The 134,268-nt window shown below is 47.6% G+C and overlaps 12 protein-coding genes, 1 long non-coding RNA gene and 1 other non-coding gene across 70 annotated transcripts in view; 6 read left to right on the forward strand and 8 right to left on the reverse strand.

The window, feature by feature from the left end:
- Positions 1-7,486: 7,486 nt before the first annotated feature.
- On the reverse strand, positions 7,487-13,831 carry Oscar (osteoclast associated receptor). 2 transcript variants are annotated; one of them, NM_001290377.1, is made up of 5 exons: positions 13,715-13,831; positions 13,158-13,190; positions 9,258-9,557; positions 8,743-9,024; positions 7,487-8,583 (listed from the first exon to the last, which is right to left on the reverse strand). In NM_001290377.1, the coding sequence occupies exons 1-5, from the start codon at positions 13,749-13,751 to the stop codon at positions 8,438-8,440; spliced, it is 798 nt and encodes a 265-aa protein (NP_001277306.1). In that variant the 5' UTR covers positions 13,752-13,831; the 3' UTR covers positions 7,487-8,437. The 2 variants fall into 2 exon arrangements, with proteins under 2 accessions (NP_001277306.1, NP_783440.1); NM_175632.3 differs by having other exon boundaries at positions 13,697-13,831.
- A 1,189-nt stretch (positions 13,832-15,020) lies between these two features.
- Ndufa3 (NADH:ubiquinone oxidoreductase subunit A3) lies at positions 15,021-17,839 on the forward strand. Of its 2 annotated transcripts, none has more exons than XM_030242885.1 (4): positions 15,021-15,091; positions 15,291-15,504; positions 17,104-17,181; positions 17,675-17,839. In XM_030242885.1, exons 2-4 carry the CDS (start codon positions 15,312-15,314, stop codon positions 17,764-17,766), a joined length of 363 nt encoding a protein of 120 aa, XP_030098745.1. In that variant the 5' UTR covers positions 15,021-15,091; positions 15,291-15,311; the 3' UTR covers positions 17,767-17,839. The 2 variants fall into 2 exon arrangements, with proteins under 2 accessions (XP_030098745.1, NP_079624.1); NM_025348.3 differs by having other exon boundaries at positions 15,047-15,081; positions 15,291-15,365; positions 17,675-17,837.
- Positions 17,840-17,997: 158 nt separating this feature from the next.
- Positions 17,998-27,603, reverse strand: Tfpt (TCF3 (E2A) fusion partner). 2 transcript variants are annotated; one of them, NM_023524.2, is made up of 6 exons: positions 27,226-27,603; positions 26,502-26,760; positions 22,273-22,343; positions 18,737-18,806; positions 18,451-18,657; positions 17,998-18,148 (listed from the first exon to the last, which is right to left on the reverse strand). In NM_023524.2, the coding sequence occupies exons 1-6, from the start codon at positions 27,246-27,248 to the stop codon at positions 18,029-18,031; spliced, it is 750 nt and encodes a 249-aa protein (NP_076013.1). In that variant the 5' UTR covers positions 27,249-27,603; the 3' UTR covers positions 17,998-18,028. The 2 variants fall into 2 exon arrangements, with proteins under 2 accessions (NP_076013.1, NP_001277310.1); NM_001290381.1 differs by having other exon boundaries at positions 18,421-18,657.
- A 55-nt stretch (positions 27,604-27,658) lies between these two features.
- Prpf31 (pre-mRNA processing factor 31) lies at positions 27,659-40,159 on the forward strand. Of its 2 annotated transcripts, none has more exons than NM_027328.4 (14): positions 27,659-27,730; positions 28,232-28,416; positions 28,519-28,579; positions 30,342-30,425; positions 30,978-31,075; positions 31,798-31,904; positions 32,367-32,536; positions 33,875-34,032; positions 34,336-34,425; positions 36,305-36,432; positions 36,532-36,604; positions 37,250-37,378; positions 37,463-37,561; positions 38,471-40,159. In NM_027328.4, exons 2-14 carry the CDS (start codon positions 28,240-28,242, stop codon positions 38,594-38,596), a joined length of 1,500 nt encoding a protein of 499 aa, NP_081604.3. In that variant the 5' UTR covers positions 27,659-27,730; positions 28,232-28,239; the 3' UTR covers positions 38,597-40,159. The 2 variants fall into 2 exon arrangements, with proteins under 2 accessions (NP_081604.3, NP_001153186.1); NM_001159714.1 differs by having other exon boundaries at positions 36,323-36,432.
- Gm15927 lies at positions 28,745-43,134 on the reverse strand. Of its 13 annotated transcripts, XR_003946709.1 has the most exons (7): positions 41,927-42,019; positions 40,848-41,843; positions 32,318-37,609; positions 31,270-31,337; positions 30,712-30,776; positions 29,872-30,169; positions 28,745-29,077 (listed from the first exon to the last, which is right to left on the reverse strand). It is a non-coding gene; the product is annotated as a predicted gene 15927 (long non-coding RNA). The 13 variants fall into 13 exon arrangements; XR_003946711.1 differs by having other exon boundaries at positions 30,712-37,609; positions 40,848-40,949; positions 41,488-41,843; XR_003946708.1 differs by lacking the exon at positions 30,712-30,776.
- Cnot3 (CCR4-NOT transcription complex, subunit 3) lies at positions 42,921-58,783 on the forward strand. Of its 14 annotated transcripts, none has more exons than XM_030242406.1 (19): positions 42,954-43,269; positions 43,667-43,739; positions 48,472-48,549; positions 48,655-48,722; positions 48,942-49,016; positions 49,168-49,257; positions 49,482-49,610; positions 49,707-49,802; positions 50,874-51,093; positions 51,185-51,318; positions 51,817-51,873; positions 53,245-53,626; positions 53,707-53,830; positions 54,461-54,659; positions 55,675-55,774; positions 55,867-56,065; positions 56,283-56,415; positions 57,055-57,180; positions 58,402-58,775. In XM_030242406.1, the coding sequence occupies exons 3-19, from the start codon at positions 48,525-48,527 to the stop codon at positions 58,498-58,500; spliced, it is 2,256 nt and encodes a 751-aa protein (XP_030098266.1). In that variant the 5' UTR covers positions 42,954-43,269; positions 43,667-43,739; positions 48,472-48,524; the 3' UTR covers positions 58,501-58,775. The 14 variants fall into 14 exon arrangements, 12 of the variants coding, with proteins under 12 accessions (XP_030098269.1, XP_006539816.1, XP_030098267.1 ...); XM_017322146.2 differs by having other exon boundaries at positions 42,954-43,258; positions 48,475-48,549; XM_030242408.1 differs by having other exon boundaries at positions 42,963-43,269; positions 48,475-48,549.
- Positions 53,636-53,721, forward strand: Mir3572 (microRNA 3572). Its single transcript, NR_039587.1, has one exon. It is a non-coding gene; the product is annotated as a microRNA 3572 (primary transcript).
- Leng1 (leukocyte receptor cluster (LRC) member 1) lies at positions 57,781-63,514 on the reverse strand. Its single transcript, NM_027203.3, has 4 exons — positions 62,990-63,514; positions 61,356-61,535; positions 60,445-60,698; positions 57,781-59,034 (listed from the first exon to the last, which is right to left on the reverse strand). Exons 1-4 carry the CDS (start codon positions 63,119-63,121, stop codon positions 58,815-58,817), a joined length of 786 nt encoding a protein of 261 aa, NP_081479.1. The 5' UTR covers positions 63,122-63,514; the 3' UTR covers positions 57,781-58,814.
- Tmc4 (transmembrane channel-like gene family 4) lies at positions 63,428-75,227 on the reverse strand. The gene is made up of 15 exons (NM_181820.2): positions 75,098-75,227; positions 74,238-74,442; positions 73,100-73,245; positions 72,524-72,756; positions 72,261-72,382; positions 69,637-69,784; positions 68,948-69,115; positions 68,612-68,775; positions 67,589-67,715; positions 67,248-67,345; positions 65,115-65,298; positions 64,722-64,852; positions 64,493-64,648; positions 63,776-63,854; positions 63,428-63,682 (listed from the first exon to the last, which is right to left on the reverse strand). The coding sequence occupies exons 1-15, from the start codon at positions 75,150-75,152 to the stop codon at positions 63,614-63,616; spliced, it is 2,085 nt and encodes a 694-aa protein (NP_861541.2). The 5' UTR covers positions 75,153-75,227; the 3' UTR covers positions 63,428-63,613.
- Positions 75,228-75,462: 235 nt separating this feature from the next.
- Positions 75,463-90,863, reverse strand: Mboat7 (membrane bound O-acyltransferase domain containing 7). 4 transcript variants are annotated; one of them, XM_006540433.4, is made up of 8 exons: positions 90,415-90,863; positions 89,714-89,792; positions 89,466-89,609; positions 88,936-89,062; positions 86,197-86,356; positions 83,348-83,708; positions 81,483-81,659; positions 75,463-76,523 (listed from the first exon to the last, which is right to left on the reverse strand). In XM_006540433.4, the coding sequence occupies exons 3-8, from the start codon at positions 89,591-89,593 to the stop codon at positions 76,133-76,135; spliced, it is 1,344 nt and encodes a 447-aa protein (XP_006540496.1). In that variant the 5' UTR covers positions 89,594-89,609; positions 89,714-89,792; positions 90,415-90,863; the 3' UTR covers positions 75,463-76,132. The 4 variants fall into 4 exon arrangements, with proteins under 4 accessions (XP_006540496.1, NP_084210.2, XP_011249044.1 ...); NM_029934.4 differs by having other exon boundaries at positions 89,480-89,609; positions 90,415-90,660; XM_011250742.3 differs by lacking the exon at positions 90,415-90,863 and adding an exon at positions 90,207-90,296.
- On the forward strand, positions 90,761-98,709 carry Tsen34 (tRNA splicing endonuclease subunit 34). Of its 14 annotated transcripts, none has more exons than XR_003946538.1 (6): positions 90,949-91,563; positions 92,272-92,518; positions 92,652-92,901; positions 93,026-93,295; positions 95,499-95,602; positions 98,202-98,688. XR_003946538.1 is itself a non-coding variant. In XM_017312223.2 (5 exons), exons 2-5 carry the CDS (start codon positions 92,276-92,278, stop codon positions 98,387-98,389), a joined length of 951 nt encoding a protein of 316 aa, XP_017167712.1. In that variant the 5' UTR covers positions 90,761-91,732; positions 92,272-92,275; the 3' UTR covers positions 98,390-98,698. The 14 variants fall into 14 exon arrangements, 9 of the variants coding, with proteins under 9 accessions (XP_017167712.1, XP_017167711.2, XP_017167713.1 ...); XR_003946537.1 differs by having other exon boundaries at positions 91,013-91,128; XR_003946540.1 differs by having other exon boundaries at positions 91,090-91,539.
- A 2,918-nt stretch (positions 98,710-101,627) lies between these two features.
- On the forward strand, positions 101,628-104,571 carry Rps9 (ribosomal protein S9). 2 transcript variants are annotated; one of them, XR_391108.4, is made up of 6 exons: positions 101,628-101,738; positions 102,001-102,122; positions 102,320-102,442; positions 103,407-103,593; positions 103,682-103,855; positions 104,325-104,571. XR_391108.4 is itself a non-coding variant. In NM_029767.2 (5 exons), the coding sequence occupies exons 2-5, from the start codon at positions 102,026-102,028 to the stop codon at positions 104,500-104,502; spliced, it is 585 nt and encodes a 194-aa protein (NP_084043.1). In that variant the 5' UTR covers positions 101,715-101,738; positions 102,001-102,025; the 3' UTR covers positions 104,503-104,571. The 2 variants fall into 2 exon arrangements, 1 of the variants encoding a protein (NP_084043.1); NM_029767.2 differs by lacking the exon at positions 103,682-103,855 and having other exon boundaries at positions 101,715-101,738.
- Positions 104,572-110,178: 5,607 nt separating this feature from the next.
- Pirb (paired Ig-like receptor B) lies at positions 110,179-118,056 on the reverse strand. 6 transcript variants are annotated; one of them, NM_011095.2, is made up of 15 exons: positions 117,967-118,056; positions 117,777-117,812; positions 117,311-117,595; positions 116,856-117,161; positions 115,226-115,510; positions 114,792-115,100; positions 114,268-114,564; positions 113,708-114,010; positions 113,356-113,406; positions 112,261-112,377; positions 111,883-111,958; positions 111,771-111,808; positions 111,494-111,546; positions 110,582-110,737; positions 110,179-110,504 (listed from the first exon to the last, which is right to left on the reverse strand). In NM_011095.2, the coding sequence occupies exons 1-15, from the start codon at positions 117,998-118,000 to the stop codon at positions 110,325-110,327; spliced, it is 2,526 nt and encodes an 841-aa protein (NP_035225.2). In that variant the 5' UTR covers positions 118,001-118,056; the 3' UTR covers positions 110,179-110,324. The 6 variants fall into 6 exon arrangements, 5 of the variants coding, with proteins under 5 accessions (NP_035225.2, NP_001344323.1, XP_030098076.1 ...); NM_001357394.1 differs by having other exon boundaries at positions 110,181-110,504; positions 112,252-112,377; XR_003946417.1 differs by having other exon boundaries at positions 110,206-110,504; positions 113,708-113,891; positions 117,967-118,046.
- Positions 118,057-129,299: 11,243 nt separating this feature from the next.
- The window catches only part of Pira1 (paired-Ig-like receptor A1), an 8,318-nt gene continuing 3,349 nt past the window's right edge, over positions 129,300-134,268 (reverse strand). For all 6 annotated transcript variants that reach the window (NR_163846.1, XM_017322037.2, XM_017322036.2 and 3 more), the window contains 4 exons: positions 133,990-134,268; positions 133,426-133,728; positions 133,144-133,194; positions 129,300-130,831 (listed from right to left, as the gene is read on the reverse strand). The exon at positions 133,990-134,268 is cut by the window's right edge and continues 18 nt beyond it. Coding sequence is in view for 5 of the 6 variants with exons in the window: in XM_017322037.2 (XP_017177526.1) it covers positions 130,695-130,831; positions 133,144-133,194; positions 133,426-133,728; positions 133,990-134,268 (770 nt within the window). In the remaining variant the exon portion in view is untranslated. The remainder of the gene's footprint in view (positions 130,832-133,143; positions 133,195-133,425; positions 133,729-133,989) is intronic.

A 134,268-nucleotide genomic window follows, 5' to 3' on the forward strand; every position in this document is an offset into this window, starting at 1 on the left:
CTAGCTGCATATGTATCAAAAGATGGCCTAGTTGGCCATCACTGGAAAGAGAGGCCCATTGGACTTGCAAACTTTATATGCCCCAGTACAGGGGAACACCAGGGACAAAAAGTAGGAGTGGGTGGGTAGGGGAGTGTGGGGGAGGGTATGGGGGACTTTTGGGATAGCATTGGAAATGTAAATGAGGAAAATACCTAATAAAAATATTAAAAAGAAAGAAAGAAAGAAAGGAAGGAAGGAAGGAAGGAAGGGAGAGAAAGAAAGAAAGAAAGAAAGAAAGAAAGAAAGAAAGAAGGAAGTTGAATGTATTCTGCAGAGTTAGTGGAGCACCTAAGGGCCACCAGGCTACATAAGCCTCCTCTAGAGCCATGTCTATCTAGTCTGCAACGTAGGGAACCCTTGGAAGTGAAAATGTCCTCTAACTTGCAAGGGGAGGTCAGGCTCCAGCCAAAGACTTCACATCCATGTCAAGCCTACACGAGAGGACGAAACACTGTCCCTGACTTTTTTCCTAAACCATCAGTAACACAGTGGGGAAAGAGATTTCCTTCCCTTTGAGGACCTCCAGCCATATAGGCCACTGTGGTCTCTATCTTGACGTATGATCCTTCAATGACCTAAAGCAGTGGTTTCAACCTTCCCAATGCTACAACCCTTTAATACAGTTCCTCATGTTGTGGTGACCATAAAATTATTTTTGTTGTTACTTCATCATTGCAATTTTTCTACTGTAATGAATCATAATGTGAATATCTGATATGCAGATGGTCTTGGGTGAGCCCTGTGAAAGGGTCTGGCCCACAGATTGAGAGCCACTGCCTTAGATGTCCTAAGAACCAGTCATTTATCTTACTAAGTCATTAAACCTGGTGAGGCACAGCTGGTCCCTTGTCTCACAGTACTCACACAGCCTCACAGCTGTGGCTGTCATCCTGGGTCAGAGGATGACATTTTACATGCCTCACCAGGTCCTCAAAATTCTGAATGAAAACAGAGTCCCAGCACTTACAGAGAAGCCAAGCCAAACTGTAAGTTCTGTTGACTGTTCTATGCCAGTTTCCTACTACCAGAAACATTCTCTCCCAGGGTCGGGGTGGGGAGTGTGGAGCAGGGTTTGGGTTTGGGGAGGGTGAGGTGGGTAGCTGTTACACCATGCAACAGACCTGCTATGAAAGGGGTTCATCGGAGAAGCCAGGAGGAATAAGGACCTGGGGAATGGCTACAGACTGAAGCAGAGCCATAAGTGCAGACAAAAGGTGGACACTGAGGATGGAGAGAAAGAGATAAAGTGCCCGGGAGCAGAGAGTGGGGGCTGGGGTGCCGGTGGTCCTTTTGTCCGAAAGCACACATCTATCGAACTTGGCTGCGGGCAAGTCCTGACATAGGCAATTGCTGTGTCCCTGAGGGCAGGTCAGTGAGATAACCAGTATACTGTGCATGCACACACGCATGTGCACACACACATACACACACACACACACACGCTTGCCCAGCCTGAAGCTGCCTGGTTCACAGATGATGCAGTTTTACGAAGGCAGATATGAGCTCTCAGAGTAAGCGGCAGTAAGCCACACAGAGGTCAAAGGTTCTGAGGCCACTTATGCATGATTTCACATCAGCTCCCAAAGCAGAATTAACTGCTTTCAGGATGGCTCTCCAGCTGGAGACAGGTCGAGATTTATCCTCTACGTTGTATTCAATTTATGGTTTCCGTGTGATGCATACCCATCTTTCCAGAAGAGAAAGAAGTCTGTGAAAACACATAGCCCGAGACAGGTGTGGTGATGCCTACCTTTAATCCCAGCAAAAGCAGGCATCTGTGAGCTCATCATCCACAGGAGAGCCAGAGCTGTAGAGAGATGCTCTGTCTTAAGACAAAAACAAAAAACACCTCACAGCCCATAGTACCGTACCTAAACATGAGCTGGGTAGTTTTATATCAACTTGACACAAACTAAAGTTATTTGATAGGAGCAAACCTCAATTAAGAAAATGCTTCCGAGCTGGGCGTGGTGGTGCACGCCTTTAATCCCAGCACGCAGGAGGCAGAGGCAGGCGGATTTCTGAGTTCGAGGCCAACCTGGTCTACAGAGTGAGTTCCAGGATAGCCAGGGCTACACAGAGAAACCCTGTCTCGAAAAACCAAAAAGAAAAAAGAAAAAAAGAAAATACTTCCATAAGATCAGGCTATAGGTAAGCCTGTAGGGCTTTGGTTTTCTTGTTTTTGTCTTTGTTTTCAGAACAGGTTTTGTATGTACAGCTCTGGATGTCCTAGAACTCAATCTCTAGCCTAGACTGGCCTTGAACTCATCTATTCACCTGCCCCTGTCTCCCAGGTGCTGGGATTAAAGGCGAGTGCTACCACCACCCAGCTGTAATTGATGGGTGAGGGCCCAGTCCATTGTGGTGGTGTTGTACCTGAATTGGTGGTTCTGAGTTCTGTAAGAAAGCAGGATGAGCAAGTGTTAGACCTAAAGAGAACGATTCCACAGCTGTCTAATTTATTTAAAGTGGCCAGCTGGCTGCTTCTCCCAAAGTTGTGATGTCAGAAAACAGCCCCTCACTGGCTTTTGAGGTCTCTATTGTTAGATGTTAGTACTTGCACGGACTCGGAGCTCAAGGCTGCCTGTGGGATAGATAAGTGCAAGAATACATCGTGTGGAAGGGCCATCACCAAGGTAACTGGAAAACACAGTTTTTTTTTTAAAGATTTATTTATTACATGTAAGTACACTGTAGTTGTTTTCAGACACACCAGAAGAGGGAGTCAGATCTCGTTACAGATGGTTGTGAGCCACCATGTGGTTGACTGGGACTTGAACTCAGGACCTCTGGAAGAGCAGTCAATGCTCTTAACCACTGAGCCATCTCACCAGCCCAAGACAGGTGTGAAAACACAGTTTCATAAGGCAAAAGAGTAATCATATATATCACAGGTGTTCGGAGTTTTGCAAGGCAAAGGGCTGGGTACACATCATGGGGTTACAAGTTCAGCACAGGTTGAAAAACATGGCTTGCAGGATACTTAGGCTTAGGAGACAGAAACTTACTCTTGTAAAGTAGGGAGACTTAGTAACAATGTAGCCTCTGTCTTGTCTCACACACAGCCATGAGGAGCAAGCCAATAAGCCTCTGCATCAGGTCCTGCCTCCAGGTTCCTTCCCTGCTTGAGTTCCCGTCCTTATTGCTTGTGGTGATGAACTGTTATATGGGAAGTGTAAGTGAAGTGAATATTTTTCTTCCCAAATTGATTCTGGTCATGGTGTTTCATTGCAGCAATAGAAACTCTAACTAAAGCCAGGCAGTGGTGGTGCACACATTTAATCCCAGAACTTGAGAGGCAGAGGCAGGCAGATTTCTGAGTTAGAGGCCAGCCTGGTCTACAGAGTGAGTTCCAGGTCAGCCAGGACTATACAGAGAAACCCTGTCTCAAAACAAAACAAACAAACAAACGGAGAAAAGAAATGGAAAGAAACTCTAACTAGGACAAAAAAAACACAACCATGAAATTCTTGGCTCTAGGCTCACAAAAGGGCCAGCCTGGGGCCTTGCAAAAAGGTGCTATAATGGTTTGAATAAAAATGTCCCCCACCAGCTCATATATTTGAGTGATTAGTTGCCTGGGAGTGGAACTATTTAAGAAGGATTAGAATTAGGAGGTGTGGCCTTGTTGGAGTAGCTGTGATTTTGTTGGAGGGAAGGGCTAGGCTTGGAGATTTCACAAAGCTCAGAGCAGGCCCAGTGTTTCACTCTGTCTGGATGTAGCTTTTGGCTACTGCGCTAGCTCCATGTACACTGCCATTCTCCCCACCAGGATGATTGCTTGGGAGGAAGCACAGGTCCATCTCGTGTGCAAGCTAAGAAACCGTGTTTGCTCTTCGTCTTCCCCCAACCCCACCTGCAAGGAGAAACCTCCAGGCTAACACATCATCTCTACCTGTCTCCTCATCCCCAGCGCCCCACCCATGGGTGCCTGCCTAGGGTACCAGCCTTTTACCTTATACAGTAATATACATTGGGTATACAATCCCAGCTCCTAGCTCACACATCATCACCCCATGCCTGAGACCCATAAACCCCCCTTGCTTTAGCCTGGGCTTTTGACTCCATTGATCTTCATCTGTGAGATCGGTTAACTCACCCAAGATCTGCCTCTCAATAAATCTGGCTTTATACTTTCGATTTGGCTTGAACTGGCTCATTTTGTCATCATAAAAACCTATTAATGATAATGGGCTAACGCTCTGAAATTGTAAGCAAACCCTCCAATTAAGTGCTTTCTTCCATAAGATTTGCTATGGTCATGGTGTCTCTTACAGTAATTAAGACAGGTGCTTTCGGGGGATGGAGAGATGGCTCAGTAGTTAAGAGCACTGACTGCTCTTCCAGAGGTCCTGAGTTCAATTCCTAGCAACCACATGGTGGCTCACAACCATCCTTTAATAGGATTTGATGCCCTCTTCTGGTGTGTGTCTGAAGACAGCTACAATGTACTCATATGCATAAAATAAATAAATCTTTAAAAAAAAAGACAGGTGTCTGCCACCAATACCATGAAGTCTATCTGTGGGATCTACTTAGCTGATGGAGAAAATCAACTCCCCTGAAGTTCTACTCTGACCTCCACAGGTACATGCTGTGCTGTGCGGTGAAGAATGGATTCTACCACTAGGTGGAGACTTGACATCATCTCTCTTAAGAGGCAGGTCAATCACTCAGGCTGAGGGTCCACCCTGAGGAGGGTGGATCCACCTTAAAGGAACAGGAATAATAATTAACCCTTTAATGCGATTGTGCAATTTGCCTTCCCAGAATTGTTGCTTCAACAAAGTCCCTATAAGCTACTCTGAGGTTCAGCTGGGTCTGCCCATCTCTCTGAATGCCTGACTCTTTCTACTCTGTTTTTTTCTTTTTTTCTTTTTTCTTTTGCTTTGTTTTCGTTTGGTTTTTCGAGACAGGGTTTCTCCGTGTAGCCCTGGTTGTCCTGGAACTCACTCTGTAGTCCAGGTTGGCCTCGAACTCAGAAATCCGCCTGCCTCTGCCTCCCGAGTGCTGGGATTAAAGGCATGCGCCACCACGCCCGGCCTGTCTTTTTCTTAAACCAGCACTTAAGTATGCTTTCCCTGGCACTTTTGCCTTTTTTGCGTCCCCTCTGAAGCTCCCCTTCCCCCTGTGTAGTCAACCTCCATGATGACTTCATTCAAATAGCATGGCCTGGTTTCTCTTCTCCAATTTCCTCTGAGCAGCAACTGAGATTTATAGCTTGCCTGTCCTGGGGCTTTTCTTTCGAATTCTAGTAATTTTTTCCTTGAGCTGGAGTTAAGGCAGTTGTAAACTGACACTGTACAAGCATGTGCAAGTAAACTTAAGATCATAGAACATGAACATGCTCGTTAGATATACATATAATGTCTGAGTGTTGTAATGTGTACAACTTGGTTTTATACACACTTTCTCTCTCTCTCCACACACACACACACACACACACACACACACACAATTTGTTTTTTTAAGATTTGTTTTTATTATTTTTAATCATGTATATACACGGGCTGGTGAGATGGCTCAGCCGGTAAGAGCACTGACTGGAGGTCCTGAGTTCAAATCCCAGCAACCACATGGTGGCTCACAACCACTCATAATGAGATCTGACGCCCTCTTCTGGTGCATCTGAAGACAGCAACAGTGTACTTAGATATAATAATAAATAAATCTTTGGGCTGGAGCAAACAGAGGTCCTCAATTCAATTCCCAACAACCACAAGTTACAGTGTACTCACATACATAAAATAAATAAATCTTTTTTAAAAGTCATGTATATACACACAGGTTCCAGTTGAGGCAAGAGGCACTGATTCCTTTGAGCTGGAATTTCAGGTAATTACAGCTCCTTAACGTGGATGCTGGGAACTGAACTTGAGTCCTTTGCAAATGTGGTACCAATAATTAACCCTAAAGACATTGCCTCAGTCTTGATATGCAGGACGTTTGTATATAGGATTGTCCTTACTCTGTCCTTGTCCAAATATAAATATTAAAATATTTTTAAAAGAAGGGAGGAAGGGAGCAGGAATGGGGAGGAAGGAAGAAAGGAGAAGGGGGTGTGAAGAAATTAATTTTCTGTCTTTTTTTTTTTCATGTGTTGGGAATATGTGTGTCCATCAATTCTCACCAGAGCTGACATGGTTTGTCATTTTACATAAGAAAACTCAGAAGGTTTTCTGTATTGGTCAAGGTTATCCAGGGTAGCAGAGCTGGGATTTTTCTAAACTTGAAGTTTTATATATTATTTGTGGAATAATATATAAATAAGAATATTATTTATATGATTATTTATATATTATTTATTTACCTTATTTCAAGTGCATATGGTGGCCCACACCTTTAATCCCAGCACTGAGGGGACAGAGACAAGCCGATCCCTATGAGTTCAAGGTGAGGAGACAGAGACAAGCCGATCCCTATGAGTTCAAGGTGAGGAGAAAGAGACAAGCCGATCCCTATGAGTTCAAGGACAGTGGGTCTATAGAGTGAGTGCCAGGACAGCCAGGGTTACACAGAGAAACTCTGTTTCAAAAAAGCAAACTAGATAAACATCCTCCACAAATCTGAATCTTCATTAAGTAGAAAGAGAAGAGGAGGAGGTGGAGAACTACAAAAGCAGGACTGGGTATGCACTGCACCAGAATTGAAGCAGAAGTCAGCAGGAATGGTAGTGGTAGGAACTGCTTCCAGATTTGTGTGTCTAATAATGGCCAAGCATTGTCGAGTCAGAGAAAAGAGAAAAGTTAAATTAATAAAGTCAGGAGATACTGGAAGGTAGCCATGCTTTGGTAGGTAAGAGACAAAACAAGTTGCAGAAAACAGGCTGCAGGAATGGTTTGTGTTATTTTTATAATGGTGAGGGCAGCCAAGAGCCCAGTGGGAAGCAGACCAAGCTGGCTGGTTTCCAGGTCAAAGGTCTACTACGTGAGCTCTGTCTACTGTTGCCCTGGGAATGGATCCCCATTGGAGGTAATGTAATGATGGATGTAGTAGAGCTATAAATGTGCCTGGAGTTGAGGTGGGAGCTCTGATTGGTGTTTGTTTGGTCTGGTTTGGGGTAAGGTGGGAGGAGGATGTCATGAAGGAAACGATAAAGCTTCTGCTTCCTGTCTGTCATGGAGAAGCTTCTGGGCCATGTGGTTCTACTTCGTGAGCAGCCCAGCAACATGGAGCCAAGTGACGAGGGACCGAAGCCTCTGAAACCAGATGAACAGTGCTTGCTTGCTTTCTGTCAGGTGTGGGGTCGAAGTGATACAAAAGTCACGGATGCATCTTCACTTCTGAAGATTCTCACTGTCAGGTCAGGACCGGACCAACATAGCCCCATGCTTCCTAGTCCAGTGTAAGAGCATTATGTGCATAATAAACACGTACAACCTCAATGTAAAAAAAAAAAAAAAAAAAAAGATTTCCAGCTGAGTACCATGACTCATACCTGCAATTTTGGTATTCAAGAGGCTGAGGCAGGAACATTTATTCAAGTTCAAGTCATTTTACATTACAGAATAAGACTGTTTCCAAAACATCAAAAATTTATGATTAATTTTTTAAAAATTACCTGGGAGATGGGATTGTAGCACAGGGTAAAGTACTTGCCTAGCACGTAGAAGGACCTGGGTTCAATACTAAAAAATTGCACTAAAAAACAAACGAACAAACCCCCAAAACATTGGAAGAGAAGAGAGAATGAGTACTTTAATCTTATAGATTTGGGGGCCTTGGAGAGATGGCTTAGCAGTTAAGAGTACTGGCTACTCTTCTAGAGGACCTTGGTTGGGGCTTCTAGCACTACATGGTGGCTCACACCCATCTGTAACTCTAATTCCAAGAGATCAGATGCCTTCTTCTGGCTTCCTTGGGGAGCGAGGCCTACATGCATACAGGCAAAGCATTCATATATATAAAAACATAAATTACTTAGGAGCCAGCCAGATGGCTCAGTGGGTAAAGTTGTTGTGGCTAAGCCTGGCAGCCTGAGTTCAAACCCTAGGACCTACAGGATGGACAGAGAAAATCAACTCCTGGAAGTTGTCTTTTTTGCCTCTACACACGGCTGAGGCCTGGGTATTACCCTTAAAATATGGAATTAGAAATTTTTGCTGGGTGTGGTAGAATGAACCTATGATCCCAACGCGGCCAGAAAGAAAAAGAAAGGAGAGGTGGGGAGCCGGAAATAAGGCACAGGAAGGAAATAGAGGTTTTCAAGGGAGGATAAAGTCACTAACATTAGCTGAACATCATTTACCACAGGCCAGTCACTTCCTTTAATCCTTCAACAAGCCTGACAGTGTGGTGAAGAATGAGTATCTGGTGGAGTCTGGAGGCCTAGAGTGTTTCAGAGGGGCTGGTCACCAAGGATCCCAGCTTCTCTGTCCATCTCCAGGCAGTCTCTTCAGTTTTGCTGGGGCAGGAGACCATCAAAGGCAGAGCTCCTGCTGTGCCAATCACAAGTAACTATGATGCCCAAGCAGATGAGGACCATTCCTGCCAGCCCCAAACGGATGAGGTTTCCCTGGGTATAGTCCAAGGAGCCAGAACCTGCGAGCCAAAACGAGGGAGACAGGGTGTTGGTTCTGTATCCCAGAGTCTTGTTGCTTTTCTGTGTTTCTGACACACAGATGGAGTTGTCTCTAAGTTTAATGGAGTTGATGTCCCCTGGTCGCCTGGGTCTGAAGGAGGAGAGCCAGAGCTTCTTACCTTCGAAACTGATGACCAGTGGCTGGCTGCGCTGTGATAGCACATAGGGGGCAGAAGGCGTGTGGTAATAGCAACAGTAGGTGCCAGGTGTGTGTGTGCCGATCAAAAGGAAGTCAGCCCAGGGCTGCACAGAGTCAATATACTGCAGAGGGGTTGCCACGCCTACGCGGTACAGTGCAAAACTCATGCCCGGTATGCGGCCTGCACAGCGCAGGCTTACGTTGGCTCCCGGGGCCACCACAGGCCCAGGCAGTGCCACCAGTGATGGTCTGGGGAGCTGATCTGTGGAACACAGGCAAGGTCTTAGATAGGCTATCTGTCCTGAATGGTCCTCTCCCTCCTCCTCCCTTCTCTTCTGCCTCCCTTCCCATCCCCCAAACTCTCTCCCCTCAGTAAGTTCAGGAATTTCTCAGTGTACCTCCCTATCGCCTCTCTCCTTGTGTTCCTTTTCTACCCTCTCCTACCCTCCTTCACCTCACTCCTGTGCCCTTCTCCCATTTCTTCCCAGACCTCACCCGTTACCAGCAGTTCCAGAACATTACTGGGCTGAGACCAGACACCTGGCCCCCAGTCTGTCTTGCGGTAGCGGCAGTGATAACTGCCCCCTTGGGCCGGAGTCACTTCTTCCAGGAAGAACTCAGCCAGCTCAACGGACACATCCCGGAGGAGCAGAGGGGTGACAAGGCCACTTTTGAAGAGTGCAAACCGCCAGGCAGATTGAGGTGCGCGGCAAGTCAAGGTCACGTTGATCCCAGGAGTCACAACTGCAGCAGGATGAGCTCCCAGCCATGGCTGGGGGTATGAGGCTAGGGGCGCTTAATAAAAAAGACTGCTTGGGTCCTTAGGACCCTCCAACCCAGAAGGCCCAGGAGCTTAAGCAGAAGTCGGACACCATGAACCTCTCTCTATAAAGAAGGGGAGGGCCTGGAATACAATCACAGCCGGCCTAAACAAGCTGACAATCACTGGAATAGTACTCTTAACTTTGAGCTTTTCCCCATAGTTGTTTGTGCTAAGGAACAATTCCAGAGCCTTATGCATTGTGGATAATCACTCACTCTACCACTAAGATATAGACTCAAACCTCCTCTGTTTTTTTGTTTGTTTGTTTTTGTCGTCGTTGTTTGTTTGTTTTGAGACAAGGTCTTACGTACCCCTAACCAGCCTTGAACTTGCTATGGAGTGGAGTATGACCTTGGATTCTAATTATAAGCCTCTGCCATCTGATCCTCCTGGATTATAAACCTGTGCCACCATCAGGCCCACCACCTCTCCCTCCTATCTATGCTGAACTGGGACCTATTAGGCAACCAATCTACCAACTGAGCTACATCGCCAACCCCTGCTCCACAATTTTTGGCATAGTTTCAAAATGCCATACCAGACATGGTTACTTTGTTTTAACCTACTGTTACTGTTTTGTTTTTGAAACAAAGCCTCACTATGTAATTCTTTTTGTCCTCAAGCCCATTATGGTGCAGGCTGGCTTCAAATGTGAAATTCTTCTTTCTGCCTCAGCTTTCCAAGTGCCGAGATGACAGATCTGTACTACCACACCTTGACAGAAGCAGTTATAGTTTGCAACATGTCAATAATTATTGCTATGGTTTGAACAAGCTCAACTGAACATTTAATATAACAATGTTGAAAGGTGGGTCTTTGACAGGTAAGAGAATAGGGGCTGAAGATGACTTTACAGTTAAGAGTATTTACTGCTTTTGCAGAGGACCTATGGTTGGCTTCTAGCACCCATATTGGACAACTCATAACTACTTGTAATTCCAGTTCCAGGGGGATCTTGATACCTCTGGCCTCTGCAGGCACCTGCACTCAAATACATCTACTTCTACACAGACACAAGGCAATGGGATAGAATACCAGGTGTAGTGATGTGCCTGTAATCATCCCCCAGAGAGGGCTGGGGCGTGGCTCAGTGGGAGAGCATTTGCCTAGAATGCCCCAGTGATGGACTGGGGTGTGCCTCAGTGGTTTTGTACCTGCCTAGAATCTGCCAGTGAGGGGGTGGGGGTGAGCTCAGTGGTAGAGCCCTTGCCTAAAATGACTCAGTGAGGGACTGGAAGTGCAGCTCAGTGAGAGCACTAGCCCACTATATATACAACCATTGTTTCAATCCATGCCTAGAACAGAGCCAAACAACAAAACTGTAACATAAGCTGGGTAGTGGTGGGCGCACACCTTTAATCGCAGCATTCGGGAGGCAGAGGCAGGCAGATTTCTGAGTTGGAGGCCAGCCTGGTCTACAGAGTGAGCTCCAAGACAGCCATGACTATACAGAGAAACCCTGTCTCGAAAAAAAACAAAGCAAACAAACAAACAAATAAGCCCATAACATAGTCAATGACCCAATACTTCCACTGCTTCACAATAGGCACATTCTTGTTTGTTTGTTTGTTTGAAACAGGAATTCTCTATGTAGCCCTGACTGTCTTGGAACTTGCTCTGTGGACCAGGCTGACCTTGGACTCAGTAATCCATTCATTTATCTCTGCCTCACTAGTACTTGAATTAAAGGCATGCACTGCCACTGGCTGGCTGTTGTTTTGGGTTGTGTTTGTTTGTTTTTTGGGTGTTGTTGTTGTTGTTTGAGAAAGGTTTCTCTGTGTAGCCCTGGCTGTCATGGAACTTACTCTGTAGACCAGGCTGGCTTCAAACTCAAAAATCTGCCTGCCTCTGCCTCCCAAGTGCTGGGATTAAACCACTGCCCAGCTGTTTGTTTTTGAGGCAAGGTCTCATTATGAGTTCAGGCTGGTCTTGAACTCAAAGAAATTTTCTTGCCTCTGTCTTCCTAGTGCTGGAATTAAAGTTATATACTATCACTGCCTATCACCATAGGCAATTCTTATTTGTAAATATATTTAAAGAGGCAGGGCGGTGGTGGGCACACGCCTTTAATCCCAGCACTTGGGAGGCAGAGGCAGGCGGATCTCTGGGTTCAAGGCCAGCCTGGTCTACAGAGTGAGTTCCAGGACAGCCAGGGCTACACAGAGAAACCCTGCCTCAAAAAAAAAATTAAAGAGGAAATATAACTATCTAATAATTGGAAAATATCTCTAAGACAGAACATAAGTTTAACACTTAAGACACAGAACAGGATGACTCATAAAATACTAATTCTGATCTGGTAAGAAAAGGAGGAAGTATGTAAATGCATGGTACGGATGAGTGCTGGGAACCTTTCAGTAGGATTCGGGAACATGGGAAGGGGAAGAAGAAGCCTGTTGCATCTTTTGGTAATAACTGGGCCTTTATAACCACGAGTACCTATTTGATTTATCATTTAAATAGATTTAACATTAGGATGCTGGAGAAATGGCTTAGCAGATAAAAGTACTTGTTGCCCTTGCAAAAACTGGGGCTAGGATTCTCAGCAGCTCATGGTGGCTTACAAGCACTGTACCTCCAGTTTCAGAGGCTCCTCCTGCTGTCTGCTGAACTCTGCGAGCCCTGGACATGCATGTGGTGTGTATGCATGCAGGCAGAACATTCATGTACATAAAACTAAATCAACTGATAACTCAGGGATGAATGGCTTCCCAGTGGTTCTCAGGCCAAATTGAAGCATAGTGGGAAAAATTGAAGAGAGAAGAATTATCTCCTCCATCAAAACCCTGAGAAGAAGCCATCTCGGGTGGGGGAACCTCCTTCTGTGGAAGGCAGGCTCCCGTGAGAGAAGCTCGTATACTTGGCATTGAGGAACTCCTATGTCTGGAGCCTTGAAATATGCCAGGATCTGGCCCTATAGTTTCCCTATATAACTACATTAAATCCTCACTGCAGCCGACTTACCTAAGGAAATGGAGGCTTCAAGACCCCTGTTTTTTTTGTTTGTTTGTTTTTCTTTCTTTCTTTTTTGTTTTTGTTTTTGTTTTTTCCACACAGGGTTTCTCTGTGTAGCCCTGGCTGTCCTGGAACTCACTCTGTAGACCAGGCTGTCCTCGAACCCAGAGATCTGCCTGCCTCTGCCTCCCGAGTGCTGGGATTAAAGGTGTGCGCCACCACGCCCGGCTAAGACCCCTGGTTTGTTCAAGGACATGCAATAATGAACAAGATTGTCTAGGTCTCCTTAACATCCACATTCATGGTCATCTCTATTCACCTATAGTGGTTACTAAAGAGATGAAGGACAAAGTGAAGGGAGAAGAGAGCAACATGCAGGGGGCAAGGAGGAGGGGATGGAGGAAGAAGGAAGGAAGGCTATGAAAGGGGGAAGGGAAAGAGACAGGAGAAAAGGGAGAAGAAAAGAGGCAAGGTATGTAGTGGAGGAAGGGATGGAAGGAGAGAGGAAGAGAGGGGAATGAGGGAATCTGGGGTGAAGCTAGGCACAAAGATAAAATGAGTTGTTGGAGGCGAGGTGTGAGCAGCATAGCATAGAGCAGGTGGAGTCTCCCACTCACCTGTTGGTGTGAAGTCAGCACGGCATGCAGGCCCTGCAGAAGGTGAAGAGTTGGTTTTTACAAAGCCCTTTGTGGACTACCGTCTCCCCTCTAAGGAGCCCTAGACTCTGATTACATGAAGCCTGCCACCGTCTTTTTTAGGATCAAGCAAAACTCTGTACTTCCATTCCCCATACTTAAGAAGCTGCTGTCTGACCCAAGAGGACAGGCCTCTGTTCCCCACCTTTCCTAAGAACAATACTTTGCTCCTTGGGGTTTCTCTGCCTTGGGGTTTGAAGGTTTAGATGCCCCCTCCCTCCAGCACAGTAGACTTGCCCATTTACCATGAGAACTGAATACATTCTTTGACCCCTAGATATCCCTTACTCTCCTCTGCCTGGAGATCCAGAGAAACCTATGCTCACCCCCGACCCAGCAATCTGTCTTCCCCCGTTTAGGACTCAGGTATCTGGGTACCAGTCCTGATTCCTTTTTCTAAATTGGATGTTGAATTCCATATGAACAGATATAGCCCTCAGCCCAGCCAAGGATCCACACACAGGGGAGGGACAGCTCACAGAGAGTCGACAGCTGGAGTATCAGCGACAGGACCATGGTGGGCACTCTCCGTGGAGCTGAGGAAAAGGTTGACCCTGCCTTTTTCACTCTGAGGAAATGAAGCAACACCAGAAAGCCATGTGAGAGTCCTGTTTAGGGAACAGAGGAGTCAGGTGGAGGCTCCTGGGTAACTGTGTCATAGTTTCATTGTCTTGGAAAAAGTTGCAAGATGGAACAGTCATAGCCTCTGGTGTTCTTTAATTTAACTTAAAAGTTGGGGAGGAGGGCTGAGGACGTTGTCGCTAAGTAGAAGACCACTTGCCCAGAGTAGCCTCAGCACTGAGGAGAGAAAGGAAAGGGGCAGGTGGGAGGAAGAAAAATGGAAAAGAGGAAAAAAACAACAACAACAACAAAAAAAACAAAACAAAAAGGTAGAAAGGGAAAAAGAAGCTTGCTGTACAATATGTACTATGCCGGTAACAAGAGAAGGCTCAGACTCCATTACTGCTCTCACTGTCCAGTCCAGATATGTTAATTTTTTTAAGTGATGTGCATTATCTTAGAGGCTCAGGCTTGTAATCTCACCAGCTTGAGAAACCAAGGCAGGAGGCTGTCAAGTTCAAAGATTGCAGGGCCAACTTGAGCCATTTAATGCCCTGTCTCAAAATAAAAAGTAATGAAAGGGCTGAAAAATGTGGCTCAACAATAAAAGATATGCCTAAAATCCACCAGCAGGGACCTGGGATAGTAGAATCTATCAGCAAGTGGACGGAGGAGTGGCTCAATCGGAGATGGGTAGCCTAGCCTGTCCTGGTTTCAGTTTTCAGCACTAAGGGGCAGATGGAGGGAAAAGCCATGATCTGCATGCTAGTAACACAAAGCACAGGCAGTCCTTAATATATTTGGGATTAATTTAGAATTTCCAGAATGAGCTTATGTCTAGATGTGATCTCAATGTAAAGCTGACTTTTTTTTTTTTAAGGTTTATTTATGAGTACACTGTTGCAGTCTTCAGACACACCAGAAGAGGGCGTCAGATCCCATTGCAGATGGTTGTCAGTCACCATGTGGTTACTGGAAATTAAACCTTTGGAAGAGCAGACAGAGCTCTGAGCCATCTCTCCAGCCCAAAGCTGACTTTATTACAGGAGAACGTTATGTTACTTCTCCGATGCATTTGCTGAGTTATAAACTATAAGAAAATGGTGAGGCCAGCAGGTGTTCAAGGTGGTTTAAATCTTTCAGTCCTCTTAAGCCTCACTCCAGAACTACAACTCCCGAAAGGGTCCACGTCCTCGCCCAAGGGGCGGGGCCTCACGCAAGGAGAAGGACCACAACTCCCAGAGAGCTCCGCTCCTTGTCGCCGCCAAGAACAAGATGGCCGGGAGTAAGTACAGGTTTGGAGCTCGCGGGGATCAAGTAGTTCCAGGAAACTGTGGGCTGATCCGTGGCTGAGTCTCAGTGGAGCCTTGGGGACCGGTAATCCGTCCCAGAATAGGGGCGCGGCAGTCACGAGGGTGCAGAGCAGGGGTGATACGAGAGTGTTAGAGGTCACCGCAGTAGTCCCCAAGGGTGACTGTCTTCTCACCTCTCTAGGAATCTCTGCCTTCCTCAAGAATGCCTGGGCGAAGGAGCCGGTGCTGGTGGTGTCCTTCTCTGTCTGGGGCCTCGGTGAGTGCCCCCTTCCCCGGCGCGAAAGTGCATCCTCCACCCGGAAGTCATCAGCATTCCACGGCACAGTTTCATCTCGCATCCCCTTGCCAGCCATATCCTGACATTACTGTCGCTCTTCCCTCACCACACACAAGAGGTGCACATTCAACTCAGTTTGACTCTGTAGGCAGAACTCCTCGGCGAAGTCTGACTTATGCAAATCTCTCAGCAAGCCTCCCACCTTGCAGTGGGACAGGGTTACTCACAGTTCTGATGCATTGAAGCCCGGGAGATGGAGGTGACCTGTTAAATTTTCATTCTGAAAGTCTGGGGTGAGGCCTTGGATTTGGCAGCCATCACAGTACCAAAATTGTCAGTATTGCTGGCCTGGAGTGTGACAGAGAAGTTCTAAAACCCACCACCAGCTATCTACCACCCTGACTTTCAAAGACCTAGAATGCTCTAATGTATGTGGTTTTAATTGATTATATGTTGAAATAGTGATTTAATGTATACTTGGTTCGTTCTTAAAGTTAAAATTACATTTTTTAAGGTGTGTGTGTGTGTGTGTGTGTGTGTGTGTGTGTGTGTTGGCTACCAGTTGGGTTTGGGGGGTCGGAGGACAACTTACTGGAGTCAGTGCTCATTCTGAGTTCCAGTGAGCAGGTAATTTTAACTATTGAGCTCTCTCACCACACTAAGGTTAAAAACTTCCTTGAACTGACTTCTTCTGAATCTTTTCAGTTTTCTTTTTTATAGAGGATACAAATCACTTAGCTCAAGTGGGCCTCAAACTCACAGCAGTCTGCCTTGGGTTCTTATGTGTTGATATCACACGCCTGAGCCACCATCCCTGCATATCTTTATTTTATTTTATTTTAATTATTATTATTATTATTTGGTTTTTCGAGACAGGGTTTCTCTGTGTAGCCCTGGCTGTCCTGGAACTCACTCTGTAGCCCAGGATGGCCTCGAACTCAGAAATCCACCTCTGCCTTCCAAGTGCTGGGATTAAAGGCATGCGCCACCACTGCCCGGCACGTATCTTTTCTTAAAAATGTGTGTGCGCCTCTGGAGGCAAGAAGAGGACGTAGGTTCTTTTTCCTTTGGAGTGGGAGATATTAGGCATTTATGAGCTGCCTGACATGGCTGCTGCGGATTGAACTCAAGTCTTCTGGACGACTAGAAAGTACTCTCCTTACCTGAAGAGCCATCTCCCAGCCCCCTCAGCTTTTACACACTATGTTATCTGTGTTTCTGTATCCACATATGTGGGAGTGCTCACAAAAGCCAGATACGTTTGTTGGATGCTGTGGAACTGGAGTCAAAAGGTGCTAGGAGCCAAACTCTGCAAAGCAGCAAGTGTTCTTAATTGCTGAGCCATCTCTAGCCCCTTAACATGTGTAGTTTAAGATGTGAAATTAACATGTGGTTATTAACTTGTATCAGCAACACTAACCTGATACATTCCTTTCATGGCTATAGCCCACATGGGCTAATCTAAAGGCTATCTATCGTGACCAGTCTTTGGACCTCATGTGTTCCTGAGTGCTTGTCTCCAACCTCTATGCTATTCTCCACTCTCAGGATTTACACTGACCCAGGTTAAGTGGGGATGGTTGAGTGCTGAGGACCCACCAAAGGGCCCTACTGGTTGTGCTGGCCTTTTCTCGCTCCCTTTTGCCAGGGCTTTTTCTACCCTTTCCCCACCCCTGGAGAGCTACTTCATCCTGGGGTCTTTTGTCTTTCTCCACAGCTATAATTATGCCCATGATTAGCCCCTACACCAAGTATGCTAGCATGATCAACAAGGCCACACCCTACAACTACCCAGGTGAGCAGGGACCTGTGTTGGGGGGAGGGCCAGACATCTGTGTAGGAGAGTCCTTAATGCATTGAAATGTTCTTTGTCCACGCTTTTTTTTTTCCTTTCCTTTTCTTTTCTTTTCTTTTTTCTTTTCTTTTGAGATAGGGTTTCTCTGTGTAGCCCTGGCTGTCCTGTAACTCACTTAGTAGACCAGGCTGGCCTTGAACTCAGAAATCCACCTGCCTCTGCCTCCCAAGTGCTGGGATTGAAGGGGTGCACCACCACCGCCCAGTTTGTCCACACTTTTAAGTTACCCTAACATGCTCTCTCCAGATTTCTGTTCATCTCCCAGTTCCTTTCTCTCTGTTGGAGAGATCTCCCTCACTTCCCTGTGTCTTTGCGTCTGTTGAATCTCTGGCCCTCACTTTCCTTTTTCCCTGGAATACAGACACAAACCAGCTGTTTTCTCCAGGACTCTGGAGAGCTGCTGCTCTCAGTGGCGCATCCTTCTGTTTTGCAGTGCCTGTGAGAGATGACGGGAACATGCCTGATGTGCCCAGCCACCCTCAGGATCCTCTGGGTCCAAGCTTGGACTGGCTGAAGAACCTGTGAATGCCTCTGCTGATGGAAGAGGCCCCTTCCCTGTTGCTCTCCAATAAAAATGTGAAAACTAATAACCCCACAATCTTTTCTTTCGTGGGTTTCTTTTGTTGTTGTGAGACAAGGAAGTCTCATATGTAGTGTAGGCAGACCTGGAATTCAGTGTGTAGTCAGGGTAGCCTCCAACCCTGGAACCTGGATATGATCAGAGGTGGGAGCAATAAACGGTGACCTAGACAAGTGTACATAGGGAATCTGTTTATTGGGGAGAGGGTTAGTCAAAGGGTGGGCTGGCCAGGGTAGGGTAGGGTAGCAATTTGTCTGGCTCTCGGGAAACCCAACTTGAATCCAAGGCCTCATCTGCTTCAAAGCCAAAGTCTTCCTCAACCTTAATCTGAAAAGATACGGAACAAGATGCGAGGGATATGGAGACCCAGGAGACATACTACCCCCAAGCACACTCACCAATCAGCCTATGGGCACTGGTTTCCCAGGTTAGACACTTCCCACAATCAATCACTGACGACCATCCCTCAGCTGACTTTCTCTTCAAGCACTAGCCTGGTTTTCCAACTCCTCTATCCTACCTGATAGCAACCCAGTGTTGCCAGTCTGCCCAGCCCTCCCCAGACCTGGATCCCTCAAAGCCCAGCCCAGGATTCTCACCACGCCTTGGCCCCAGCCCTCGGCTCCCACCTGCACTGGGGCCAGTTCTGGAGTCAATGAAGCCCCCACCCGTGGCGCCCGCCGCCTCTTCCGCCCACTGGGCCCCTCGCCAGGGGCTGGGCTGGTGGGGTCTAAGGTTGCAGTTGTCCTTTGGGATGGGGAAAGCCCCTCTTTCTCTGGAGGTTCATTCTCAGCATTGCCTGGGGTAGGGACATCTGTGCCTTGGCTGCCATCATCCTGGTAAGATGTAACATGGTGGCGGTTAAAGACTCCTGGATTCCCCATCCTCCCAACCTGCTTGGAGACCAGAGCTCACCTCCAACACAATGGTGAACTGGCTATCTCGGTAGTCATCCCCGTAGGAGTCCAGCACCCTCATGAGGAACCTGTGTGGATGGAGATGCAGGCACTGAAAATCTTATCTTCTGAGGGAGTACGTAAAAGATAAGTCCAGGTCTCTTCAATCTAAAGTTCGCTTGAACTAGAAAGGTTTAGACCTCTGTAGCCTGAGCTCCCAGCCTGGGAACCAGTTGACCCCAAGTCTCCTACACAATGATAGGTGACATCCTTTACTGGGTTAGGTGCTGTGAAGGTATACTACATAGACTATTCTCTAAAGTACACAGTGTGATTGTTAGCATCTAGTAAACGTTCAAATTGTAATGTTGGTAATGAAGACTGAATTTTTTTAAGATTTATTTATTTTAGGTATATGAGTACACTGTAGCTGTCTTCAGACACACCAGAAGAGGACACTAGATTTCCTTACAGATGGTTGTGAGCCACATGTGGTTGCTGGGATTTGAACTCAGGACCTCTGGAAGAGCAGTCAGTTCTCTTAACTGCTGAGCCATCTCCCCAGCCCATGGAGACTGAATCTTGAACTTGCTTCACAAGTACTATACCACTGAGCTAGAGTCCCAAGCTACAGCTCTGACTGCTACTACTTCCTCCTCCTCTTTTTGAGACAGGATTTCTTTGTGTAATAGCCCTGGCTGTCTGGAGATTCAATTTTTAGACTAGATTGACCTCAAACATACAGATAATGGTTTGCCTCTACTTCCCAAATGCTGGGATTAAAGGTATATGCCTCCATGCCCAGCTCTAAACTTCCTTTTTGTCTGTTTTGTGACAGGTTCTCACTATGTAACCCTGACTGGCCTTGAACTCACAGAAACACACGTCCTCTGCTTCCCAAGTGCTTGGATTAAAGGATTTTGTTTTTGAGACACTGTAGTACTCAGCACCAAATAAAACAGCGTGGTAGCCAGATACCTGTAATCCCAGCAAGAATTGCACTCAGGTAAGAGGATCACAAATGGAAGGTTAGTTTGAGGGCAGCGTGGGCTACAGGAGAACCTGCCTGGGGTGAAGAATGTGAGGTGTGGGAAAAACTAACTGGACAGAGGAGGGTGTGGCATAAGAAAACTTCTGACAGTAGGAGCCCCTGCCAAGGCCCAGAAGTGCTCTAGGGATGGTGAGTTCCATGTAAAGCAAGGAGGCAAGCCACCCAAGTCAGGCCTCATTGGCCATCACGAAGGTGCTCACTTTTACTGTGCCAGTAAGGGCACTAAGAGGCTATGATCAGAGGGACAGGCTGGTGTCTGTGTGTGTGTGTGTGTGTGTGTGTGTGTGTGCGTAAGTGTGAGTGTGTGTATTAGTGTGTACTCTTGGCTGTCTTGGAACTTGTTCTGTAGACCAGGCTAGCCTCAAACCCAGAGAACTACCTGCCTTGAATGCTGGGATTAAGCCCCCTCATCCCCACCCCCACAAACACACACACACACACACACACACACACACCCCAGCCTGGCTTGTTTGTCTAGGCTGGGGCTGGAATTTGAGCTGGTAACAAGACCCCTGGTGGCAGGGTGTGACAGGTAGTCCAGAGGCCCCAAGAGAATGCAGCTGTGAGAGCTCAAAGGCATTATCAATCTTACGGAATTGTTACAGGGTTTCTCTGTATAGCCCTGGCTGTCCTGGAGCTCATTCTGTAGACCAGGCTGGCCTCCAACTCAGAAATCCGCCTGCCTCTGCCTCCCGAGTGCTGGGATTAAAGGCATGAGCCACCACACCCGGCAAGAACAGACTTTCAAAAGCTGTCCTCTAATGTTTACATGTACACTGTGCACACCCATATTCAACTCTTTCTTCCCAATGTGTATGGGACCCATGCTATCAAACAGAGCAGACATGGCTACCTTTGGCACACTGTGAAGGTGACTTTTAATTCAATTATTAAAATAACTGCTTAATGGCAATTATTTTAGTCAGCCCCCTTTGGTTGCTAAGCGCAGGTAATGTATATGTGGACAGTACAACTCAAGAAATGGGATTTTTAAAAAGATTTTTTTTATTTATATGGATGCATGTATGTCATGTAGAGCTGTGCCTGAGAAGGCCAGAAGAAGATGGCAGATTCTCTGGATTGGGAATTACAGGAGGTTGTGAGCTGCCTGATAATGGTGCCCCTAACCAATGATCCACCTCTCCAGTCCCAGTTTCCTTTTATATACTAGAGATTGAGCCTGGGGGCTAGAGGGATGGCTCAGCTCTTAAGAGCACTGGATGCACTTCCAGGTTTAAGTCCTGGCACCCAAATGGCAGCTTACAACCTTCTGTAACCCAGGGGATCCAATGCCTCCTTCTGACCCCTTGTCTACCTCACTAGTGTGGTACACAGGCACATAGGCACCATACGAATAAAATGAAAGGTTTACAAGGATAGAGATTGAACCTGGGGCCTTGCAGATGCTAGGCAAATGCTCTACTGATGGGCCATATGTCCAGCACTTCCTGGGGGACTCTAGGCAGGTGATCTACTAGTGAGCCACTCCAGGCCCTCACTGGAGGATTCTACGCAAACATGTTATTACCTCTGAACTATATCCTCAGTTCTCCTTTTGTTAAATTTAAACTCGATTTAGTTTTATGTGTATAGATATTTGCATATAAGTACATACACACACCACGCACATGCCTGATGCCCGCAGAGGCCAGAAAAGGGTGGTTGGATCCCCTGGATTGGAGACACAGACAGTTGTGAGCCACCACGTGGGTGGTGGAAGCTGAACCTGAGTCCTCTTCAGGGACAGTAAGCACTTCTCACCAGGCCGCCTCTCCAGGCTCTAACTGTCAATTTACCAAATACAAGCAAAGTTAGCTGCCTGCAGGCAGCAGCTTCCATACCTGACAGTCCCGGGGAACTAACTACTGGATGAGCATCTGGGAGCATCAAGACTGATCAGCAGAGATGCCTGGAAGGGAACAGCCTACGAAGACCAAGGCACTAGGAAAGCGGTAAGGAGGGACCACAGGCTCAAATGTGCCAAGCTATGGAACTGAGGTGAAAAGAGCCGGGTGGACTTGGCCTCACGTACTCTGAATCGTGTGTTCCTGGGTCAGTGGGACACAGCAAGGGGCCATCAGGCTGAAGAGCTCACATCCCTTCAGTCATGGTGATACCAGTGGCCTACAGGAGGTAATGACCTGAGCTTGTCAACCCTAGCTCAACCTCGATCCCAGCCTCTTGATGCTGTTGCTATTCTTAGTGTTGGAGACTGCAGCTCCAATTCACAGCACGTAAGGTCTGTGCTGCTTCCTTCCAGCTGTCCTCTCTACTTAGAGTGGGCAAACACTCTGTCCTACCCCTCACCCCAGGCCCAGGGCCAGCTCTTCATTCCATGACCCAGTGCTACTTCTCCACTTCTCTCACTCTGGGCCCTTCTCCTCAGTTTTGTCCCCGTGCTTTATGAAGGCCAGGAAGACGGGAGATAATGGCACAAAGGGTGAAAGGTGGTGGAAATATGTGGGAGCAAAGGGGCTGGGCCCACAGAGTATACAGAATGGTACCTGCGCTCCTGCTGGAGTCTCCGAGTTATCCTTTGCACCTGATGGAGCCTGTTCAAGACTCGCTCATTCACCTGCAAGGAGGCAGAAGAAATGGCAATGTTTTGGATGGCTCTAGCATCCAAGGCTCTAGCATTGGAATACTTGGTTCCCAGTTGTTCTGGGAGGTATGGCCATACATGGGTAAAGTACATCACTGGGGCAGGCTCTGAGGTTTCAAAAGCCTCACACTGTGCCCAGTGCTGTTTAAGATGTGAGCTCTTGGCTTCCGAATGCCTCTGCTCCACCATTATGGACTTGAATGCTCTGGAACTCTTAAGCCAAAACTCTTGTCTTGGCCATGGTATTTTATGACAGCAGCAGAAGAGTAACTAATAGAGAAGCCCAGGACAGCTGGACTTCATCCACTCTCCTAATCATTTATTCAGTGTTTCTAATGGCATACTATCCATGTAGCTGGCTCTATAAAGGCATTCTAGGGCTCCCAAGGTCCTGCTTAATTTACTCCCTTCTCCTGCCATCAATACTCTACTAATAATGATATGTATAGTAAAGCCTTTGTGTCTGCTTTGAGTGAAATGTTCCAGCAAAGCCTTTGCTATGTCTGGGCCAATCAGTAGAGGCTGAGAATTTGTTATGAGACTGTTTGAACCTTGAAGAAATGCTGACTCTCTGGAAGGTCTACACTTGGTGCTGTATGAGAGCCTGCAGCGGCATGAATCCTATAAGACACTCCTGGCAAACCTGGAGTTCTTACTTGTGATTATGGAGAGCCATGGTCTAAAGGGACTGAGATTTGTGTGGGTGGTCTGCTCTCACAAGCAGCAAAGGGCAAGGTAAACTTGGTAGATGGGACATTTCTCAGCCCCAATTAACCTGGTATAATGTTTGAATAAAATAACTGGAGTGAACTAGCTGGGTGTCAATCTTTCCCAAGAGGTGGTACCCCTGTGCTCCTTTGGCAAATGAAGGCACAGCATCTTGGTGAGCATCTCTCTTTACTGTGGCACCAAACATCAGTCAATAATCATGAGTTGATGTGCTCCTTCATCTCCACCAAGTGCCAAGAGCTACCTGACTAACCAAAGCATACTCCTGGCCTAGGGATGATCTTTCCACATGGTCTCTCTTCTATTTTTGGCTCATATTCCTTCCACAGTCAAATTTAAGTTAAAACGTCACCAGCTCAGGAAGTCATCTTAGGCCTCCCACCTAACTGTGCTACTTCCCGAGTTATCATCACACAGAACCCTGGTCACCCATTCAGTCTGTTTGTTTACTTATTTATACCCAGCATCTCATTATGTAGCTATGGTTGACCTAGAACTCACAGAGCTCTGCCTCCTCTTTATTTTTTCTTAACATTTACATCTTCTTCCCTTGGTTTGCTGTCTACCCACCACAATATAAGATCCCCAGTGATAGCAATGTGCCTGTGTCCCTCAGTCAAACCATGCTAAATGAGAGATTACGGAACCTTTCACTTTCAGTTTGAAATCTCCCTCTATCTTAGTTACTGTTCTCTTGCTGTGAAGAGACACTCTGACCAAGGTAAATCTTATCAAGGAAAGCATTTAACTGAGGCTTGCTAATTGCTTTAGAGGGTTACTCCATCATCATCATGGTGGAAAACAGACAGGCATGGCTGTGGAGCAGCAGCTGAGGGCTTTACATCCTGATCCACAGGCAGCAGGCAGAGAAAGACACTGGGACTGCTACTAGCTTTTGAAACCTCAAACTGTACCCCTAGAGACACATCAACTCCAACAAGGTCAAACATCAAAATCTTTCCCAAGTAGTTTACCAACTGGAGATTAAACATTTCAACATCTGAGGATATAAGAGCCATTCTCTTTCAGCCACCACACCCTCATAGGCTCAAGTTTTGAAAGCATGGCCCTTAGCTGTTGGGAGGATGCTTGGGAAAATTCTGGAATTGGTGTCTGCCTAGCAGAAATCAATTACTAGGGCTGGGCCTCTCAAGGTTAGGCCCTATCTGTGGTTCTTGTCTCCCCCTCTGTTTCCTAGTACACGATGATGTAAAAAGCCCTTCCACATGTTCCTGCTGACACAGGCCGAGCTGTTCCACCAAGCATCCTCACCTCGATGGGATGAAACCACGAACTGAAATAAGGCTTCCCTCCCCTAAGTTGCTTTTGTTGGGTGCTGGGATCACAGCAGCATAAAAATCATGAATACAAACACCAAAGTGTTTGTCACACAGTCTACATGTCTAGTAGACTATTAGACCAGAAAATGGTTGCTGAAATTAGGGCCATAAGAAGATCTTTAAGCCAACACCTGAATGACAGGCAGGAGACAAATAAGAAGCAAGTCAGGAGGAGAACATTCCAGAATCAGGGAACAGCCCTTGAACTTTTTGAAGGCCCCAGCCTAGATATGGAAAGGAAAGGACAAGACTCAGTCAAACAGTGCCTAGGACACAGGCTAAAGTTCTTTCTGATCAGAAAGACCTGCACTTTCCAGGCTCTGCTATTCATCAGCTGTGTGGATTCTTGCAAATTACTCAGCTGAACTTTGGGTTTGTGCACGTGGAATCTGATCTTAGTAGGGGGGAATTAAGAACAGAGGCTTAGGGGATGGAGCAAGAGCTCAGCAGTTAGGAATGCACACTTTGGGGACGGGAGAGCTGGAGGGATGGCTCATCCATAAAGAGCACTGGTTTTTCTTCCAAAAGATCCAGATTCAATTCACAGTACCCACATAGTAGCTAACAACCAATTTCAACTACAATTCCTGGGATCTAATAGCCTAGTTCAACCTCAGTGGGCACCAAGCATGCACATGGTACATAGACATACATGGAGGCAACCTCTCATAAACATAAAATGTGTATGTATGTATGTATGTATGTGTATATCAGTCAATCTATCTCTCTATATCTATATATACACACACATATACAAACATATATATGTATACATAAACAAACATATACTGTATGGAGAGAGCTTGCTTCTCTCTCAGAGCACCAGATTTCAGATCTCAGCATCCGCACTAGGTAGCTTACAAACACCTGTAAGTCCAGCTCTCCCCTTCCTGAACTCTGTTAGTACCACACTTGCTAAGCAGTGTTTAGAATCCCTTCCCAATCTCCTCAGCCTCAGCCTCTCCCTTTCCAGGACTTGCACACACCGTGTTTCAGGATGTCACCCACACCCAACAAAGATTTGTTGGAATCCTAACCCAATACTTCAAAAAGTGAGCATCATGCAAACACAGTAATGCCAGAAGCAGCCATGGCTCAACAGAAGTCACTGGTGCAGAGCCCAACCTGAACTTTGTCCTCATGAAAAGGAGAAACTGAGACACTGCCCTCCACCCCAGCCCTCCTATCACCCCCCTCCACCTCCTGTCTGTGCACTAGTTTCAAACCCCTTGCCAGCTCCCATTCATCCAAAGCGCAAATTCCAAACTTCTTCTCTGGTGTTCCTGACTTACTAAGACCTACTTACATTCTGCCCATAGCTCCTTCCTCCTTCTTACTAAGGAGGTGAACTAAAGACTCACGCGATGAGTTAATCTGAGAAAAGAAGGACCCAAGTGAGGTTCAAGAGGCAGAGTAGGCAAGCCTGGAGGTGCCTTAGGTGAGAGGCTGTGAATGAAATCTGAGAGTCACCTGTGACATACCAGAGGCAGAGTATCTGATGCTGTGATGGTTATTACTGATTTTTCAACTTGACAAGATCTAAAAATCACCTAAGAGACAAGACCCTATGCATGTCTTTGGCATGTGGGTTAATTGAGGTAGGAAGATCTACTCTAAATGTGGGCAGCACCATATCATGGGCTGGAATAAACTGAATAAAAAGGGAAAGTCAAGCTGAGTGCCAGTAGTCATCTCTCCATCTCTCTGCTTCCTGCCTATGGATGCAACATCACCAACTGTCTCATGCCCCTGACACTGTGTCTTCTCTGCCGCCACAGATCCTTAAACTCCAAGTCAATGTAAGCCTTTCCCCAAGTTGCTTTTCCCAGGTCACAACAAGAAAAGTAATGAATATAAATATTCTGGAAGAGACTACTTAGGGTGCCTGGCACAGACTTAGACCCACATGGATCTGTTCACTTGTTCAAGTACAAAAGGAAAGGGAAAAAGAAGGACATGAGGAGGAGGAGGAGGCGGTATGAGGAGGGGGTGGTGTTGGCATCGGCAGCGAGGCGGCAGTTCTGGCGAGAGGACCCCCAAATGGGAATCCACACTTACCTACCTGCTCGATCTCCCGGCAGCGCCGACCTAGTGCCTGGTACTTTCTACGATTTAGTTCCCGCTGGCGACGCCTTCGACCCCGGGCTGCCTCTTCCTCTTCATCTCGCTCCCGGAGTCCTGAATCACCCAGACCACCGGACACAAATTCCACTTCTGTCTCTAGCTCACTTTCTAGGATGTGGCCACCAAACAGGGGAGGCAGAGCCAGCTCTGAGCCTGGTGGCGCTGAGAACTCTTCAAAGCCCACGGCTGCCATGGTCCTGTAGGGCCAAGAAGTTTTAGGAGCCTATATTCTGGCTCTCCAAGTCCCTCCCAGGGGGACTTAGGTCCAGGCCCCAGCCTGGAGCCCAGATCCTAGCCCTCTCCTCCATCACACCCAGCAGCCCAGACTCTAGCCCTCCTCCCTCCTACCAAGAAGCCCAGACCCTAGCCCTTCTTGGTCACTGCCAGGGATCCAGGCCCCAGTCCTCGTCCCTAACAATGAGGAATCAGACCCTAGCCTCCTCCCTCAGACTTTGGAGCCCACACTCCAATCTCCTTGCTCTCAGATCCATAAGAACAGCAAATTCCAAATCTCCCCTACGATGCTCCAGTACTGCCTCCGGTTCTCCCACAGAGATTCGAAAAGAAAGCAACTGCACGAACTTCCCCATCGTCCCTGAGAGCACTACAGCCGATCGTTGCTGTTTTTGGAGTCCCCGTTTACACAAAGCTCAGCTACTCACCCCTCTCTCTGTTCCAACTCCATTTCTCTGGTCAAGAGACACCTCAAGCCTCAGAGAGGTGGAGTCTTGCGCAAAACTACCTCTCCCATCAGGCCTTGCGACACAGGAAAACTGGGAATTAAAGTTTCCTACTCTGCCTTCGTTTGCACCCGACTCCAAATTGCGGCTTGAAGCCTTCGGTTTATCCTCTAGCGCCTGCACCGATCGTCCACGTTGTCACCTTCTTTACTCCTGTCTTGTCGCAGTGTCGACTAGCCAAAGCGAATCTCTGTTTAGCAGGCTCAATCCACGGCGACGTACGACTTCCCCTAGCCCTAGAACCCAGCACTCCCGGTCGCCGTCCCGCGAGGCGGCTGCTAATAAAGTTGTTGTCCAAACGCTGCCGGAAATGTCGTAAACGGCCAATCAAAACACAGATTTATCGGCGGCAAGTAAACGTCATCAAAGAGAGCCGAAGCTCTGGGGAAGCAGATTTCTTGGAAACGATTGTGAGAGGATCGAAGCGGTGAGTGTGATGGAGAAGAAGGGATGGCCGGAAGCCAAGCTACTGGAGGAGAAAGTGTAGCGGGCGACTTAAATCATAGTATAAATAATAATATTAAACGTATGGAGCGCCTTAGAACTAATATTCAAGACGTGAGTGGATCACAGCATAACTTTAGGCTGAAATATGGCACGTGGGCCAGACGGGTGGAATGAAAGAACTGAAGGCAGGGTGAGGGAGCAAAGAGCCGGGTTAGGCAAAGATGAATAGTTGCTCAAAGACCCAGAGGTGTGGGGAAAAGTTGCCAGGTCAGGTGGTACCTGGAGGGATGTGCTGTGTTCTGTGTGGGTAGGAACAGGAGACAACCTCCGTGAACTAAGCAAGCTGTGGAGCCTGCGTGCGGCTACAGGAGCTGATGAAGAAGAAACTTAAGGGGATCCGGGAGAAGGTGCTCCTTCTGGTGATATGAGTGGACAGGGTCAAGATGCAGTATTAGGGAACCCCATTCTCCCTTTCCCATAGGCCTTGGGATGTCTCTGGCTGATGAGCTCTTGGCTGACCTCGAGGAGGCAGCAGAAGAAGAGGAAGGAGGAAGCTATGGAGAAGAGGAGGAGGAGCCAGCAATTGAGGATGTACAGGAGGAGACCCAGCTGGATCTTTCTGGAGATTCAGTCAAGAGCATTGCCAAGCTATGGGACAGCAAGATGGTGAGGTGGCACCCTTTAAGTCAGCGTTCCTAGGGAGGAGTGGCCGGAGAGCAGTTCTTTCTGAGAGGCCTAGTTTCTGACTGTGCTCTCCTTCCTCATCAGTTTGCTGAGATCATGATGAAGATTGAGGAGTATATCAGCAAGCAAGCCAACGTGTCGGAAGGTGCCTCCCACCCTCACTTTCCTCTGCCCATTCTGACTCCCCGACTCTCTTGCTCCTTATGGTTTTATCACCAAGTGTCTCCCTCCTCAGCTTTCCTCAGAGCATTCATTCTTCTTTTTTTTTTTAAATCCAGTTACTGACCCTCTGAAAACATACTGCATTGTACCCAGACATGATATGTGTTTATATCTCACCACTTAGGAGACTGAGGCAGCAGGTACATGAATGAGTTCAAGTCCAGTCTGGTCAGAGTCAGCCTGGGTAAAACCCTGTCTCAGAAATAGGTACATTCATGGAGTTGGAGAGATAGTTAAGAGTATCTGCTGCTCTTCCAGAGGTCTTGGGTTTAGTTCTTAGCATCCACATGGGTCATAACTATCTGTAACTCCAGTTCTTGGTGATCTGACATCTTCTGCTCTCCATGGGCATTATATATATATTATGCACATCAGGCAAAACGCATACATACATTTTTTTTAGAAGAAAGTGAGACAACACCTATGTTTAAAAAAAAGGAAGAAAGAAAAATAAACATGCATATTGTACTATAAAACTGATGTGTTTTCTAATTGTGAGAAGACTTGTCTCTGGGTTCTCTGAACTATAGGACCTTTTCCACATCCACAGACAGGGTGTGTACACATGTATGTACGTATATTTTTAAATATGGAGACAAGGTTTCACTCTGAAGTTCAGACTGGCCTAGAAGTTACTAGGTAGCCTATAGTGGCCTTGAACTCTCAGCAACCATCCTTTTTCAGCCTCCTGAGTGTGAGGCAGAAGCAACCATGCCCACTCTGTAGTCCCTACAGAAGGGACTGACTAACCCTGCATTGGGTCAGGGAAGAAGTGCCCCCTGTTGGAATTTGAGTACTTGTGCTAACCCTGGGGAAGGAACAAGGGCTGTTAATTCACTGAGTGATGGGAGTCTCCCAGCCAGCTTCTACAGGGATTCCAAGTGGCAGGCAGAGAAACTTCTTGTTCCGTAAAGCCAAAGAAAGTCACAGAACGTGACTGCCTGATGTCAAGTTTGATGAATCAGGTCTGCTCATGTCAGGTGTCTTAACTAGTGGGGGAAGTGGACACAAAGCCTGTCTAGCAGAGGTGGCCCAATTCATGCAGACTGTCACCCTTCTGGGGTGGAGGTGGGGGGTTGTTTAATGCCCTCAGAGTTTTAATGACCTAAAGGGACATGTGAGGCCACATTACTCAATACCAATTTAATTGTCTATGCATAAAGTGTGGTTTCTAGAAACAGACTTAAGGAATGTCCCAGGGAGATGGAGCAGTACCTGTGAAGGCAGGAGGAGTGAAATAGCCTTGAGTGCCCGGTGGCGGCTGGGAGGATGGAGCAGAAAAGCAGAAAGGATAATGCTGTAGAGCCAACGAGTCACCGGATCTCACTGAAGGGACTCCTGTGCTGTGTGCACCAAGGTTGCAGGTGTGGGGAACGTGGACCTCCATCTGTATGGGAGACCTTGAGTGCCAGTCTGAGGATCTTGCTCGCTAGCCTCAAGGCTTTGGGAAGCTATAGGAAGGTTTAATTTTGGAGCAAGATGAGGTCAAGACCAGATTGACCCAGAGGATAGACTGCAGGAGAAAGATGAGAAGCAGGAGTAAGGCTCCTGGAGAGGAATATAAGCCTCAGTGAATTCTTCAGCCCTTATGTAGCCCCCTCAGCCCCTCCTTTCTGATTCCATCCAGCCTCCACCTCAGTCCCCAGCTTCGTTCCTCCCCCATCCATATCCCTTCTTCTTTGTAGTGATGGGACCAGTGGAGGCAGCTCCTGAGTACCGAGTCATTGTGGATGCCAACAACCTGACTGTGGAGATAGAAAATGAGCTGAGTGAGTGATGGGAAGGGCTATGGAGACACCAGTATCCTGTGCTCTTCACTCTTTCGTTATGACCCAAAGGGAAGAACAGGCATGAACCTGGACCTCTTTTGTTTGCCTTTCTTGGGCAAAAATATTGCCCTGATTAGGTTCATCTTCTATAACAGAGTAACTAACATAAATTGTACTCTCCTCCATCATAAAAGTCTGAATAAGCAGGGCAGGTCTCGAGTCATCCTTTGACCCCCTTGAGCAGCCAGGCTTTGCCACCTCGTACGTGCTCCAGGATGATGCCCACCTCTGCATCCCTACCAGCAAATGTGGAGGGAAGATAGGCCATAGTTGTTTCCTTAAGGCCACGATCTGGAAGTTGAAAATTGTCACTTTCAGTTCATATTTTGTAGACTTTTGTAGAACAAACTCCCACCTGCACATAGCATTGGAGACAGCTAGGAAATTAGAATGATTTGGGGTTGGTTACTAGAGAGGTGGAAGTAGGTATTGGGGATAGCAGCAGAGTCTGCCTCCCCCTCAGTAGACACCTGTCCTTGATGTCCCATTTAGACATTATCCACAAGTTCATCCGGGATAAATACTCAAAGAGATTCCCTGAGCTAGAATCCTTGGTGCCCAATGCTCTGGATTACATCCGCACAGTCAAGGTGAGTGGAGAGAAGTCTGGCTTGGGAAGAACTGGGGCCACTAGACCATGAAACCTCAAGTCTAGAAATAATGGAGAGTCATGAATGGGGCTCAGTGGTGAGGGACAGATACTGGAATGGATGTGTCATGCACATCTCTTGCTTCCTTCCTCCCCTTGGTTTCATGGGAGGATAACCACTGACCTGGCCCTTACCTCTGGCTGCAGTTGGAGCAGGTGTCCTTTGAGCTGGCAGAGGCCACCGCTGAATAAGAGCTAAGACCCTGCGTGGGAACAAGCAAGGATGAAGTCAGAAGGGGCAGGGAGGGAAGCTTGGAGAGGTCAGAAAGGGCAGAGAACATTAGATGTGGAAGGTGTTGGCTTCTCTACAAGGGATTGGAGCGAGTGGAAGTGAAAGAGCAGGGGTCCTGCCTCTGTCCAGGAGATCAGGATGGTGGCACAGGAATTGTGTCTGTGGAATAAAGTGCGCTTTTGACGGCCTCTTTAGTGCAGCATGTCTTCCTTGGAGGCTGCTTTGCCAGCTTGTACTTCTGCATCCGTAGAGCAGAGCAGGCACACTGATGCTTTAGGCAGGGAGGTTGTAAAAGTGTAAAAGGAAAGAGAGGCCTCCAGTGTATGGACCTTAGCTTTCCCAGCTTCCTCAAGGGGAGACCTCTGTTGGTGTTGTAGCAAAAGAGGGTCTTTTGGGCTTACTACAAATTCTCCCTCCCCTTCCTACCCCAGGAGCTGGGCAACAGCCTGGATAAGTGCAAGAACAATGAGAACCTCCAGCAGATCCTGACCAATGCTACTATCATGGTTGTTAGTGTCACTGCCTCTACTACCCAGGGGTATGTATGCCAAACGGTAATGTGCCGCAAGCCTACCATAGGACAATTAACAGGAGAGACAGAATGGAGGGCATGGTCAGAGTGGTGCTGACTGAGAATTATGGCCCCTAGACAGATGGAATTTTTATGATAGTCCCAGAACTAAACAAACACACATACATACACAGCTGAGACAGTAGATGGGGCTGACCACCAGTTAGAAATGTACCTAGTGGGGCTGGAGGGATGGCTCAGTGGGTAGGAGCACCGACTGCTCTTCTAAAGGTCCTGAGTTCAAATCCCAGCAACCACATGGTGGCTCACAACCATCTGTAAGGAGATCTGATGCCCTCTTCTGGAGTGTCTGAAGACAGCTACAGTGTATTTACATATAATAAATAAATACATCTTTTAAAAAAAAGAAAGAAATGTACCTAGCAAAGCTGGAGTCTGCCCACAACCCTCACGTGCTCCACAATGTAGGCAGCAGCTGTCGGATGAGGAGCTAGAGCGGCTAGAGGAGGCCTGTGACATGGCACTGGAGCTGAATGCCTCCAAACACCGCATCTATGAGTATGTGGAGTCCCGGATGTCCTTCATTGCACCCAACTTGTCCATCATCATTGGAGCATCCACAGCTGCCAAGATCATGGGTGAGGTCCCAGCGGGGTCCCTTTGGCAGAGTCTGCTGATAGGTTAGGTTGCCTTGGAAAGTGGGGTTTGGCCTATTGTGTTGTCCCCTGAAGTCAGAGGTCAGCCAGTTTGGCACATCCACACAATAGAAGCACAGCAACCCCCTTCTAGGTTGAGCTGGCTGGCTTAATTAGACCGCACAGATGGCCTCTTCCTGACAATAGGCCCATTTTAGACTCTGGAGCAACCACCGAGTACCGAAGTCAGCTCAGGCTTTCCTACTACTTGGGGCAGCAAATCCTCCCATATGCTATGCTCTTCTCCTGGAAGCTCCTGTAGCAGAGTCCCTTCCCTCATTGCAGAGAGGTGCTTGAAAAGGGAATATGGGGAAAATCACCATCTTTGCTTACTTAGCTTCAGTCTTGAGGCCCTCTGGCCAGGCTGTTTCAGAGCTGGCAAAGGCTGAGACCAAGGTGCTGTGAGACCTCTCCAGAGGCCTCTGCCTGGCTCAGACGTGTCTTCTGTGTCTTCATGGAGTTACACCACTTGTATCTGTGTCCTTATCTCCTTTCCTTACAAGCATTCCAGTCGGATAGAGTCAGGATCCATATGACCTTATTTTACCTCAGCCATCTTCTTAAAGATTCTGTGTCCTGTGCTAGAAAGATGGCTCAGCTAGTAAAAGAACTTGCTGCCCAGGGTTGGCAGCCTGAGTGTGGTGATTCCCCCAAACCCACATCCAAGTGGGAAGAGCTAAGTCCCAAAAGTGTCTTCTGGTCTCCATTCACACACCCTACTTATACACATAAAATAATAAAAATAAAATACCCCCCAAAAGATCCATATCCTCCTAGATGCAGTAGCTCATACTAGTAACGCCAGTATCTAGAAGGCTGAGGCAGGAGGATTACTTTGAGTTTGAGACCAGCCTTGGCTACAGAGTGAAATACTTGTTATCAAACCAGCCAACAAATGAAGGAGCAAAGACGTCGTAGTCACTGTTCTATTGCTGTGAAGAGACAACTGGGGCTTACTTTTAGAGGCTTAAGCCATTATCATCATGGGAGGAAACACAGCGGCAGGCAGGTATAGTGCTGGAGATGTAGATGATCCACAAGCAGACACACACACACACACACACATGTGGGACCTGGCATGGGCTTTTGAAACCTCAGAATTCACCCCCAGTGATACATGTCTTCCAACAAGGCCACGCCTCCTGATCAGTCTAGTCTATCCATGAGTTTCACCTCATGGTGACTTTATGCGCCTATGGGAGTCACTCTTACTCAAAGCACAAAGGTATACATGAGCTCCTGGATGGAAGTCCTGGGCTCTGACCTCACCTCTTGTTGCAGGTGTGGCTGGAGGGCTCACCAACCTCTCTAAGATGCCTGCCTGCAACATCATGCTGCTGGGAGCCCAGCGCAAGACCCTGTCTGGCTTCTCTTCTACCTCAGTGTTGCCTCATACTGGTTATATCTACCACAGTGACATTGTGCAGTCTCTGCCCCCAGTGAGTCCTTCACCTTGTCCCCTTCCCCCAGCCACCAGGCCTTATCTGGCTTGGCTGGCAATATTCCTCAGGCTCCTGGAGGATACCATTCTGGGGCCACCACTTGGCAATAATAGTTGGGTGGCTGGAAACTGGGGGGCAGCCAGAGTGTACCCCTCAAGAGGCTGTTATTAGAAGAGCCCACGGGTATGAGGCTTACCTCCCAGAGTCTGGGGTATGGCTGCCCTAGATGAGGAGTGACTATTGTAGTGGCTGTTACCTTCTCTAGAGGTTCAGTTTCCTTTCTCCTTGCCATTGCTCCAGGATCTCCGGCGGAAGGCGGCCCGCCTAGTGGCTGCCAAGTGTACACTGGCAGCTCGTGTGGACAGCTTCCATGAGAGCACAGAAGGGAAGGTGAGGAGAGGACAGGCATCTGTCCCTGGTGCTTGGGGTCTTTTCATGGGAAGATGCTACTTCAGAGACCTCTTCTGACTAGCAGACAGATGTGTCTGTCTGCAACCCCTACTGAGGCCATCACATTCTCAGCTCTGTATCAGTTATGACAACTCACTATAGATGGAGTAGCTTCATATAAAAGTTGGCTAGGCCTCTTTAACATCAATACTTGAGAGACAGAGGTGGGAAGATCATTAGTTTGAGGCAGTCTGGGTTATATAAGTTTCAGGCCAGACTGGGCTGCATAGTGAAATCCTGTGTTTGAAAAGAAAAAAAGCCCAGGGCTGGAGATGCGGCTCCATCACTTCAGTTCCTGCATGCAAGCATGAGAACTTGAGTTCAATTCCTAACTCAGGTTAAGGGAAAAAAGAAAGCAGGCAGAGTACTTCACATCAGTAACTAACCCCAGCTCTGGGAAGGTGAAGGCAGGAGGGCATTTGGAGCTTGTGGGCCTGGCAACCAAATCAGTAAGTTCCAGTGAGAGACCCTGTCTCAGGAGATAGGTGAGGTGTTGGTGTAGAAGCCATGATACCAGATCTTTGGCTTTTTGTGCAAAGATCCTCTGCCATGTAAAATGTAGTCACAGATCCTAGAGACCAGGACACCTGACACCAAGGTGTAGCCCTGTGTTGGAAGGGACAGTATTTTGCCTACCATAGTAGGACCTGTCCTGTACTAGCAGGGACATGATTCCAGTGATACCATCTATTTTTCTGTGTGGGCTTAAGAAACAATACTGTGTGCATTTCCCTGCTAGAAATTACATCATAGCCCAGGTCAGAGGTTCAGTCTTTGGTTTTGCCTTTTGCCACTTTCTAAACAAGGCAGTACAGCAGGGGGTTATATAGATGTCAAAGGTCTGCCTCAGTGGCTTTTGTGTGTGTGTGGTGGGTATACTGGGATTGAACCTAGGACTCTACGTGTTCTAGACAACTGATCTGTACCACTGAACATACATCTATAAGATCTATACATCCTCAGCTCACCCTCACCCTTTTGTGAGACATGTCTTATCTCTAGTCCAGGAAAGCCTTGAACGAGTTTTGATCCTCCTGCTCCAGCTGCTAGCTAGGATTGGAGGTTGCTGTGTCACACAGCATTTATGTTCTAGCTGGGACCAAAACAACTAGGCAGTAGTTCTGAAAAGTCTGTAGTGGGTTCAGTGGTGCTTTGTGAATGCCAGGGGCAATCAGGGGGGCTGTGGGGTTAGGAAGCTTAGACTCTGATGACAGAGAATGTGAAGAAAAACTTCTGAGGACGTTTTAATTTGGGCTTGAGTGAAGTTATAGTCAGTCGTGTGGCTACTTGTGCTATCCACTTGGAAGAGTGCTCCAGACAGAGTGAATAGTGAGTACAAAGATCTTGAGGCCAGAGTTGAGTGAACCCCAGCAGGGAGAGGAGCCTTCTGCTTCCAGGAGCAGATAATGTGTACAACCTTTGAGGGCCTCTGGCTGCTGTAGAGGCACTGAGAAGCAGGCTAGCTGGGGTCTGTTCTAAGAGGCCAGGGGGATCTGTGGTGTGGAAGTAAGGCAGTGGAGATGACACGCTGTCTGTTGACTAGAGAATACAGGGATTCTGCCTGGCCCAGGACTCAGACAGAGACAATTATCCAGAGGGTGCAGAGCTTAGATATGAGGACTGAACCTGAGCTACAAGTTCAAGGAGCACTAGGCACTGGAACCCACAGAGCACCATTCCTGGACAAACGTGAAGAACATGTCTTGGGGAGGGCACACTGTCAGGTGGTCAGATACACAATAGATGGGTTGATGATATATAGATGTTGGCTGAGGGGACAGTTTACATGGCTGGCCACCGCTTCTCAACTCCCCCCTAGGTGGGCTACGAACTAAAGGATGAGATTGAGCGCAAATTTGATAAGTGGCAGGAGCCACCACCCGTGAAGCAGGTGAAGCCCCTGCCTGCACCCCTTGATGGGCAGCGGAAGAAGCGAGGGGGCCGAAGGTAAGGAGTTCTGATGGGGCTAGACGTTTGGAAGTGGGGAAGGGAAACAACTTCTTCCCAGCCAGCTCCCTATATCCTGTTAACACCCACTTGCCCTAGGTACCGCAAGATGAAGGAACGGCTAGGACTGACGGAGATCCGGAAGCAGGCCAACCGCATGAGCTTTGGAGAGGTCAGGCTTGATCCACAGTACCAGTGGGACCATATTAGGGTCTTCTCTCTGCACATCCTGCTGCCATCCCTCCTCCCCACCCTGTAATCTGAGAGCAGATCTGGGGCTACCCAACCCTCCTCCCTCTTGTCTAGCCTCTCCTCTTAAACCACCTTCTCCATGGTGATCTTTGCAGCTCTCAGCTGGCTGGCTTCCCACGCAGCTCTCCAGGCTGCTTCTATATCTGACTGTCATCTAGGTGGTCCTGAAAGAATCCGCTTAGGTGCCACCTCAGTAGCGCGGCTCATCCCAATTCTTGGCAACTTAATGTGGATGTAGAGAAAAAATGGCTACTCTACTCAGGTCAGGAACCAGTTCTTCCCAGGGTTCCTAGCTATACCCAAACAGAGGTAGGATAGGCTCTTGTTTTTGTTTTTGTTTTTTCTTTTCTGAGACAAATGTGAAGCGAGCTTTAATTACATACTGCTAAGGATGATGGACTCTGGCCAATAGGGTAGGCTCTTATTAGGTCACTTAATGCTGCCAGTCCCCTGGCTGATGAGGTGGTGTCCATGAGACTGGCTGATTGGGTTCTCAGGTGACTGCCTCAGGGGACTGGCTGGATGTACCCAGCTTCTTAACCGCAGGTTGCTCTCGTCTCACCAGATTGAGGAGGATGCCTATCAGGAAGACCTGGGCTTTAGCCTGGGCCACTTGGGCAAGTCAGGCAGTGGGCGTGTGCGGCAGACCCAGGTGAATGAGGCCACCAAGGCCAGGATCTCCAAGACACTGCAGGTATGGATTGGGCCCATGAGAATGGGAGGCAGGTGGGATATGGAGGTCAGTGAGCCTGGATCCCAGCCTCCCCTTTCCCTACAGCGGACCTTACAGAAACAGAGCGTGGTGTATGGTGGGAAGTCAACAATTCGTGACCGCTCCTCAGGGACTGCCTCCAGTGTGGCCTTCACTCCACTCCAGGTACCATACCCTTTTCTACCAGGCATATGATAAGGCTGCTGTGGAGATCTGTTGAGATATAGCACATGAGCTTAGGCATCCACAACCACACAGTAAGTGCCTAACAGTTGGCCATGACAGTTGTGACAAACTCAGACCAACTTTGGAACCAGGACTAGGATGCTGCCCACGTGATCCAGATACTCTCTGAACTTCCTAGTCTTTGTTTAAAAATAGTCCCGTAGTCAGGATGCCATCAGGGTGGGCTTGAGTATCACAGCAGCCCAGCGGCACTGAGCAGTGTGGAGCAGAATGGCCTCAGGTTACTTACCACAGAGATAGGCAAGTACGCCCCATAATGTCTCAAGGAACCAAAGAGCTCCCTAGCTTGCCACAAGTGCCTACTGAGCACCTGCCCACCATGTTCCAGGCTTTGGGCATAGAGACAAAAGAGACAAGCTTTGCTTTTGTGGGGAGAAGGTTGGGGAGCACAGATGATTGAGTCTAGTACACAATGTATTAGAAGACACAGGTGCCAGGAAGAAGCAGGCGTGGACGGTGATGGGATTAGGGGAAGCCCAGCAAGAGGATTGGAAATATTCAATATAGTGCCAGCATTGTCATCACTGTCATGGGTGGGATTTGCAGGAAACTGGCTGGCCATATCCCTCTGGGATTCAGTTTCCTTATCCAGAACCAGGCAGGAGTGGTGATTTTAACATCACCTGAGGAGATTAACAGTCCTGACATCTAAGACCTACCCCAACACCCACTGTGTCAAAAATCTCCCAAACTGAGGGAGACTTCAGGGACTGTAAATGGTTCCATGTCCACAAGAGTGTCTGGGAGACTCTGACATGTCTGGTTCTCATCTAGAGGGAGGCCTGAGCTTCCCAACTTCACCTGTCACCCTCTTCCTTTCCAACCCAGGGTCTAGAGATTGTGAACCCACAAGCAGCCGAGAAGAAGGTGGCAGAGGCCAACCAGAAGTATTTCTCTAGCATGGCCGAGTTCCTCAAGGTCAAGGGTGAGAAAAGTGGCACCATGTCTACCTGAAGGAGCCCGCACTCCAGGTGACCATCCACTGAAAGGACATAAAGGACTGGAGCTTCTGAAGTGACAGATATCCAGCCAGGAAGTTGTGGTGTGGTGGAGGCAGCCTTCCATGCTTTGCCTTTGGCCCAAGGCCATAGCATCCAAGAAAAAGGATGAAGAACCTTAGCCTGCCTCCCCCAGCATCCATGCTGCTGCTTCCCTAAACGGGCAGAAAGGTCTTCCTCACACTCAGCTTTTTTACTTACAGGGGGAAAGGCAGTGCTTTTATAGAACGAGTACAATTAAATGTGTAGTGTCGGGCTCTGAACAGAGGGTGTGAGTGATTATGAAAGAACCAAAGGACTCAGAGCTGTGGGGCTTCCAGTGTGAGCAGCATGGACCCAGCTCTCTTCTGCTCTTATCCTGGAATCTAAGAAAAACCCTGTCTATCTCTAACACCATCACCTGCCCCATGAGAACATCAGCATCATGGCCACCACAAAACTCCAGGACCCAACAAGACCCACAGGGTTGTTGTCCCTCAGGCTAGACACCTTGGTCCAAGAAACATCCACACAAAATGAAGCACGTAAAAGCCTTGGAAAGTGTGTACAGAAAGCACCCACCCAGTTCTGCATTCATGGTGGAGCCTATTGTTTTAATTCATGTTTGATGAGGGGTCCAAGCCTAGGTCCTCAGCAAGGGTGAGGCAGGCGGGTGTCCTGTGGGAGGGACCAATGCCAGGCAAGCAAAAGAAGTGCACACCACCCAGTCTGACTTGCGAGCCGGGGCTTCAAGGGAGAACGTTGAACAGTGCGAACTGTGTCTGGTTTGTTATGAGTCTGTCGTTCTCTGAGGGAGAGTAGCTGCTGGGCTCCATTTTCTCTGCTTAAGGTTAGCTCTGTTGGTCTAAATGTAGATGTAGCTGGTGAGGTTAGGGCTTTCTATCTTGGGCTTCCTGGTCTCTATTCCTCTCTACATACTGTATCTTAATCGTAGTCCCCCGTGGGTCTGTTGGGGAAAGCCCTTTGTCTGTCACTTCCCTTAGAACCCCTACTCTGTCCCTGGCCTGACTTCATTCTGACTTTGCCAGTGTTGAGTGGAGTGAAGTATGAAGATGTGAGTCTCGGAATTCAAGATGCTGCAGAATGTCTTGAGGACTCACTAAGATATGGTTGCTGGTCGTAAAGTTTGATTTCACTTTTGCTAAGATAGAGCTCAAAAAATGTGTATTTAAGCCTGTAATCCTACTTACTCAGGAGACTTTTGAGGCAGAAGGGTTGGAAGTACTTAGGCTACACAGTTGAGTTCAAGGTCAGCCTAGGCTGTAGGAAAAAGCCAGTGTCCAAAAAAGAAAGGAAGGAAGAAAGCAAGCAAGCAAGCTAGGGAGATCTGGCAAGATAGCACTGTTGGTAAAGTGTATTTCATAAAAACATGGGAACCTTGGAAGGCAGAAGCAGGCAGATCTCTGAGTCTAAAGACAGCCTGGTGTACAGAGTAAGTTCCAGGACATTGAGGGCTACACAGAGAAACCCTGTCTTGAAAAACCCCAAAACCAAAATAAAGCCAAAACAACAGCATAAAACCATGAGTTCAATACTTGGCACCCATATAAAGGCAAGGAGTTGGTAGCATGTATTTGCCATTCCAATGCTGACAAGGTGGACACAGGTATGTATGGTCCTGATGAGTGGCCTATCTAAAACAAAGCAAAACAACCTCAAAAACAGCAACAACAAAAAATGAGCTGCTGAGATTGACTTGGCCTTCATAAGCACATGCATGTGCACCTGCACACAGTACATTCATATGCATATGCACACATTCATATGCATATACACACACAAAATGTTAGGGGGAGTTGACTAAAGAGATGGCTGCTCCTCAAGAGGACCTGGGTTTGATTCCCAGCACCCACGTCAGCCTACAATGGTCTATAGCTCTAGCCCCAGAGAATGACATCCTTTTCTTATCTCCTTGGGCACCAGGTGCACATGTGGTGTAGACACGCATAAGCTAAACACCTATACGTACACAATCAAAGTTTTTAAAGGGCCAGCAATACAGTTCAAACCGGGGTGCCTGCCTAGCAGTGTCAAGGCCATGTCTCAAACATTTTAAAAGGGCTTTGCGGTGTGGTGGCACTCACTCACTCCCAGCGTTACCAGGCAGAGACCAGATTTCTGTGAGTTCTCTGGCGAACCTAGTCTACACAGTGACTTCCAGTTCCTTAAAAGGTCGAAGAAGCAGCCACATGGTGGTAAGCACATACCTGAAATCCAGTACTTGAGAAATGGAAGCAGGAAGACTTGAAGTTCAAGGTCATTCTCTGCTGCAAAGCTCTAGGTCCAATCCAGCCTGTCCTATGTGAAATCTGTCAAAAAGGAGAGGCAAGAATCGACTGGAAATAGCTCAATAGTAGTCTTCCTCCCTAGCATGTTAAGCCTTGGTTTCAAATCTCTCTACTGGAAAGAAAAACAGGAATTTCCATGGATCATTTCAGGGAAAGAATAACTAGTTTCCAACTCTAGCTGTTGATGTAATTGTTCTAGCATAAGTCTTAAGTATCTGGATTCTACCTCCACCAACTCCCCCGGTGATTCTAAAGTGCAGCTCAGCCCGAGAATCATAACTGTTTTTAAGGCCATTAGTATATCCTGGGAGCTTGTTAGAAAAAGCAGAATTGGGGACCGCCTAGATAAGAAGGAAGCTGCATCTTAATAATTTGGCAGGGATTCCTGATAGAGCTAGAAGCAGTTCCCCATTCTTGGGCCCGCATGAAATAGCAAAACTGAATGAATAACAAACTCGAGAGAGTGTAGAAGCTGTTTAAAAAATCTGGACAAACACTGGTCCCTAGGTTTCACCTTCTTAAGTCTATGTGACCCTAAGAATATGCATCTAAAAATTACATAAATGTGTGAGCTTAAGTGCACCAGCAGATGCCAGCTGAAAGAGTCAGATCTGGAACTGAAGTTACAAGCATGCAAGCCACCCTGTGGGAACTGGTCCTCTGCAGGAAAATGTTCTTAACTGCTGAGCCATCTTTCCAGCCGAAGAATATGCCTTTTTATAAGCCATTTTTTCTCTCTTGCTTCATGCCATTCTGATGCGGTGAAATGCACGTGCACGTTCTCTTCAAGTGTGGATTTATCTTCTTTTCCTCCACATAGTAGGCAGAGATAGATCGAGTTTCCCCAATTCATGAAAACGTGGTGCTCACGTTTGCAACCTAGTCAGCAAAGGGCTATGGAGTGCTTCATGGGTACTAAACAACGAGAAATCCAGAGAGTGAGACTCAAGTATGTGTAAAAACGGCAGGAATCAAACAAAATTAAACCAGAGGCTCACCTAAGCACTCGGCAAGGGTGGTCGGAGAAGTTTACTCCTTAAGAAGCATAGCAGAACTCTAGTGAGTAGTCATTACAGATGTAACCGAGGTAGGGCAAAGCGCAGTTTCCTCTACAGCTGGAGTCCTTGCAACTCCAGGGAAGGTCCCAGTCTGCTAACTTAACCAGAGAAACGTCAGTCCCACGCCTTGTGTTTCTCAGTCGCTTCTGCAATGTTCCTGATTCCTTCTTTCTTTCTTTCATCCTTTAGAAAGCACTGAGTTTTAGAGATATACCAAGCAAACGCGCTTGGGGAATAACTACGAGGATCAGATAACAGCCTAGACAGGCAAAGGAAGGATGCTCCGACAACCACACCTGTCGGCAGGTTAATAGCTACCCTATTGGCTAACCGAGGGAAGGGGCGGGGTGTTTGTCTAGCTCCTCCCCTTAGGGCTGGCGGCTCTTTTGATTGGTAGATGACTTGGGTTTACTATCCCCAACCCTCTGGCACCTCTCCGTCTCCCACTAGATAAGCTTCCTTTAACACTCACACGCTATGCTTTTTGTCGTTTTCCTCTACCCACATTCATAGCTAACCAATGAGTTCAGGGTAGAATACACCTCGCAACCAATTACAGCTGCCTTTAAACTTGACGAGTAACTTCCCGCCCCTCACCCTGACTCCTCCCCGCTGCCAATTGATTTAGGGTAAGGGGGCGGACACATCCAATCAGCACGACACAGGCTTCCTGATTGACACCCAGGTCCTCGCGCTGGCGTGTTGTGCTCCGAGGAGGGGAGGAGGAGGAGGAGCTGGGAAGAAATACCCGAGCCAATCCAAGCAAGCTGAGCGGGAGGCCAATCGAACGCCGCGCCTTGCCGAGATCAGCCAATCATAATGAAGAGGTTGGCCTCATTCTCGCTAGGAACCAATGGGGCGCGCCTAACGGCGCAGAGCGACGTACTGCGGGAGCAATGACGGACCTATATTCGGGGCTCGGGGGCGGGCCGGCGCCAGAGAGGAGAAGAGAGGAGGGGAGGCCTCCGCCGCCGCCATCTTGGACCGGGCCCGTTCAGCTTCCGTGGAGCCGTCGGCAGCCGCTGCCGGGCCTTTCCTTGATCCCTGAATCCCCTACTCGGTCGTCTAGAACAATCCCGGGCCCACTTCCTCTATCAACAACCCAACCCTACTTCCGGCTTTCGCGCCCTCTTATCGCGATAGCGCCCGGGCTCGGGGCGCGAGGAAAGAGGAAAAAAAAAAAAAAAAAAGGCGGCGGGCGGGCGCTCGCCTCTCTCTCCCCCCTCCTCGCCTGTCGCGATACGCTCCGCAGCGGCGGCGCCAGCTCCTGCGGTGAGCGTCAGGTTCGACTGGGCCGGACCCCTTTCCCTCTTCCCTCAGCTCCATCGGCCGACTTCTTGCTCCGCGACCCTGCTGCCTGTCGCGACACGGCCTCAGCTCCCGCCGGGCCCAAGCCGCGCGCTCGGGCCCAGCTTCGGCTCGGGCGGGCGGGGACCCTCTCCTCTCTCTGTCCTCCCGCGTCCGGACTCCCGCGTGGCAGAGCGCCGGCCCCGGGTGCGAGGTGCCCGTCCTCCTCCGCGTCTGGCTGGGCTTGGAGCGGTGGGCGCGCTGCGGGCCGCGGAGGGGTCTTTCTGCTCTGGGCGCGGGGCCCACTCCTGCAGTCATGCCTTCCCCGGGAGCTCCATTCGGGAGCGTTGCCTCAGTGCACCCGAAAGCTCCAGCTTGTTGGTGTCTTGATAGGGGGAAGCCTCTTTGGAAGAGATGGATCTTGTGGAGGAAAAAGTCCCCAAGACCCGAGGGTGCAGTTAACGTTGTGAGTTGGAGCCTAAGCCAAAGTTTCCACCTAGTCCTTACAGCTCTAGCAGTGAAGTCTCCTAGAGGTCCCTTTCCACCAATCTTCTTTTTAAGGAAGCATGGGGTTTGTGAGTGTGTGTGTGTGTGTGTGTGTGTGTGTGTGTGTGTTTTGTTTTAACACTCCCTCCCCAAACCTTGGATTCAGGACTGTACCGTATTGCTCACTTCCTGGCTTCACATCTTTTGCATCTTTGAGGTGGGGTATCAGTGGACTCTAGCTTTGGGGATGCAGGCTCCACTACGATGCACGGTCTGCCTCGGTGGGTGAAGCTTCCTAAGTGGTTAGGTATTGCTGTGTGTGGTGAGGACCGCTTAGCTTTTCTTTCTAGATCTGGGTCGGTGGAATGCGAGCTCCCATGCTTTCAGTTGTTGGTGCTCTTCTGTTGGGACAGTTGAAGCACTTCTAAACAGCTGTATCTCGGTTCCGGGACTGTCATCCCTCTTAGGATTAGCTTTCTGTTCTTTTGGCTAGGGGCTTCCTCACCGTCTCCCTTCCCCGGTCATCACCTGGACTGCCATCTCTCTGTATTTCCATTCTCATCTGCCCAGCCTATGTGGATATGTGATCTTTTATAATTGAAATCCACTGGGTGAAAGCGTTTCAGAGGTAGAATGGTCCATCTCACCCAACTGGCACCCTGTAGGACTGCTAGCTCTCCTCACCGGAGTCTTCTGCTGTGTAAGGGGTAGCCTTTCTCCCTGCAGTTGTGTTGTCTTTGTCGGGTAGGTGTTGTCACCTGCCAGGTAAAGTCCCTGCCTTCTTTGCTATTGGCATCATCCCCTTTCTTGCGTTTGAGATGGCCACACCACCTATGTACCCAGTGTGAGGCTAGGATACTCTTGGGTGTGGGTGCCCCTGGCTAGTGTGACTCCTCCTTTGTGGTTTTTCTGTGAAGTTATGGTTTCTTGTTCTGTGTCTGAGACCTGGGTGAGAGACCACTGTGGTCACTTTGCTTGGGACTAAAGAGCATAAGGGGTGACTTTTCAAGGTGTCAGTTTCTCCTTACCTTGGTTTTTGGGCCTCTCTAGGGGAAACAGTTACTTCTAAGCAGGGTCTACTTTATTTACCTCAGAGAATCTTCCTGTGGCAGTGCCAGCATCCTCTCCACTAGGTTCAAGTTCCACTTTGAGTGCTGCTTGCCACCATCCCTGGCTTCAGTGTGAGCCCTCTTAGCCCTGTGCTATGCTCCAAGATGCTTCTGTGGTCACTTAGCAGTACCAGGCTTCAAAATTAAGGTTGTACCCCTTCATCAGGTCTCTGAATGATGGCTTGGCACCTGTGGTGAGAAGTTCTATAGATTGTTCTGTTGTTGGCTCCTATTTTGAGTACTTGATTTGAGGATTTGCTACAGCTGTGGACAGATGATCCTAATGATTTTGCTTCCACAGACGCCCAGCTTCCTCCATGCTGTTTGAGACCCTTCACCATCTATACATGTATTCTGTGTGAAGGTGTTTGCTTACCTCACAAGGGCCCTGTAGTGATGGCCTCCTCGAGCAGGACCTGGGAAGTGGGATGGGCAGTCTTCTGTGGTGGCACCTCTACTTTGAGGCTCTAGCACTTGCCTCTGTTTGCAGAACTTGTGCAGTCTATGCACCTTCTCCTTGTGAAGTGGGGCTTGGTTTTGTTTTGTTGTATGTGGAGAGAAGGTATTGCCTCCACTCTGGCTGTGGCTCCAGCCTCTAAAACACAAAGTCCTGGCTCTGTGGGCCTTGTTCTACTCAGGAGCCTTTTGCCAGTCACACATTGTCTTCTTTAATCACAGCTGTGCCCGTATTGATGGCTGAAGTATTACATCTGCTTGGTTTTTTTAATTTTTAAATTTATTTTTAGTCTACATGCACTTTGCCTGCACACATGTAAGTACACTGTATATGTGCTGTACCCGAGAAGGCTATTTTGTCCCCTGGGGCTGGAGTTATAGACAGACAGTTGTGAGTTGCTAAATCTTGTTTTTTGTATGTTCATGTGTCCCTTGGCAGATATGTGGGGGTCAGAGAAACACTTTGAGAAGTTATTCTTGTTTTCACTATTTGGCACCCAGGGATTGAATCAAGACCACCAGACTTCATAGCAACCACCTTTACCTACTCAGCTGTCTCACTGGCCCTTAATTATTTTTTATTACATTTATTTATTTATTTATTGAGTCTATGTAGTTCTGGATGGCCTGGAACTCACTATGTAGACCAAGCTAGCTAGAGGTCTGTCTGCCTCCACCTCCCAAGTGCTGGGATTAAACGTGCTGGACCAACATACATTTATTTGTTTACTTGTTTATTAGAGTGTTAAGAAAAAGAGAGAGAGAGTGTGTCTACTCAGGTGCTTTTGCCCATGTATACACATGCCAGGAGCATACATGTGGATTGTAGAGGCCACCTGTTGAGAGTTGGTTTTACACGGTTTACCATGTAAATCCTGGACATTGAATTTTGTCAGGCTTGATGGCAAGAAAATATGCTGAACCTACTCACTGGCCCTTTGTTGCCCCTGTTTTTGGGTGCCTTGCTTCTGGTCCCTTTAGAACTTCTGTCATTTGTTGTTGTTGTTGTTGTTGTTGTTGCTGTGGCTTATTGCTCTTGCTGCAAGCCTGTGTCACCGCTTCCTCTGTGTTGCAGTCCCAGCCACTTTGTGGAGCGTGGATAAGGCCTCACCTTACTTAAGGTGGCAGTGCCTGCCCAGAACCCTCCTACAGGCTCTTGGGACAAAGTGAGCAGTGTAATAAGCTCTTGTTTAACATTCTTTCCTTCCCTGCTATAAAAAGAGGCTTCTCTGTGCTGATGGATATTAGAGCCAAGACTCTAGAGTCAAGATCCTGAATACCTCCTGCAGGGTCCCTAGATCAGGGGTACTTAGTCTACTTCAGTCTCCTCTATGGGGCTCTTTGCTGAGTTCTTTTGATGGTTGCTTCATCTTCCTGGAAATTGCCTGCTGTATGGTGTGTCAGCTAATCCTCTGTTGAGAGTGCTGTGTGCGTGCTCTCTCTTTTTGATAGATCCTAAAGATATTTAAGTCCCCACAGTTTGAGGTGCCACCCATAGCTACCTCCCCACAAAGTGGGACCCTACAGAGTTAATTTTTTAAATCCCTTTTCAGAGAAGGCACTAGCCCCATCCACTGTAGGTAGGCCTCTTTTTCTGAATCTGCTCCCTAATGCAGTATCCCATGCTATGATTAGTATAAGTGAAAATACTGAGCCAAGCATGGCAGTACACTCTTGTAACCTCAGCGTTTGGGAGGACAAAGTAAGAATGTGAGTTTAAAAGTCATCCTGAGTTATATACTGAGATCCTATTTAGGAAAAGGAAAGATTTTATTTTTTTTCCTGCTGTGCTGGTGCATGCGGTGGCTGGCTGAAACATTTTCCAGCTAGCACCTCTGTTAAGACTGTTGTGGAGGGGTTGGGGATTTAGCTCAGTGGTAGAGCGCTTGCCTAGCAAGCCCAAGGCCCTGGGTTCGGTCCTCAGCTCCAGAAAAAAAAAAAAAAAAAAAAGACTGTTGTGGATAGTCCAGGTCCCTTGATGTTAAGGACCCTCAATCTGGCTACCCTCCAGGTTGAAACCCTTGGTTCTGGTAGTGGAGCTGCCTTTATAGTTAGGAGCTATATTGGGGCACTCTTGCCTTGTATCAGCCTAGTTCTGAGAGCCTTGCTTGATATTGCACCCATGGGGGAGAAGGTTACATACAACTTGTGCTAGGAACTCATAAACCCTCTTAGGGTCTTCCTCTCCAGGATGCCCTGTTTCGGGGTCAACTTTTGTAGTGTGGATTTCCCTGCCAACCGACCTCCTCTCCTCAGTCCTTTGTCCTCAGGCCCTTCTGAATTAAACTCTGCTTCCTTCAGAATAAAAATAGGTGTCTTTGACCTCCCTGATGGGTTCATGTTTCTGAGTCTAAATTGCCAGTCTATCTGATGTGGAACTCCTCCATGTGTGCAGATCTGTTCACTCATAGCTAAGGTTCTTCTCTTTATCTTTTTGAGATTTCTATCTTCTCATCGCCCTCCTTGAGTGCTGCTTCCTGCTTCCAAGTTTCTATAGCCATTTTTAGTGTCGGGCTTCTGCTGTGGAATAAATTTCTCGAAAGTGTAAGACCCTCTTGTTTGATATCCTGCCTTGTCCTGTATGAATGGGCCTTGATCTTCATATCTCTCTTCCCCTTCAGCTCACACCTCTTAGCCTTTCCAGGAGCTGCCAGCCTCATGTATTCTGTGACTTACCTAGAGTGGCCTCTCTCAGTCACCTCTGCTCTCAGCCCCTCAGTTTAGAAAGTACCATTTCTAGGGCTAATGCTTCCATCCCAGCAGTCTACCTGTGTGCTGCTTGTGCTCTAGTGTCATCTAGAGTGCAGATATTCTGTATTTTAGAAAATTTCTACTTCCTAAGTCAAGAGGCCCACCAATAAGATATACTGTTCTTTGTTTCAACAGTTTCCCAGATTGTACAGTCTGCCAGCTGAAAGAATGCAAGAATAGGCCAGATCTCCCTTATTCGATAGGAAACGTAGCTGGGGATGTAGCTAGATGAAAGAGTGCTTGTATGTGTAAGGCCTAAGCTCTGTCAGGTGAGGGAAGAGCAAGTTAGTGTCTCTTCCTTCTACTCTCCTACTACCCCTGATTCCTATCCACATTCATGACTTGAGTTTGCACCAGCCCAGGAATGGATGTTAAGTCTATCCCAATTGTTCCCAGCAGCGGCCATTTTCAAGAGAGTATGAAGAGAGTGCGTCTGTAGGGCAGGGAAGATGGCGGACAAGCGCAAACTCCAAGGTAATCGACTGTCTACTGTTCATGTGGCTACATGCCCTTCCTTCCGGGAATTCTCTGGATATTTGCAATCTTGGCAAGATCCTAACAGTCTTACTCCCTGGCCAGGTGAGATTGATCGCTGCCTCAAGAAGGTGTCCGAAGGGGTGGAGCAGTTTGAAGATATTTGGCAAAAGGTAAGGACCTAGGAACCTTAAATTTTGTTGTCTGTAGGGCAAAGAATCAAGAAGAGGTTCAGGGCCTTGGGGTCTTGACCAGGGAAGCATCTCTAAGATCGATTGTGGGGAGGGGGTCCTAGATTTCCCAGCCGAGGAAGAAAGAGACTGGACCTTTACAGCTATGGCGAGTTCTGGGCAGCCACTTTCACATTGACTGCTGAATTCTTCATCCCTCAGCTCCACAATGCAGCCAACGCGAACCAGAAAGAAAAGTATGAGGCTGACCTAAAGAAGGAGATTAAGAAGCTACAAGTGAGGGGGCTGGGGATGGACTCTTGTGTCCTATGGGAGGAGGGATGGAGACAGTGGACTGCTGGGTCCCAGGGAGAAAAGGTCATTGAGGACCCCCCTCCCCCCAGTTTCCAGGTCTACAACCTAATTATCTTGCTTTTTCTCCCTTCAGCGGCTGAGGGACCAGATCAAGACATGGGTAGCATCAAATGAGATCAAGGACAAAAGGCAGCTTATTGAAAACCGCAAGCTCATTGAGACGGTTAGAAACCAGAGCCTGGGGTTCTTTGGGGTGGGAATATGGTCAGGCTCCTGGGACCCAAAGAAGGTGGAGGTGGAGCAGTCACTAGAGAGTCCTCGGGAGGAGTATTGTTTCCACAACTAAGGGAAGGGCAGAAATGAGGGCTCAGGCTGTTTCTAGCATTGCTGGCTCTTATAGCTCCTTTTCCATCTTTGAGCACCTCTGCCAACTATTACTCTTCACAGCAAATGGAACGGTTCAAAGTTGTGGAACGAGAGACCAAAACCAAAGCGTATAGCAAGGAGGGTCTGGGTCTGGCTCAGAAGGTGGATCCTGCCCAGAAGGAGAAGGAAGAAGTTGGCCAGTGGCTCACGGTGAGTTGGGACGGAGAAGAAAGTAAGCACTTGGGCCCAGACTTAAATATATACCAGGGCCTTGAGGACAAACCTCTCTTCCCTTCTCTTCCCCAGAACACCATTGACACCTTAAATATGCAGGTGGACCAGTTTGAGAGTGAAGTGGAGTCACTGTCGGTACAGACACGCAAGAAGAAAGGCGACAAGGATGTGAGTGGTGGGGGCACCATCACCCACAGGGTAAGGGTGGAGGTGGCCTGTGAACAGAGGGCATCTGGAGGCTCATAGGAGTCTGGTCCTGGATACACCTGGGGCAGAGATTGAAAAGGCAGAACAAGGCAGCTTAGCTGGCTGAGTTGTGGTATAGGGAGGAAGTGAGAGAGGATATTGGGATATTTGGGTAGACAGTGTAGCCATTGTTAGGGGCAGTTTGGGTGAAGATGGACTTAGGTTCAGCTGGCACCACATAGTGAGACCTGAAGAAAGGACCAAATTGGGAAGATACACAGCACTCCAAAAATTCCCAGGATCTCAGGAGGGGGTTGGTATGTCTCTAAGAACCAGTTGCTGTTGGAAACCTGGAAATGGTTTGGGCCAAAGTCATATGATAGGGTCCCGAATCTTACACCTTTAGGATTGTAAGGGTGTGAGTTCAAAGGGATGTCGACTCTGTCTCGTTAATGGTGTCACCAGGGAAGGAAGTTCTGATGGGATGGAAAGAAAGAAAGATGTCACTGGGAGGGAAAAGAGTAGATCCTTGATAAAAGGAGGAATTTGGAGCTGGCACTAAGGCATTACGTTGTGAAGGGAATTGGAACCTCGAGAAGAGCAGGAGCTCTCTGTGGCTGCCCTGATAAACGGACAGCCAGTTTCCTTCCCATGGACTCTACCTTTATCACTATCATTACCGTTGCGCTGAGATAGGATGTCTATTTCCGGCAGAGGTCAGAATGGTGGGAGGCCTGGGTAAGACTTGCTGACAGGTAAGCCAGGCAGAGGCCAAGTTGTAGGGTAGCGCAGGTATTACAGGTTTCTAGGGATCTTTAGAGCCAAAAGGGTTTGAGGAGAGAGAAATGGATCCTTGAGATGTCAGAAACCTCAGATTTGTCCTCACTGGGACAGAGGATGGGCAAACTTCTCACTGGCCCATGTTAGGAGGGCTGGAGCAGAGGCACCCTTGGGGTGCCCTAGTGATGGGGGACTGAGGACAGGTTCTGTGGGGGCAGGAGGGCTGGCCAGGTGCTCTGCAGCCCCTGAGCCTGGCCCTGGGCTCGCCAGCAGAAGCAGGACCGGATTGAGGGCTTGAAGCGGCATATCGAGAAGCACCGCTACCATGTTCGTATGCTGGAGACCATCCTGCGAATGCTGGACAATGACTCCATCCTGGTTGATGCCATCCGCAAGATCAAGGATGATGTGGAGTACTACGTTGACTCATCCCAGGACCCCGACTTTGAAGAGAACGAATTCCTCTATGACGACCTGGACCTCGAGGACATTCGTGAGGCCCTGGGCTGACCTTCATGGCACAGAGGGTGAGGGCAGGAGGCATGGCTGTACCAGCTAAGCATGCTGCTCCCCTACCCCCACAGCACAGGCGCTGGTCGCCACCTCCCCCCCCAGCCACAGCCACATGGAGGACGAGATCTTCAACCAGTCTAGCAGTACACCCACCTCAACAACCTCCAGCTCTCCCATCCCACCCAGCCCAGCAAACTGCACTACGGTAAGTGTCCAAGGTTATTAATAAGAGGGTGGTCATGGAGGAGTCAAAAGCCTAGTCTTGCCTTAGAGAGGGCAGCTCAGGAAGTGAGCTCTAGGCTTTTTGTGCTCTGAGGAACGGATATAAAAAACCTGGGTTTCCACTCAGTTTTAGGGTGCACATGGGTCTTTGGTGGTGGTAGTCAGGAGGAGTTGGGGTGTGGAAAGCTGAGGAGCTGAGCAGCTGGGTGTCTCCCTTCTGACAGGGATCCGGGGCCAAAGTCTATAAGGAAAGAAGTCCTGGGTATGTCTCAGGATGGGAGTGAGTGCTGACTCTCAGATTTTTAGGTGTTAACCAAAACTTCAGGCTGAGTATTGGAGCAGCTCTGGAGCACAGGGCTACTCAGATGGGTCTATGAGAGACTGAGAGTAGTAAGGGCCCTCCTGTGTCCTTAAAGGATTGCCCTCTGTTTTGGGACCCTGGAGGTCACAGAGTTTTTTTACTTCACTTCCCCTGCCTCAGGAAAACTCTGAAGATGATAAGAAGAGAGGCCGATCTACAGATAGTGAAGTCAGCCAGGTGGGTCCAAGTCTAAATCTGATGGTTTGTAACTTGTTTATTGCGTGGTCTCCAAAGTTACTGAAGCTGGAGGGTTGGCCACGATGCTGGGCTCTTGGGACAGGTGTGCCAGAAACAGTGCTACTCTGAGGGTAGGGTGATGACTGGTGGTGTGGTTGAGGTGGCCTGTTGTCTGGCTTATAGAGGAAGACTAGGTGGTACTGTGGGCAGGTCACACAGGGAACTGTGGCAAGAAGTTAGGAAGTATGAGAGGTGGGCTGTTGGACTGAGGACTCTTTGGTCTCTTGAGGACCCAAATAGCCTGAGAAGTGATCAGAAAGTCAGACTGCCTGTGCTGCACTGACTGCAGGAAGCACTTCCTGAGAGAGGAAGGCAGTATGCGGCACTTCTGAATTCCTTTAGATCCTAATGAATAAACTCAGCTCTGTCAATTTCTCCTACAATAAGAACATATCTTAGGAGACAAGAATGTTGTTGAAGAAGCCCAGAATTCCTTTAGGCTAATAGAAAGGACAGTCTCCAGTGGGAGGACCTAAGTGCACACTAATGAAGCTAATTTGGGGACCAGGGTTTAGGAGCAGCCAGAGTAATGGAGTGAGGAGGTGGGGCAAGGAATCATGGGGGTGGGCTTAGTTCTGCCACCTTATCAGGCCCCTTGACTGTCAAGCAGAAGTCCCAGGAAAAATGTGAATGGCCAGTTTTCTTTGTGATTTTTGTGTGGTGGTCAGAAGGCTAGGAGGCAGTTTGGCATGGCAGCCTGGTTGTTGGAGCGTAGTTTAAGTAGGGATGCCCTGGAGCACTGCATTTTTACAGTTTCATGATTAGCTGACATTCGGAAGGAATTGATTGTCCTAGTTCCCTTACGCTTAAACATTTAGGCTGATCCAACTAATTGCAAATTGAGGTTGGGATTTTTGTTTTTGTTTGTGTTGTTTGTTTCTTTTACAAGAGCATCTCGCTGTGTAGCCTATGCTGGCCTGAGCTCTCCAAATAGACAAGGCTAATCTCAGACTCATAGAGGGCTGCCTGTCTCTGCCTCTCAAGTGCTAGGATCAAAGGCATGTGTCACCACTTTAGGTCTCAAGTTCAGGGTATTTGAGAGTTTCCCTTGGTCTCTTGTCTTAACCTAAACCCTGTCAGATTCATGTGGGCTATAGGGACAATGTCCGGGGAGGACTTGGGACAGCTGGGTGGGCTGGAAGTAAATAGGTCTTAAACCTGAAGGTGATTGAAGTCTCCTAGGTGCCTCAGAGAATGTGGACAGTTAATAGCAGGTCAGAGGCAAGGCAGGAGGACAAGAAGAGGGTGGTGGATAGGGGACAGGCTGGTCTAGTACCTGACCCTTTGTTTTTTCTTTCTTTCTTCCTGCAGTCTCCAGCCAAAAATGGCTCCAAGCCTGTCCACAGCAACCAGCACCCCCAGTCCCCAGCTGTGCCGCCCACCTACCCCTCTGGCCCCCCACCTACCACTTCTGCCTTGAGCTCCACCCCTGGCAACAATGGGGCCTCTACCCCAGCAGCACCTACAAGTGCCCTGGGCCCTAAGGCCAGTCCAGCTCCCAGCCACAACTCGGGTACTCCTGCACCCTATGCCCAGGCTGTGGCCCCACCTAATGCCAGCGGGCCCAGCAATGCCCAGCCACGGCCCCCCAGTGCCCAGCCAAGCGGGGGAAGTGGTGGTGGCAGCGGAGGGAGCAGCAGCAATAGTAACAGTGGCACAGGCGGAGGGGCTGGCAAGCAGAACGGTGCCACAAGTAAGTGGAGACCAGTTTGGGGAACAGGGCAAGGTGGACAGTAGCTGACAGCCTGTTTACACTTGTCCTTCTTTCCCCAGGCTATAGTTCGGTTGTGGCAGACAGCCCTGCAGAGGTGACCCTGAGTAGCAGTGGGGGCAGCAGTGCCAGCAGCCAAGCCCTTGGGCCCACTTCGGGCCCTCACAACCCAGCTCCCAGCACCTCGTGAGTAGTGGGGTGGCAGTGTGTGGGCACAAGCTCTTATGCCACTTGTTTTAGGGTTCCAAGTTCTACCCTTCCTGGGTAGTACCTACCCAGTGTGTCCTTTCTTCACCTCAGCAAGTGTTCTTTTCCCTGCTTCTTACCAAGTGGGACATGTTTTACTCTCGGTTTCACACTACACTGTCTTCCCATTTCTGTTCTTTGCTCTGAGGCAGCTGACTCCCATGAGTGTGGGGGCTTTTCCCTTTTCCAAGTAAAATATCCTAGTCCTCCATTTCTTCAGCTTGACATCAGATTACTAATGAAAGATCTGCTGCCTTGTCAGCCTCGTTACCAGTCCTACTGGGATTGCACCATGTGCATCTGTGCAATCATTTACTCCAAAACTGTTTCAGTGACAATTCTAGAACTACCCTGTCCCCTGTCCTTTAACTTCATAAGCTGTTGGGGGGACCCTAAAATCCTGGTTGCACACCTCAGTACCTCTGCTGTACTGAAGAGGAGTCCAGAGGTTGGATTCACTTCTGCATGCTCCAGCTGTCTTGCTTTCAGCCCCCACCCCCCTTTTTGGATCCCATATTCTGTGCCTGTCTTCAAGGATCTTAATTTGATTCTCCTCCATTCTTTACCCAGAAAGGAATCCAGTACGGCAGCCCCATCAGGGGCTGGGAATGTGGCTTCAGGCTCAGGGAATAACTCGGGGGGACCCAGCCTCTTGGTGCCACTGCCTGTAAATCCCCCCAGTTCTCCAACGCCCAGCTTCAGTGAAGCCAAGGCAGCTGGTACCCTGCTTAATGGTCCTCCACAGTTCAGCACCACCCCAGAAATCAAGGTGAGTTTCTCGGGTGTGAGCCCTGAGCCTATCCTGCGACAGGAAATTCAATGAGTGCACTTTCCTAGAGGGGAAACATCTTAGAAGTTCTCCTGAGTGGGTGATAACGGCGTTAGCATGATTTTGACAGGAGGAGAAGCAAAGTGACACCTTGTGGAGAGACTCCTGGAAGGGTGGGGGAAGAGTAGCATGAAGGACTGAGCCTCATTGGCTGTGACTGGTGAAGAATGAGTCCCTCCAAGAGAGTTGGAGTGCAGGTCTGTGGGTGGGCTTCAGTGATGGAAGAGTTGTACAGAGTGGGTAGAAGAGCCAGCCCTGAGCTGCCTCACCAGGGAAAGCTGGGGGGGGGGGGGGGGGCTGCAGGCCCAACCCACTGATGTTCCCAAGGAGACTGAATGCCCAAGGGATGGTCGGCACCCTTAAGGCAACAGGAGCACCTGCAGTTCTGCCACCCACCTCTAAGAAGCATACTACTGTGAGCAGTCCGGCGGGTGTTCTCCCAGCATGTGGTGTCTTTATGGAAGTGTGTGCTTGTCCACTGCATAGGGTCACGTTTCCTCTGGAATGTGTTATGGACCCTGCAAAGAGGAGAGTGAACTCTCACAAATCTCATGCTGATTGGTGACTTCAGATTTGCAGCTTCCCTATAGCCATGGTTTAGAATATGGATGGATCTTGCAAATAGGGGACTGGCAATAGCAGATTATGCAGAGTGTACAGAGCCTATCAGGCTGTGCTTTTTTTTTTTTTTAAGATTTATCTGTTTGTTTATTGGTTTATTTATTTATTGTGTGTATGTGAGTACACCTGCTGTCTTCAGACACACCAGAAGAGGGCATCGGATCCCATTACAGATGGTTGTGAGCCACCATGTGGATGCTGAGAATTGAACTCGGGACCTCTGGAAGAGCAGACAGTGCTCTTAACCACTGACTGCTCCAGCCCCTAGGCTGAACATTTTTATGCAGCTCAGTCTCTGCTCAGGTCCTGAGACTTAACCCCTTTCTCTTCCCAGGCCCCTGAACCACTCAGCTCTCTGAAATCCATGGCAGAACGGGCAGCTATCAGCTCTGGTATTGAGGACCCTGTGCCAACGTTACACCTAACTGATCGAGGTGACAGTTATGGGATTGTGGGGAGGGCAAAGGCCAAAAAGGAGCTGACCCCATCCTCATCATTGAAGTGCTTAATGGCCTCTCCCCTGCAGACATCATCCTGAGCAGCACATCAGCACCACCCACCTCATCCCAGCCACCCCTGCAGCTGTCAGAGGTGAACATACCATTGTCACTGGGTGTCTGTCCACTGGGGCCAGTTTCCCTCACCAAGGAGCAGCTATACCAACAGGCCATGGAAGAGGCCGCCTGGCACCACATGCCCCACCCCTCTGACTCCGAGCGCATTCGGTGAGGGGCTGGAGAAAGGGCTGGGGACCGGGACTCCCCAGTCTGAGGGAGGAGCTGGTTCCTGGGTCCTGAGAGACTAGGTAGAGTACTCGTCTCAAAGTGCTGAGGACTTGACTTGGGGCTCCCTAAAGCAGGTTGAAGTGTGCTTCTGAACACTCTCCTGAAGGCAGGGCTGGAGCTCAGAGCCTCCTGGCACTAAATCCTCACTGGTCCACAGGCAGTACCTCCCCCGGAACCCTTGCCCGACACCCCCCTACCACCACCAGATGCCACCCCCACACTCGGACACTGTGGAGTTCTACCAGCGCCTGTCAACTGAGACGCTCTTCTTCATCTTCTACTATCTGGAGGTACAGCAGGGCCCCCGGGGCAGCCTCGGGCCCCCCAGCTCCGCCGCCACCGCTGCCATCCCCCCTCGGGCTGGAGGGGCGAGGTGGGTGTCCCACTGCGGCCACTGGGACCGCACCCCTCCCTATCCCAGTCTTGGGCCCCCTCAAATTAAACCTGACCCAGTCCCAAAACATTCTAATTGCTAAGATTCAGGGAGAGGCTGCAGGCCCTAGGCCATGTACAGTTTCCACTGCCAAGAGCTCTCAGCTCCTGGGAAACCCTTTAGTTTAGGATAGTTGCTGAAGTGCAGTAGACACTCCCAAGACCTAGAGACCTCTGCAGAACTGTCTGACCTCTTAACTGCAGTGGGTCAGCCCCTCCCCATCTCCTCCTGAGTTTTCTACTTCGTCTCCTTTCAGCTTTCATTATGCATTAGTTTCTCTTCTTTCTCAAAGCTTTTCTGAAAGCAATTCTCACCTCCTGTCTCATTTTCTTCTGACCATGGTATGTTTTGTGCTCCCAGCACTGTCTCCAAGTGGACTCTCCACAGCTGGTCTGTGGTGGGGGTCTGGGTCCAGCCCTGATGCCCTGCCCTTGTCCCCCTGCTAGCTACTCAATTTGGATACCTTCTGATCTTTCCTCTGCATTTTCTTTCCCAGGGAACCAAGGCACAGTACTTGGCAGCCAAGGCCCTAAAGAAGCAGTCCTGGCGATTCCACACCAAGTATATGATGTGGTTCCAGAGGCACGAGGAGCCTAAGACCATCACAGATGAGTTTGAGCAGGTGAGGGGCCCGTCCAACCTGGGCCCACTGGGGTATGGCTAGTGTACCCAATCCCAACCCTCAATCCTTGCTGGCCTTTCTCCTTTGGGCACAGTCCTGTAGACTGACCAAGCTGGTTCCCTAAGTGGTTCACCTAGCCTGGGATACTGTCCATCTCCCATTTGTCCATTTCTTAGTGCTTTAGTTTTGAGTTGTCGTTACTGCTTCCAAAGAGAAGCCTTCTTGGAACTGCTAACTGCCTCCACCATGCAGTCCTGGGTACTTTAGTTGGAAGCATGGGATTTTCTAGTTGGCATTTCCCAAACTTGACCTCCAATGGCCCCTTCTCCTTGATTTCCTGGCAAACAGCAGAGCAGGGGGAAGTCTGTTTAGTCAGCCTTCTTGAGTCTCAACCATTAGTTGATTGGAAACTCCACTCTCCCTAAATATCCTGAAGCCAGCTGATCACCCGTTGGGTGATCTTGGGCAAGTCAATCAAGCCTCTTCCTTTGTCCCCCTATCTGTAAAAATGGGAGTAACAGAACCCACCTCATGCAGTTGTTACAAGGATTAAATGAGTTAATAACATGTAAGTATTGATGGTGCCTGCTTGCTATACAGTGAGCGTCATGAATTTTTATTGCTTTCAGTTGGTGTGTTTTAACAGTGGCTTTCCCCATGCACATTTTCCTTACCATACACATTTTCCAGGTACCAAGCTGGGCCTCATCAATCCCCATTCTCACAGAAATCTGTTCTGTCCTCTATATTCTTCCAGACCACTTTGAAGCATTTCAGACATTTGACCTAGCTGCTTTCTTGGTGTATGCGCTCCAACCTTGACATCAGTCTTCCTATCCTGCCCTGCTTTGGTCCTTGACACGAATATCTTAAGGCATTGAGTCCCTCAGAATCTCAGTTACAGTGAAGTGTGTATCTCCAGAGTGCTAGATGGTACATATGTTGCATTGTAGGCCACCTGTTGGTCCCTACTCCTCAGTGTCACTTAATAACCTTAGGCCTTACGTTTGTACCTGCAGCCCATGTGGGGCAAAGGCCAGGCTTGGCCCCCTTCTTCACTCTTAAGATCACCAAGGGAAGGGTGGAGTCTGACAGTGCAAGCTTGTAGGACAATTGGCTTGGTACTTCCATGCCCCTGACAACTACCTCTTGTCCATCTGCCTGGCCCAGATCTCAGTCTCCCTCTTCATCCACTCACTGACCACCTTCTTCCCCGGCCAGGGCACCTACATCTACTTTGACTACGAGAAGTGGGGCCAGCGGAAGAAGGAAGGCTTCACCTTTGAGTACCGCTACCTGGAGGACCGGGACCTCCAGTGACACCGGCCCCCCTCTACCCTCTCCCTCCCTCGCATGCTGATCCCCCTGCCCAGGTGAGGGCCCTGCCCTGGAAGACTGGGGGAGGCCCAAGGCCATGGGACACCCTCCCCCCCAGGAAGCAGGGAAGGGATAGGGAGGTTTTCTCTTCCTCTCTGCCCTACCCTGGGGGCCTGGGGGCAAGGGCTGCCCCCTCCTCCCCTCCCCAGTGAGGGACATTTTTTGGTAAACCTATTTTCATTTTGGAAAATATTTATGAATAAATAGTTTTATATGACGGCTGGCAGCTGAGGCCTCTCCTATCCCCACAAGAGAGTTCAGTGGGCAGGAGTTGGGTTCTGCTGGCGGGGTCGCCGGGCCAGCTGGGGATTGAACTGGGAGTTGTATCGTCGCCTCCGTTCATCTGTCTCTTCTGCTTCCACCTGGCCTTGCTGGGATACCTGGCCTTGTACCCGGGCCAGCAGGGCCTCTGCTCGAGCTCTCTCGGCTGCTTCCCGCTGAAGACGCTCAGCACGGAGCTTTTCTAGGGAAGGTGGCCTGCAGGGAGGAAAGCAAGAACAGAAAGTGAGAGATGCCACCTACCTGGTCCTTGGACTCACTGCAAGGCCTATGTCCCTTCAGGTCAAGAATGCCCACTGAGCAGTATCCTGGGCCCCCTGTATCATTTTCTAATAATGTGTTTTTGTCCTCTAACCCCAATAATTCAATTTTGGTCTCAAAACCCCATTTTAAACAGTGAGAATTGGTGGCTGGGCTCAATCCCCAGCACCCATATAAAGCAGCTCACAATTGGGACTCCAGTTCCAAGGGATCTGGCACCCTCACACAGACACACCTGAGGGCAAAACGCTAATGCACATAAAATAAAAATAAACCTTTGGGCAGTGGTGGTATACACCTTTAATCCCAGCACTCCAGGTGGAAACAGGTGGATCTCCAAATTTGGGACTCTGTCTATAGAGCAAGTTCCAAGACAGCCAGGGCTGCACAAAGAAACTGTCTCCTGTCTCAAAAACCTGAGTCAAGTAGGATCTTATCTGTTGGGTGCCTTCTACTGTGGCAATGAAAGTTTCATAAAAAGCTTCTCTTGGGTGACTTAAATAGAGCTGAGTATGATAGGTAGGGCACATTCTTTTTTTTTTTTTTTTTTTTTTTTCTTGAGACAGGGTTTCTCTGTATATTCCTGGCTGTCCTGAAACTCACTTTGTAGACCAGGCTGGCCTCGAACTCAGAAATCCACCTGCCTCTGCCTCCCAAGTGCTGGGATTAAAGGAGTGCGCCACCACGCCCGGCTGTGGGGCACATTCTAACTCCAGTACTCAGGAGGCAGAGACAGATCTGAGTCCAAGGCCAGCCTGGTTTACATAGTTCTAGGGCAGCCAGTGTAACATTGAAAAATTAAAGAAAAAAAAAAAAAAACCTTTTAGACAGCCATAATGAACTAACTATGAAAACGGAGCTGAGTGTGGTGGCACTGACCCTTGATCCTAGCTAGCACTTGTGAAGCCAAGGCCAGCCAGAGCGACATAGTGATGATATCCTGTCCCAAATTAAAAACAACTGAAGGACTGGAGAGCTGGTTCAGTGGTTGAGTCCTAGCAACCTATATGGTTATTCTGAACACCATATTCTGATTGTGAACACAACTGTGTTGAGTTTAAGGGGACCCAATGCCTTGTAGTCTAAAGGTATCATTATGTGGTACACAGACATGTGACAAGACACCCGTGCACATTAAAAAGAAAAATCTCAGGAATACTGTACGCAAGCATCCACACATACCCTTAGCCATAAGAGGAGATGCTGTTCTTACAATCCTAAAGTCTGTTTCCATAGACAACATACTAAGACCACTTCATCCTGCTTGCCCCGCTGAGCCTTTTTGTGGTACCCTGGATGATCTATGACCTATGCTATGATCCTCAAAGTCTCACTCTGTATTCTTACTCTCGGGGTCGTTGTTTCTGAGGCCGTTCCTCTCTGGAAGGACGGCTTTCACTGCTGTGCCTTTTCTTTGCCAGGTGCTTCTGCATCTCTTTCAAGGGATCCAGTCGGTTCTTGATCTTCTCATCTGGGCTTGGGCCTGGAGGGCAGCAGTCCTTTTGCCCTGGGGGGAGCTGGTACCAAGGAGGCTGAGTTTGGGCCTCTGCTGCACTCTGGCCCAAGTAAGTCAGGATACCTAGTGCTTTCTCTTGTCTCTCCTGCAGAGGCAAGAAAACAAAATAGTCTTTTCAGTCCCTCTGGGAGCCCTAGATGTGGCAATAGAAAAACCCAGGGCTCAAATTTCTGGAGACGGGGACTGGTAGACAGTCATTTAACAAGGGAGATCAGAAGACCATTCAGGAAGCACCAGGGGCTTATCTGCAGGAGGAGGAAGAAAGAGAGGCTGCGGCCTGTGCAGTAGTGAAGATGGGAGAAGCTTTGGGAACAGTTTAAGGAAAAACCTGCAGAAAAGCAAAGTGGAGGAGTGATTTTTCAGTGGGAGATAGCACCTTCAAAGTTCGACGAGAGAGAGGAGAGCCACAGTACAAGTCAGTTTGAAAAGCACAAATGCTGTCTGGAGATGAGTGCCTATGATCCCAACACTTGGCTCAGGAGGCCAAGGCAGGGGGATTGAGAATTGGAAAGCACCCCTGGTCTGTGTAGTTGTGACCTCATCTCAAAAATAAAATAGCTTAAGACTTTTTTTAGTCCCATGGGAAAAGGTTAGCCAGTTTAAGTGCTGTACAGCAGTAACCAACTTACAGGTAATATCTCTCAGTCATATTCTAAAAATTTTAGAGTGCTTATCACCATATCCTAACAGTCACAGCCAGTCCCCACCCCCATGATTCCACCAAAAAATGAGGCCAACTTACCTTTTCCCGTCGCTTCTCTTCCTCATGCTCTTTATTGCCTCTGGGAACTCCTTTCCTTTCTTCCAGCAGCTCCCTAAACAGGTCCACAGGGCCAGAACTTGGAGCTCCTGGGTCTGCTGCTTCCAGCTCAGGCACTGAGTTTCGTTGCCTGGCTTTCTTCCGTAGGAATTCCGTACGGGCCTATGAAGGGTTATAGGGAAGACATTCAGAACCCAGAAGTGCTGAGGATACAAGAATGGTCCATGGGCAGGGAGGGCAGTGGTAGCACACACCTTTGAACCTAGCATTCAGGAGACAGAGGCACATGGATCTCTGAATTCAAGGCCAGCATGGTCTACAGAGTGAGTTAGTTCCAGGACTACACAGAAAAATCCTGTCTTGAAAAGAGGGGGTGGGGGTGGGGCAAATATTGAGAGCAAGAAGAGATACCATTTCTAACTTGGAGTGGAGAATCGATGTTTTTAGACAGTAAACTGGGCTATCAGAGATAGTTCAGAGAAGATCCCTGACCTAAAACAGAAGGCTTCCCAGTCTCAAGTGATGCAAGGAAAACCCACTCAGGTATAGGTATAGGTGGCTTGTTCAGCCATAGAGCCCCTGCCTTGTGTGTAGTTCCAAATTCAGTCCCCAACACAAGTATGTATATACTCCCAAACTTGTAAGGTAATCAAATATTGCTTTCTGGACAAAGGATCTAAATCCAAGGTATGGCTCCAGGTCACCACTCCAAGTACAACCTGACCCCAGATAGGGATGGTCTCTGATTCACAATTCTCCCCTTTCTGCAGCCTTAGTATCTGGGATTAATTACAAGCGTCACCTTTTTGTTTGTTTGTTTTGTTTTGTTTTGTTTTTTAAGACAGGGTTTTTCTGTGTAGCCCTGGCTGTCCTGGAACTCACTTTGTAGACCAGGCTGGCCTCAGAAATCCACCTGCCTCTGCCTCCCAGGTGCTGGGATCAAAGGCGTGCGCCACCGCCACTACCCGGCTTTTTTTTTTTTTTTTAAGCCCACACTAATTCATGATCAGATTGGCCAAGGGACTTAAGTGTAAACCAAACTAATCGAGTAACTTAGAGTCTGTGATGTGTGTGTGGTCTTCAATACTAGCGTTCAAGTGGAACAGGCAAGCTGAGTTCAAGACCAGCCTGGTCTACGTAGCCAGTTCCATAACAGCCACGGCTACACAGACCCTGTTCCAAATAAAACCTCCAGATGCTCTTTTCTTGGCAAGCAATGAGGGAGGGAGAAAAGACATGCCCAACGAAGTGGACCCCGGCTTGTCCGCCCTTTGCCCTCCTTGCTGAAGCCGTTGTACTCAGAGCAAGGTGACCGCACCCCTCCAAGTTGTTCTAAGAGGGAATTTCTCAAAGCAAGCGCTCAGAAGGAAGGGAGCATACACAGAGTGGGTGATCAGTAATTAACTTGTGCGGGCAACCTATAAAGTAATCAGAATATTTGTCCAACTCTTCCAGTATGCTAGTCTCTGGTCCCTCAACACCAGTGGGGAAATCTAGGAAGGTTTCTTGGAAGTTAGCACAGGATTTTCAGAGAAACATCGTCGAACACACAGACCCGCTCCCGGCACCGAGTGATAGCTAGGCCCGCCGCGCTTCTGGGCGGTCCCCAGGCTTACCTCTTGCTGGGCGAGCAGCACCCTCCGCTCCCGCTCCTTCTCCTCCTCCCGGGCCTGGGCCTCGTCGCGCCGCACGCGGGCAACATTGTCCTTGTTCCGGACGTGCCAGCTCTTCTTCGGCAAGATATTCATGGCTCCAGTGCCGACCTCGGACTGTCAGGCCCACTCTTCAGCACTTCCGATTGGCTCGAGGATGCTCCCGCCCCATGGTTCCACCCTTGCTCGTGCATTGGTTCTGGGCCAATTGTCACGTCCCATCCTAGCCTTGTTTAGAGATTATTGGCTGAGAGCCTTCCATCTCAGCCAATCCTAAGCATTTGTAACCTGAGTTGCTCCACCCCCGGACGCTGCTTGATGAGGCTGTTGCCTGTCTATTCCTTTAAGCAGACATAACCTAGCTCTTCAGGCCGATTTGGACCTGGCCCCTCCCCAAACCCCGTCCGAGGCTTCAGAACGGGGTTTCAAAACGCAAAGCGGCCTTGACTGTTGTTTATTAATACGGTTCAATTGAGAGTGTAGCATTCGGGTGGCAGAGGGCGGGGAATTTGGTTCCAGAGATGAAAGAGTCCCATCACTTGATATGAAGTCACTGAAGCTGAGGGGCTGAAGGTTCAGCCAGACTTATCAGGAAGTTCCATTCCTTGAGCTCAGAGCCACAGCTCGCTGGGCCAGGAAGACTTTATTCTGCACTTCCTGCGGGCAAAAAGGAGCGAAAGTGAAGCACACCTTTTCATTCTTCTTTCATAGTCTCATAGAGCCCTTTCCGGGGAAATCAGCCTGGCTCACCGTCTCTATCTGGCGTTTGAGCTCAGAGATGAGGCGTCCGTAACAGTTAGCCAGGGCTACGGTATACATCATCAGGATGCTATGGAAGACAGGAATGAAAATCACTCTAGAAAAACAATCATCTTCATCATATGGCTCCTTAGAAACCAGGCTGGAGAGATGGCTCGTAACCGGAGCACTGGCTGCACTTCCAAAGGACCGGGGTTCAATTCCCAGCCCCACATGGCAGCTTACAATTGTAACTCAAGTTCGTTACTTCACACAGACAGTCACACTGTCCAAATACCAACACACATAAAAATTAAATGAATAAGTAAATTAAAGAAACCAATATCAGGATCCTCAAATCCCTTAAAACCCTTTTTGAGACTCTGAACACAAGTCTTTATCCTCTCTCTTTAGACCCAAAAGTTCAGACCCTTTAACCAGAGGTTAAACTAGAGGTTCAGGCTCCATACCTCCTCCCCCTTCATCAAATCGATAAATCCACACCCTAGCCCTCCTTTCCTCAGACCAGGAATCCAAACCCAGATGTCTTTTCTTAGACCCTAAGCATTCACACTCCGACTCTCCTGCTCTTGATTTATAGGCATCCCGGCCAGCCCCACGTCTCTGTTGTATATAGGCACCCAGCCCACCTCTCTAGCACTCAGGTGCCCAGAAACTCCTTTCTCTTTCAAACACTAAATTACACACATTCAAAGTCTGACTGCTCACCTAGAGAGGATCAGAAGAGGTACAGTAAAAGCTTGGGTTCCCAGAAAGTAGAGAAAATTCTGGGCAGTCTGAGGGAGGCTCTCAATGGCCTCAGGGATCTGGGCCCAAATGGACAGCTTCCCGCGGAACGGGCCACACAGTTTCGAAGGTGGGATCCTGTAGGGGGAGACACACTGGATTCAGTCAAGTCGAGCTAGAGTGAGAACAAACAGAAGTCTCTCGTACTTACAGGAAGATACTGTAAAGCACGGGAACTGCAGAGATCGCCAGACCCACAAGGAGAACCAGGGGGAAAAAGAAGTTTGCCGTGGATGCTCGGAAGGTGCGGGAAGCCGGTGAGTAGATGGAGAAGAGGGTTATCTGGTAGGGAGAGGCGAGGAAATGGAGGTGTAAGACTCAAGAGTCAATCCTTTGCTTTTCCCTGTTTCTTATCTTGGAGCTTTGGCCTCCTTTGGGGGCTGGGACCAGATCTCTGAGCCAATAGGACTCTGACTTCCAGCTCCCTCCTCCCATCCTCAGGGCATAGTAATCAGGGCCCTGATAACCGTCCTCCTTTCTCTAGCCCAGGACTACAGCCTCCAACACCTGTCAGCTCAGACCCTAGGCTACTCCTCAGACTCACCTTCTTCAGGCAGAACAGTATGAGGAACTTAGCAGTGTTGATCAAAGGCAGTAAAGGGCAGAAGAAGCTTCCCACCCAGACCACGGTCTGCGCATAGATGAGCCCCAGCACCTCATCTGGCACCTGGAACTCCAGGGTTCCCGACAGACGACCCAGTGCCCCAGGACAGAGGCCACAGAGTATCCTGAAGGGCAGAGTGGGACAGTCATAGGCTGCCTTTTGGCTTTCCTAACTCTACCACCCAGCCCATTCCTTGATTTTATGTTTATTTTTTAAATATTTATTTTAAAAAAGATTTATTCATTTATTTTATGTATATGAGTACACTGTAGCTGTACAGATGGTTGTGAGTCTTCATGTGGTTGTTGGGAATTGAACTTAGGACATCTGCTTGCTCTGGTCAACCCCACTTGCTCATGCCCAACGATTTATTTATAAATAAATACACTGTTGCTGTCTTCAGACACACCAGAAGAGGGTGTCAGATCTCATTATGGGTGGTTGTTAGCCACCATGTGGTTGCTAGGATTTGAACTCAGGACCTTTGGAAGAGCAGTCAGTGTTCTTACCCGCTGAGCCATCTCACCAGCCCCAGCCCATTATTTTGAAAATGCTTTTGAGGAGCTGAGCTTTTGTGAGGTATGTCCAAGGACAAGCCTGATCTTAGTTAGCTGGCCTGAAACAATAAGATAGTAGGAGTTGACTGGGTAGTAGCTGTGTAAGCCTTTAATCCCAGCACTCGGGAGGAAGAGGCAGGTGGATTTCTGAGTTCGAGGCCAGCCTGGTCTACAGAGTGAGTTCCAGGACAGCCAGGGCTGTACAGAGAAACCCTGTCTCGAAAAGAAAAAAAAAAAAAAAAAGAAAAAACAAACAAAAAGTGGGTGGGGAGCTAGATGTGATGTGATGGCTTATACTGGTAATCAGAGCCACAGGGAGGCTAGATCACCACCAGTTCCAGACCAGCCTAAACTACAGTCAGCCAGTGTCTAGGAAAATAAAGGGGGATGGGAAAGATGGTCAGTGGTTAAGGGCCTTACACAGCCATGGTGGCACACACCTTTATTCCAGCACTTGGAAGACAGAGGCAGTTGGATCTCTGTGCGTTCAAGGCCAGAGTGAGTTCCAGGACAGCCAGGGTTGTGTAGAGACCCTATCTACACACACACACACACACACACACACACACACACAGAGGGAGGAGGGAGGGACAGTTTTCCCAGAGAATCAGAATTCAACTCCCAGAACCCACATCAGGTGGCTCACAGCTAACTATAATTTCAGCTCTAAGGGATGGCACCCTTTTCGTATTTCAATGGGCACCTGCACTCACATGCACATACCTATCCACTAACACGCAAACTTAAACAAATCACACACACACACACACACACACACACACACACACACAGAGAGAGAGAGAGAGAGAGAGAGAGAGAGAGAGAGAGATGGCTCAGCAGTAAAGAGCATTCACAAGAACCAGAGTTAAAAATCCCAGAATTCAGACATTAAAGTCCCAGAATTCAGACATCCTCGAATACTTGTAACCTCAATACTGAGAGTACCAGAGATAAGATTGCTGGGGCTTTTTGGCTGTGAGTACCAGGTTCTGAGAGAGACACCCTGTCTCAAAGGAATAGGCAGAGAGTGATAGAGGAAGACATACAAAGCCTTCTTTTGACAACCCCCCCCCACACACACACACAAGCACACAACATATGTTCACACAAACAGACACACATGCACACCAATAAATAAGAGAAACAAAATTATAAAGATGGGGCTGGGGAGATGGCTCAGCGGGTAAGAGCACTGACTGCTCTTCCAGAGGTTTTGAGTTCAATTCCCAGCAACCACATCACCATAGCTCACAACCACCCGTGATGAGATCTGATGCCCTCTTCTGGTGTGTCTGAAGACAGCTACAGTGTACTCATATAAATAAAATAAATAAATCTTTTTTTAAAATTATAAAGACGGTTGGGATATCTAGCTCAGTGACAAACTGCCTTGCTTATGCATAGAGCTCAGTTAAAAAGAATAGAAGATAGGTGGAGCACAATATAGGAACAATCCCATCGGGATGGGGCCTGCTCTAATAGGGGCAGGGCTACCAGGAAGGGCAAGGACACTTACTTCCTAGGAAACTGGACCAACAGCGTGACCAACAGGCCCATCAGCAGATCAAAGAGTACAAGTTTGTACATCTCCTGGCCCAGCCGAGTCTCCCAGCACTGAAGAAGTAAGAAATTGGTAGATCAGACTCTCCTGCCTGGAGACCCAAGCATCTGAGGCTCCGAATTGTCAGCAAACATCAGAACCCCACTCGTGAATTGTGTGGGTGGGCGCTTCACTGTTTATCAGTATTCATGCCATGTTTAGCTTCTTTCCAACCAAGGAACAGTCCACCCAGTTCAAGGATTCCTATCCTACCTCTAGGCCCAAGAATGCCACCTGTGTGCCCACAGCATTCTCACCGGAATTTCTTTGTAATTATAGCCGCAGGCCTTGCATCCTTCTGCCTCCATGTTTCCCCCACACGTGATCTGACTCCACAGAGAGACCAGAAGGAACACCAGCGAGGCCAGACGCAAAAACACAGTCCTGCAAGATGAAGGGACTCACACTGAGGTAGTGCCTCCTGGATGCACACTCGTGATCTCCTCCTCCACTTTATATTTTTCCTACCCGCCCCCCACTTTTCACAGAGGAAGGAACTGAGTCTCAGAGTCAGAATTTAAGACCAGGACTCCCTGGATTTCATATGCATGGGACTTCACTGTCTCATTCATATGTGTGTGTGTGTGTGTATGTGTGTAAATAAATGACAAATATGCCATTATATACACACATATATAATGTGTATGTGTTCTCCTGTTTGTATTTGTGTGCACCACACATTCTGGTGCCTGCAGAGGCAAGAAGAGGGAGTCTGATCCCCTGGAACTGGATATGCAGGGAGTTGTGAGCTCTCTGATGTGGTTTCTGGGAACTAACTTCTGATGCTCTTTAAGAGCAGTAAGTGCTCTTAGCCACTGAGCCATCTCTCCAGCCTCTTTTTGTCTTAAAAACAATAACAACAAACCCCCTCCCCAACAAAACAAAACACAAAAGTGTGTGTGTGCCATAGTGCAGTCCATTCTCTCCTGCCTTTACACTGGTTCTAGGAATGAACTCAGATGTGCACAGCAAGCACCTTTACCCTCTGAACCATCTCTCCAGGGTACTTCTCTGTCTTATTTTTTTATTTTTATTTTTATTTTTTTTAGGTTTTTTTCGAGACAGGGTTTCTCTGTGTAGCCCTGTCTGTCCTGGAACTCACTTTGTAGACCAGGCTGGCCTCGAACTCAGAAATCCTCCTGCCTCTGCCTCCCGAGTGCTGGGATTAAAGGCGTGCGCCACCACGCCCGGCTCTTCTCTGTCTTATTTGTAGAACCTTTTTCCACCTGTCCCTTTCCCCCTTCTGTCTGCACTCCCTTCCCATCCCATGAGTCCAGAACCTAAGCAGGATCAAGACGATCTGTCGGCTTTGAGTGTAGCCCTCTAGTGAGGCAATGAACTTGAACACAGGAGGCAGCACAAAGTTGAACAGAGAAATGAAGATGGATGGTAGATAATCCACCAGAAGCTTGAATAGTGGGGTCTGTCGGACAAGGGGCGTCTCCTGAAAGGGAGAGAAGGGAGCTGAAAGCCCACCTGTAGCCTCTTCTTGTCTTAAAAGACCCTAAAATCCCAGGAATTCTACACCCCAGTTCACTGCCACAGGGCTTCTTCACCTGTGGAAATGTGAGTTCTAGGACCCAAGGACCCTCCTCCTCCTCCAAGACCCTCTGTACCTGTAGTGTCAAGGTGTACTCGGTGGCCCAGTAGATGCCATAGAAGGCCGCCCCGAGCAGCGCGAGGACCAGCACGTTGAGCAGCGCCCTCATCGACCACACCTTGGCTCGTTGGCTCAGAGTCTGCTCCGCAGCACGGCGCCGGACTACTGCTTCCTCTAGGTCCACCTAAGGCCAATAGGGACTGCTTCTGGAAATCCGTCCCTTCAGGCCTGACTTTTCTTCGGATTAAACCGATATAGCCCTCTCCTTGTTCCATACTCTCCAGGGCTGTCCGTGGGACCATTTAATTCTTGGGGCACTGGGCCTCTGAAGTCTGGACTTGCATCCCAGGTCTGCCACTCCTTAGTTCATCCCAGAACTCCAAATCTCGCCCTACCTTCTGTCCAAGGCCTACCCTTCTTTGGCCCAACACAGAACCCCAGGATCCCCCTCCTATGAGACTTCCAGCTAGTTCACCTTTTTGAAGCCACGTCCTCATTTCACTTGGGACCAGTCTTAGTTCAGTCCCTTTTCTAAATGAATTCCAGGTCCCAGCCCCCCAACCCTCCCACCCCGTCAGTCTCCTCCATGGCAGGCATTCCTAGCCTGGCTTCTGCTTAGCTGTCTCTTAGCAATGCCTTGCTCCTTATCTTAGTTGGATCTTGTCTGGTTCTCATTTAGTGGTAGCTCCACCTCCCCGAGCACACCTGTAGTTCATACAAAATGATGCGCTGGCGCAGCCGCACGTGCACGTCCCCGCAGAGGCCAAAATTCCAAGCTGAGAACACTCGGTGACTGTAGCTGGTCAGAATGTCTGACTCCGCCAACAGTGTCTCCTTCAACCCGGACACCGAACTGAAAGAACAGACCACAGGAGAAGTGTTGGTGGGGGCACCTTACTTACGGAACATACACTCAAAATCCTGTGACCAGGTGCCACCTGTTCAAGTCAGATAGTTACACAAAGTCTTTGGAACCAAAGACTGAAGAGATAGGAGAATTTAGGGGACACTGCCAGATCTCCAGAGGAAAGAGGGAGATATCTAGGAAAGAGACAAGAGAAGAACAAAAAAGTACATTTTAGAGAAGAGGTGAGCTGGTCTGACAGCATGGCCTTGTAATCCCAGCACAAAAGAAGCTGAGTTAGGAGGATTTCTACAGGTTCAAAGGCCCTCCTGGACACACAGTGAGTTTTAGGCTGAGAGGTGGACAGGGTAACACAGTGACTGCCTTGAGCTGCCCATTCAGACAAGTGTTTGAGGGCGGGCAAAGACCTAGAGAGACTGAGTGGGAGGAAAGGATGAGAACAAAGGAAGAGGAAGACAGAAGTGGACAGAGAGACTATGTTTACCTTCAGTAGCCTCTCCGTGCTCCCCAGGACAACTAGGGAGTGTTCCCACATGATCTCTTTAGAGATCTGTTCTTAGTATTTGGACCCGAGGCAACATCCCTTCTCGTGCAAATCAGAAGGAATCTCTATATTTAAAGGAAACTATCTTAGAGCTTCTCCCAGCTCCCAATATTTAAGTATTTTCCTGGCATAACCAGCCAGCAAGGCATGTGTGTGTTTTAGTGTATGCATGAGTGTATGGATGCACTTGGGAATATGTGTGTGCATGTGGTGTATGCATACATACATACATGGTGATTGTGTGTGTGTGTGTGTGTTTGGAGGCCAGTGATGCACATTAGGTGTCTTCCTCTATCATTCTCCATTTTGTTTTTCAAATGGTCTCATTCATTGAACATGGAACTCACCATTTTGGATAGACTGGCTGGCCATTGAGTCCCTGGATCCTCCTGTCTCTGTTGCCCTCCCCGAGCCTCCAGTGCTGGGGCTACAGGTGTGTATTGCTGTCATACCCAGCTTTTCATTCTGTAGACCAGGCTGGCCTTGAGTCACAGAACTACCTGCCTCTCCAGTGCTGGAATTAAAGGTGTGTGCCACCTCTGCCCAGCTACTTTATCTTTTGAGACAAGGTCTCACTATGAGGGTAAAGCTGGCCTCAAAATCATGATCCTAATACCTGCTGTCACCTACCTAGTACAGGCCTGGGCTCCCAAATCCATTTATTCATGTTTTATATTTGTTCATAATTTATATTTGTTCAGCCAGGTATGGTGGCACACGCCTTTAATCCCAGCACTTGGGAGGCAGAGGCAGGCGGATTTCTGAGTTCCAGGCCAGCCTGGTCTACAAAGTGAGTTCCAGGACAGCCAGGGCTACACAGAGAAACCCTGTCTCGAAAAACAAAACAAAACAAAACAAAAAAAACAACAACAAAAAAAACCCCAAAAAAACCAAAGAGTTCCTGTTCTTCCTGCCTCCACCTCCCAAGTGCTGGGATTTGAGACAGGAGCCATGCCAGTAAGCTTAGTATTCTAATTATTTTTCTTTCTACATTTATTTATTTTGTGTGCATGTGTGTTTATGTGATGGCACCAGTGTGACATGCCATGTGTGTGGTGGTGAGAAGACAACCTATGGAGGAAGTGGCTTCCTTTCCTTACTATGGGGCCTCTGGGGAAGGAACTCAGCTTCTCAGGCTTGGCAGAAAGTGTTCGCATCCGCTGCAAAGTCTTGCCAGCCTAGTGTTCTACTTCTTTTTTCTTTTTCTTTTTTTTTTTTCTTTTGGTTTTTCGAGACAGGGTTTCTCTGTGTAGCCCTGGCTGTCCTGGAACTCACTTTGTAGACCAGGCTGGCCTCGAACTCAGAAATCCGCCTGCCTCTGCCTCCCAAGTGCTGGGATTAAAGGCGTGCGCCACCACGCCCGGCTTTTTTTTTTTTTTTTTTGTGTTCTACTTCTTGATATCACTGGATATTGTGAGATGGAGCCTGGAGTAACCTTCGTGCCTCGGCTTCCCAAACTCTGGGATTATAGTCACACACCTTCTAAACAGGCTTTCATGTGTGTATTGAACCACCTCTCATTAGGTTACCACTAGATAAACTGGGGGTAGGGGCCTGCCTGTTTTGTGCTCCCTCCCTCCCTCCCTCCCTCCCTCCGTCCCTTCATTTTCTTTCTGAGAAAGAAAGCCAAGTTGGCATTGAACTCAAAGATCTATCTACCCTGCCTCCTGAGTACAGAGATTACAGGCATGTGCCAACATACTCAGACAGATAGGATTTTTCTGTGCAGCTCAGGGCGGTCTTCAACTTACTCTGTAGCCTAGGCTGACCTTGAACTTAAAATAATCATCCTGCCTCAGCCTCCTCTCCTGGAGCCTCCTCTCCTGGCTTTAAAATACATTTCAATGTTGAAGAAATGACTCCTGGGGGAGGGGGTGGGTTTCCCCTGCCTATCAGAATCAGGATGTGGGCATCACTAACCGTCGTAGGATGCACAGCAAGTAGATGATGCTGATGGCAAAGACGGAGCACAGGTAGGTGATGGCCAGGTTCGATCGGGGTGGGTAGAACCCATAGAATAGAGGGGACCACTCAAGGTAACCCTGGGGAGGAAGAGGCAGAACAAAGGTCATAGTGGGGCCGGGTGGAGGTAACGATCAGGGAGCTGAGTGATCTGTGTGTGTGTCGTCCAGGAAACCAGGCTTCAAAAGTAAGGAGGTTCCTCTGGGGACCATGGCACCCACCTCTCCAGAGAGCAAGTTGAAAAGCTGGGTGGGGAAGGCGACCAGGCCATGAGTGTGTGGAATATAGGAACCACAGGGTGAAGAGATGTTAGGGCCAGGGGGACCTGGAGGAGCCCCTTCCAGCCAGGTGGGGATCAGCTTCATGCAGATTTCAATGACAGATGCCACCAGGTTGAGAAAGAGCAGGAAGCGCAGCAGGGAGAAGTAGGACTCAGTGCCTGCTCCAAACTGACCTGCAGAGGGCAGCAGAGAGGCCTCAGGTCCCTTACCAGTGTAGTTCCAACCCAGAGTCCTGGCCATAGCCCTCCTCCCTCAGACCCAGAAATCTATAACAGAGCCCTGACTCCTGGTCTGACCCTGGGGTCCAGAAACCAGCCCTCCCCCCTCAGATTCCAGTTCTCTTCTCTCTGATTCAGAAGGGTTCAGGCACTAGTCTTCATCCTTCAGACCAGGGCTGCAGGAACCAGACCTTTTCCCAAAGGCCCAGGGGATAATTGCCACTCCCCTCTCTGTCAGACCCAGGAAACCACACTCCAGCCTCAGACCCCAGGCCTCTTCCTCTAAAGCCCAGCACACCCCCAATTTTCTTCAGCGTCCATGCCCAGGGCTGTATAGTTTGAAAGCCTTCTTTCATTTTTCCCTTGGTCCGGGAAAGCTGTCGGGTCCAGTAGGCAGCCCTGGATTCAGAGCCAGAAGCCAGCTGCCCTGTAGCCTGGCTCTTCCTAGAAAGAGAGCAGAGTCAGCGTCAGAAAATGAAGGGTTTGGAACCTACAAACTGGGAACCACCCAAAGACAGAAACAACACGATGTAACGAGGACAGGCATCGTGGTACTGTATCCATAAACTGGAATACTCTTTAGCAATTAAAAAGGAACCAAATCTGAGCTGGGTGGTGGGGGGGGGGGCACACCTTTAATCCCAGCACTTGGGAGGCAGATGCAGGTGGATTTCTGAGGCCAGCCTGGTCTACAGACTGAGTTCCAATACAGCCAGAGCTACACAGAAAAACCCTGTCTCGAAAAACCAAAAAAAAAAAAAAAAAAAAAAAGGAGCCAGACATAAAATAATGATGGAGCCATGTCTAGTAGTATATGCATGCTTGTATGCTTGTAATCCCAACAGTGAGGTTGAGGCAGTGGAATTGAGAGTCCCAGGACAGGCTGGTAGATTAGTGACATGCTTTTGAAAGAAAATGAGTGCAGTGTGGTGCACCATTCATGCTCGTAGTATCTCAACTGGGAGCAGCGGGCAGAATGATTAGGGCAAATTAGGATAGACAGTGCTTTCAGGTCAGCCTGGGTGACAGAGTGCAACCCTCACTCTGTTTTTGTCTCAACAAAACAGAACAAAATGGTTGGCACGTAAGGGCATTTGTGACCAAGTCAAAACGACTTTGATCCCTGAGACTCAGATGGTAGAGAGAGAGAACTGACTCCTTTACGTTGTCCCCTGAGCTTCGAAGAAAGCTGTGCCACACCCATGCATGATCTTAGGGACACACACACACACACACACACACGTAGAAAAGAAAAAACAAAACAAAACAAGAAGGACGTTTGGGAGAAGGAACAAAAATAAAAAATGATCAAGTCTTCCTGAGTCTCTTAACACAAGGTTCAGAGCCGGCCCAGGCTAACCCTACCAAGCTGGTGGCAAGGAAGTAAACAGAATAACTGAAATCAGGAAAGGGTGTGTCAGTAAAGAGGTGCTCACCTGTGTGCCCGCCTTGCCTGCATAGGCCAGGGAAGTTCCCGGGAAGGGTGAGATTCCATTTGTGCAGTTTCTGCAAAGGCCTGAAGGCTCCTTCCTCCTTCATCATCATCTTCATCCAGTGTTCCCCAAGGGAGCACACCAGGGCCGCGGTATCGCAGCGTAGCAGCGCTGGGGAGATCGTTCAGCACAGACGCCAGCGATGGGCCTGGGATGAACACAAAGGATTGAAAGACAGAGGAGTCCAGGCCACAAGCCTTTCCCCTCAGATCCACAGTCCAGGCCACAGCCCATCTCTCAGACACAAGGGTGCAGGGTTCAGGCCACCTCCCTCAGACCCTGGAGCCAGGCCCCAGACTCTTTTTTCAGACCCAGGAGCCCATGCCCCAACCTTCTTCAGATACAGGGGTCTAGGCCCCAGCCCATTTCTCTCAGACCCAGGGGTACAGGCCTAAAGCCACCCCCCTCAGACCCAGGAGTTCAGACTCGGGTTCTCCCCTCAGATCCAGGGCTATAGATCCCATTATTTCTCCTTCACACTGGGGTTCGTGGCCCTAGACTCTCCCCCACGGAGTCTAGGTTTGAACTCCCATATCCCTTCTACTCTAAGTGTGACTCTAAACTTCAACAACTTCCCGTTCCCTCATTGGTGAGCTTAGAATCCTGGCTCCTCACAAGCCTGATATTAGGGACCCGTTTCCTGACTCTGTCCTCCAAGACCGTAAACTTGTACTGTTTTTCGGGAAATCTGAGTTTCCTTCTTAGGAAACCCAGGAAATGAAAGTCCTCTTCGAGTCTCAGGTTCAGGAGCTCAGCTTCCCTTCCTTTATGAATGGACCTGACTTTGCTGGACTCTCTCCTACCTGTTCTGGCTTTCCGGGAGCTGGAGCAGGCTGGGGACTGGCCCCAGGCTTCCATGTTTGTGGATGTACCGTACTTCCAGCACCCGTTCTTTCTGTCTCTGGAGGCCCCAGGGCGGGGACTGCCCTCGGTAAGGGAGGGAGGGGCCTGCTACAGGTCTGCACCTGGCCACTAGGTGACCCGGGTGACTGCGGTACATTTCCTATAAAGGTCTCCTGGGAATTGAAGTCCTTACAGCCTCCTGAGCGGCCAAACTTCATGGCAGCCAGACCCCCCCACCCCACCCCCCCAATACACACACAAATGCACACTGGCATTCTGGGTCAGTGTCTTTGGTTTGTTGCCCACAGTTATACTCACAAACAAATGCATGTGTAACACTTTATTGGGAAAGCTTTATACATTCTGGCCTGTCACAGGCCAAGGATGACACTGGGTGGTAGGTTGTATGGGGAGCCCAGAAATGGCTCAGGCAGAAGCTGCTGTAAGAGCAAGCTCCCCTGGGGCTTCTCACATTTTAGCTTCTCCTTCAGCATGTGTAAGACCATGGTCTCTGAAACACTGGTGTGATGATAAAAACAAAGAGGAAAACAAGAAGGCTATCCCTCCCCTCTCCCAGAACCTGGCCCTGAAGTTCCTGCCCCCATACTGGGGACCCACTGGGAGTCTGTCTAAGATGCCAGATGACCACTGGTCCCTGCAAGGGCATTTTTGGGAAGTGTGGCTTTTTGAACATCTGAAGATTGTTGCAGAGATAATAGGTTCAAGAGTGGATAGTAATACCCTGATGTTAGCAGAGGAAGGTCTGAAAAGGTCAAGATGCTGAGAGAGCCCAAGAGAAGGATACCTTAGCTTTAAATAGAAGGCAGAGGAATTATTTGGGAAGAGGGGATCCTCTCCAGGCTCTTAGCCAAACAAGGGATTCTTGCTGGGTAAAGGAAACAAACAAACAAACAAACAAAAACCCCAAACAAACAGCCTGGTTCATGGAATTCCCAAAAAAGCTTGAACTGGAAGGCAGGCCAATGCAGCAGAGCTCACTCTTCCCGGAGCTTTTCCTTCGCTTGGCTGCTGGTGGCCTGGGATGGTGTCTTCCTCTTGCTGGGGCTGCCCCCACCCAAAACCAGCCCCAGCCCCAAGCAAGCCAGGGCTAGAAAGTGGACCCAGAAGTAGATGGAGGCCCAGTACCGGAGTGTGTCAGCCATGGAAAGGAGCACAAAGCCCATGCACATGTAGTCGTAGGCACGCATCTTCAGGAACCAGTGGACCCAGTCCCAGGCTTTCTGGCCCCCGGGGCTCAGGTGTCTCCGCAAGGCTGACTCCAAATAGCCCTCAGCAGCCAGGCACAGCGGGATGGTCATGAAGCTTAGGTAGTAACCAGGGTGGAGGCCATGCCAGTAGGCACTCAACAGCATGGTCCAGGCACTCCTGGAGGAAGATATTGAGTCAGGACACACAAGTTCAAGCTTCAGTCCTCACTGTCTCATGCCTCCCTTCCTCAAGCCCAGGAGTACAGGGCTCAGCCCTCCTCCCTCAGATTTAGGAGTTCAGGCCCACTCTTCCTTCCTGCATCCTGAAAGCCAAAGAGGCTATGATTGTCACTGGGAACTGAACTCAGGACCCTGCACAAACCGGGCAATAATGCAGCACTAAGCTGCATCCCTAGCATGCTCAGACAGCTTCTTAATAATCATATTGTTGAGCTGGGCGTGGTGGCGCACGCCTTTGATCCCAGCACTCGGGAGGCAGAGGCAGGCGGATTTCTGAGTTCGAGGCCAGCCTGCTCTACAAACTGAGTTCCAGGGCAGCCAGGGCTATACAGAGAAACCCTATCTCGAAAAACAAAAACAAAAACAAAACAAAAACAAAAACAAAAAGGAGAAAAAAATTAATTATATTGTTAAATGTACATGTGTGTACCATGTGGGTGGCCAGCTACCTGAGGAGGTCAGAAGAAGGCATCAGATCCCCTGATTATAGATGCTTTGTTTTTTTTGCCTGTGTGTATGTCTATGTACCATGTATGTGCTCAATACCCTTGGAGCCCAGAAGAGGATTCCCCTGGAACTAAAATTGTGAGCTGTCATGTGGGTGCTGGGAATCAAATGCGGATCCTCTGCAAGAGCAGCCAGTGCTCATAACCACTGAGCCATCTCTCCACAACTTACTTCCCTAACTTTTCAGTCCACCAATTCTGGCTCTGACTCTGCTAAGGAGGACGGAGAGGGAAGCATCCTCTACTGTATCCTCCAACAGAGCAGTGACCAGCCATCCTGGCAGGAGCAGGAGCTCATGGGTCCTGTTCCTGCTTAGACCTGTCCCTCCTGACTGACATACCAACTCTGCAATGACAGAACCACGCTGACTGGATTATGATGAGGGCAGCAGGGCAACCAGAAGTGAACCCTGTGTATTGTACAATCTGAATTCTATTTGTAAATGCCAAGGAAATCTCTCAGCCACAGCTAAATAAATAAATAAATAAATAAATAAATAAATAAATGTAGCCAGGCGTGGTGGTGCACGCCTTTAATCCCAGCACTCGGAAAGCAGAGGCAGGCGGATTTCTGAGTTCGAGGCCAACCTGGTCTACAAAGTGAGTTCCAGGACAGCCAGAGCTACACAGAGAAACCCTGTCTCGAAACAAACAAACAAACAAACAAACAAACAAACAAACAAACAAACGTCTCCTGAAATGGGGTAGTTTAGTGGTTATACTGTATTGTTTGTTGTTGTTGTTTTTAAAATTTAATTTCATTTATTTTGGTCAACTCCATGCAAGCTAGTGTCACTTGAGAAAAGGAAATCTCAATTGAGAAAATAACCCCTATCAGATTGGTCTATGCAAGTCTGCAGAGCATTTTCTTGATGACTGATGTGGAAGAGCCCAGCCTGCTATGGGCAGTGCTACTCCTAGATAGGTGGGTCTAGGGTGCAAACTGAGCAAGCCATTGAGAGCAAGCCAGCAAGCAGCACTCCTCCATGGCTTCTGCTTCAGTTCCTATCTCCAGGCTCCTGCTTTGACTTCCTTCCATGATGACAACTGTAAGGAAAAGGAAACTATTTCTTCTTCAAGCTGCTTTTGATCATGGTGGTGTTTTATCATGGCAACAGAAACCCTAACTAAGACAGCAATGAAGAAGTTGCCTGGGGCCCTGGAAACCACAGAAGTCTCCAGATGTTGCCAGATGTCCCCCGAGGGTGTAGCATAATTACTGCTGATTGAAAATAAATGATCAAAATACTGGGGTGCCCTGGGCTTTCACCTGACCTTGATCCCCAGGGTTTTAATAGTGTCATCTATAACTAGTACCATTCAAATGTCCTTTTTAAAAGGACAGGGTTTCCACGTAGCTCCAGCTTGCCTCAAACTCCTGATCCTCCTGTCTCCACTTTCCAAGTGGTATTGTGTACATATATATATATACCACTACTTGCAATTACTACCAACTGAATTAAAAACATCCCCAGCCCACACTCTTCTAACATTTATTTACTCGTGTGTGTGTGTGTGTGTGTGTGTGTGTGTGTGTGTGTGTGTGTACACTCATGTGTGCCATGAATTACGTTTACTGTTCAGAGAACAACTTGCTATAGTCAGTTCTCTCATTCCCCCATGTAGGTCTTGGAGATGACCACCATGTAGGCTTGGTGACACTTGCCATCTTTACCAGTTAAGCCATGACATCAGCATGTTTTTTTTTTTTTGTCTGTTTGGTTTTGTTTTTATTGTTGTTGCTTGGAGATAATGTCTCACTTTGTTATCTAGGCTGGCCTTGAACTCACAATCCTCTTGCCTTAACCACCCATTCCCCGCCACCTGCCCAGTGCAGTGAGCACCACCTCGCTTGGCTTCAGTGTCTCCTTCTAGCACCAATTCCTAAAGTGCCAGCATCACATTACCGTCTACCTCTCCAATGATCCCCAGGAGGATAGCCGATAGTCTCCACGTAAATGAGATAAAACTCAAGTCCTTACTCTTCCTTACACATGTCCCATGATCCCCAGGAGGATAGCCGATAGTCTCCACGTAAATGAGATAAAACTCAAGTCCTTACTCTTCCTTACACATGTCCCATGATCCCCAGGAGGATAGCCGATAGTCTCCACGTTAATGAGCTAAAACTCAAGTCCTTACTCTTCCTTACACATGTCCCATGATCCCCAGGAGGATAGCCGATAGTCTCCACGTAAATGAGATAAAACTCAAGTCCTTACTCTTCCTTACACATGTCCCAACAGCTTCTTCCTGGTAGGTCTTCCCCGTTTCTGGAACGGCTCTCCTGTGCCCTGGGTCACTTGAGAACCCACTGCCTGGGAAGTGGGCTTCACTTCTGTTCTGCTTCTGTCAAGCCCCCTAAGCCCTAACTCTTCCCCTCAAAGCCAGTGTCACTCAGGCCTATTGAAGACTCCTTCCCTGCATTACTCCCATCTGGACAGCCAAAGGCTCACATTCACCTCCCTGTCTCACCCCTGCCACCCACTCACCCTCATGAATTCTCACTACAGAGCCAGGTCAGGTTGTTTCTAATTTTTTATGATGCTGGAGATGGAGTCCAGTACCTTGTGTGCATCAGACACACAGAGCATCATTAATTTTTTTTAAAGATGTCAAACCTCTCACGTTACCCTCCTGAGTGCTGAGATTATAAGTGTGTGCCACCATATCTGATTCTGTGTGAATATTTTGAGATTTATTTATTTTTTAATTTATTTTATGTATGTGAGCACACTGTTGCTGTCCTCAGACACATGAGAAGAGAGGATCAGATCCCATTACAGATGGCCGTGAGCCATCATGTGGTTGCTGGGAATTGAACTCAGGACCTCTGGAAGAGCAATCAGTGCTCTTAACCACTGAGCCATCTCTCCAGCCTGAGTGAATATTTTTTAAAGAGAGTTTTATTTTTATTTGTGTTTTTGTGTGTGTGCGCGCATGCACTCACACAAGTTGGAGTTATGCAGATGAGAGCAGTGCCTATGTAGGCCAGAACAAAGTGTGTTTGATTCCTAGGAGCTGGAGTTTCAAGTGGCTGTAACCCTGATATGAGTGCTGGGAACTGAGCTAGGATGCTCTGTGAGAGCCACACTCAATCTTAATCATTGAGTCATCTCTCCAGCTCCTAAGAGTGACTCTTTAAACCACAGTTCCCATCATGGCCAGGCAAACCTAGCTCATAAATTATCATCATTAACTACTTATCAGGGCATCTCTGTGGCCACTGATCACACCTAGCTAGCAGTCTGGAAAGAGTTGAGTGTTGGCCTCAAAAAGAAACAAATAAATAAACAAACAAAAATCCCAGAAGAATGAGAACAATTTAAAAGTCAGTTGGGGGCTAGTGAGATGGCTCAGTGGGTAAGAGCACCCGACTGCTCTTCCAAAGGTCAGGAGTTCAAATCCCAGCAACCACATGGTGGCTCACAACCATCTGTAACGAGATCTGACTCCCTCTTCTGGAGTGTCTGAGGACAGCGACAGTGTACTTACATATAATAAATAAATAAATAAATAAATAAGTAAAAGTCAGTTGGTCAGATTGAGGACTAGTCTGCAGGTCCCACCACTCAGGCCACTGGATGGGTTGAAGGTACCACTGAGTGGCAGAGACCTGTTCTGCAGACACTTGAGCAAAATGGGAAGAAGGTGAATGGAAACGAAACAGTTAAAAAAAAAAATCTGGGCAGTGGTGGTGCACACCTTTAATCCCAGCACTTGGGAGGTAGAGGCAGGTGGATTTCTGAGTTCGAGGCCAGCCTGGTTTACAGAGTGAGTTCCAGGACAGCCAGGGCTACACAGAGAAACCCTGTCTCGAAAAAACCAAACCAAACCAAACCAAACCAAACCAAACCAAACCAAACCCCAATGAAGTTGGCCAGGCATGGTGTCACAAACCTGAAATACCAACACTGAAGGGTCAGACAGGAAGGCAGCTGAAGTTTGAGACTAGTCTAGTTTATATAACAAGTACAGAACAGTTAGCACTAGCTTATCTCAAGAAACCTACAAGCCAGGCATGGTAATGCACACCTGTACCACAAAGACAGTTCTGAAAGTCATAGTTGGCTACCAATCTAGATCAAGGCCAGCCTAGCCTATATGAAGCTCTGTCTACAAATAAACAAGATCTGTCAAAATAGCCCAGGGGTAAAGATACCTGTAGCCCGATGACCTGATCTCATCAATGTCTGGGATCCAAGACTGACTTACTGACTACACTTGAATGAGGTAGGCCCAGAGGATTTACCTCAGAGGGCCCAAGAAACTACAATTTCCATAAGCCTTGGGCCTTAGGGCCCAGCTAGAGAAGCCCCAGACTACCACAGGTCAGTCATACTGGCAGATAAAGTTCTGCACTGTCTCTGATACCAGGTGGGCTCCCTCACCTCAAAACGTAGGAGCGGAAAGGTGCGCTCTTGTAGATGTACTGTGCCAGCCACCACTGCACGGTCATGTTCCAGTATCGCATGCCATCCCGCACACGCACGCAGAAGTCTGTGCCATAGCAGTCGATGTTACGGATGGTCTCATAGTCATACTCCAGGGAAGCTGCAATCTCCGGACTGGGGGTGGGGGTGGGGGTGGAGATGAGGATGGGGACAGACATGCAGCTCAGCCAGGCCCCTCCTGACACCTGCTTCTGTCCCAGCCCGATGCTAAAGAGGGGGTTCTGGACAGGCTGTGACTTTTGAGGGCCACTGGGTAGGATAGGCCAGAGGGAGTCGGGTAGGTGGGGCACAATTCACTAATAGTGCTGTGCTCTTGGTAACTAGTAGGGCCTGATACAGCCACAGAAATCCTTGGAGAGCTATGGTTGCTAAGCTATCAAGTCCACTGGCAACCAAGCTCAGAAATATTGAGAATAGCTTCCAAGTATGGTCCCTTCTGAACTGTGGGGCAGAGCAGCTGCCAGTAAAGTATCCACTCTAAAAAGGTGGTTCACGGTTGCTAGGGAGATATTCTAGGCCTCGTGACTCTCAATGATCTCTGTTGCTAGGGAAAAGGCATTCCTTAGCAACAAGGCCCAGGCTGTTCAGAAAAATCTTTTCAGAAAGGACTTCTTCCCTGGTCCCTTTCGATTGTTCGAGAAGTGTCCCCTCCAGAAATATCAGAGGTTTTCAGATCTCCGACACCCATACTGTCAGCTATCGATAAAGATGCTAGGCCTATGTGAATGTTCAGCGTCTTCTGGACATGGGAGGGGGACTTGTAGATTTAAAACAGCATTTAATCTCTGCCTGACTTCACTGCAGGACACCCTCCCTCTAGCAGTGAGTGGTTGATCCATGGTTACTAGGGCAGTGGTAATCAGTTTATATGGGGTGGGGGGCAGCCATTACCACCAACAGGATAATGACAACCGGGGAGATACAACCCTACCAAGGAGTGATCTACAATTTAGGAGAGGCTGCAGTCCCATTCCCCAGCAGGAAGGCTGACAATGGATTCTAGAGACGGTTCACTACTGGTTGCTAGGGATACCATTTCCCTATCAACAAGGACTGATGCTTGCTAAGTAGTAAGAACCGTAGTTACTAGTTTTGTGACGTTCTCAGCTATGATGGCGCTGGCGCTTGGGGTAGCTTTACTGGTAAAGGGAAAGCCTCAGCAATCGGGGAAGACAACCGTGGTTGCTGAGAAAGGTGCTCTCCACAGCTGGAGGAGAGCAGCCAAAGATGTTACTTCCTTACAAATAGGGCAACTGGGAGGTGCTGTGTGAGAACATCCCATGGTGAGCTGCTCGCTCTAAGCAAGGCAGGCAGTTCACAAACAGGCACAAACAGCAGGGCTCTCAGCAGTAAGGAACCAAGGTTGCTAGGGATATAGCATTCTCAGCACAGGGGCTGTTCAATTGCTAAGGAATGGTTTCCCTAAACACAGATGATGGACCCACTACTACCAAAGGATAGTATCTCTAGCAACTGGGAACAGCCTGGATCTTGGGGTGACTCTTCCATAGCAACACAGGGTAAGCATGTGGTTGCTAAGATACTATTTTCCTTTCCCTAGCAATAGAGGACAATTAGCCATACTGAGGGGTGACAAATGCAACAAGGGGCAATCTGTAGGTACCAGAAACACATAGTTTCCCTAGTGGCCAGGGAAGGCAGGTGATAGTCACCAGGGGGGCAATACGCTGCCAACCACTGCTGGTAGCCCTACACCCTGCTCCCTTCCCTACTAGGGGCAGAGCCAACCCTTGGTGGTGGGGCCTGCTGGGTCTTGGGAAGCCTCCCTCCCGCCGCCTGACCTGCTAGGGGGTGGGCATTGGAGGGTGGGGCCGCCCCCGGCCCGGGCTTTGGCAGCCACAGGGTAGGCCCCGAAGCCCGCGGCAATGCAACCGCACTCGGCCGCAATCCAGGCAACGTAGAAGCGCATGCGGAAGGCGAAGAAGACCGGGATCATGTAGAAGAGGCGGGTGGGCAGCGGGCGGGCGTAGAAGGCGTCCTCACGCACAGCTTCCAGTGGGAAGAGATGGGAGGACAGCAGGAAGAGCAGGCCAAAGAGCGGGGCTGGCCAGGCGCGGCGCAGCAGGGGCCTCAGGCTGGGCACGGCTTCCGGGAAGGGCTGTTCCAGCCAATCCAGGTAGGTGCGGTAGCGGAAGAATGGGCCTGTGGAGGGTGGCAAGGAGCAGGTGGTTGGATGCTGTGTATCTGAGCCTACTGGGGAGGTGGGAGGTGAAAGGAGGAGGAGGATGGAGAGATGGGAAAAGGGGGGAGGAGAGTAAGCAGAAGAGTTGGGGACAGAAGGGGAGATATGGAGAGCTGGTAAACGAGGGCCAAGGGAAGGGAAGGGAAGGGGGGGGAGGGGAGGGGGGAGAGAGAGAGAGAGACAGAGAGACAGAGAGAGACAGAGACAGAGAGGGGGGTAGGGAGAGGGAGAGAGGAGAGAGAGACAGAGACAGTGACAGTGACAGAGGGGTAGGGAGAGGGAGAGAGGCAGACAGATACCAGGAAACCAGTGTAGATATCCCTACAGGGAAGAGCTGGTTCCTGACCACTTTTCATAAGCTCCTTCTGGATGCTGAGAGGGCTTGGGCGGTAGAGGGGAGACAAGCAGGGAAAGGAGATGAGTTGAGGTTCTTGAGGGATGACGGGATATGGACCAGGAAGCATCAATGGGGAAATGAATGAAAAGATGGATGCTAAAGCCCTTGCATGTTCACCACAGACCACGAGTATGGTTCCGTTTACATCTTTATAGACAGAAGTCAATCAATGGTCTGCAGGGATGGAAGAGGTTTGGTGTTGATGACTAAAGGTTAGGTGGCTCCTTTTCAAAGACAAGGCTGTTCTGCAAACAAATACACACTGGTGATGGTTTCACATGTCTACGGATATATAAAAGCCAGTGAGTTGGGGCATTTTAAATGGATGCACATGTGAATAACAGCTCCATAATGTTGTAATAAGAAAAAGAAATAGACAAAGAGAAAACCAGGGCCTCGGATTATAGGTCAGTGGTAGAACACCTATCTAACATGCATAGGCTCTGGGTCCAATTCCCAGTATCACATACAACAACAGAGACAGATAAGCAGTCTGACAGGCATGGTGGTGTGCTCCCGTAATCCGAGGCCCTGAAAGGCTGAGCCAGGTCCTCAGTTCAATTAAGACCAGCCTGGATTATCTATATAGGGAGACCCTGGCTCAGACAAAACAAAGGGGGCCGGAGAGATAATGAAGTAGAATGTTTATTGCTCTCCCAGAAGCCCAAAGTTTGGGTCCCAATCCACCTGTTAGATGGTTTATAACTGTAACTTCAACTCCAGGGAACCCAAATCCCTCTCTTGGCCTCTATGGGCATTGTGACATGGAGTACATAGAGACAAGCAAGCACACACACATACACATATATTTCTAAAAATAAATCAAGTCAAAAAAAGCAAGATGACTTAGTGGGTAAAGGCATACACACAGAAGTGACCGTGGGAGTGCTATCCCTGATTTTACAAGATGGCAGGTGAGAACCAGTTTCAGAGCATTGTCTTCTGACTACACATGCACACCAAAGCAGGCATGCACAAGTACACACACACACACACACACACACACACACACACACAAAGAGAGAGACAACATTTGAAAAATTAAAAACAAAAGGAACAAAGCCAACACCTACGAAGTATGTCTAGCAATGTAGCTCAGTTGGTAGAGAACCTGCCTGGCATCAGTCCTAGCACCAAACAAACCCATCATGATGACTTTCTGAGTCAGGTCAGGTGGTATACACCTGTAATGTCACCTACCCAAGAAGCTAAGGTAGGACAATTGAATGGCCAAGCCTATATGTAGAGGTCTTGTCTCAAGATAAAGAGCGTTGCACAGCCATGGTAGTGTACACCTTTAAATCCCAGCACTCGGGAGGCAGAGGCAGGCAGATCTCTCTAAGTCTAAGGTAGGCCGGTCTACAGAGTGAGAAGCCTGTCTCGAAAAACAAATAAAACAAAACAAACAAAAAGGTAAAGAATTTACTTGTGAGGGAGAGGTAGGCAGATCTCTGTGAGGTTTTTTTTTTTTTTTTTTCCGAGACAGGGTTTCTCTGTGTAGCCCTGGCTGTCCTGGAACTCACTTTGTAGACCAGGCTGGCCTCGAACTCAGAAATCTGCCTGCCTCTGCCTCCCGAGTGCTGGGATTAAAGGCTTGCGCCACCATGCCTGGCTCTCTGTGAGTTTTGAGGCCACCCTGCTACATAGAGAGTTTCAGAATAAATATAGGCTACATAGAGAAACCCTGTCTAAACTAAAACCAAAGCAAACCAAAAGGCGAGGATATCTAACTCAGTTCCTGAGCATTTGCCTGGAGGGAAAGATACATTTTCTGAAATGGAAAGATCCTGGGTTAGGAATATTTACTCCATGGATGGCAGAAACCCAGGTTTACATAGGCCTATCTCCTTTAACTCTCCTATTGGCCCCCTAACAGGAGAAAAAGGAAGCAATCCTTCAGGATTAGTTCCCACAGTAGACAGATATGCTCTGACAGGACAGTAGCTGACAGAGTGTAGGTAGCCTAGGACAGAGCCGGGGACATAACACAGGAACAGAACTCTGGGTAGATCGAGGCAGAGGATGACCCAGAGTGCTGGGCAGGCACTCACCTGTCATGATTCCCACGTAACAGTAGCTATAGCTGAGTGTCTCCATCAAAGAGGGGACCTCAGGCAGGAGGCCCAGCGTAGGCTCCTTGTGGAAGCCGGAGGCTATTTCCTTTCTCTGAGCCAGATGCAGATCCTGGACTTCACTAGCTAGACTCACCAACTGTGGGAAGAGAGAGGAAGGCAAGTGATTGGCGTCCCCAGGCCACCTTCACATCCACTTTCATCTCAGCCTAGGCGGTAGGGCTGAGGTCCTACCTCACGGGTGACACTGCATTTCTATTTCTTTCTCTTTTTAAAAGATTTATTTATTTTATGTAAGTGAGTACACTGTCGCTGTCTTCAGACACACCAGAAGAGGGCATCAGATCTCATTACAGATGGTTGTGAGCCACCGTATAGTTGCTGGGATTTGAACTCAGGATCTCTGGAAGAGCAGACAGTGCTCTTAACCTCTGAGCCATCTCTCCAGCCCGACACTGCATTTCAAAGGTGGTAGAAGGTAGTTGGTGGCTATCCTCAGGGCTCAGTTCTATACCCTTTTCTTCTTCTTTCTTTTTCTTACTTAAAAAAAAAATTATTTATTTACATCTTAAATGCTCTCCTCTCTCTCAGTCTCCCCTCTCCCAACCCCTAACTTTCTCCTCTGAGAGGGTACACCCCCAAACTCCCCAGCACATCACGTTTCTGCAGGGTCAGGTGCTTCCTCTTCCACTGTGGCAGACAAGAAAGCCCTATGTGCTGGGGGATTCGGTCCAGCCCATGTATAGGGTAACCATGTATGCTCTTTGGTTAGTGGCTCAGTCTCTGAGAGCTGCCAGAATCTTCCTCTCTTCTATCTCTTTCTCTCTCTTTTTTCTTTCTGCTTTCATACAACTCCACAGCTTGTTTGCCTGCCTTCCTTCCTTTTTGTTCTAGTACTTAGACATAGGGCCTTGCAAACATTATGTAAGTGCTTTAACACTGAGCCACATCCCAGCCCCCCCCACCCCCTTTTATATTTTGAAACGAAGACATGCTAAGTTGTTCAGGCTGGCTTTGAACTTGTGGTCCTCCCAGCTCCCCTTTAGGAGAACTGAGATTATATTCCTTTCTGACTCCACTGGGTAGGGATGGGGGGTAAAGATGTCCCAACTGCCCTTCCAGATCTACTCAACCTATCTTAGCCTGAGACAAAACTCTTAAAAGGCCACATCTGTGTCCTGCTTCATGTTAGTCTCAGTGGACAGAGCCCCAGCAGATAGAGAGAGGCAAGAGAACCAAGCCAGCACTTCTCCTACTTCTTCCTGATTTTAAGGGGTAGAATGGGGTTCTTTTCCCTTTTAGGCTCCACAACATACAGTTCTTCCCCTGACCCAGCTATTGGTCCAGCTTTTTATTTTATTTTTTAAAGAATACTGTCTCCTTTTCACCAAGCCATTGTCATAACCCAAACCCCTCTAATCATCCTCAAAGCAACATGTCCCACATGAATCGGAATCACTGTCTACAGCCCACAGTGTATATGGATCAAGCTGCTTCATAGTCACCTAACTGGTCTGTTCCAGACAGGGTCTTATACAATCCAAACTATTGTCAAACTCCTCATTCTGCAGCCTTTACTTGCCGAGAGCTGGAATTACCAGTGTTCACCAGCACTCGAGCCTTTTGGGTTTTCTGTTTTTGTTTCTTCCAGAGCCACTCAGTCTAGGTGTCAGGATTCAAACTTAGGTCAAAAACAAACAAACAAACAAACAAACAAACAAACAAACAAACAAACTTCTTCCTGAGGGCATGGGGCCACAGAGCCCCCTATGGCCTGGCTTCCGTTGCCCTTTCAACCACGTGTTATTCAGAAAGTGCGTGGACGTGGCAAGCATAGTTTGCAATGCCCAGCCTGTTCCTATCTACATGTGTAGGTTCGTACACACCCAAAAGGCACTTCTTCCAATGCACAGCTGACCAATCTCTGCCTAATGTTGTGTCTGCCATAAGAACAAAGATGTCTGGAGAAACCAGTTCTCCACCTGGCTGGACTGTCCATGGCTACGTTGCTGGAGCCTAGAACATAGCAAGAGCTCACGACTGTTGTAGTCTGGGCTAGGCACTGAGGACCACTCACTTCTTGCCCTTTTCTTAGGTGATTAAGATTCAGACCCATGGCTAAGAATGTAGTTCATTTGGTCAAGTGCTTGCCTAGTGTGTTGAGGTCCTTGGCTCGAGTCCCCAGAACCATAATAAACCAAGCACAGTGGTGCAAGCCTACAATTCTGGCACTCGGGAGCTGGAGGCAGAATCAAAAGTTCAGTGTCTTCTTTGTTTGAGACCAACATAGGGTGCTACACGAGCCTCTGTTTCAAAAATGAAAAACCAAACCTGCACTTTGTCCCAGCTTTGAGCCCTTGGGCCGGATACCTTCTCTATAGAGTAATTTTCCTCCTTGGAGGACGGTTTGCTACAGACTCAAGAAGAGCATGTTAGCAAAACACACTGGGGAGGAAGATTCTAGGTGTGCCAAATGGCTTGTGATAGAGCACTCAGGTTATCTCCTTATCCTGCAATGAGTGGAGAGGTGAAGACTTGCTCCAGAGGATGTGGGAGGTGAACTCTGTCCCCAGGGAGAAATGAAGTCCCAAGCTTAGGGTTTGTGAAAGATAAAACTCCACAGCCCTCCCCCTACTATGAGAAAGTCTGGGAGGAGAAAGCAAGGAGGCTCCCCAGCTCCCAGGGAGACTAAAAGAAGTAGTGTTCGCCAAGTCTCACCTTCAGTGTCAACAGCAGCTGGACAGCATTGGTGAAGGGCGTGGGAGTGGGCAGGCCCAGCAGGCTGAGGGCTCGGAAGAAGAGGAGATAGGAGAAGGTCCAGGCAAGAGCCAGGGCATGGCAGGAGCTAGGACAGAGGTGGGAAGTCATAATGTTGGGTACAGGGACCTTAGCCTCTGTTTCCTTCTCCTGAGATACCCACCCCCGCCCCTGCCCACATTCAGACAGAGAAGAAGAGGTGAGAAGACTGGTGAGTAACAGAGACAGAAGAGGCACAGCCAGAGATAAGAAAAGAATGACCGGCATTAAGAGAAGCTTCTGGAAGAAGGAAGGCACTTCAGCCAGAGCTCAGCCTGACTGGACTATGGAAGTCAGTCTGCCACATGGATACTGAGGACTGGGGCAAAGACACAAGGTGGGAAGAAAGATGGCCAAGGCATAGCGACACACAGTAAGATTAAAGGAGAAGAAATAGAAGACTCGAAGAGGAAACAGACTGCTGCTTCTCTGCATCCTTCTTCCTTTCTCACCACCTAGTTCTCACCAGGGCTGGGCCTGAATGAGGGCCCAGGTTCCCAAGATGGTGATCAGAGAATGCAAACTGTGGGGGCCACAGGTGAATAAGGTGAGCCCCAGGCCCACAGCTGCTGCCCCCCATCTCTTCAGCCCAGGTCCTGAAAGGAAAAGGTAAAGTATAAGCCTAGAACCTTCGGGAGGGGTGATTCCCCACCCCAGCTCCCTCACCCTAATTTTCCACTAGACAAGGAACCTGACTCACCAGCTTTCTTAAAGAGGAAGCCAACAGGGATGGAGATAAGAAGGACCATTAGATATGTCCATTCTTCGGGTGTCATGGTCTGGGGGAGGAAGGACTCACAGTGAGAACCAGTATTCCAGTCCCTTCCTCTTTTGAAGACAGTAGAATCCCCTTTGAGAACCCAGGCCTCCAGCTCACTCCTCCTTCCAGGACCCAAGAATTAAGCCCCCACCCCACCCCTTTGCCAATGTTGAAATCAAAAGTACTTCTACTTCCATTTATGACCCACACCTTCCGGCCAGAAAAACAATCCTTCACAACACCCCTCTTCTCTGAGAGCCCAGGAATCTGTATCATCCTCACCCTCCTGAGTACATTGGAGCCCTTCTGGGTCCCCAATTTCCTCTGCGTCTTACAGGACCCAGTACTCCCACTCCCGCCCAGCTCGGAGAAGCCCAGCATTTAGCATCCTGTTTTCTAAGCTCTGAGCTCTGGGCTCCTCTTTAACCCGTACCTCGGAGAGAAGGCAATGACCCTGTACGATCTGCAAGCACCTTTCGTAGCCCAGCCCCGCGCAGCGAAGGCCAGCGTGTATCCGATTCTGCCTCGGCAGATCCACAGGCGGTTACGCCACCCAGCCCGGCCACGCTCTGGGCGCTGTCCCCGCACCCCGCCACCCTACGATCTTCGTGACGCCGCCATGCAACCCAACCTGGGCCCACCTGAACCGTCCGTGGGCCAGAAGACTGCGGAGCTCCTTTTCGAGGCCGCCTCGGCTCGCGCCACGCCTCCCCAGCTCAGCACGCCCCCGCACTGCCCGTTCTGGAGGGCGCCGGCAGGGCTGCGCGGTCCAGGCCCCGAGAGCCGCGGCTGTACGAGTTACAGCACCGCAAGAAAGGTACCCAGAACACCAGTCTGCCGCAAGATGCCTGTCGCGATCTTTCTAGGAGGTCCCCGGGCAAAGAGCTGCCAGTACGTGAAGGGGCGGGGTTTCGGGTCAGAGAGGCGGGGCCAAGATCTTCGAGTCCCGTTGAGACTTGAGGAGGAGGGACCTGGAGCTCAGAGACAGACTTTCAGCTTCGGATTCCTTCGGGCACACTCGGTCATTCAAGCCCTCGGCATGGAGTGCCACAGCTTCGGCTTACTTCGGGGATAGCCGAATTCCAAAGTCACGGCTCGGAATTAGATGCGTTTACAAACTCGGCCGGATGTAGGCGGGACCACACACTTCGGCTTGATTCGGAAATAATCGGGTCCAAAAGTCGTTGTGTAGTGTTAGGCGGGCTCAAGAACGCAGAACGAAGTAGGCGGGACCGCATGCTTCGGCTTACTTCGGAGATAGTCGGAATCAGCCGGGGTCCGAGAGTCAAAGAACCACGGGGTGTGGGCGGGATCGCATATTTGGACTTACTTCAGATAGCTGAATGCTTTTTCAGGTCACGGTCAAATGATATTGAGGGCAGCCGTTTTGGCCTAACTTTGGAAATAATCAGTAGACTTAACAGGCTGAGCTAATAGTCTTGAGGGAGGAAGGCGGAGCCACAGAAGACCGGAAAACGGCGAAGGGGCGGGGCCGACATGACTGGTGGATTTGGGGGCGAGGCCAGAGCAATGACCCTCAAGGTCCCATTTGTGCAGACCGGAGTGGCAGTGAGGGCTTTCTTGGCTTTTCCGCTTTGCTGACCTGACGGGATGACGGAGGACGCGCTACGTAGGGCCAGCTCCGCCTTAGCCGAGAGTTGGTGTTGGCTAGGGGTTGACTTATTGCCTCTGCCTGAGGACAGTACGACAGATTGAAAGGGAGCCACGACGCACACTGCACCTCGAGTGCGACTGTGGATTCAATCGTAATTGTGAACTCCTTAAATTGGGTAGGAAGTGGGCGGGGCCACAGCTGGAAGAACGATGGGATCTGGCTAGGGTCGAATGCTGAACCTTTTGCAACTTAGAGGGGGTGGCTGATTCTACTGAGCCGAGATCTCCCGCATGCGTTCGGGAATAGAGTCGAGATCTTCCGAAGGCTGAAACGCTTGCGTTCGGGTAGGCAGGACTCCCGATTGAGCCGAATTTAGGATGCTGGAACATCGAACAGCTGGCGCAAGACAGGACTGGGTTTCTTTTAAAGTCCGACTCAGAATAGGCGGGAAAGGCGAATCTGGGCACTTCGAAAGGGGAGGGGCTGGGCTCCAAGTATTTAGAAGAGGGTGTGGCTTGAGCAAACCACCCTACATTGAGGTTCTGAGATTTGACGGACGCATAAGAAGACACCCACTTTGCAAAAAGGGCGGTGCACCACTATGGCGGGAGGTCTCTCTGAGGGGACGAGAGATGGTGGTACGCTTTGGCAGAGAAGATGGTCACCTGGAGCTGAGGGGGAGCGGAACGGTGGGACCTGGGTGAGGGGCGTGGTCTTAACTGGTCCCTGGGTAGATCTTGGCTGGGGGGCGGGGGGGGGCAGGTGGCAACCCCAGCCCCGCCCCTTGGGGGGTGAGGGGCGGGGTCTTGCGCTGAGGGCGTGGAAGACTTCAGTCGGGTCGGTGGGGCTGTTTGGGTGACCGCGACGCACCCCCACTCCGCAGGAAGATGCTGGTGGTGGAGGTCGCAAATGGCCGCTCGCTGGTGTGGGGAGCCGAGGCCGTGCAGGCGCTGCGGGAGCGTCTGGGAGTCGGGGGACGCACGGTGGGCGCCCTGCCCCGCGGGCCCCGCCAGAACTCGCGCCTGGGCCTTCCGCTTCTGCTGCTGCCTGAAGAAGCCCGGCTCCTGGCCGAGATAGGCGCGGTGACCCTAGTCAGCGCCCCGCGCCCGGACCCCCGCAACCATGGCTTGGTAAGAAACGAAAGGCCCTGATAGTGGGAAGGCCTGGGAGGGCCTGTTGGAAGGTTGTAAACTGGTCAGAATTCCTGTCTTCCTAAGGGACTGCAGGATGTGTCTTGGGGTTCCAGTTAAGTTTACTTCTCAGGCCCTAGCATCGTTCAAACGCCAGCAAGAGCAGAGTTTCCAGGATCAGAACACTTTGGCAGCCGAGGCCCGGGAGACCCGGCGTCAGGAGCTTCTAGAGAAGATCGTAGAGGGCCAGGCTGCCAAGAAGCAGAAGCTGGAACAGGATTCAGGGGCAGATGAAGGAGGCCAAGAAGCCGGTGGAAGTGAGGCTACCCAAGGGAGTGAGACCAGTGATGATGGCCAGCCTTCTGCGGAGCAGGAGGGAGCAGGTGAGATTTTAGGATTTAGAGTTAAAATTTGGGGCAGGAGGGAGGGAAACTTTGGAGAATTTTAGTTGGATTTTTCTGGCGCTAAGGAGACCTTGTGGACTCAGTAAATTCTTTTTGCTCCCAGCCCCATCCCTAGATTCTTCATCTCCCCAACCAGGACCTTCAAATGGGGTGACTCCCTTGCCCAGATCAGCCCTGCTTATCCAGCTGGCCACTGCCAGGCCTCGGCCTGTAAAAGCTAAGCCTCTGGACTGGCGTGTGCAGTCCAAAGACTGGCCCCATGCTGGCCGTCCTGCCCACGAGCTGCGCTACAGCATCTACCGAGACCTGTGGGAGAGAGGTTTCTTCCTCAGCGCAGCAGGGAAGTTTGGTGGTGACTTCCTGGTCTATCCTGGTGAGTTTGGGGGGACTCTGGTGGCTGTACCTTTTCTAATGGTCTTTATTTGTTGTGCATTTTCTTTTTTTTGTCCCATTTCTTCTCCCAGGGGACCTAAAACAGGACAACAAATATGCCAGAATTCTCTTGAACTCATGGAGGGTAGTCTTGTCAAACACAGGTTCTCTTCCCGGAGCCAAAATTAGCTTGGAATTTGCTATACCTCACAGGTTAGCCTTGGAATTCGAGGTCTTCCTTCCTCTACCTCCCGAGTGCTGGAATTGCAGGCATGAGTCACAACACCTGGCTTAATGTAGGAACTTTTCATAAATACTGTCTGTGATCTAGAAATTGATTTAGAAATCCTTACTTACATGCACAAAACATATGAGCGCATTCACTGCAGGATTCTTTATAGAATTGAAAGATTAAAAGTAGGGAAGTTACTGATGATAAGTTAGGAAGAAAACATAGTAATTAAGCTGGAAGAAATGGTGTATGCCTTTAGTCCCAGCCAAGCTGCATAGTGAGACAGCCTCAAAACAAAAGCCAGAAAAACAACAACAACAACAACAACAACAACAACAAACCAGTTGTGGCCAGGCAGTGGTGGCTCATACCTTTAATCCCAGCACTCAGGAGACAGAAGCAGTCACAACTCTGTGAGTTTGAGGCCAGCATGATGTCCAGGACAGTCAAATCTACACAGAGAAACCCTATCACAAAACATCAAATCAAACAAACCAAAACAAAAAAACAGCTGTCTGCGAAACAGTATTAGTTATCAAAGAATTAATGTATGGGATTAGAGTTGGGCATTGTGCATGCCTCTAATCTCAGCTCTAGATAAGTGGAGACATCTCCAGTTGAGGCTAGCTTTGTCTACATGGCACCTTGTCTTAACAAAGAAAAGAAAAAGACAGCCACATGTGATGGCCATATTTGTAATCCTAGCACTTGAGAGTCTGAGACAGAAGGATTGCTACAAGTTTGAGAGCTGCATAAGCAACATAGTGAGTTCAGGCCAGCCAGGGCTGGGAATCAAGACTGTCTGGGGGAAAAAAAGGAAATAAAGTAGTAGGGTCATCTATATGAAAAGTATAATTAAAAATGGAAAAAAATCCCAGCACTTGGGAGGCAGAGGCAGGCAGATTTCTGAGTTCGAGGCCAGCCTGGTCTACAAAGTGAGTTCCAGGACAGCCAGGGCTACACAGAGAAACCCTGTCTCGAAAAACAAAACAAAACAAAACAAAAAAAGAGGAAAACAATGACTGGTAGTTGAAAATGTATGGAGATTATATTTTGATATGGATATGCAGATGCATACACGCAATTTAAGTACCCTCGAACATCGAAGTTCCAGTTAGGTCTGAGTATGCTGATGTGTGCCTGTATCCCCAGCTACTTGGGAAACTGAAGCAGAATTTCTTGGATGTGAGAGTTAAAAACCAATCTATGAAACACAGGTGATATTTCCTGTTTTCAGACAAAGCCATTGCAGCTTAAAATGACTAGTTGAAATCAGTTAATTACCTAATCTCATACCTTCCTTGTTTGTTTATTTATTTTTGAGACAGGGCTCATTGTGTAGCTCTGGCTGACCTAGAACTTGCTATGTAGATCACAGTAGCCTAGAACTCAAAGAGCCTGCCTCTTGTCTCCCAGGTGCTCAGATTAAAGTCTTGTACCACCATGCCTGAGAATCTTAGAAGTTTTTGAGTTAAGGTCTACTATGTAACCTTTGCTGACTTCAGACTCACAGAGATCTATCTACCTGTTTGTCTCCAAGTGCTGGGATCAATGGTATCTGCAACCATATCAGGACTTTCTTTCTTTCTTTTTAATTTTTATGTGCATTGCCTGTTACATGTCTGTGTAAGGGTGTTGGATCCCCTGGACTAGAATTAGAGATAGTTGTGAACTGCCATGTGGGTGTTGGGAATTGAATTCTTCTGAAAGAGCAGCCAGTGCTCTTAACCACCAAGCTGGCTCTCCAGTCCCTCTTTTTTTTAAATGTACGGTCTCACTATTGAATCCCAAGCCGGTTGGTATCCAGTTTCCCACATGACACAGTTGGAAGCATTGAGCTTCTTGCTTGAGCCTTCTGTGTGCTAGGATGACAAATATAAGCCACCACACACAGCTCTAATCTACACTAAATAAGTTGAACCATAAGCTAAACTATTTGTTCTTTTCTTGCCTCTTTTCTTTCCTTTGGCAGGGTGGTGCATGTAGCCCTGGCTGATCTCAACCGTGTGAGTGCTGAGGTGATTAAAATGCATAAGCATTCATGCCCGGCACTGATATGTCAATATTTCTAAAACAGTGAGTACTTGTTTATGGGACATGGAGAGAATCCTTGCTTCTTTGAAATAGTGTCTAAAGCCTCATCACTCTAATGCTTCTAAGTTTATTTCTAAATTTTGCCTGAGGCTCAAAGCTGCTAAGTGTCTAGGAAAGCAGTTACAGGTTTAGTTTCTCAAGCATTTTGATATACCCTCTCTGCTGGCTGGAACCCTGTAACAGCCACAGAGCCTCATTACTGCCTAGGCTCTGCCAAGAACCCAGCTGCCAGGCAGGGACATAGCAACAGTTTCCCTTAGAGGGTTGCAGTCTCATGGTTTAGATTCTCATTCCGCCCCTCTTAAAGATTTGGATTTCATTTCTGTTTTCTTTTTATGTTTTGTGTATGTACATGTCTGTGTATGTACATGTCTGTGTATGTACATGTCTGTGTATGTACATGTCTGTGTATGTACATGTCTGTGTATGTACATGTCTGTGTAGATGTCTAAGGAGACTTGTAGATGGCATTGGATTTCCTGGACCTGGAGTTACAGGCACTTGTGAGCCGTCTGATGTATGTGTTGGGAACTTAGCACTCGGGTCCCTCTGGAAGAATGGCTTGAGTTCTTAATCGTTTGGCCGTCTCTCCAGTTCTATATTTTAAATTTCCATTTCCTGTGATTTACCCTCTTGTATAGTCGTACTCAGATTCCTATCACGCTAGTTCAGATTCACCAGGGATACACTGTCAGCTGTTCAGTAACTAAAGTCATTATTCCTGCCTCTGCCTACACAACACATATGGCTGCTGTGCTCTGCTGGCAGAGCCAAGTCTGTGCAATGAGGCCCACAAAATTAACCGTGTTCACTATCTGAATCTTTTGGGGTGACATTCTTTTAACTATTTTTATTTTATCATTATCATGTATTTGATTTTTTTAAGACAGTTGTTTCTCTGTGTAACAGCCCTAGCTGTTCTGAAACTTTCTCTATAGACCAGGTTGATTTTTAACACACAGAGATCTGCCTGCCTCTGCCTCCCCAGTGCTGCGATTAAAGGCATTTGCCACCATGATGTGCTTTGATTTTTGCACTATCCTAGTATAAAATCTTTTCTTTTTCTAGCCTATTAGAGTCTCAGACTGATCCCGTTTTTTGTTTTATGACTGCAATACTGGGGATCAGACCTTGCTTGTGCTACATAAGTGGTCTATTAGAGCTGCATCCTAGTACTTGTGCCTTTTTAAAAAATCTTGGCTTTGTTTCTTTTGTTTGTTTTTCATATTTTATTTTATTTTATTTTTTGGTAAAATCTCTTTATGGTGCCCAGGTTGGTCTTAAACTCCTAAGCTCAAGGAGTATCGTGTTCTGCCCCCACGGCCCAAGTCTCCTCAGTGCTTGAGGGTACAAGTGCATCTCCCCACATCTTTTAATCATGGTAGTTGTGTATTGTTTAGTCTCATAGATAGATATGTCTTGTACCATGGAAGGAACCATTCTGTGCTTTCTATTCTGTTTCTTAGCCATTGTGAAGCCATCTTGGGTCATCAAAACCAGCCTGGGACACATGAAATCTCTGTCTCAAAAGAGGAAAAAGAGAAGCCAGGCGTGGTGGCGCTCGCCTTTAATCCCAGCACTCGGGAGGCAGAGGCAGGCAGATTTCTGAGTTTGAGGCCAGCCTGGTCTACAGAGTGAGTTCCAGGACAGCCAGGGCTACACAGAGAAACCCTGTCTCGAAAAACCAAAAAAGAAAAAAGGAAAAAGAGAAGATAGAGGATCCTTAGGCATAGACTAGCTGTTCCAGGTGTAATGGTATACACCTTTATTCCTAGCACTCAGGAAACATAGACAGGAGGGAGATCTCTGTAGGTTTGAGGCCAGTCTGGTCTACATTCCAGAACATTCATAGCTATATAGAGAGACCCTGTCTCAACAACAACAACAAAAAAGTAGTTGGAGCCGGGTGTGGTGGCGCACACCTTTAATCCCAGCACTTGGGAGGCAGAGGCAGGCAGATTTCTGAGTTCAAGGCCAGCCTGGTCTACAGAGTGAGTTCCAGGACAGCCAGCACTAGACAGAGAAACCCTGTCTCGAAAAACCAAAAACCAAACAAACAAAAAAGTAGTTGGGTCCAAGGATATGGGTTTCAAAATATTCAGTGTATGCTGAAAGCTGAAATGTCCATGTAGCCTATGATACACATAACTCAGGAGGCTGGAGAATGAGAATGCCAGGGTTGGGTCAGTATAACTACAGGGCAAATTCAAGACTAGCAAGGACAGCGTAGACCCTGTCTCCAAAAGTAAGAGAGTGCTACAGAGATGGCTCAATGGTTAAGAGCACCGGGTGCTCTTGCAGAGGACCAGTTAAGGGTTCCTGCACCCACAGGAACCTGCCAGGGCTGTTGGGAATTGAGAAACCCTGTCTCGAAATACAAACAAACAAAAAAAGTAAGTAAGTAAGTAAATAAATAAATAGAAAGGCAGTAGAATACTTATCTAATCTACACAAGGAAGGCCCTGGCTTCTATACCCAGCACTACAAAGGAAACAACAGTGCAGTAAGCCCAAGGCCCCCATGTCAGATCTCATCCCAGCCCCTGCGGAGGGGAACTGCTATGCATCTTTCTTTCCCCCAGGTGATCCACTGCGTTTCCATGCTCACTACATTGCTCAGTGCTGGTCTGCTGAGGACCCCATCCCACTTCAGGACCTGGTCTCTGCAGGCCGCCTGGGAACCAGTGTCAGGAAGACCCTGCTGCTCTGCTCCCCTCAGCCTGATGGGAAGGTGGTCTACACATCCCTGCAGTGGGCCAGCCTGCAGTGAGCTGGAGACTGTGTGTGGCAAGAACCCTCTTCAATGGTCACCCCAGCTCATCTCTGCACGGAGGCTTGCGCTCTCCTGCTCTGCCTGGTTTGTTCCGATTCCAGGGTTTTGAACACTACATCCTTTCTGTTTGTTTTTTGGTTTTGTTTTTCCTGTTTTAAGGCGATTACTACCTGTGTTGTTCTTTATTTTGTTTCCAAATTGTGCTTGTTGAGCATGGAGACTGCTTTTGTTTGGCTTTTGTGTTTCTTGCGGGGCTTAGGTTCCTGCAGTTCTAATAAATTTGTTGAATAAATGTTTGTATTTTGAGTCCTTACAACAATCCTTGAAATGTGGGGCTCTCATTCCTGTATTCAGATGAGAAAAGGGAATGGGAAATGACTTGACCAGGGTCACAAAACTGGGCCTGGGCCATTATACCTGGTCTTTGTGATTCAGGAATCTGCCTCTTTTCATTGCACTAAGGGTTGCCTTGAAGATATGGCGTTTATTTATTGTAAGTATACCTGTGTATGTATGTAAGCATGCGTGTGCCATGGAACTTAGGAGGAGGTCAGAGGACAATTTGAGAGAGCCTGTTCTCTTTTTACCTTGTGGGTCTCAGGGAACGAACTCAGGTTATCAGGCTTGCCATCAAGGATCTTTAAGGGCTGAGCCATCTTATTGGTTCCTTTGAGATTACTACAAACCATTTTAGATATGTGATGTAAAGGTTATAACTAGAACTGTTGCATGAGCTGCTTGTGGTGGTGTAAACCAGTCCAGAAAGATATGCGGAAGAGGCAAAGGCAGGAAGATCATGAGTGTGAGACCTGCCTGGGCTACATTTGTGGGGTTGTAGAGGCTCAGCAGTTGAGGTTTTCCAAAGGGGCTGAGTTCAGTTCCCAACACAGAGGACAGCTCCTATGTGTTTGCAACTCCATCTTCAGGGAATTTGGTGCCCTATTCTGCCCTCTAAACACAACTACACTCAGGTGTACATACTCACACAGACATATATGTAGTTTTTAAAAAAATTAACTTGGTGTGGTGGTTTATACCATTAATCCCAGTGTTCAGGTGAAGGCAGGGGAATTTCTGAGATCAAGGCTAGCCTGGTCTACATGGCAAGTTACAGGCCAGCAGGGCCTGTCTCAAATCAACAAATATGGGCTGGAGAGGTGGCTCGGTGTTCTTGCATAGGACCTGAGGGTTTTGTTTTTGTTTGTTTGTTTTTTTGATTTTTTTTTAAAAATCATTTTATGTATATGGGTACACTGTAGCTGAACAGATGGTTGTGAGCCTTCATGTGGTTGTTTGGAATTGAATTTTTAGGACCTCTGCTTGCTCTGGTCAACTCTGCTTGCTCCAGGCCAAAGATTTATTACTACACGGTAGCTGTCTTCAGACGAACCAGAAGACTGTGCCAGATCTCATTACTAGTGGTTGTGAGCCACCATGTGGTTGCTGTGATTTGAACTCAGGAAGAGTCAGTGCTCTTAACCACTGAGCCATCTTGCCAGCCCCAGTACCTGAGTTTTGTTCACAGCACAAACAGGGCTCACAACTCCAGTCTTTGGGTATCTAACCCCTTATGACCTTTGAAGGTCCTAGGTACACACATGGAGTATTTGTGTGGATATAGGCAGGAAAAATACTTGTACACATTAAATAAATCATTTTTAAAAATTAAAAAGCAGCCGGGCGTGGTGGTGCACGCCTTTAATCCCAGCACTCTGGAGGCAGAGGCAGGCGGATTTCTGAGTTCGAGGCCAGCCTGGTCTACAGAGTGAGTTCCAGGACAGCCAGGCCTATACAGAGAAACCCTGTCTCGGAAAAAACAAACAAACAAACAAACAAAAAACAACAAAAAAAAAATTTAGAAAGCAAATGTTTGACCCAGAAAGTAAGCTAATCTGTCTCCTTGTCTACCAATCTGTCCTCCCAGACTAAATGAACAAGATGCCTTTTGAGTATACAAATGCAAGTGCAAATTTTTTTTTTTTTCCAAGACAGGGTTTCTCTGTATAGCCCTGGAACTCACTCTGTAGACCAGGGTAGCCCTGAACTCAGAAATCCACCTGCCTCTGCCTCCCAAGTGCTGGGATTAAAGACTGCCCCGCGCAAGTGTAAATTCTTACCAATCACACTGTTTAAAATAAAAAATATCTGAGCTAGGCCTAGTGGTACAGGCCTATCCTCCTACTATTCAAGGACAGAGGCAAGGACATGTCTATGAGTTTGAGGCCAGCCTGGCTACATAGTTCATAGTTCCAGGATAGCCAGGACTCATAGACCCCATTTCCCTTAAATAAAAAATAGTTATAAAATATCAGATATACACAAAGCTGGCTGTGGTAGTGCATGTCTTTAATCCCAGTACTTGGGAGACAGAGCCAGGCAGAACTCTGTGAGTTTGAATAGGAAGCTCCAGGACAGCCAGGAATAAGAGGAAAGACCCTGTCTCAACAAACAAACATATCAGTTGCATGAAAGCGGATTGTAATTCCAGCATTTGGGAGGTATAGACAGAAGGATCTGGAATTCATAGTCATTTGATAGGAAACCCTGCATCAAAACAATAAATAGATTAGGAGAGACTTGCCTATAGGCCAAGATGATGGAGGCACTTTCTTAAATGAGTTCCTCTTTCCACATGTCTAGGTTTGTGTCAAGCTGTCAAGACAAACCAGCACAAGATGTGTATTTCAATATTAAAATAAGCCCAGCACGACATATTTATACTATTTTCATAATGTTTGTATTTTTTATTATTGTATTTTGTGGCTCACACCTAAAATCTTAGCACTTTTAAAAGAAGATTTATTTATCTATTATATCTAAATACACTGTAGGTGGTCAGATCTCATTACAGATGGTTGTGACCCACCATGGGGTTGCTGGGATTTTCAGGACCTTTGGAGGAGCAATCAGTGCTCTTAACCGCTGAGCCATCTCTCCAAACAAACCCGAGTACTTTTAAGGGCAAGGGCACTGCCATGAGATTGAGACAGTGGTGGGGAACCTTGGCTGCTGCCCTTAATTCCCTGTAAGTTTTTACCAAGAGTTTTTGTTGAAACAAAAAGTGACAACTGTGGTTACTCAATCAATGCTTTAGCCCTGGAAGGGGCAGCCTCGTTAATTCTTGGATTAACCAAATGTCACCATAGCCCTTTAATCGCCTAACCACCTCACTGGCAAGTCGGCCCAGCGAAGCGCCGCTCTAGCCGGCCTGCTCGTCTCTATGGCTTTCCTGCTTCTGATTGGCGTAGTCGCGAGCGGTGCGTGATGACGTCACTACAAGGCGACGTTACTATAAGACCTCGGTCCAACCGCCTTGTCTCTCTTTGTCTCGGGCCTGAGTTCGTAGGTGAGTGTTCTGATTGTTGAGTTCGCCTTTTAGGGGTTGATGGTGTAAGGTAACGGAGCCATTCGAATCTTCATGAACATGCTGAGTAAGAGGGTGGGGCGAAGGTGGCTGGAAGTTACAACACGGTTGTGGAACAATCCCATTTTCAAGTTTTCTAAGGCGGATTTCTCTGAGAGCCGAGTTGGTGTCGCCGTGTCCCTAGCGGGGTTTTGCTGCACATGCGCCACAAGATTATTTTTTAAAACGACACTTTACTGCGCAGGCGCAGCCGGCCTAGCGAGGTCAACATGCCGGTCGCCAGAAGCTGGGTTTGTCGCAAAACCTATGTGACCCCACGGAGACCCTTCGAGAAGTCGCGTCTCGACCAGGAGCTAAAGTTGATTGGTGAGTGGCCAAAGTAGAATTTCGAATTGCGGATCCGGGAAGAGTTAGGTAGCCATGATGTCTGTCTCCCACGTGCTCGTTCTGGAGCATCCTGTGTGGCGCCAGAGGATTGCAGTTTAGTTTTGTGTTCTCTAGTCGCCATGCACATGTAGTAACCCATGGCTCTTGCCCCGCGGTCTCCTCCCAACCACGTGCAGGAGAGTATGGACTCCGGAACAAACGTGAGGTTTGGAGGGTCAAGTTTACCCTGGCCAAGATCCGTAAGGCGGCCCGGGAGCTGTTGACGCTAGACGAGAAGGATCCCCGGCGTCTGTTTGAAGGTGTGTATGAGCCTATTTTCGAAGGAGTGGTGGTTGCTGAGTGTTTTAGGGCGTGGGAGATGTGACTGAACAAGTTGGGCTAGTGGGGATTGAGACAGGGTCTTGGTGTAGATTGGCCTGGAACTCAAATGTAAGTCAGTCTTGCCATAAACTGCCAGAAATTCAGAAGTGCTGGGTATGTGTCACAAGGATTCTTATTGGTTATTTTATTTACATTTCAAATGTTATTTCTCTTCCCAGTTTCCTCTCTGCGACACCCCCCCACCCGCCCCCCAATCACACCACAAGGATTCTTTTTGAGTTTCTAGAATCTAGTTCTGTCTGCATTGGACAAATGGAGGCCAAAGACAATGGGAGTTGCACTAATGCTTTTTCTGTCTTAATACTGGATGTTTTATTTAGTTTCATGTGGTGTAAGAGGAGTAATGATTATTTTTCCATCCGGGGGACGTATTTTTGCATTTGCATCTGGGTAGCGTTTATACAATGTTAATCCAGGTTGAGCCTATATTTTAACATATTTATATTCCATACTTAGGGTTTCTTATAGGTGACTGGGCCTACATACACAGTTCATTTAACTCCTGGGAGAGTAGTCTGAGGAATAAATGTGTGCTGTTTGTGTATATATTGTTGGCCTGATGGTACTGTGTAGCTCAGATTGCCTTTGAACTGTTAGCCCTAGCTTTTCATGTTGTGAAAATGAAAATTGTTTTTAAAGTTGAGCATTAGAGCTCTTAATCTTAGGCTTAAAGGCTGGATGAAAAACTGTAAGCCTGCGTGATGCCTGTTGGTGAAAGGGTGGCACAGTGGCCATGTCAGGGTCTCAAGCCTAGGGCTCTGGGAAGAAAAGTTATCAGGCACCAGAGCTCCCTACAAAAATGAGTGAAAGCTGTAGTCCTCTACTCAGAGACTGGGGAAGTCTGAGGTCGGGCCTCATTGGCTGCTGCTCCCCCTGTCACAGGCAATGCTCTCCTGCGGCGGCTTGTTCGCATTGGGGTGCTGGACGAGGGCAAGATGAAGCTGGATTACATCCTGGGCCTGAAGATTGAGGATTTCTTGGAGAGGCGGCTGCAGACCCAGGTCTTTAAGCTGGGCCTGGCCAAATCTATTCACCATGCCCGTGTGCTCATCCGCCAACGTCACATTAGGTGAGTTGCAGCTGGGCCTGTAAATCTTTATTTCCCTACTTGTGCCGTTGGTTTCGTTAGCTAAGTTGCCATTCTATCTCCTGTGCAGCCTTTGGAGCTGACAGATGTGAGCTTACCCTTGAGGGTTCAGAATCGTGCCCTGCAAACAGCTTATGGGGGACTGGGGACAGCCTTGTTTCCCCATAGCCCAGCGCAAGGGTCACTGCGGCTCAAGCCGTACACCTTGTGAAGGTGTCTGCCAGGCACTCAAGCAGCTGGACAGGTAACAGCTCTTGGTGCCACCCCCCCTGGAGGGAGATTGGAGTCAATGTTGAGGTGACAAAGCTGTCTGTGGAGGTACAATCTAGGCCTTCATTGCTATATTTCTACTTGTTAATTTGCCAGTTGAGAATGCACCTGTCTGAAGTGACTGGGGTAAATGAAATTGCATGCTCGTTAACCCTTCTGTAAATGAGCACCAATCATGACAGCTATACAGAGTGAAGTCTCAGATTTCTTTCTCACCAGCTTTCGTTTATGGGCAGAGATGTACTCTTGTCTGAGGTGGTTTGAGACCACATGGCATTACAATGTGGACAGGAAGCAAATCAAAGCATTAGTATGGGCACTCTTGTTTTCCTTCCAAGTTACTGAGTCTGAGGTCAGGAGTGCCTGTGAGCCTGCTTGAGTCAAAGGGCAGGACCAAATGGTTCAGCCTCACTTTGTCCCCTTATTCTGTTCTTCCTGTCCAGGGTCCGCAAGCAGGTGGTGAACATCCCATCCTTCATTGTTCGCCTGGACTCTCAGAAGCACATCGACTTCTCCCTCCGTTCTCCTTATGGCGGCGGCCGTCCAGGCCGAGTGAAGAGGAAGAATGCCAAGAAAGGCCAGGGCGGGGCTGGAGCTGGTGATGATGAGGAAGAGGATTAATTAATACTTGGCTGAACTGGAGGATTGTCTAGTTTTCCAGCTGAAAAATAAAAAAGAATTGATACTTGGTTTATTGGTGTGCCTCTGTAGTGAGTGCAACTGCTCCACTACACATAGGCTGTGCTACTGTCCAACTAACCTATTTTGGTAAATGTTCCCAAGAAGGGAGACATGTTATCTGCACTGTGATACAGTGGAAAGCAAGCCATTTGGAGCCAGTCTCTAGTGAGATTGCTTTGAATACTTCTAGGGTGGCTCTTGTAAGTCATCTGCCTCAAGATGTGGTTTTGCTGAGCAGGAGATAAGCTAGTGAGATGTTTGCCTAGGGCTGCTTGAGAACTTCCCTATCTAAAGCTTTGTGTTGTCCTGGGCAGGAGCGAAGCTGGCTTCCTCATTCTCTATTTCCCTTGCCGAGAAGCTTGAGTCAGACAGGAAGATTTGCAGATACGCGGTTTGAACTGAGAAATGAGAGCAAGAGCAACTGAAGGACAGCTGCTTGCTACTTCTACATTTCAGTCCTTGAGAAATCAAGTCAGCTTTTTAAGATTTATCATAAATTAGTACACTGTAGTTGACCAGAAGAGGGTGTCAGATCTCCTTAAGGGTGGTTGTGAGCCACCATATGGGTGCTCTTAACCATTGAGCCATCTCACCAGCCTGTCCCGGCCTCCCCCCCCCCCCCCCCCCCCCCCCCCCCCCCCGGTCATCTTTTAAGGCAAGCTTTGATGCAGGAAAAAGTACTGTAAAGCTGCTAAGGCAATGGCAAGTGACCACTATCTGGAGGTCTGACTGGTAATTCCATCCATGGTTTAGTCACTTAGGCTACATGAAAATGTGATTTGAGTAGATCAGAAGGCATTCACCTTACAGAACAAAGCTCTCATTCAAAGTGAAACATTGGTGTTGAATTCTTTGTGATGTTAGGGGAGAAGTCAGGGCTAGAAAGTGATAGCTTTGCTACCTTGAAAAAAACTTCAGTTAGATTCAGTTACCGTGGTGCTCTTACAAACTGAGGGAGAATAAAAGATCCTGCTTCTGGAAAGTAAATACCAAGCTAGCATCATTAGTCTTCAGGAATTCCTGGAACTAGTGAGTTAAACCTTATGAAACTTATGGCGTCCTTTTAAAGTTTTCACATGAATTTTCTTGAGACACTTAAGAATATGTCATTAAACATGTCTAGGAAAAGTTAAAAAACACGTTAAACAAGGTTTGGTTTAGACTTGAGGCCTATCTTGAGTTTCTGGGCCCTTCAGAAGTAAGCTGGCTGGCTCAACTAGGCACCACCAGGAGTGAATAGTCAGGACCTATTTGGCACCAAGTTTTCCCAAAATCCTTCGGATTAGAGTAATCCAGACATTCACAATGAGATTAATCTCATCCTTTTATCAGAAACTAAGCAATCCTCACCTGCCCATATCGCCTGTCCTGTCCTCGTCCTCCACTCAGCATGGTTCTTTTACCCGGCACAGCTTCTAGAATGTGAGTTGCAGCTACCTGTGGGTAGTTCTCAACAGGTTTGTGGCTTAGGTTGGTTAGTATGTGCTGCAGGATTTTGGAAGTCCCCAGCCCACCCTGGAGCTTCTAGGACTGTTGATTTGCTGTCCCCATGTAGAGTTGAAGAGAAATTTTTTTATTTATATTTATTATATGTGAGTACACTGTAGCTGTCCTCAGACACACCAGAAGAGGGAGTCAGATCTCGTTATGGATGGTTGTGAGCCACCATGTGGTTGCTGGGATTTGAACTCCTGACCTTTAGAAGAGCAGTCGGATGCTCTTACCCACTGAGCCATCTCACCAGCCCGAAGAGACATTTTTTTTTCTTGGTTAGAAGTCAGTGAGTCTTAATAGCTTCAGTAATACAATTTATGGGTTAAAAATTCATGAATTAAACCTCCCTCAAACCTAACTGACTTGAAAGACCTCTACAGTGAAAGTTGTTAAAGCTGAAAAAAAGTTTAAAAGGCAGAGAAGATGGTTCAGTGAAATGTACAAATGTATGAACCTGAATTTGGGTCCGCAGCACTAACATTTAAAAACTGTGTGCTTGCTGGGCTGTGGTGGTGCATGCCGTAATCCCAGCACTTGGGGGGCAGAAGCAGGTGGATTTCTGAGTTTGAGGCCAGCCTGGTCTACAGAGTGAGTTCCAGGACAGCCAGGACTACACAGAGAAAACCTGTCTCGAAAAACCAAACAAAACCAAAACAAGACCTCCATACAAAAACTAATTCTAAACAGTGATATATCAACATACCCAACTTCAAATTATAATCTAGAATCACAGCAACATGACCAGTGTCATTGCCACAAAACCAGGCACAGAACAGACAGGGCCCAGAGTTAGGCCAGGTGGCACAAGCCTGTGAACAAGTCATTTAGAGGGTGGAGCAAGATGATCAGAAGTTCAAGGTCTCAGTTAAGTAGCAAGTTTGAGTCCAGTCAAGGTTACATCATATCTGATGTACATCAACAATGAAAAGAAAAAGAAGGTAACTGAGGACCCAGAAATAAACCTACTAAGAATGGGGTTTAGTGTTTTGAATGGCAGGCAAGTGCTCTAATACTGAGCTACATCCCTACCCCTGCTTTTTTTTTTTGGGACAGGATCTCACTAAGTTGTACAGAAGGGCCTTGAACTCACCCAGTAGCCAACACAGATTTTATAGTTTGTATCAGAGTAACTGGGATCTCAGGACTGTGCCACCAGACCAAACAATTTTTACATTTTAAGTTACTTGCTGTTTTTGAAATCAATATTAAAATAGAACAACAACAAAAAAAGAAAGACAAACCCCAGTGTGGTGATGGCCTTTTTGTTTTTTTTGTTTTTGTTTTTTTTCGAGACAGGGTTTCTCTGTAGTCCTGGCTGTCCTGGAACTCACTGTAGACTAGGCTGGCCTCGAACTCAGAAATCCGCCTGCCACTGCCTCCCGAGTGCTGGGACTAAAGGCGTGCGCCATCACTGCCTGGCCTATCACATCTAGGTTGCTGTGAAAGAGCTTTCTTCCTAAGATTTCTATTTTCTGTGTTGGTTTTCTTAATGATTATTTTCAGGTCTTATAAACTATGTTGGGTTCTGTTTCCTCTTTCTGTAGTTTCAGAATGTACTTCAAATATACAAACATTTGGGGAAAATCAACAGCAAAGCTTCCAGAAAGAGAATTTCCAAAGGGGAACTATTCTAGTGACAGCATGTTCAATGTGTGGCAATCAACTCAGATTTTGTATTTATTAAGCAATAGAAATAACTTTTTGACCTCAAAGGATCTGTCCATTTTATATTCATCTCCTAAGATGTACCTATAAAATTGTAGTCTTCTGCTGTTACTACTTTAAACGATTGTAGGGAGGCTGTGGAGATGGCTTTGTGGTTAAGAGCATGCACGTTCCTGCAGAGAACCTGAGTTCAATTCCCAGCACCCACAGTGTGTAGCTCAAAAACATGTACCTCCAGCTCCAATATCCAATCTGTCCTCCATGAGCACTTACTTACACATGGCAAATACTCACACATACATACATACATACATACATACATACATACATACATGTAAATAAAATATATCCTTAAGAAAATAACCTGACACTGATTAGTGGATATTAGCCCCAAAATTCAGAATACCCAAGATTCAATTCACAGACCATATGAAGCCTAGGAAGAAGGAAGACCAAAATGTGGATGCTTCAGTGCTTTTTAAAAGGGGGAACAAAATACAGAAGGAAATAAGGAGACAAAGTGTGAAACAGGGACTGAAGGAAAGGCCATCCAGAGACTGCCCCAACTGGGGATTCATCCCATATGCAGCCACCAAACCCAGATACTATTGCTGATGCCAAGAAGTGCTTGCTGACAGGAGCCTGATACAGCTGTCTCCTGAGAGGCCCTGCCAGAGCCTGACAAATACAGAGGTGGATGCTCGCAGCCAACCATTGGACTGAGCGCTGGGGTCTCCGATGGAGGAGTTGGAAAAGGGACTGAAGGAGTTGAGGGGGTTTGTAGCCCCGTGGAGGGAGCAACAGTCAACTGGTCAACCCCCCCTCCCAGGTGCTCCCGGATACTCAACCACCAACCAAAGAGTACACGTGGAGTGACCCATGGCGCTGGCCTCATATGTGCCAGAGGATGGCCTTGTTGGAATTCAGTGGGAGGAGCGGCCCTCGGCCTGAGGGTGGTGGAAGACCCAGTGTGGGGGAATGCCAGGGTGGGAAGACAAGAGTGGGTCGGTGGGTGGGGGAGCACCCTCATAGAGGCAGGTGGAGGGGAGATGGGGTAGGGGATTTCAGAAGGGGAGACCTGGGAAGGGGAAAACATTTTTTTTTCCAGAGCTGAGGACCGAACCTAGGGCCTTGCTCTTGCTAGGCAAGTGTTCTACCACTAAGCTAAACCCCAACCCCAAGGGAAATACATTTGAAATGTAAATAAAGAAAATACCCAATAAAATAAAATTAAAAAAAAAAGAAAGTAATGAGAATATAGGATTGTACATGCCAGGAGCCGAGGCAGGGGGACAGTCATCATAGGCTATACACCACCATTCCAAACTTTCATTTGTGTGTTTTTTTTTTTTTTTTTTGGTCTACTTTTTAAAAAATTTTTATTTGTTTATTTTATGTATATGAATATACTGTAGCTGTCTTCAGACACACCAGAAGAGGGCATTCGATCCTATTACAGATGGTTGTGAGCCTCTGTGTGGTTGCTGGGAATTGAACTCAGGACCTCTGAAAGAGCAGTCAGTGCTCTAAACTGCTGAGCCATCTCCCCAGCCTTTTGTCTACTTTTTAATTGTTTTATTTACCTATTGGGTGTGGGAAGGACACCCAGGACTTAGGTGGAGGTGAGAAAAAATTCTCCCAGTCAGTTTTCTCCTTCCACTGTTTCTCTGATAATTGAACTTAGTATAACAGTCCTGGTGGCAAGTGCCTTTCTTTACCTACTGAGCCATCTCACTGAGCAAACACATATACATACATACATACATACATACTACACATAAATAAAATATATCCAGCCGGGCGTGGTGGCGCACGCCTTTTTAATCCCAGCACTTGGGAGGCAGAGGCAGGCGGATTTCTGAGTTCGAGGCCAGCCTGGTCTACAAAGTGAGTTCCAGGACAGCCAGAGCTATACAGAGAAACCCTGTCTCGAAAAACCAAAAAAAAAAAAAAAATATATATATATATATATATATATATATATATATATCCATAACAAAATAACCTGACACTGATGAGCTCAAAAGTTCTAAGTCCAAAAGATTTGCCTGGCTCTACCTCCTTAGTTCTGAGATGGAAGGCATGCAATTCCAAGCTTGGCCTATTGATTCATTTTTAGAAAGGGTCTAGTGTGTTCCAGGCTGGCCTCTTACTCCTAGGCTATGTAGCTGAAAATGACCTTGACCTCTTGACCCTCCCTCCTTTCCACTCCTCTAAAATGCTGGGATTTCAGGTGTGTTCTACCCTGGCCTTTGGTGGCTAATGTTTAAAACACTCTGTAGCCCAGGTTGGCATGAAATTCACTAGATGACTCACCATGGCCACAAAACAAATTCCCCTCGTCAGCCTCCTGTGGGTTGGAATTGTGGGGCTGTGCAACAGTGCCTGTAAATTTTCTCATTTCCTAGCTTTGTTGAGAAATATCATTAAAGTTAGCACTCAATGTAAAACCTTCCCTTCCATTTCATTTCTCATTTCACTTGATTATTGAGAAATCTCTAGCTTTATTTCCAAACTCTGATGTTACTTAAAGTGCAGTCACGTTTCCAAAAGTTCCCAGAGTCCCTTGGAGGTCTCTGCTAGGCATCCTGGCAGGCAGGGGGTCATTGCTCCATGTCCTTGGGAACAGCCTCTGGACGAGCAGCCGCCAGAGTAGCATATACACTGGGCTCCTCTGGGGCTTCCCCTGCCTGGGAGAGAGGAGATGCAGCTGCCCCCTGTCTGAGTGTCCTGCTGCACAGCTGGGCATAGGTCACATCCTGGGACTCCCCAGATTCGGCAGCCTGGAGTGGGAGAGGGTGAGAGAAAGGTATGTGATTTGCTTGGGGAAACCTGCAGGTCTGTGGAGGACAGGACCCACCTGATTGTTTGCTCCTTGGCCCTCTTCTGCTTGTTCATATTCTGTGTTCAGTTGTTCCCTTGACATGACAGAAGGTGAGACATGTCCTGCCTTCCTGAGCCTGGAGGGTTTCACCTGGGCATAAGTCTCTCCCTGGGGATCTTCCTCAGGTGGTGTCTGTAGCAAGGAAGTAGTGAGGTACAGACAGTGTCTTCCTGTTCCCCTGGGGATCTTCTTTGGCCAGTTTCCATAGCATGGCTAGAGTGACCTGTTTAGATTACTGCCTCTCTGATGGGAACTTCCTGGGTTTCCTTCTTACAGTTCAAGCTTAACCTGACATTCAGACCCTTGCTGTCTTGGCTCTAGCCACACAGTCCATCTTTATGAAAATATGTTTCTGGGGGTTGGAGAGATGGCTCCATGATTAAGAGCACTGGCTGCTGTTGCAGAGGACATGGGTTTGGGTCCTAGAACGCCCAGAGAAGCCTATAATCATCTGTAACTCTAGTTTCAGTGTATCTCTGATTTGCTCGTCTGGCCTCTGTGAGCATCATACAGGCATGTGATGCAGAGTCATATATGCAGGCAAAAGATCCATACACATTATCTGTTCAAGTTCCTTTTGTTCTGTGTTCCCTGCCAGGAGTTGCTGTCCCTTAGATATCTCTGTGGGCGTCTCCATCCAGGATATCCCCTCAGAGAATCACCAGACACATGCTAAAGAGCCAGAAAGGGGACAGGAGCTGGAAGAAACATGGTCCCAGGAAAACCAGGAGAGAGTGAGGCATAGAACCCAGGAGGCAGGTGCTGGGCATAGGGCGGGAGTGGTCAGCTTTGGATATTGCTGAGGGCTGAGGGAGGCAGAAGAAAGAAGAGCCCTGTACTAAGCTTGGCCCTAAGGTTTAGCACTGTGGATGAGGACAGGTGCCTTACCCAGCTGTTCAGCTCCACTCCATCCTCAGTTTGCATGTCCTCCACTGAAGCATCTGTCATAGCAGAACACATAGGATGTCTCCTGACTAGAGTCTAGGGCTGTCTCAGACCCCTAGTTTCCTGCCTTGCTCCAGGTTGGGACAGAGAATCAGGGAAAGCTGGGACATCCCTGCTTCCATCAAGTGAAGTTCAGATCCGTACAATGAAACCCTCTCCAACACCCCGGTAATTCTGAAGCCCCAGCCATCTCCCCCCCCCAGGACTCCCTTTCTCTCACATAGGCTTTCTTCCTGGGTGGCAGCAGCTGGGTTGGGCCTGGAGGGACAAGGAGACGTCACTTAGCAGTGAGATGTGTCATACGGGCAGGGGTCTAGGTCTCTGTGATTTACCTCTTCTGGAGTTCTCCTTTCCTGGTTATGGGCTCTTCAGCTCCTGAAGAAAGTTGCAAGTCTTTCTCTTTCTGGACTGCAAGGGAGGGGAGTCTCAGCTAGGAGGATGGGAAGCCCCTCCCCTGGGCATGTTCAGGGAAGGAAGGAAGGGGTCTTTGCAACACAAGGCTGAGTGAGGAAATGTCCCAGAACATGGTAATGTTCACAGGCATTGCATAGATTCTGAGACCAATTGCCTTCTGATCTGTGATCTGCACGTTTCTAAGCTACCCTGCCCCAGGTTGAGCTTTCCCTATGGCTGGTGTCTGAGCGCCTGCTTCGATGTTCACAGGGAGACACACCACCTCCTGAGACCCAAGTTACACATACCCTCCTCACCATCTTTCCTGAATTTTCCCCGATGTCTTCGTCGAAGAAGAATGAAGATGAAGATGAAGAGGAACAGGATGAAGGCCACAGACACTCCAATGAGAGCCTTCAGGTACATATGCAGTCCTGAGGCACAAGTGACATCATTAGTGGAGACCTTTGCTGCTTACCTGAGCACCTACTGTGTGACAGGCTCATGCTGGGTCTCTGCACACATCATCCCCCATCTTTACAATCATGTACCATGGAATTGTGTCTTTTCCTGTCCAGCCAGTTCACCTGACTGGAAGTGGCAGAGTTGAACCCAGAATCTCTGACTTCCAGCCCTGCTCTCTGCACCAGAGCTGAGAGCAATGAGTTGGAGAGGAGTGTGAATGTCGTGCTATGGCTGTGTATCCCACCCTTACTCATGTCGCTACAGCGTGGCTCTGGGCCCTGCAGAATCAGATTCTGGAGGCCTTTTCTGTCAGGAGAGGTCACCACCAAGGCCAGCACAGAAACAAACAAACAAACAAACAAAAAGAAGAAGAAGAAGAAGAAGAAGAAGAAGAAGAAGAAGAAGAGGAAGAAGAAGAAGAAGAAGAAGAAACATATCAAAAAACAAAGGCAAAATAAAAAACCAAATAAGTTAAGACATGAGGGCAGGTTTCTCTTTATACTCAGAGGAACAGCAGCCTAGCAAGAGAAGGACTTGACCAAGTCAAGCTATCTAGAGGCAGCTGTATCAAGACTCTAACTAGCTATTGTTCATCTGAGCACATATTTTAACAAACTGTTTATTAGTCTTCTGAGGCCTGACTCCATGCAGGTGACAGGGGCCATGCCGAGCTTTAGGGGTAAGATAGGGAACTGAGTGTTTGTGTTCCCTGCTTTCAACTTCCCACAACTGCCCCACCCCCATGATGAGCCTAAATACTTCTCTCTGAATCTCCCTGCTGTAGCCCAACCTCTGAGCCCCAGCTTCAGTGGTCTCTGGTGAGATCTTTGTTTGCCTCCTACATCTACAAGCTGAAGTGAGATAGAAATGAGGACTGTGGTGGGCCAAGAGCTGCCAGGCAGCCTGGGGTGGGAGAATACTCCCTGCACAGAGTACCTGATACTTACCACCTAGTGGCATGGACATTGTGGGTGGCGGGGTAGAGGTTTCGATGGGTCCTAGGAAAGAGAACAAGAAGAGGACGAGGATTAGATGCAAGCCCAGGATCCTCACTTGGTTCACTGTCCTCTATCTGCCCTGTAAACTCTGCAAGATACTGATAGTCGCTACTCCAAACCTAGATTGCAGTAGAGGACTGAGTGGACATTACTCGAGGGAGCACTGCTAGCATTAATTCCTCTGCCAGGGAAACTGTCTTCTGACAAAGCCATCTTCCTTTTGTCTCCTTAATCCCAACCCAGTAAACAGCTCTGCTACAGTATGGAAGTGATTCATGCTGAGAAGTCAGGATCACCTCACCTGAGACTGTGAGCTCCACAGGGGCACTGGCAGATGACAAGAGGTAGAAAGATGAGTCTTGAGCTCCATAGCACCTGTAGGTGCCTGAGAGATGGGAGGTCACAGCACTCATGGAGAATTCTGCCTGGGACTGCTGATCATGGGACTTTGATTTTAGTCGCAGGGGTTGCTGGGCTGATCCCTCCTTGGACAGAATGAAAGTATCCACAGAGTCCATTGACCAACACAGCAGGCTCACGGTCTCTCCTGAGTGCACTGTGTGGTTAGGCTGCACTGAGAGGGAAGGAGTGAGAGGGAGCTGTCCTAAAGAGAAGAGGCATGATGAGAGGCTAGCTTCCTTGTTCTGAGCTCCAATCACACATGACTCCACCCTGAGAACCTGGGCCTCTGTCTCTTTTCTCTGACTGAGCTCAACTCCTGTTCTCATCTTCTTGTGATCAATCCTGCTTAGGATTCCTGTATCCATCCTAGCCATAAGCTCCCCAGCCCTCTCCCCCCTTATCCCCCATGAGAGCCTGAGCAGAGGCTAGGTCCCTGACTGAGTCTGTTGAGTTCCTCACCTGTGATCAGGATGTCCAGGGGCTCACTGGAGGCTGACCACTCAGAGGAGAGGTTGTGTGCACCATAGCATCTGTATTGGCCTCCAGTGGAGCTACTCACATAGCCCAGTGTGAAGTTGGCCACAGAGAAGCCAGTGTCAGTCTGCTGGCTAGAGTGCTGCATGATGTCAGCTCCCCCCACCTTGTGCAGAGCAAATCTGTCATAGTTGATGTCAGAGAAACACTGCAGGGTGAGGGTCATTCCAGGGTCCAGGATATGGCCTTGGTGAGTCAGCAGAGAGGGCTTCTTGGACAGCCCTAGAGGGAAGGTGACAGCTAGAGACTGAGGTTTGGTTCTTACCAAACACCTTTGCCCTCCTCTCCTGCCTTTGTGCATGTCCCCTCTTCTCCCCAGTCAGGGCAGTGTTCAAGAACACAGGCTCTCCATTTTTTCCTTCTCTACCTGCAACTCAGCAGAGGGGCAGGCCTGTGGCAAAGGACTTAGGGCCTCAGAAAATGTTTGGAGAATGATAGTGGGGACTTACCTGAGATGAGTATTTGTTGGAGAGCACTAGGTACTGACCACAGCTGTGGGGCATTCTTGTAGTAACCGTAACATCTGAATGCCCCTGTATGGGTTGGGGTTGTGGGTCCTATAATAAACAGGGCTCGGTACTGTCCACTAGAAGATATATGCTCTGTGTCCAGTGAGTTGCCGAATTTCTTATCTTCCTTGGTGAGAATGAATTTATCGTAGGGAAAGTCTGAGGCACAGTGGAGTGTCATGTTCCCTCCAGCTGTCACCACAGGGCTGGGCAGTACTGACAGCCTGGGTTCATAGTATTCATAGATTCCTAGGAGAGAAGGAGGCTGTCTGTTACATGTTCTCACACCATCCCAGTGTTCTCTTGGGATACTCTGTGGGAAGGAATAATCCTGAGAGCAGAGCCTGGGGTTGAGAATCTGACTGTCCCCTCACCTGTCACCACCAGCTCCAGGGTGTCACTGGGCTGTGACCAACCAGCTGAGCCGTAACAATAACAGCGATATTGCCCTGCATGTTGTAGTGTCACAGAAGGGATGAAGAACTTGCCCTTGTTCCCAGGCTCCTGTAGGGTCTGTGTGCTCTGTGTTTTTTGGCTTTTCTCATTATGCAGAAAATATACTTCTGCATCCAGGTTCCCCTGACACCAGATGGTCATTGCTCTTTTGGAGGTGATCACAGATCCTGGTTCAGCCTTGATGGTTGGTTTTTGGAGATTACCTACATAGAAATCAGAGTGAAGCACATGGGTGTGTTGGAAAGTGGCCCAGAGAATGTCCCACCAGAAGATGTTGCCTTTGTCGTTTTCATCCTTCTCCCATACAATTCACCAGAAGACAACTTCCCATTCTTCCCTCCTCCCTGATATGACACAGTCCTCCCCACCTCCCTTCTCTCCCAGATTCACTGCTCCTCTGTTTTAGAGAAGAGAAGGCTTTTTAGTGATATTGACTGAACATGGCATAAAAAGATGCTAGAACACTAGGCCCACACCCTCACATGAGGATTGGACAAGGCAAGCCACTAGGAACACAAAGATCCCTTGTGTAGGCAAAAGTGTCAGAGAGATCCCCACTCCCACTGTTAGGAGTCCTATAAGAAACTGAAGCAAGCCAGGTGCTTCTGGAACACACATGTAATCTGCGTACAAAGGAGGCAGAGGCAGGTGGATTTCTGACTTGGAGGATAGCCTGATCTACCGAATGAGTTCCAGGTAAATAAATTAGAACTACACAGTGAAATAAAATCCCCCTACCACTAAAAAAAATGTTTTTTGTTTTTGTTTTTTTTTTTTGTTTTTTTTTTTTTTTTGTTTTTTTTTGGTTTTTCGAGACAGGGTTTCTCTGTGTAGCCCTGGCTGTCCTGGAACTCACTTTGTAGACCAGGCTGGCCTCGAACTCAGAAATCCGCCTGCCTCTGCCTCCCAAGTGCTGGGATTAAAGGCGTGCGCCACCACGCCCAGCTGTTTTTGTTTTTTTTTGTATGGTTGTTCTGTTTTTGGTTTTTCGGGACAGGGTTTCTCTGTATAGCCCTGGCTGTCCTGGAACTCACTCTGTAGACCAGGCTGGCCTGTAACTCAGAAATCCACCTGCCTCTGCCTCCCAAGTCCTGGGATTAAAGGTGTATGCCACTATACCCGGTTATAAAAAATGTTATCATTTGGAGCAGTCACAGCATGTATGCAGAGGTCCTAGGGTACACCAGTGCAGGCTTTGTGAGCCCTCAGGATTCCTGCTTAGTTGATTCTGTGCTCTCCAGGGCGTGTCCTCCGGGTGTCCTCAACCTCTCTAGCTACCATCATCCTTCCTCTCTCTGTTTTCCAGAATCTCGGAGCTCTGGTGGATGGTGCTACAGCTGCTCCAGAGTAACCGAAGCCCTCATAAAGCATCATCTCCCTAATGGGCACTCTGGGCTTGGCTGTCACTGTGAGTCTTGGACTCACTGTTTCCTGTGCTCTGTGTCAAAGTTCAAAAGAGCCCTGGATCCCCACATACACCGCACATCAAGTGGTCTCTGAAACCTGTATGATTTCAATATCATTCTATGGAAGGCTGAGGTTCCTCACCTGAGACCAGGAGCTCCACGGATTCACTTGGAGGTGACCACACATATGGTCTGTTCCTGTCATAACTGTAACATCTGCATATCCATCTCTGGTTGGGGGTCACAGGGCCCACAGAGAACAGGGCGTGGTACTTCCTTGTAGAGTAATTATACTGTGAGTCTTGTGTCCACGAGAGCTTCTGTGGTCCTTCTACAGTCAGAATGAACTTGTGATCGTTGTGCCAGGACTCACACTGGAGGGTGACATACCCTCCTGAAGTTACCACAGGGCTGGCTTGGGCTAAAAGGCTGGGTGTCCAGTAGTGTCCTGAAGAAAAGGAGGAGTCAGTTAAATATCCCCAAGCCTCATTATTCTCCTTGGCTCTGAGGTTCCCACAGTGAGGGTGGGCATTCCTGTTAACAGAGCCAAGTCTGGACATTTATAACCTGAGGCCTAGGATCCTGTGTGTCTCTCACCTGTCACCACCAGCTCCAGGAGGTCACTGTAGCCTGATGATTTATACTGGGTGCTGTAGGAACATCGATATTGACCTGCATTACTCAGGTCTACATTTGAGAATGAGAATTCAGCCTTGTTTTCTGGCTTCTGTTTGTTCTTTGTTACGGTTTTATATAGCTTTCCATCTTTATAGAGGCGGTACTCATTGGCTCCAATTGTCTCTTCACACAAGAAGGTCACCTTAGTCCTCCTGGAGACCACAGAGTCTGGCTGTACTCTGAGGATAGGCTTAGGGAGGGACCCTGCAAGTAACAGAGCAACTAGGACTCAGGACAAACACACTCAGATTGCAGTCCTTAACCCCATGGCCTTCCTGCCACCCACAGGACTCACACACAGGTGGTGTTTTCCACCATCACAGCCCAGGCATGGCTCCTGGATATGAAGAAAAGAGCATTTCAGGTCAGCTGCAGACACACTCACCTGTCAGCACTGGGATCCAGAGGCTCAGAGTCAGTCCTGGAAGAGAGTTCTTTGTAAGAGATTTGTCCCTAAGGCTGAGCAAGTCTGCAGAAACATCTGAGAACCTGGGGTTTCCTTTTGGGTGCGTGCTGGTCTACAGGCCATGATCATTTCCAGACCTCAGTATCCCCTCCCCCTCTTCACATCTCACCAAGACGGAGCAGGGCTGTGAAGGTGCAGGACATGGCATCTCCCCTCAGTGGCTGCAACTGTGCTCAAGGGCAGAGCTACAGAGCCTTTCTGAAGGGATTGTGTACAGGGTGTGGCACTGGAGGCAGGGCAGTCCCCATGACATGGTCATATATCAGCAGCCCCACAGAAAGAGGAACTGCCCTCCTCAGCACCATGCTCTGACTTCCTCAATGGTGTGACTAGGCCAGGCAGTAGACCCTCTGCCATTAGTTCTTACACAGATGGCGTTTCCTCATCCCACCAGTGTCTGCCTCACCTGTGCACATTACTGTCATGGCCATATTGTAGCAAACATGTGTGAACATTTCACACAACAGTACAAATTTACGTGTGGTTTTCTTTGTTCCTCTTTGTTTTATGGGAACTATTTCTTTCTTTTCAACAGTTTTGATGTTTCTGAGAAGGATCTTCCTGTATATCTGCCTGGAGTGTGATTGATGACAGCTTTTTCTTCTTAGTCTCAAGCGATGCATTACCACTGGGCATTACAATTGGTTTTTGTTTTTTATGTTTGTGTTTTCCCTTCCAATTTTAGGGTACATATTTCTATTCATTTTTTAGTGTTTGTTTGTGTGTCTCTATGTTTGTTTGTATATACACATGCATGTGTGTCAAAGCACATGTATGGAGGTCAGAATACAACTTCAGCAATCAGTTTTCCTTGTCCAGTGTGGATCCTGTCAACAGAGTCAGGTCTTATTTTGGCAGCAGACACTTATGTTCTGAGCCATATCAGTGTCTCATCACTTACCATCATCGTTTTCCTAAGTCCTTTTGCTTAGTTAACAAATTATCTTGTCATGGGGTTACTGGTCCACACAGGTGCAGGTTTATTTGAGTTTCTGGGGATACAGGTTGTAGGTGTACGAATATGACCATAATTCTTTTTTTTGGTTTATTAATCATTCCATTTGTTTACATCTCAAATGATATCCCACTTCCTGGTGTTCCCTTCACCAACCCCCCATCCTACATATGGTAACCCATTCTTTTTGCCTGTATGAGACTGCCCATGACCCCTCCACACTCTCGCCCACTGCTCAAACATCCCCCCACTCTGGGGCATCAAAGCAGTCTTCCCTCCCATTGCTGTGAGAGAGTCCATTCTCTGCTACATGTGTATCTGGAGTCATGGATTCCTCCAGGTACACTCCTTAGTTGGTGGTCTAGACTCTGGGAGAACTGGGTGGTCATGCCAGCCTATGAGTTTGAGGCTCTTCCACACATTTTCTTATATTAGATTCAGTATATCTGGTTTTAGGTGGAGGTCCTTGATCCACTTGGACTTGAGCTTTGTACAAGGAGATAAAGATGGATCGATCTGCATTCTTCTACATGCAGACTGGGAGTTGAACTAGAACCATTTGTTGAAAATGCTGTCTTTTTTCCCCTGGATGGTTTTAGCTCCCTTGTCAAAGATCAAGTAACCATAGCTGTGTGGGTTCACTTCTGGGTCTTCAATTTTACCTCATTGATGTACCTATCTGTATCTGTACCAATTCCATGCACTTTTTATCACTATTGCTCTATAGTATAGATTAAGGTCAGGGATGGTGATTTCCAAAGAAATTCTTTTATTGTTAAGAGTCGTTTTCACTATCCTGGGTTTTTTTTTTTTTTTTTTTTTTGTTATTCCAAATGAATTTGAGAATTGCCCTTTCTAATTCTATGAAGAATCTAGTGGGAATTTTGATGGGACTGCATTGAATCTGTAGATTGCTTTTGGTAAGATGGTTGCCATGGTTCTTGTTGAAGTTCCACACACAGTGGTGCAGGCATGGGCAGTATTTGTGAGCACCACTGTATCATTGTGTTGCAGTTGTAAACTTGAGAAGCTAGCTTTGTGGTTGGTGGAGAATGCCACCACACAGGCCCAGCACCAACTGCAGCGTTGATCTTTTTGGATGTTGTAGTCATCCAGGGTTTTATCTTTCTCCATCTGCTGGTAGGAAGTACCGGCAGCTGCTAGAGTTTTGATGACATGACTTCTTGGTCCTGGGTCTCAGTCTTGACTTCCTTAGTGGAATCTCTGAATTCAACCTCAAAAATGACTGACTAGCTCTGCAGTGCCTCACCAAATATTGACATGTTTGTATCTGCACGGTGGCACAGTTCAAAAGAAAGAGCTCAGGAAAATTGCATTTTTCCTGTTTATTTTTCATTAGGGATTGGTGGAACAGCCCCCAATGTTCTAAGCACATACTCTACCTGTGAGCTACAAGCCAAATTTCCTCTGTAGGTTTCAATTTTTTGGTGTTTTAATTTTTTCTCTATTTTCTTTTTCCTATGCTGATGGGTTTAGTTATCTTTGTGGTTGTATGGAGACAGTCCCTGGCTATGTCTTCCTGGTTGACTTGGATCTGGTTATGTAGACCAGTCTAAACTGGCCTTCATAGAGCTCTCCTCCCTATGGTTCAAAAGTGCAGGGATGAGAGATGTGAGCCACCTTACTGACTCCTGTGTTTATAATTTTAAGTCTATATGAATTCCATTCCTGTGTATACTGTGTGTTGATTGAGTCTTTATCCCCACATCTTCCCTTTTTCTTACCCTGTCCACCAGCTTACCCTTCTTACTAACCTGAATGTATTTTTGTTTCTTCCCATGAACTTCTGGTTTTTGGAAATATGCTATTCAATCCTATGAGAGTTCTTATTTCCCCCTTTCATTTGATAAACTTGTGTATTTTTTTTCTCTTTCTGGCTGAGGTTTTTCTTGATGTGAGCTGCTGCTGCTGCTTCTTCTTCTCCTTCTTCCCCTTCTTCTTCTTCTTCTTCTTCTTCTTCTTCTTCTTCTTCTTCTTCTTCTTCTTCTTCTTCTTCTTCTTCTTCTTCTTCTTCTTCTTCTTCTTCTTTTCCTTCTCCTTCTCTTCCTGTTCCTCCTCTTTCTCCTCCTCCTTCCTCCCCCTCCTCCCCCCTCCTCCTCCTCCTCCTCCTCCTCCTCCTCCTCCTCCTCTTCTTCTTCTTCTTCTTCTTCTTCTTCTTCTTCTTCTTCTTCCTCTGGGTGGGGAGGTTTGGGAGACAAGGTTTCTCTCTATAGCCCTGGGTGTCCTGGAACGCACTCTGTAGATGAGGCTGGCCTGGAACTTAGAAATCCACCTGCATCTGCATCCAAAGTGCTGGGATTAAAGGTGTGCTCCAAAACTTCCCAGCTGAGCTCATTTCTTTTCTTTTCTTTTTTTTTTTTTTTCATTTTTGGAGACAGGGTTTCTCTGTATAGCCCTGGCTGTCCTGGAACTCACTTTGTAGATCAGGGTGGCCTCAAACTCAGCAATCCTCCTGCCTCTGCCTCTCAGGTGCTGGGATTAAAGGTGTGTGCCACCACTGCCCAGCTGAGCTCATTTCTCAATCCAGAGACCTGTCCAGTGACCTGCAGTGGCCTGTCCTGGAGATTGTTGTGGAATCTTTGTGTCTTGGAGGCTTTTTGCATAATGGAGCTTGGAGGCTTTTTGCATAATGGAGCACTTGGTCTGAAGTTGTGCTTGTGGTGTTTGCTGATGCCTTATTGATATTCTGGCTAGATATTCTGTTTAATGTCAAAGTGGTTAGAGTGGTCTGAATCATCTTGTTATCTGTCTCTTCCTGCATGTTTTGTGTGGGTGTTTATGTTTTAAAATTTTCATTTTAGATCTATTTAATTTACAGGTATGAGTATTTTGCTTTCATATGTGTGTGTGTTTGTGTGTGTGCAACATGTGCTTGCCTTGTATATGTTGTGTTCAGAAGAGATCACTGGATTCCCTGGGTCTCAACTTTTTGTGAATCACAATACAGGTGCTTGGGTTTGAGCTCAGGCCCTCTGCCAGAGCAATCAGTGCCTTAACCATTGGGCTGCTTCTCTATTTCTGAGTCAATCTTCATGACAGTATCTTTAGTCATTTGCTTGATTTTTTGTTGTTGTTGTTTGTTTGTTTGTTTGTTTGTTTTTTTGTTTTTGGTCCTCAGACAGCCATTTTTTCCTTCTGGTGTACCAAGTGCATTACTCCAAATCTCACTGAAATTTAAGTTTGTATCTGCTATCAATCTTTGCTGGAATACCAGCTCTCTCTTTCTTCCTCATTTTAGCAATCAGTGGTTTAAAATATTAAGCCATGTGGTTTAATTCAACTCTCTCCCAAGCTCTTTCCCAGTCCAGTGCCCTTCCTTCTCTCCTAACTATCTGCTCCTCCCTTCTTCCATTCAGTCCAGTTTGTGCTGTCCTTATATAACTGGCCACACCCTTAGTGAAAACTGACACTCTCTTTCCAGGAGCTCTCAGGTTCCAATAGCTCACACCTAAGGGTGGGATCTCTCATTTTCCATCCCCATGCTGGGTTTAGTCTGTATTGGGCGTTTATGGGACTTTAGATACTATGCCAGCTCTGTGAGCTCATCTCTGCAAGCTTTCAGCACGCTCAGAGAAGAGCCTTCCTGTAGTCATCCGTCATCTCTAGGTCTTAGGATTTCTCAGCCTCCACGTTTGTAATGATCCTGTGCTAAGACTGTGTTCTCTGAGGGAAATCTTCTAACTCCGCATCACTTTGAAGGATGGGCCCAGGAGTAACATGTGTCCTGGTTATCTCATAGTGTGATGAGATAGAGGTTACTTTGTATTTTCCCCTTTCATTACTGAGCCTAGAAAATGTACACACTTGCTTATTATGTGGCTGTCTATACATGCCCTCTATCAAATTAGAGAAGAGATAAGTTGTTAAAGTACTTAATTGGTTTCCTCAGAGGCCTGGGTTTTATATCCAGCTCTGCATGAATCTGATGTAGTTGCTCATCTGTGTGATTTCAGCTCCCGACAGATGTACTTAGTAGTAGAGGTCATTATGCAATAAGTTTGAATCAGCCCACGATATATTCTACCTTTTCCCAAAACAACAACAGCAACAACAACAACAACTAAAAGTTCTCTACAGTATGTGATGGACAATGTTAACAACATTTTATGCCTCTGTTTGCCTTCCAAGAATTAATGATTAATATATTTTCTATAAAGCTCTCACAGCGGAGGCATACCCCAAGTTTTGCATTACATCCTATTGTAAAGTGCCATTTCTGACCCAGTCTCTATTTCATGAACCTTGGGAACTGTCATGCCCTGTGTGTCAGATGACTGTGGTGTCTCTTTTCTGGCCAGCTGTTTTTCTTGACCTGACAGTATGTGATGAGTTATGGCATTGTACTGTGAGGTCAGTCACACCATCCTCCCCATAGGCAGGAAGAGATGCTGCCCTCTCCTGGTTAGATGATCTCCATGTGAGGAACTTGCCTCAGATGACTTTTAGCCATACATGGCCTCTCCTCACTGAGTCACCTCATATGTAGTACTGATTTGTCAGATGCAGAAAGCTGGCAGAGACTTCTCTCTTGTTGGTGGATATGAACTCCTTAGGGCATTGTGTCATGCTTGCTCTCCCACATTGCCCCATTGATGTTACCTCCCCACCCCACATTCTCTGAGCACATAGTGAGATGGACTCTGTTGTGTCAGACCTACAATCCTATTGTCTATATGAGTTTTTGCAGGTGAGGATGACTCCTGTTGCTTCATGCTGGTAAAATTCGGGTTTCTCTCCTGAATTTTCCTCAGCCTCGAGCCACATCTAAGTGGCTGTGTCTTGAAGGTGGGCTGTGTTTTTGTGTGACTTCTTTTGCATCCACACTCTAATATTTCATTGTTTTGGGAAGGGTGTGGATTCTGTTTCTCCACTTGAGTGCAAATCCTCATTGTAAATATTTGATTTCATCATGGTTCTTCATCTATTAGAGGGAACCCATTTTCATTTGTCTGTGAGTGAAAGTCCAACACATACACGCACATGCACATGCACATGCACAGGCACAGGGAGACTGAGAGCACTATGAGAGGTTTCCTTTCATAGATCAACCTTACCTTTTGGAATAAAACCTATGTTGATCATGTGCATCATCCCTCTTACTTGCCATGGTGAGCTACTGGCTAATATTTAGTTCAGGGTATTGTTTCTCTCCTTGGACACAAGAAACGCCTCCTCTTGTTCCATGATTGACTAGGTAAGGCTCTTTTCTCTCCTAAGAACACTCTTGTCATGACACAATTGATAGAGATAGTATCATTTTTTATAATTCACTAACTAACATATTCCCTATATGGGTCCACTGTTGTTCCTTTTTCTCTTCTTATCCCAGTCTGACAGTCCCATCTTCCCAATCCCCTCCCCCCTTCTGCTCTGATAAGAGCAGCCCCTAACCCATGAGAAACAACCCAATGTAGCACATCGATTTGTTTGCAGGACTAAGTGCATCCTCTCTCACTGAGGGATCCAAAGACAGGCAAGAGACCCAGACAGCTGCCACCCCAATTGCTAGGGTACTCACGTGAAGTTCAAGGTGCACATGTGCTACATATGTGTAAGGCCTAGGTTCATCCCAAGCATGATTGCTTTTCCATGGTTTGGTTTCTGTGAGCTCCCACTGGGTCATGTTATTTGACTCTGTAGGTGTCCTTGTGATGTCCTTGACCCCTCTGCCTCCCTTGATTGTTCCCCTTACTCTTTCTCTCGACTCCCCAAGCTCTGCCTTTTGTTTGGCTGTCAGTCTCTGCGTCTATTTTATCTGCTGCTGAATTAAGCTCCCCACCCCCACCCCCCCGGACAGGGTTTCTCTGTATAGCCCTGGCCGTCCTGGAACTCACTTTGTAGATCAGGCTGGCCTCGAACTCAGAAATCCTCCTGCCTCTGGATTAAGCTTCTTAGAAGACAGTTATTTTACAGTCCAGTCTTTAGACACGGCAGAATATCCTTAATAGTGTCAGCAGTCATTTCTCTCCCTTGGGATGGATCTACACAGCCAAACAATAGACGGAGCTCAGAGAGTCTTGTGTAAGAGTGGGAAGTAAGATTAAGGTAGTGACAGGGGACAAGAACACCTCAAAGAAGACCTATAAAGTTAACTATGTTGGGCCCATGTGGACGCAGAGAAAATGGACCATCAACCAAACCATGCTTGATCTAGGTGACCTACAAATACGTAGCCATGTTAGGTCAATCATTGCTTGGCCATCCCTCAATCTCTGCTCCATGTTTATTTTGGCCAATCTTCTCTCTCTCTCTTTTAATGATGTATTTATTTATTTTATGTATACGAGTACACTGTAGCTGTACAGATGGTTGTGAGTCTTCATGTGGTTGTTGGGAATTGAACTTTGGACCTCTGCTCAATCCAGTCAGCCCTGCCTGCTCTGGTCAACACCACTGGCTCAGTCCCTGCTTGCTCTGGCCCAAGATTTATTTATTATGATACTTACGTACACTGTAGCTGTCTTCAGACTCACCAGAGTGCCTAGGGATCTAGGTTTGTTGACACGGTTGTTCTTCCTATGGGGTTTCCATTCCTTTCAGTATCCCCAGTCCTGCACTTAACTCTTCCACTGGGGTGCCTTACCCCAGTCCAATCGATGGCTGTAAGTAACTGCATCTGTTTCAGTCAGCTGCTGGTAGAGACTCTCAAAGGGTAATCTTGCTAAGCTCCTGTCTGAAAGCACAATATGGCATCAGTAATAGTGTCAGGGTTTGATGCCTGTGTATGGAATTGTTCCCAAGGTGGACCAGTCACTGGATGGTCCTACCTACAGTCTCTGTTCCATTTTGTCCCTGCATTTTTTTAGGTATCCTGAGCTTCTGGGCTCATATCCACTTATCAGTGAGTGCATATCATGTGTGTTCTTTTGTGATTGGGTTACCTCATTCAGGATGATATTTTCTAGTTCCATCCATTTGTGTAAGAATTTCATGAATTCGTTGTTTTTAACAGCTGAGTAGTACTCCATTGTGTAAATGTACCACATTTTCTGTATCCATTCCTCTGTTGAGGGACATGTGGGTTCTTTCCAGCTTCTGGCTATTATAAATAAGACTGCCATGAACATAGTGGAGCATGTGTCCTTATTACAAGTTGAAACATCTTTTGGGTATATGCCCAGGAGTGGTATTGCTGGATCCTCAGGTAGTACTATGTCCAATTTTCTGAGGAGGTGCTAAACTGATTTCCAGGGTAGTTGAAATCCCACCAGCAATGGGAGAATGTTCCTCTTTCTCCACATCTTTGCCAGCATTGGCTCTCACCTTAATTTTTGGTCTTAGCTATTCTGACTGTTGTGAAATGGAATTTTTAAAGTGGGTTATTTTGATTTACATTTCCCTGATGACTAAGGATGTTGACCATTTCTTTAGGTGCTTGTCAGCCATTTGGTATTACTCAGTTGAAAATTCTGGGTGCCCTTGCATTTGGGGCATAGGTGCTCAGAACTGAGAGTTCTTGGTAGATTTTCCTCTGATGAGTATGAAGTATCCTTCCTTATCTTTTTTGATGACTTTTGGTTGAACATCGATTTTATTTGATATTAGAATGGCTACTTCCATTTGTTTCTTGGGACCATTTGTTTGGAAATTTTTTTTCCAGCCCTTTATTCTGAGGTAGTGTTTGATACTGATATGCATTTCCTGTATGCAGCAAAATGCTGGTTCATGTTTACTTATCCAGTCTGTTAGTCTATTTCCTGTATGTCTTAGTCTATTTTTTTGAGACAGGGTTTCTCTGTGTAGTCCTGGCTGTCCTGGAACTCACTTTGTAGACCAGGCTGGCCTTGAACTCAGAAATCCACCTGCCTCTGCCTCCCAAGTTCTGGAATTAAAGGCGTGCACCACCACTGCCCGGCGAGTTAGGATCTTTTTGCATTTGGCATTTTCTTTGATTGTTGTGCCCATGGTTTCTATAGAATCTTCTGCACCTGAGATTCTCTCTTCCATCTCTTGTATTCTGTTGCTGATGCTCACATCTATGGTTCCTGATTTCTTTCCTAGGATTTCTATCTCCAGAATTGTCTCCCTTTGGGTTTTCTTTATTGTTTCTACTTCCATTTTTAGATCCTGGATGGTTTTGCTCAATTCTTTCAACTGTTTGGTAGTGTTTTCCTATAACTTTTTAAGGGATTTGTGTGTTTCCTCTTTAAGGGCTTCTAGCTGTTTACCTGTGTTTTCCTGTATTTCCTTCTTAAAGTTGTCCATCATCATCATGAGAAATGACTTTAGATCCATGTCTTGCTTTTCTGGTGTGATGGTGTATCCAGGACTTGCTATGGTGGGAGAGTTTGGTTCTGATGATGCCAAGTAACCTTGGTTTCTGTTGCTTCTGTTCTTATGCTTGCCTTCTGCCATCTGATTATCTCAAGTGCTTGCTGCCCTCAATATATGTGATTGGAGCCTGTCCTTCCTATAAACCCAGCAAAAGTCTAAATTACCATAGAGGGAGAAACTAAGATATTCCATGAGAAAACCAAATTTACAGAATATCTTTCCATAAATCCAGCCCTACAAAGGATAATAGATGGAAAACACCAACACAAGGAGGGAAACTACACCCTAGAAAAAGCAAGAAAATAATCTTTCAACAAACCCAAAAGAAGATAGCCACACAAACATACTTCCATCTCTAACAACAAAAACAACAATCACTTTTCCTTAATATCTCTTAGCATGAATGGATTCAATTCCCCAATAAAGAGACATAGACTAACAGACTGGATATGTAAACAGGACCCAGCATTTTGATGCATACAGGAAATGCACCTCAGTGACAAAGACAGACACTACCTTAGAGTAATAGGTTGGAAAACAATTTTCCAAGCAAATGGTCCCAAGAAACAAGCTGGAGTAGCCAATCTGATATCGAATAAAATCAACTTTCAACCAACAGTTATCAAAAAATGAAGGACATTTTATACTGGTTAAAGAATTAATCTACCAAGATGAACTCTCAATTCTTAACATTTATGCCCCAATTGCAAGGGCACCCAAATTTATAAAAGAAACATTACTAAAGTTCAAGGCACACATTGCACCCCATAGAATAATAATGGGAGACTTCCACACTCCACTCTCAGCAATGGACAGATCATGGAAACACAAACTAAACAGAGACACCGGGAAAGTACACAAGTTATGAACCAAATGGATCTAAGAGATATTTATAGAACACTTAATCCTAAAGCAAAAGAATATACCTTCTCAGCACCTTCTTCTCAGCACCTCATGGTACCTTCTCCACAAATGACAATATAACTAGTCACAAACAGGCCTCAACAGATACAAGAACATTGACATAATCTCATGCATCCTATCAGATCATCACTGAACAAGCCTGGTCTTAAATACCAATGAAAACAACCAAAAGCACACATGCAAATGGACTCTGAAGAAGGAAAAATAAAGAAATTAAAGGCTTTTTAGAATTTAATGAAAGTGAAGACACATCATACCTTATGGAACACAATGAAAGCTGTGTTAAGAGGAAAACTCATAGCTCTAAGTGTGCCTCCAAAAAGAAACTGAAGAGAACTTACAGGAGCAGGATGATAGCACATCTGAAAGGTCTACAAGAAAAAGAAGCAAATACACACAAGAGGAGTAGACAGAAGGAAATAATCAAATTTAGGGCTGAAATGAACCAAATAGAAATAAAAAGAAGAATACACAGAATCAACAAAACCAGAAGCTGGGTCTTTGAGAAAATCAACAAGGTTGATAAACCATTAGTCAAACTAACCAGAGGGCACAGAGGAAATTCCAAACTAATAAAATCAGAAAGAAAAAGAGAGACATAACAATGAAGTACATCTTAAAAATTATTCTGTTTGTTGAATATTAACAGTTGAAAATATTAAAATCATGTTCTACCAACATCATGGAAATCTTGTTGATATTTTTTCTCCCTGTGCTTACAATTAACATTTTCTTACTGTTTAACTTCAAAGAGTTTTTGATATTTTGAAATTTTTTTATTTTTATTTTTCACTAGGTATTTTTCTTCATTTACGTTTCCAATGCTATCCCAAAAGTCCCCCATATCCTCCCCCCCCAACTCCCCTACCCACCAACTCCCACTTCTTGGCCCTGGCGTTCCCCTGTACTGAGGCATATAAGTTTGCAAGACCAGTGGGTCTCTCTTTCCAATGATGGCCGACTATGCCATCTTCTGATACATATGCAGCTAGAGACATATTTTGAATTTTTTAAACTATAGTTACTGATAATATAATTTACCTCTTAGAAACACTGATAATCTTTTTTTTAGTAAACTGTTAGAAAATGTAAACAGATATATAATGCCTTTTAAATACTCCCTCACTGTATCATATCAGGGCTTTTGAATATATTTCTTAATAACTCATTTTTAATATTTTATGCTTTTTTACTATGCTTAACTCCCAAAGAATATTTTGTATGTTTTGAATCAATTTATATTTCAACATTAGATGCAGAATCCTCAGTTATAGATAGTATTAAATATTTATTAATGATAGTTTAGGATATGAAAGGATATGAATATAAAAGTTGAACAAAGTTTTATGTATTATATGATTCTCAAAGTACTCATTACTAATACATTTGATGTATAAATGCATTTAAATCACAAAAACTTAAAAAATGAAATTCACAGTGAAATGACATTAGGCACAATAATGTAAGTAGTCACACAGAATGGAAAAATGGAAGAAGAAAACAATGAAAATCTTTTTGCTAATTATACAGGAATCCTTGGTAAATAGAACTGTATATTTGTGAGGTGTCTAGTACTGTGATTTTTTTTTATACATATACATTATGAATTCCCTGAAGTCGTCTAAAAGCACATGACAGGTCATCATAATATATAAGTAACAGACAAGCATTATAAGCACAGACTTCGAAAATACCAGTGAGTTCATTTAGTGTTGGCCACGTACCGCTGGGCATGAGACCTGCCCTTCAGTGTGCTTTGTGTACCAGTGTGACTTGTTAGAAAAACTAAATGTTCTTTTGCAAGTATTTACCCATTCAGGATTCAGTATTTTCAGATCTTTCTCTGCAGTGTTCAGTTGTGGGTATCTGCATAAGTTCCCATCTCCTGCAGGAGGATGCTGAGCAAGACATTGACCCAGGAGTCATTTTATTGGTTTGTTTCTTTAAAAAATAGTAGCAGCCACAACCCTGCCTGATTACTCAGAGGGCTGCCGTCCTAAGGGACACCAGGTAAGCGTCTCCTCACCAAGCCCTGTCCTGCCAACTCCCCTGAAAACTTAGGAAAGAGCAATAACCTACACTGAGTACTCCATTTCCTACCCCAAGGACTGCATGCTTTCCAGGAGGTCTGCTGCCACAAGGAACATCAACTAAGCCTTTGTCTCCCAAGCCCCTGCCCACCAAGTTGCCTGAAAGAACACACAATGGCAGTAGGCTAATACATACACCCGACCCTCCTGTATATGCACACTCACACACATACAAGGAACTGTCCTTAAATACAATTCATAAAGATGACAGAGGCCTTTAAATGTGAATGAATACATCCCATAAAGTAATACAGAAAAATACAATTCACAGGTGAAAGATATTCCAGGCAGGTGGGACAGCCTATTCCCTCACTTTATGGGCTCAGAAGAGTGTGGGTTCAGGAAACAAAGGCTCCCAGTATGTGGAGGGACAGTAATTCATTTATTGAGGAAGCACCTCATTATGACACTTCCACTTCCCTCTGAACCCCAAACTTTTGCTTCCTAGACATTCTTACAACAGTTCCTCAATACCACAACAGGATTTTTTTTTTCTTTTGACAGAAAACTTTGGGTCATCAGCTTTATTTCCCAGAGTGTAGAACATTGAAGATGCATTCTTTTTTCTTTAGATTAGTTCCCAGCTGCAGGGTGGGTCTGTCTATGGCTTCGCCAAGCCTCAGTGGCTAGAATCGAAAGGACGATGAGGACCAGGACTGCCATCCCCATCCTGATGAGATTCTCCATTGTGTGATCCTTGTTCTCTGTGGCTGTGGAGTTAGATACAGAAGTTACAGAAGTTAGGGATGGTCAAAGTTTCCTAACTAAGCATCCAACCAGAGCCCTTGCTGTCCTTGGGGAGGACAATGTTGTACTCTTTCCAGTGCTATGACTTGAAATTGTCTTTATTCAACTGCCTAGGTTTTGGACATGTTCTAGCATGAACAGATGTTCTCAGCTGGTCCTAAGAATAGTAGAAGAAGAGGAGCAGGATGTATCTGTACTTAATCGACCTTAGTGTTTCTTCTGAGTTCCACTCTATCATTTATCAGAGATGCCCATCATTTTCACCATATAAGCTTATAGAGTTCTGGGATGAATGGTTCTTGTTATATAGCTGGTTCCCCTCTCTTATTCTTACCAAATTCTTCAGACATTGTGCTAATAGAAAACCAATTACATACTAGTGAGACCAGACATCAGAGGTTGTACAGAATCAGATTCTCAGTGTGTTTTTTTAGTGAGTGTTGGTTCCCTTGTCACGTTCCATTTCTCTTCCATTTCTCCCTTGATCTGACCTTACTTTTGATCTCTCTGTCTCTGTCTCTGTCTCTGTCTCTGTCTCTGTCTCTGTCTCTCTCTCTGTCTCTGTCTCTCTCTCTCTCTCTCTCTGTGTGTAAAAAAACAATCAAAAAACAAACAAACAAACAAAAAAAGGAGACTGGATGTTAATCCACTGGGATTTTCCCTTAGAGTCCCTCAATACCAGGACTAGTGCATGTTAAGCGTAGATCCTAAGACTGACTGATATGACTCTCACTTTTCTTGGCTTTAGAAGCAAAAGTTATGGCAACAACAGTATGTGTCCCACTGTGAGAAGAGAGTGGTGAAGGTTCTCCATCACTTTAGAAGATCCCAGGGTCAAGGTTAAAGAGTCCCTGGAGGTCCCATCTCCAAACCCTCTCTTTTTCAGACAGGTGTACCAAGGCCTAGATTAAGACATTCGTAGCTGTCACTGCTCAGTGAAGTATGAATTGTACAGTCACAACTTCTATATTTCACTCACAAGATAAAGGTTGCAGACTTCACAGAGCAATAGGTATCAATTGTAACATTTGGATTTTGTTTTCCTTAATGGGAATATTGCTATGTTCTAGATATCATAGAGAATTCTGTCTGACATGGATTAGGTATGGATTTGAATCTGTTTTCATCAGATTTCAACAGGCTTTGTAATTATTACACCTCTCCCAGAGGCACCATAGGCCATGGCTACACTGAGAGCGAGGGTCTGACAGGGATCCTGTGAATATTGTTTATTTGAGAGTGAGGAGAAGAGGTTGGCAATGGGAACCAGTCCCTGCATAGGATCCTATATATGTCTGTGGCCTCCCCAAAATGGTTTTTTCTAACTACATGAAATCTTCGGATTCCATTATCAGGGGGCATCCCTAGAATGATTCAGGTTGCCTCGCACCCTCATGAGGGTGAATACCCATCTGACTGACACTCTGCAGCTTTTAAACCCTATGCTCGCTAATATTTATTGTAAATGGAAAATACTGAGACACCCCTTTATCTCAGAAAGATCTAGATTTTCTTTCCTTTGACCATGAACTGCAGAGTCAGTGCTGTATGACAACACATTGGAAGATAGGTATGTATAGCACCTGAAGATGCTCCTAAGGGTGGATGTCACAGACTCATAGAGGATCTTAGAATTATGCCCCATGAGCTAGACTGAAGGAGCCTGAGTCCCCCACCATGGCTATTTGACCCACCCTTGCCATGCATCAGTAGACTGTGGGCTAGACTGACTGCAGAATCAAGTTCTGGGGATCTCCTCTATCAGGAGAGGTAACAGCTTCAATCATCACCAAAAATACACAGACACGTGAACCAGGCTTCTCCCATTCATACTCAGAGAAGGAGCAGCCCAGCAATGGAAGGGACTGTCCAAGTAGGACCTCCAGCTGCAGCTTTATCAGGATATAAGCAGCTTTACCCATCTGAGCCTACATTCCAACAGAGTCTTTGTTAGTAATCCCGGGACAGATTCTGTGCAGGGGAAATGTTTGTTTCTTAGGGATATTATGGGGAGGTGACTTTCTAGGTTCTTTGCTCACAATCTTACCCAGCTGTCTCATCATCCAAGTGGAGGCTCAATGCCTCTCTTTGGATGCTACCTTCTGTAGCCGAACAGTTAAGCCCCAGCCTCTGGTTTCTCTTTTAGGATATTTGCTGGTCTTTGATACTCCCAAGCTGACATGACTGAGAAATGAGAAGTGTCATTAACAGGATCTGGTTTTTAGGCTGCCTGTGTTTGTAGCACTTTTCCTACAAAGATATGTGTGATACTTACGAATTGGTGGGATGGGCCTTTTGGGAGACCAGGTGGAGGATTCAATGGTTTCTAGGAAACAGAACAAGAAGATGATGTTCTTCCTGCTGTTTCCCCTACATATGCCCTCCTAACTTGTCACAGTGAGTCAACATTACATGAAGGATCATTGCTGGTATCCTGTTATGTGCTGACGAATGTGCCTATGTCTAACCATTCCTTTTGTGCCCTTAATCCCACCCCAGTAAGAGCCCTGATACAGTGTTAATTGTAAGTCACACTGACATGTCAGGACCACCTTACCTGAGACTGTGAGCTCCACAGGGGCACTGGCAGATGACAAGAGGTAGAAAGATGAGTCTTGAGCTCCATAGCACCTGTAGGTGCCTGAGAGATGGGAGGTCACAGCACTCATGGAGAATTCTGCCTGGGACTGCTGATCATGGGACTTCGATTTTAGTCGCAGGGGTTGCTGGGCTGATCCCTCCTTGGACAGAATGAAAGTATCCACAGGGTCCATTGACCAACACAGCAGGCTCACGGTCTCTCCTGAGTGCACTGTGTGGTTAGGCTTCACTGAGAGGGAAGGAGTGAGAGGGAGCTGTCCTAAAGAGAAGAGGCATGATGAGAGGCTAGCTTCCTTGTTCTGAGCTCCAATCACACATGACTCCACCCTGAGAAAGTGGGTCTCTGTCTCTTTTCTCTGACTGAGCTCAACTCCTGTTCTCATCTTCTTGTTTCTACTCCTGCTTAGGATTCCTTTCTCTCATCCTGGCCATAAGCTCCCCAGCCCCCCCCCCCCCCGCCCCACCCCATTAGAGCCTGAGCAGAGGCTAGGTTCCTGATTGAGTCTGTTAAGTTACTCACCTGTGATCAGGATGTCCAGGGGCTCACTGGAGGCTGACCACTCAGAGGAGAGGTTGTGTGCACCATAGCATCTGTATTGGCCTCCAGTGGAGCTACTCACATAGCCCAGTGTGAAGTTGGCCACAGAGAAGCCAGTGTCAGTCTGCTGGCTAGAGTGCTGCATGATGTCAGCTCCCCCCACCTTGTGCAGAGCATATCTGTCATAGTTGATGTCAGAGAAACACTGCAGGGTGAGGGTCATTCCAGGGTCCATGGTATGGCCTTGGTGAGTCAGCAGAG

The sequence above is a fragment of the Mus musculus genome, chromosome 7 (assembly GCF_000001635.26).
Source record: "Mus musculus strain C57BL/6J chromosome 7, GRCm38.p6 C57BL/6J".
Lineage (NCBI taxonomy): Eukaryota > Metazoa > Chordata > Mammalia > Rodentia > Muridae > Mus > Mus musculus.

Excerpts from the sequence above, each read along its gene's own strand:
- Mboat7 (NM_029934.4), bottom strand. The coding sequence starts at position 89,789 with ATGACACCCGAAGAATGGACATATCTAATGGTCCTTCTTATCTCCATC. Across the intron at positions 83,709-86,196 it reads TTACGTGGGAATCATGACAG|GCCCATTCTTCCGCTACCGC; the intron begins GTGAGTGCCTGC and ends CACCCTCCACAG. Across the intron at positions 81,660-83,347 it reads CAATGCCCACCCCCTAGCAG|TCCGGAGATTGCAGCTTCCC; the intron begins GTCAGGCGGCGG and ends CCCCACCCCCAG.
- Leng1 (NM_027203.3), bottom strand. The coding sequence starts at position 63,121 with ATGAATATCTTGCCGAAGAAGAGCTGGCACGTCCGGAACAAGGACAAT. Across the intron at positions 61,536-62,989 it reads TGCTGCTCGCCCAGCAAGAG|GCCCGTACGGAATTCCTACG; the intron begins GTAAGCCTGGGG and ends AACCCTTCATAG. Across the intron at positions 60,699-61,355 it reads AAGAGAAGCGACGGGAAAAG|GAGAGACAAGAGAAAGCACT; the intron begins GTAAGTTGGCCT and ends TTGCCTCTGCAG.
- Tmc4 (NM_181820.2), bottom strand. The coding sequence starts at position 75,152 with ATGGAAGCCTGGGGCCAGTCCCCAGCCTGCTCCAGCTCCCGGAAAGCC. Across the intron at positions 69,785-72,260 it reads TTGCTGTGCATCCTACGACG|TTCGGTGTCCGGGTTGAAGG; the intron begins GTTAGTGATGCC and ends CTGTTCTTTCAG. Across the intron at positions 65,299-67,247 it reads TTGGTCCAGTTTCCTAGGAA|GATACTCTGTGGCCTCTGTC; the intron begins GTAAGTGTCCTT and ends TCTGCCCTTCAG.
- Rps9 (NM_029767.2), top strand. The coding sequence starts at position 102,026 with ATGCCGGTCGCCAGAAGCTGGGTTTGTCGCAAAACCTATGTGACCCCA. Across the intron at positions 102,443-103,406 it reads TCCCCGGCGTCTGTTTGAAG|GCAATGCTCTCCTGCGGCGG; the intron begins GTGTGTATGAGC and ends CCCCTGTCACAG. Across the intron at positions 103,594-104,324 it reads ATCCGCCAACGTCACATTAG|GGTCCGCAAGCAGGTGGTGA; the intron begins GTGAGTTGCAGC and ends CTTCCTGTCCAG.
- Cnot3 (XM_006539753.4), top strand. The coding sequence starts at position 48,525 with ATGGCGGACAAGCGCAAACTCCAAG. Across the intron at positions 49,258-49,481 it reads ACCGCAAGCTCATTGAGACG|CAAATGGAACGGTTCAAAGT; the intron begins GTTAGAAACCAG and ends TACTCTTCACAG. Across the intron at positions 53,831-54,460 it reads AACCCAGCTCCCAGCACCTC|AAAGGAATCCAGTACGGCAG; the intron begins GTGAGTAGTGGG and ends TTCTTTACCCAG.
- Ndufa3 (XM_030242885.1), top strand. The coding sequence starts at position 15,312 with ATGCCTGGGCGAAGGAGCCGGTGCTGGTGGTGTCCTTCTCTGTCTGGG. Across the intron at positions 15,505-17,103 it reads TCCCTCACCACACACAAGAG|CTATAATTATGCCCATGATT; the intron begins GTGCACATTCAA and ends CTTTCTCCACAG. Across the intron at positions 17,182-17,674 it reads CACACCCTACAACTACCCAG|TGCCTGTGAGAGATGACGGG; the intron begins GTGAGCAGGGAC and ends TCTGTTTTGCAG.
- Tfpt (NM_001290381.1), bottom strand. The coding sequence starts at position 27,248 with ATGGAGTTGGAACAGAGAGAGGG. Across the intron at positions 22,344-26,501 it reads GCTGCCGGGAGATCGAGCAG|GTGAATGAGCGAGTCTTGAA; the intron begins GTAGGTAAGTGT and ends GCCTCCTTGCAG. Across the intron at positions 18,658-18,736 it reads AGTTCACCATTGTGTTGGAG|GATGATGGCAGCCAAGGCAC; the intron begins GTGAGCTCTGGT and ends ACATCTTACCAG.
- Prpf31 (NM_027328.4), top strand. The coding sequence starts at position 28,240 with ATGTCTCTGGCTGATGAGCTCTTGGCTGACCTCGAGGAGGCAGCAGAA. Across the intron at positions 31,905-32,366 it reads ACTGCCTCTACTACCCAGGG|GCAGCAGCTGTCGGATGAGG; the intron begins GTATGTATGCCA and ends TCCACAATGTAG. Across the intron at positions 32,537-33,874 it reads CACAGCTGCCAAGATCATGG|GTGTGGCTGGAGGGCTCACC; the intron begins GTGAGGTCCCAG and ends CTCTTGTTGCAG.
- Tsen34 (XM_017312222.2), top strand. The coding sequence starts at position 91,010 with ATGCTTCGGCTTACTTCGGAGATAGTCGGAATCAGCCGGGGTCCGAGA. Across the intron at positions 92,519-92,651 it reads ACCCCCGCAACCATGGCTTG|GCCCTAGCATCGTTCAAACG; the intron begins GTAAGAAACGAA and ends TTTACTTCTCAG. Across the intron at positions 92,902-93,025 it reads TGCGGAGCAGGAGGGAGCAG|CCCCATCCCTAGATTCTTCA; the intron begins GTGAGATTTTAG and ends TTTTGCTCCCAG.
- Oscar (NM_175632.3), bottom strand. The coding sequence starts at position 13,751 with ATGGTCCTGTCGCTGATACTCCAGCTGTCGACTCTCTGTGAGCTGTCC. Across the intron at positions 13,191-13,696 it reads CTGTGAGCTGTCCCTCCCCT|GGCCTGCATGCCGTGCTGAC; the intron begins GTGTGTGGATCC and ends CACCTTCTGCAG. Across the intron at positions 8,584-8,742 it reads ACTGGTCATCAGTTTCGAAG|GTTCTGGCTCCTTGGACTAT; the intron begins GTAAGAAGCTCT and ends TTTGGCTCGCAG.
- Pirb (NM_001357394.1), bottom strand. The coding sequence starts at position 118,000 with ATGTCCTGCACCTTCACAGCCCTGCTCCGTCTTG. Across the intron at positions 117,162-117,310 it reads CCTGGAGCTGGTGGTGACAG|GACACTACTGGACACCCAGC; the intron begins GTGAGAGACACA and ends CCTTTTCTTCAG. Across the intron at positions 113,407-113,707 it reads TGTGGAGCTCACAGTCTCAG|GACCCATCGAAACCTCTACC; the intron begins GTGAGGTGATCC and ends TCTCTTTCCTAG.